The sequence below is a fragment of the Seriola aureovittata genome, chromosome 8, assembly GCF_021018895.1.
Source record: "Seriola aureovittata isolate HTS-2021-v1 ecotype China chromosome 8, ASM2101889v1, whole genome shotgun sequence".
NCBI lineage: Eukaryota > Metazoa > Chordata > Actinopteri > Carangiformes > Carangidae > Seriola > Seriola aureovittata.
In genome coordinates, this window is record NC_079371.1 from 5192143 (window position 1) to 5336321 (window position 144179).

The 144179-nt window shown below is 39.7% G+C and overlaps 5 protein-coding genes across 6 annotated transcripts; 2 read left to right on the forward strand and 3 right to left on the reverse strand.

Annotated features, from left to right (window-relative positions):
* Positions 1-575: 575 nt before the first annotated feature.
* sec24b (SEC24 homolog B, COPII coat complex component) lies at positions 576-26456 on the reverse strand. 2 transcript variants are annotated; one of them, XM_056383250.1, is made up of 24 exons: positions 26169-26456; positions 24835-25512; positions 24358-24519; positions 22185-22316; positions 17243-17326; positions 16380-16543; positions 15396-15580; positions 15005-15107; positions 12573-12699; positions 12305-12414; positions 11888-12000; positions 11575-11693; positions 10820-10875; positions 10268-10474; positions 9498-9621; positions 8794-8952; positions 8293-8466; positions 7710-7820; positions 7045-7220; positions 6287-6424; positions 5402-5506; positions 4519-4611; positions 3803-3906; positions 576-1612 (listed from the first exon to the last, which is right to left on the reverse strand). In XM_056383250.1, the coding sequence occupies exons 1-24, from the start codon at positions 26260-26262 to the stop codon at positions 1498-1500; spliced, it is 3633 nt and encodes a 1210-aa protein (XP_056239225.1). In that variant the 5' UTR covers positions 26263-26456; the 3' UTR covers positions 576-1497. The 2 variants fall into 2 exon arrangements, with proteins under 2 accessions (XP_056239225.1, XP_056239226.1); XM_056383251.1 differs by lacking the exon at positions 22185-22316.
* Positions 26457-27130: 674 nt separating this feature from the next.
* Positions 27131-33043, reverse strand: LOC130173501 (thiosulfate sulfurtransferase/rhodanese-like domain-containing protein 2). Its single transcript, XM_056382847.1, has 9 exons — positions 32628-33043; positions 31053-31342; positions 30762-30870; positions 30520-30639; positions 30165-30270; positions 29896-30011; positions 29416-29574; positions 29036-29174; positions 27131-28922 (listed from the first exon to the last, which is right to left on the reverse strand). Exons 1-9 carry the CDS (start codon positions 32760-32762, stop codon positions 28693-28695), a joined length of 1404 nt encoding a protein of 467 aa, XP_056238822.1. The 5' UTR covers positions 32763-33043; the 3' UTR covers positions 27131-28692.
* A 34-nt stretch (positions 33044-33077) lies between these two features.
* On the forward strand, positions 33078-42200 carry LOC130173499 (nuclear cap-binding protein subunit 1). The gene is made up of 23 exons (XM_056382844.1): positions 33078-33260; positions 34811-34899; positions 35211-35311; positions 35397-35553; positions 35653-35760; positions 36066-36187; positions 36374-36443; positions 36591-36806; positions 37216-37313; positions 37423-37486; positions 37582-37692; positions 37919-37983; positions 38099-38161; positions 38272-38346; positions 38696-38799; positions 38992-39114; positions 39623-39725; positions 40114-40207; positions 40380-40483; positions 40741-40858; positions 41002-41142; positions 41379-41492; positions 41587-42200. Exons 1-23 carry the CDS (start codon positions 33227-33229, stop codon positions 41698-41700), a joined length of 2388 nt encoding a protein of 795 aa, XP_056238819.1. The 5' UTR covers positions 33078-33226; the 3' UTR covers positions 41701-42200.
* A 1031-nt stretch (positions 42201-43231) lies between these two features.
* slc49a3 (solute carrier family 49 member 3) lies at positions 43232-58772 on the reverse strand. Its single transcript, XM_056382846.1, has 10 exons — positions 57992-58772; positions 52762-52920; positions 50983-51199; positions 49804-49880; positions 48955-49092; positions 48113-48229; positions 47716-47868; positions 46779-46936; positions 46119-46222; positions 43232-45345 (listed from the first exon to the last, which is right to left on the reverse strand). Exons 1-10 carry the CDS (start codon positions 58151-58153, stop codon positions 45179-45181), a joined length of 1452 nt encoding a protein of 483 aa, XP_056238821.1. The 5' UTR covers positions 58154-58772; the 3' UTR covers positions 43232-45178.
* Positions 58773-62729: 3957 nt separating this feature from the next.
* On the forward strand, positions 62730-120051 carry LOC130173895 (polycomb group RING finger protein 3). Its single transcript, XM_056383438.1, has 10 exons — positions 62730-62868; positions 88388-88497; positions 93946-94063; positions 99045-99141; positions 102277-102332; positions 102674-102781; positions 107439-107527; positions 112470-112607; positions 115433-115513; positions 116730-120051. Exons 2-10 carry the CDS (start codon positions 88483-88485, stop codon positions 116775-116777), a joined length of 750 nt encoding a protein of 249 aa, XP_056239413.1. The 5' UTR covers positions 62730-62868; positions 88388-88482; the 3' UTR covers positions 116778-120051.
* Positions 120052-144179: the final 24128 nt, after the last annotated feature.

The window sequence follows — 144179 nt, forward strand, 5'->3', positions numbered from 1 at the left end:
TGTCCTTTATTTTCTGTAAGGGCCGGTTTATAGTCTCTCAGAAGTTCAGACATCAAAAGTGTTTATACCTGGTCTGAACTGCCACACCGGAGGGGCGGATCAATCAGGTATAAACTAGTAGAACCCGACCCTAATTGTTTACTGATGCAGTTAGGAGAGGTTCAGATTTTCAGTTAGTTTATACTGAAAAATACAGACAATTACTCTTTACCGAAAAAAAAAAAAAAAAATGAAATAAATATGTGAATAAACCTGGTCAAAAAGTATTTTTAGTTGGGTCTTACAAAATGTGTAGTAGTCAGAAGATCAGAGTTGTGAGGTGGAGGAAATTGCAGATGTTAATGGTAATGTGTCGAAACATTAGAGCAGTTAGTCAATATCCTGAAAAGTGACATGTCTGAGAATGGCGAGCGACATCGGCCCGTTTCAGCAGAAATTAGAACCACTGACAAGTCTGTGGATGGAAAATGTGGGAACTTGAGATGCCTGACAGTAAATGTTACCAATAGAAAATAATTCTGTTGAAACCACAAATGTCTGTTTATCAATGCCACCACCATATGAAAGAAGCAGAGTTCTGTTTTTGTTTTTTATTTAATAAGCTGTTTCATAAATTATCGCACATAAAAGATTCTTCTCAATAGTTACAAAGTGGAGAGCAACTCGAGTTAGCGCCTGGAAAAAATAAAACAAATGAGAATAAGATTGTTGACAGTGGGGGCTGTTTCTGTTTGAGCTCGACAAAAACCAGTTCACAAAGCGGAGCGGAGAGAAGAGGGAGCGGAGCCGATGGCGTGGGTTTCAAACGTCCGACCACCGTTGAATCGTGTTTCCCGGTCGTCGTCGCCTTTCCTCGGGACTAGCAGCAAACAAAAACGGTGACATGCGTATTTTCAAAGCACATGCCGAAAAACAACAGAAGGAATTCTTGTTTCTGTTCTCCAGTGTATTCAAAAGTGTCTTAAAATCAAACCGAGGGAGTGAGGAAGGGAATAAATTATAAAATAAAAAAAGAAGGACAGCACTAGCTACATGTGAGGCTCACGAAAACAAGTCAAACTAAAATGTACTGAAGTGGCATCTTCTTGGCTCGACTTTCTTTCCCCTTCTTTTCTCATGAGTGATGGATTTGACGGAGGGATAACCGGGGGCTTGACAGTAATTGAGTGGCAGCGAGGAGACGCTGGAGGAGCGTGTGACAAATCCTTCATTCATGTTTTCCTGTAAATCTTTATTCTTCTCCACAACGACTCCCCCTCCCCTCCTCCCTTTCTGATGGTCAAATCACAGCTGACCAATGAGCTTCGAGGGTTGATGTGTTTGATAAGACTGTTAAAAGGAAGGGGAGGTAACCCACCTCGGTAAAACTGGTCTGAGGAAGCGATGGTTGTCCGTCATTTGGCTAACGCTAATTTTCACTCTACGAGGCTGAAATCCTTCCTCGCACCAGGTCTGAAGATTCTAGCGGCCAGGGTTTCTCTCGCTGTGGATGGTGGCCTACTTGGACATTTGCAGCTGAACGTGCTGCAGGAATTCGTGGTATGAAGAAGCAGACTCTGACCGATCCTCCACCATGTGCTGGAAGAAAGTGGATTTAACTGAGGCATCGTCCCTGCAGGAGAAGAAAAAAACAAAACAAAGACAAGCGTTAAAGTGATAGCAGAGCCTGGTTTGTTATTATGGATTCTATGAAAGGCGATTTTTATATACTACATATACAATACAATTCCTGAATTTTGGTTCTGATGTCAAAACAACAGCCAATTACTTTTTGTAATACACCGACTGCATCAGTACCTCACACAACGCCACGTCAAATAACCCAAACTATTACTTTGCGTTAGCTCACAGGACGGGGTGATGGTACTGCACCTCAGCTGCACAGCATCCACAAGAAAAGTTGGAGTGGTTTGACTTGTCACCTTGCTGCAGTGATGCACAGGTGCAGGTGGACTCCAGGGCCTCTGGGACATCACTGTTGGGTTTGGCTGCAGGTGCAACTTCTGTCCAACCAGACCCATCAGTGATCAGAGGTGGAAGAGGTTTGAATGAGGTTTAAAGCCAGAGCTCCTGTTGCATTTTCAACTTTAATTTATATTCCAATTTTAGATCAAGTCCCGTAACTCACCTCCCACCTTATCACATGCACTGTTTATTCACTGTTTCAGCTACCAGTCAGTCCATTTGTACTGACAACAATCCTCCTCCACAACAACACTGTGGAGTCAACATGTAGTTGAGCAACAATGCATCACCACAAAGGAGCAGGAGGAGGAGGGGGGAGGAGAGAGAGAGAGAGAGAGAGAGAGAGAGAGAGAGAGAACAGAAACAGAAATAATACAGAAACAATACCTTCCCTGTGGAAGCCTTTACTACCACTGTCATCTGTGACCTCACTGCTTACTATGTGTTTACACTGGAAATAGTTTTCTGTCAACCTCAACCCCTGCTGGGAGAAGGTTTCAACTTTAACATGAAACACCCCGTTTCTGTTCAGTGCCAGGCGAACAGCTCGCTGGAAATGTGAGGACATTTTTTTCAGAGAGCTGGCAAGAACAAGCTCATCACTGTCAGATATCAGGGTGCGACAAATAAACTATGGGACATAACGTCTCATTCTTTTTAGCCTGGTGGTTTAGATGCATACTCTCTCTCTCTCCATATATATATATATATATATATATATATATATACACACACACTATAACTGTAATGCCAACAGCTGTAACCCCCTCATAAAGGGGCTGACTAGATTTTCATTAATAGTTTACATTAAAGAAAATAAATGCCAAAAATATGGAAACATGTCTCAATTCAAGAAGCCGTCTTCATAACTGCTTGTTTTGTTCGACCAACAGCCCAAAACTTTCTCAAATATATTCAGTTTCCCATCGTATAGAGAGAGAAGCAGCAAAAGCTCCTGTTAGAACATATTTTTTTTGTGGATTTATGAATTTAACCATCAAAACATTTACAAAATGAATATCCTTATTACTGCTTATCTCAAAGCTGCCATGTCCCAGCAATACCGCTACAGTGTGATGTGACCTGTGACCTCTATACGCGGTGATCTGTGCTTCTAAATTGTTTACACCACAAATTATAATTTTATCTGATGGATATTTCAGTAGCTTGTCGCGGTAACCTGACAGCATTTAATGTAAAACATTTTGGCTTTATATTTTGGCTTTATATTTATTTTAGATGGGGTGAAGAACAAAGCGAGGACTGTGTGGTAATTTCAATGTCCTAAAAAATAAATAAAACTGACAATAATAAGTATCTCTCCGCTCTCTCTACATAAACTGATTTCACAGCAGCAGGAAAAGTAACGTCAATTAAATGATCTAAAAAACATTCATCTCCCAAATTTCTCTTCTTTCTAATGAACCAACAATAGAGCCTCTAACAGGCAAACCTCCTCACGTCTCTTGCAGCTACTACTATTGTTAATAGAGGAAGTGAAAATGATTTCAGTTGCAGTGATTTGATGTTGCTGCTGACAGAGAGAAGAAACCGCCTCCTTTTATAGGCAGGTTTCCATCCACCAGAGAGGACATACCAAAAAAAAAAAAAAAAAAATGGAAAAGTTGGTGTGTCGACAAAAGCAAAATGCAATTAGGTGCAATGGACTTAAAATAAATAATAAATAAATAAATCAGGACGTACATAAAGCCCGCCTCATGACCCTCTCACACTTTCTAAAATCCTGCATCTGGATATGAGAAGATGCGTTCAGTCACGCTGGACGCTAAGTGTTAATTAACGTCAGATGTTACTCCAGATGTGCGGCAGTGCTTACTTGACGACGTGTACTGTTGAGCTGAACGCTCTGTTGTCCTGCAGCCAGTCGAGGAACGCTCGCACTCTCTCGGACAGAGGAGTCTCCAGCTCAGGAATGTGACTCTGAGAAAGAGACGAGAACAACAACATCAACAACAACGCTGTTTTCACTGCAGCGTGTTTCAGATAGGAAACAGAAAACGTTGAGTCACACAGTCATCTAGAAATACGCTTGTGGTTTGTGAGTAGGTGGCTCTGGGACGCAGTGACCTCTTAGTAGAAAAATAAAATAAACAGCATAAACAAGTGCTGACAGCTGCTGTTTGTTCTGTGTGTTGTCATCGCGGCCACAGTGCGGTGATGACAGAGCTTTCTAGGTAGCTGGACGGTTTGTTAAAAAGCTACACCAGCAAATCTGTTCTGCTGCACGAGTTATTTTTTAACAATGCAGACAGAAATGCAGTTGCTCTCTGACTGTCGAGTAAAGCTGTGACTCATTTTCAAGGGAACATGTAAAATGCTGGATTGCATCATTCATGCAACAACTGGAACTGGGCGGTGGATCTTTTTGTCCGCTCAAGACGTACAACAATACAGCCACTTCCCTAATCACAGTTCATTTCCTGACACGTTGGATGTGGACGAAACCTCCTCCCTGAACAGACTGAATAAAAAGCATCATTTTTAATTTGCTCCTGCTGAATGGAAAGGTGCAGCTTCTTTTGTCTCACTCACCATGTTGGGGGGTATTGAAGCGTAGTTGGGGCAGCCCAGAACATCTCGTACGAACATCTCATTGCAGCATTTACCGATCCACAGGTAAAACACCTGCAGACAGAAACAGAGCAGCGTCAGCACAGAGGATCACACTTTCCTGATCTTAAGTAAAGATCAATAAATTCATAAATAAATGCACAATTAATAATCCTCACACCTGAGAGGCTGGAATCTGCAAATGTTTGTATTTTCACTTGTTTTCCTTTTTCAATTGTTGCAGCTCTATGTGCAACAATCAAAGTTTATAGTAAGAGTTAAAGAATTAAAAACTGATGGACAGACAGATTTGAAGGATATGTTGTTTCCAGGACCTTTAGGAAACTGAATCAATCTTTTGTTTTGTTTTAGATGTTTCTCAGTTTCGACAACATCACAACCCACCCACACAACAGTATTTCAAATACCAACAGCAACTACAAACAACTGGAAACTGGAAGTTTTACCACTAGATACCAAGTATACTGGTATAACTGACATTGAGGACTGATATTCACTGTCTTTGTATTGGATTCTTTCTTGTCAACAACTGGAATGATTCAGTTTCCCCTCTGTATTTTATTGGTTTGGGTGGAAATCCCCTTTAAATTAAATTATGTGACACTAAAATTCAGATTGGCAGTGGTGACGCAGCTGTTGTTGCTTTGTTGAGGCTCAAAACGAGAAAACACGAGAGTTTTCCCAATCCTTAACTTCTCCTTCTTATAGGCCAAAATGCAATAGCCTTTAATTTACTTCCAAACTCGTAGCAAAAGAAGAGAAAAAATATTCATGAGGAGAAATAAACTTAATTTCCTTTCTCTGTAGCGTGCTTTATGAATAAATAATAATACTGAAATCTTACATTTCCGCAGTCCATGAGGAAAGCTCCATCTCTGCTCACCCTCTCAGCGGACAGGTGGAGCAGGTGAGGTTGTGGAACCACTGTGTCGTTCAGATGGAGCGCCCCCTACAGGTCACAACAAAACCGCAGCAACAGATTAGGTTTTTATCTCTTGTTTTTTAAATATCAGAAGAAGAATCACTTCAATTAAAAACTATGTAAAAAGTAATTAATGTGTGCAGTGAGAGTCGTTTTCCAGTTTCCATAGAAACTTAAATAATGCTCCAAAGGTTTACGATGTTCAATGGTTCACATGCAAATACCCAAGGTTTCCAAATAATTAAAAAAGATATATGCTGAAGGCTTTCCCTTTTAGTTATTTAACTAACTCAAAAAGTGACAGTAACAAAAATGTTGCGACCAATGTAACTGAGTATTTTTACTAAAGTATTTGTACTTGACTGTTTCCATTTTATGCTACTTTATAAATATTGTACTACATTTATCTAATAACTATAGTTGCTATTTACTTTTCAGATTAAGATACATACAAAACAGCTCCACCTTTAACATGATAACATCGTACATAATACTGAACATTATAATAATAATAAACACATAATAACCACAATGTTAAATATGATAAACGACACTCTGAAAGCCATTTTGCGCGATTCCTTTGATACTTCATGTACATGTTGCTGCTAATAATGTACTTTTATTTGAGTGAGGACTTTTACTTGTAATAGTTATTGCTACTTTAACTTAACAGTAAAAGATCTCAATCATTCCTCCACCACTGGTTATGACTCTTGTAAGTTCAACGCCTGTTCAACAGGGTGTATCCAGTCACTCCAACTTAACTGACTCATCATCCGAATACCGCTTAGCTCAGTCTTGTCCTACCTGGTCTGACATGTTGTCCAGCCTGTACAGGTCAGGATGAACCATTCGCATCAGCTGCTGCAGCGGCTGCGTCTTGAACTCGCACATGGCAAAGACCCGCTCGTCCAGCCGCGTGCTGGTGCCCGTCCGCAGCGCTCTCTGGAGAGAAATGTTTTCAACACAGATTTATTTTTGTATTCATTCATTCAATTTCAAACTCTTAAAAACCTCTAAAGCTCATAACCCTGACAAATACTAATAAAGCAGATCCATATATTCTAATAAAGGTGGATTAAACAGAGGCTGCATCAAATAAGAATAAAGGAGGAATCAAGATGATGACTGATAATGGTTTATCATTTAATCGTCAAGAATAACAGTCCATAGATGATGGCATCTAATTTGATTTTCTTGTTTCCAGGTATGTTTTTATTTTCATTTGCTCCGTTAGGGACCATGAATGGTTTAGGGTGTGCACTAATCTGACCTTTAGGGGTTTTTGTCTCAGATGACACAAAGGGTGTGAGCTTGTGTCTGAACGTGAACACACCCTGGATGTATGAATGGATGATGAAGTTCTGGGTGGATGAATAGAGCAAGCGACTGTGTAGGAGTCTGTCTTTTTTATTTTGCACCTCAGGTAGAGTTTTCAGGGTGTGTAGTGATGATGTAAATGCAGTTCTAATTATATTCTAAGATGTGTCATGTAGCTGCAGAGGTTTGATTACTGTGCGTTCTTTTGTGTCTTTATGTGCCAATTCCTGTCAAAAAAGCCGCACCTGTTTGAGCAGAGCGAGGATGTAGAGAGGGAACAGGCACATGGAGGCGGGAACGACGAGGCCCGACTGCTGCAGGTTCGACACGTTGCTTTTGTAAGCGCTCACCAAGTCCACCACCGCGTTCACCAGGGCGTCCCGAGCATCCGACAGGCTGGATGATATCGACCGGTCGATGGCTGGAATAGGAAAGCAGAAAAGACGGGATGAAGAAGAGCAGTCCACCTCTGAAAAGGCAGCAAATTCCTGCATCTCCTAAGCAGTTAACTCAATGTGATGCCTTTTGAAATGTTGCCATCCTTAACTAAACACTGTCATATTTCTTTACACTGGTCATTTTCAAACCATACCAAAGAGTTTCAGATCTTTTCATCTACTTTTCCCCCCACGTAATAGCTTTAATCATTTGCGTGCATGAACTTGCTTGAGTTGTTTAACTCAACACAGCAAACCAAGTTTCCATTCAGTACATTCCTGTATGCAAATGAATGGGAACCAATGGCGAAGGCCTGAAACGTTACAGCATTGGTTTTCAACATTTTCTTCTGGTGCTTGATAATATGTTTAAAAACATTTTCACATGTGGGCAAAATAAGTTAATACTTTCCAAGGCAAACTAACGTACTTAAAAATAATGTGACATTTAAGTGTTTCTGTTAGAGACTCACCCATGTTGGCCAGCAGACAAGTGATAGCTTGGACATCAGCCCCAGCGTACACGTCACTCAGCTGGTTGACCACTGGCAGACACAGAGTGTGAACTCGGATACGCCTCTTTCCTGTAGGAATGATCAGAGACAGTAAAACTGCAGTTTTTTTTTTTGTTTTTTTACTTGTTTGGAAATCAGAGAGAGGATTAAAGAGATTTAAGCAAAGAAAAAAACTTCACAATGCAGTGGCATCACACTTACATTAGCTAAGTAGGTTAAATGAACTATAAAAAGCCATTTGCAAAAGGATTAGTATTTGACCAACTGAGGGTCATGTGTCAGCATCCAAATATTTTTTTAAATCCTTTATTCATCAAATGGTGTTTTACTGTGGAATAAGCATTAGTAACTCTGCTCCACATGTTCAACCCAGGAAATCAGCCAGAATAACTACACGCTGCTCCTGCCGGCTGCTGCAGCAGGTCAGCTTGTAAAAGTCTTAAATGGCACTCAGACGTATTGAAATAGTGAAGAATGTACTTTGGCCAGTGACCCGCAGACGTTCCCTCACAACGATCAAAGTGTGTGTGAGCTTGTGTACCTTTATTGGAGGTGTAGAGCAGAGCAGCCTGGAAGCAGGCCAGTGATGAGTCTGCCAGAGAGTCTTCGATTGACATCTGGACAGCGAAGGCAGAATCCGGGTTCACATTGGCCAGGGACAGCAGGTCGGTGGAGCGCACAAAGAAGTTACCGTGGAACGTGTGGATGGATAAACCTGAGGGGCAGACAGGAGGGCAGGGACAACAATTAGGTTTGAAAGAGTTATGCAAAACAATTGCAGAAAAAAAACAAACAAAACTGAAATGCAAAAGTACACCACATGTTCAGGTAAACAGATGCAAAGACGAGATATCACACAGCAGGTTGTGGAATTGCACAGATGTTTAACCCTGTTAAAAGGTAAGAGGCATCCAGGCAACCCAGTGTCAATAACAGCTGCCAACCAAGTGTTACCTAATCTTAAGTGACACGATAAGTAACATCGTCATATAGGATAACAAATGTCTGGAGGGACAGTGCGAGTGACATCTGATCCAGTTACCTTTAGTGCATCGTATTCTCATAACCGCCTCGAAGCCGATCTTCCTGGTGAGGTAGCGCTCGAGATCTCCTTGGAACTTCTCCAGCTGTGCCGGGTTGTGGATGTAATGAAAGGAGGGGTAGTAAAAGATGCTGCCCGCCGAATACTTGGAGATACAAGCTGGAGAACAGGAGCAGGGAAAGAAGAAAGGTTTTTTATTTACAAGCTATAGAAGGGTACAAACTTTCCTAGTGGTTCTCAAACGATTGCTGTCACACACACACACATTTTAATTTGGGCATTATGCTTTAAGAGATGCTCCACTGAAAATCTATCTCTTGAGTATCAAACATAAGCTTGAAAGGAGTTTCTAGAAGACTGCAGATGTAGTCATCGTAGATTCAAAGCTGTTACAATGGACTCCAGTAATAATCCTGAATCAATCTGTGCCACAGAGCAAGCGACCAGCTTTTAAAAACCACCTTTTAAACCCAAAGTGACTATTTGACGCAGAAAAGAGAGAAGAATAGTAAAAGAAAGAAAACCTCAGGCTGATTCAGTCATTAGTTTTTGACGTAGCCTTTCACATTAATCACTAATTTTGACCTCGTTACCGATCCGTTAGATGTAAAGACATTTCATTCTGAATCAATGTACTGGAATAAACAGACCAGCTGACCAAAGAGTGACTAAAGAGTGTGAATTTTGGACGTAGGCATTATTACCCAGTGAGGCGAGGTCAGCATACTGGGAGCTGAGCAAGAAAAGATCCACCCCAATCTGTTGTCCTGAGCAGTCCAGTGCGAGTTTCTTATAGAAGTCTGTGGCGGGGCCGAGATTCTGCACTCCCTGGAAGATACAGACTTGTTACAAGAAAGTAGAGGAGGAAACCACCAGCACCAGATTTAGGAAGGGTGTTTTTGGACTGAAAATATCCACAAAATGATTTATGATATAACTTGTACAAGGATGGAGACAGAGGGCGCATAATTTGGCTGATGAAGAGCCTCCCTTTTTTGTATATTTTCCAAAGCTTCCTTATTTATATTTTTAAGCCTTTTCTATGGAAAGTGATTGTCTGTTCTTTAAAAAGGAACTCTATTCTTAGTTTGTATTATTAATTTTTGGAAACCACTGCAGTAACTTCTTGGCAGGGTGTCTAAAGTGAAATGTGAGATCAAATTGTGATGTTGTGGCTGGTAATAACAGCGGGTTGTGGAAGGAATATAAATATGGCAGTACTGAAAAATCCCAGGACAATAATTATAAATCCACACAGTAGGGGTGGGGGGTGGGGGGGGCAGTGGAAGAGACATAATTTAGCTGTTTCTCATCTGTCATATGATTTGGTTTAGGAATCATAAATCACAGGGAACAGGACACTACGATCATCAGCAGCACATACCGAATCCAAAATTCATCCATCAAAAAATATTATATTACAACCACAATTAAGTGCCTTAAAACAGTAAAATATCTGCCCTCTCGCTCATACCTTACTACTCGAGCGCTGGTTGGGGTCTTCCCTTGATTGCAGCATACCAGCACCCAGCGTGGGCAGCTGGGTCTGGAAAACTGTGACGCGGCCCCCGGTGGGTGACATGAGCTTGAAGGCGGCCTGTAACGCTGGGCCGAGGGCGCTGTGGGTCTCCCTGCTCTGACTGAACATGGCCGGCAGCGAGGTCAGCAGGTCCTTCACCAACTGGAGGAGGAAGAGAAGGAGGGGGGAGAAATTTAAATGAGAAATAGGAAACTAATGGAGGTGGACACAAAGAACTTTCATTAAATTCAAGACTTTATTTAAATGTAATGAGGAGAGGAGTGGGGAGAGAGTGAGACAAGGGCATGAACATGAGGAAGATGAAGGGAACAGAGGTGAGAATGGATGGATGGAGGACAGAGGGAGAGAGATGAAAGGGAGGGGAAGAGCAGGTGGAAGAAAGGAAACAATGAAGGGAACAGAAACAGGAATGTAAGAAAGAAAAGGAAATGATCGGGACAAGAGAGAAGACTCAAAGGAACTAAAATGAAGAGAAGAACAGTCTACCTCTTTGCTCTCCTTCAGGTTCACCATCAGACTGTCATGAGACGGTATGAACACATCTGCAAGAAAAAAAACAGCGACACAAACCAAAGCAGAAAGTTTCACAAAATGTTCAAATCGTATGAAAATATGACACGTTCCCAATCCTACCACCTACTGACGGCAGGTAGAGCTGCTCTCTTCCAGTAGCACTTGACTGTGAGTAATTGAACTCATTTTAAACATCAGGATGCAATTTAAAGTCAAGGTTAGTGCTTCATCCTTTTTGCAAATTACATAGCAATAAATAAAACACAATTTCTCTATAGTTATTTTAACAATTCGACCAAGATTTAAATCATTAAACTTATATGTGATCCATATAATCGTGGAGATATGTGGATTCTCATCCTCTGGGGATATGAAGTCTTTTGGAGATATGAAGTTAAAATCCCCCAAACCTCAGCTCCCAGTAAAATACTATTATAAATGTCATGTTCCACATCAACTGGTGGCAACTTCAGGTGAATTTATAGGCCTCTCTTAAGTTAGCATCTTTTCTTATTGTAATTTAAAAATACTCTAATTAATTTGGAACATATTCTGGAAATAAATAGTATTAAATACTTTCTGTGATAAATCTATTAAGATTTCTTGAAAAATAATCTTTATTTATATCTGGAGACTGCTGCCACCCACTATCAGCAGTTAAAACAGCAAAGTTACTTTCCCTCCTGATGATGTGAAATCTAAATCCTGATTCCTGTTACCAGACGTACCGTCTATATCAGACACCACCAGCATTTGCGGCTGGGACAGTCCCTCCTGGAGGTTGTAGAAGTGGATGGTGCTGTCGAAGGTGAGGAAGCCCACCCTGGTGCGTGTGTCCCCCGGCAACCTGAAGCACACAACTACCTTTTGTCAGAACTGGTTTAGATAGAAAGCCCAAAGAAAAGTATTTCAGGGAAAAGGCTGTGACAGCTGTTTATAACATCTGCTTATATTAGAGAGTGTAGACAATTTAAATTTCTTTACTTGTGCTTTACTGCAAGAATCAACCAGCGACGTTGTAAATATATCAGTATGACTCACTTATCCAGGTTATCAAGAAGTGATTCACAGAGGTACTTCAGGTAGCCTGCCTCCACTGCATTGTGAGACACATCGAGGACAAACAGGTAGACCGCCGGCTGAGGAGGTCGCAACTGGGAGAACAAAAACACATCATCAGTGGGGATGTAATGAACTTGATACATTCTTAAAAAGAGCTGACTGGATGTGAAAAGGCACGAGTTAATTTCATTATTAATTCAGTAAAGCTTCGCCTCACACTCTCTTGTCTGTTAAAGTTCATGCAGTGTGCACACAATAGCCTTCAGATGTCGTAGCAGCAAGACAAGACTGCCCTCTAGTGGACAAACTTTCACACTACATGGAAATTCATAACTGCACAACAAACATTATACAATAAAAATTCACTATTCTACAAGAAGGACAGACGTAGCTTACCATGTAGTCTGAGGAGGCGATGAACTCCACAGTGGAGTTCTGAACCTCGGGTCTTTTGTGGGGCTCGCCATACGACCTGGTGACTGGGTTGTACATAAACTCGTCTGGAACTGAACAAGAAAGAATAAAAGCGAGTGAAACATCTGCAAAATTATGCAGAACACAAAGTGATATTACATTAATAAACATATAGGACAGGACAGAGCAGCTGAAAACAGAACATGAGGCAGAAGAAGATGTAGAGAATAACTTCTGACTGGACTCCTACCATCATTGACCCGGTAACAGAGGTTACACTTCCACCTGCGCTGGTCCAGGAAGGTGACGAAGGGATTGATGTAGGTGCGACAGGAGCGACAGCGCACTATCGTGTTTGAAGTGATCACCGGTAATTGCTGCAGAGGAGAAAAAAAAAAACCAAAATGTGTCTTGTGAGATGAGTGTTTCAAATGGTAAATGGACTGCACTTAGTGTAGTGGTTTCCTAGTCTTAAAGACTATACAGCGCATTCATACATCACACCCACACTCAAACTGATCGAACAGCCATCAGGGGCACGGATCAAACCACCAACCGTCTGATTAGCAGATGACCCGCTGTACCTCCTGAACCATAGTCGCCATTTTTTCCCCTCAAAATTTTACATTTTCGTTCCACTTTCAATCATGACCTTTTCCAAACATTCCACTATTCATGACTCAACAAACGACTGAAGAGAAGCTTTGTTTGTTTCTTAGAGAATGTGATTGAACAAATCTTTGCAGCTGCAGTCTTGTCTGACCCACTCCCCCGTCCGTCTCTTATGATTGTGTGATTGTACCAGGGTCGCTGTAAATCCTCTACACTTTTACCTTAGAACCTATCAATTATATAGTTATTCTTCAGTTCACACGAAAGCTGCACTGTCTATTGTTGGACTAATTGATTTCTCTTGCAATTTAACAAACACTAGAGGTGAAATGATTAGTCAGTTAATCACTTAGTCAGTCAGCAGAAAATTAACTGGCAACTATTTTGAAAATCCATTAATCGTTACAGTAATTTCACAAGCAGAAAGTATTTGTTGATTCAAAGTGTGAAATGTATCTGTTTTATATCATTCTAAATGGAATATCTTTGGATTCTTCATTTGTTGGACAAATTGAGAAGTTATATTTTGAGCTGAAATTTGCATTTTTATTCTTATATTGCATATTTATTACTTTCTGACATTGAACAGACCAAACAATTGAGAAAATTATCATTTGTTACACCCTTGGCAAGGAAGCTCTGATGCCGACGTGAGCTCAGTATCTGCTTGAAAAATGAAGCAAAGCAGATTCATAACTGCCTTTATTTTTTTTCAAAAACAAATTCTCAGCGGTTCCAGGATTTAGAGGTGACTCTGGTAGAAGTGTGTGAGGAGAACGAATCTCTGTTTTACATTTCAAAAACAAATGATCACAACAGCAGCGTTGTGCTGTGTGAAATTGGCAAGTGTAGTAGTGTGAAGCACGTGGTGACTGTGAAACCTGTATCCATGGTGTTACAGAGAAAGCAGTAGCGCCTGGGAATTGGCAACTGTTGCACAACCTGAACATGGTTCCAAGGTTGTTGAGCTGTTTTACTACATGAATACGAATTAAAGTGTTTCTCAAGGTCTTATTTTTGTTCAGCGAGTCCCTTACAAATGGCTTTAAAATGTACTTGTCCCTTTCCCAGTTTTCTCAGGCCTGCTACACTGTTAGAACAGCCAGAATACGTCCAACAGGCTGCAGTTGTTGCTGCGAAATAAAGTTTCCAGCCACTTCCGAGCTTTGACCAGCGTTTGGCTCCTATCGCTGTTTTTCACGTGGTATCAGTGCATCGCTGTTCTTCGTCAGCTCGCTCTCTGACACCACGTGACCTAACACCTCTATAAATACACTCACGACAATCTTCCTTCATCTTATCATCGTCCTCCTGTACTGCTGTCACTGCAGCTGCAAACGCTCTACAGAAGACTCCTAACTGTCTCAGTATATCGTGAGCAAAGAAAGCAAAGAAAAGAGCAATAATCCACAACTTTTACAAGCTGAAAGCAAAATACAGTGAAATATAAAATATACATTCATGGGCTACAGACTTTTTTCAGACAATCCAATGGGTTTTAAATTGTTTATTGGCTTAAGAAGTGAGAGACTTTTCTGAACTAATAAAGAAACAATAAATTTGAAGATATGGTTTCCACTGGACAGCATTGGTATACGAATATTAATTTAATCAAAGCCTGTGGAGGGATCCTTATTTCTGCGCAGCATATTTTGTGTTTTAGTGTAATGAGGAAGAAGAAGTGAAAAGAACTGCAGCCTGCAATGATGGTTTTTAATCTCAGTGTGTGGTACCACACCAGACTAACGTCAGCTATCACCAAAACTCTCACCACAAATCAGGAAAAAAAAGAAGTTCTGCAAAACTTTACAATGCAACTGCTATAAGTAAGAGCAGCAGTTTCCTAACACAATTTATATGATACGATTATAAGAAAAAATGGTAGAAGTTAAAGAAAAGTTAAAGCTCCAATTCAAAAACTTTATTCCTGGCTGTCAAAAAGCCCTATTAGTCACCACCCTACAAAAACATTTGAAGCTCATTTATCTCTAAGACAGCAAAATCTATCCGAGACAAAAGCTTTTTGTCTGAATGTTTCACTTTGTTGAGCTTGTTATAGTTCGCTCATACCTGTAAGTCTCTGAAGGGGTGAAGGAGAAGGCCCAGAGGGAGCCTGGCCTTGTTGAGTAAAGCCTGGGTCTGGGGGATGCTAGTCAGTGTACACCTGAAGGTCCTGATCAGCAGAGACACAAGAGAGAAAGAGTGGGTTAGATAACACATCTACAGATTACACATATCCTACTTTGAATTTCATTAAGTCTTTGAATTATAATGTGCACTCACTGCGTTCACTCACTGGCTTTTACATCTTTTCAGTTTTGCCTTATTTTACCCAGATGCTTGGGTAGATAACAAGCCTTTATTTGGTAATCGAACAGTGAACTTAAATGCAAAATTTCATGCTTTAATCGCAGTTGTAGCCTTAGCTAAGATTAGTCAAGATCCCCTACACTTTACTTACTGTGGACTGCAATTGACCTTCCTGAGGTCAGGGCTAAGGTTGGGTTCAGGGGCCTCCAAGGGCCTGGGGGGCAGCAGGTTCCTCTCCTGCAGAAGGTTGACTGGCCTCAGGGCCTCCACCTCCAGCTCTGGCACCCCGCTCAGTCCCCCCAGGGCCGCAGACAGCTGGGACAGGTTCGGAAATGGCTGAATAAGAGGGAGGGCAGAAGGAGAAATAATACGTTTATACCCTTGTGATCAATCCAGCCTGGTGTTGAAATACAACAAGAACACTTCTACTTCTGCAAGAGAAGATAAGAAATTCAACTATCAGCCTAACTTACTGCCAAACTGCAATAAAGATTAGTGAGAGAAAGCGTCAATAACTTCATTAATAGTTGTTAAAAGATAAAACTGGCATTGATTTGTTGAAACTTTTGTTTATAATGAACAGGATAGAAAAAAAAAAAACAGCAGCTTCATCCTCATCCTTAAACCTGCAAATGCTGTACTGATATGTTTGGCCACTTGGGGGCAGTATAAACGGGTTTTGAACACAATATTTGCATATCATCACCTTTTAAAATGATTTGTCACCAAATTTGTCACCAAACAGTTGCATATTTACAAATCCAGCCACAAAGCAACATTATCACTCAATTACAGTCATACTTCTGGACAACTGGCAAGTTTAAGTTCAATGGTCACTCTCTTTTAGCTGTTTTTGGTCTCTACCAAGTGCTATGGAAAAGATCTGGCTCTTCAGCTGCTGAATGTTCTACTATGATCACCAGCTGGTCTGTAACTGTGCCTGTCTGCTGTTTAGTGCTGATCAGGAAGCATACAGTGGGATTTGACTGCTTTTTTTTTCTCTGAAAACAGCTGTGGCCAACAAAAACAAAATATCTGACAGAGATATGGATCCAGGCTGGTATAATTGCTCATCATTAAATGAATCCACAATAAGAAATCACCAGTCAACACTTCTCAGGAACTGTGGCCTCACCTGGGAGTACTGCTGGTAGCTCGACTGGCCGTACAGGTCATGGGTTGGGGAAGAGTCACTGTGGGAGGCCGGTCCCTGCCGATAGGCTGGCTGCATGCTGGGGTAACCATAGCTACCATAGGACTGAGCCTGGTTGGTCATGTCATTAGAAGGTGGCATAGAATCTGAAGAGGACAGAGAGGTCAGCATTAAAGTAATGTGATGTATATTTGAAACACACAAGTGGTTTTCAGTGTTAGTATGATTAAATGCAAAGATAAAGTTTGAATACATGATATTTATTTGGGAAATATGCATGTGTGCATGCACATGCTTAACTTGCTACAACATGTTTTAAATTCATTTCAAAGTAGAAAAACATGTAATTATATTGATCCAAACAACTTTCAGACACTCCCTGACTGTTTAGTTTCACTTTCAATCAACCTGCTGTGTCAATTTGTTTTTGATTTTCTGTTTCAGAAACACTGAGTAACACTGTTTGACCACCTTTATGATTTTTGGGTGTATTTATCACCAAAGTCAAACCCTGTCTCCAAAATGCAAATCAAATTTAATTCAAGAAATATTTAAAATTGATGCCTGAAATAGGGAGCACATTATCAACAGTGTTAGGGGAGTATTAAAGTGTCGTGCAGACTTTCTTCTAAACTCTTACAATATAAGTTATAAATAGATATTGTCACAGAACCCTTGCACTCACTGTGAGTTACTTTCAATAAAAGCAGCAGGTCAATGCCAAAACTAATAAAACTATCAACTCACAGGGGCAGCAGGCCTTGCTAAGCGCTTTGTGATGTGATAGATTTGTGTATATGCCTATTATTTAGATTTACAGTAATATGTCTATGATGAAGATATACCTGGATAGTTGCCTCCTTCGAGGGAATCATAGCTGTTGGGCACCGGAGAGGCACTGCCAGTGGTGGAGGAGGAAGTGTCACCACCTGGGAGAGGAGAGAGAAAGAATGACACACATTAAGAATTAAAAACTGAAATTACAAACAAAAGACTGGATGAGAGAACTGGAAGAGTAAAGAATGAATTAAATATAGATAAACAAGGACCCAGAGGGATAGCTAAATAAAAAGTACAACAAAGGACAACTAAAAAAAGCTAAAAATAAAAAGTAAGAGAGACAAAAGAACGAAAGAAAGGCTGAAAGATAAAATAGGAAGATTAAAAAGAGAATGGAGGACAGCAGCTGTAAATGTAGTCAATAAGGAAGAGGGAAGGAAGGATGGTCAAGGAGGGAAAAGGAGGGAAAGAGGGAGAAGAACAAAAAGATGAAACATTAACGAGAATGAAAAGGAGCTTTTTTTTTTGTTTGGCCATGAAGTGTGCTGTACTTGGACTCCCTCTGGGCTCAGAGAAGAAGAGAGGGAAAGAGCAGGCAGAGTGAATACAGGGAAGAAAACACGATGAAAGGACGCCGCAGCCTCTGAGGACAGAAAATATGGTGGCAGCCGAGATAAAATATGGAGGATAGCTACATTAGAATAGCCAAAGATTATAAATATTATGGTATCAACTCTCGATTTCTGTCACTCAGTCTTTGATTCACTGTTACTTACTTTAGTTTCCATCTCATTTCCCCCATAGTCTACGATACACACAGTTTCTCCCTCGGTATTCTCTACTACACAATTCATAATGTTTTGGGTTTTCTTTAACTCATGACTTTGGAAGGAAAAATGCCAGCAAAAGGTTTGGAGGAAGAAGAAGACTGACCAGCTGATGTAAACAATGCAGGTGTTAAAGACATTTGCTAGGAAGGAAATGGAGACACATTTGTTTGACCTCAACGATGCATGTTGGTGAGTATCACTGAAGTGTTTGTTCACAACAGTGCTTGAGGAAGTCCCGCATTAAAAATCTTACTGAAGTAAAAGTATAAAAAGGACCATCAGCAGAATGCACTTAAAGCATCATATTAAGCGTTCATGCAGTAAAGTATATGACATTATTAGATTAATACTGATGCATCACTGTGTCAGCAGCATTTTTCAACTGCTTTATATACAGTTAGGTAGTTAAGTCCAGTGGTTGCCGACCTAGCTGCAGCTTCTTTTTTTTTTTTTTTTTACCCGCTTTTCTTCAAACAGCTTCATGACTTTTACCCTTAGTTAGTGATTTCATACATTTCCCAGAAGGCCTTGCAACAGCTCAGAGAGACTGAGGCAAGAAATTGAAGCAGTGCAGCAGCAGCCATTACTCAGATCTCAGAAACTCAATAAGTCTAGTCGATACAGTATAATGGTGGCTTATGGTGCATTCCATTAAACCCTTACACCCCCGGTTCAAGTCCAGCCTTCATTCCATGCCATCCCACTATCTCTGCCCTCGCATTTCTTGTCTCATTTACCACTGTACCTTCTGAGTCAAAGGCAAAATGTAAATCTTGTAGATGCAATGCATTATGATCTATTGCAGCCACTGTTTTTCCTCTCGTGTGCAATAATGAATAGGATTTCCAACAGGATTACAAGGGTAGAATATTTCAATGAACCCGTTAATGCATGTGGGCCAAAAGGAGGGATCAACAACAGCAAACCAAGACATGACAGGCCTGTGGCAGAGAGCTCATTGGACAGGAGAGGATCCAATTATCTCCGACTAAATCAGACCAACAGACTACTGGATTATCTGCTCTAGAAGAGGAGGAGGAGGAGGAGGACACCAGGACAGCTAAGCCCTCTTCCTCCTTCTCCAAGATTCTTCTGACATGTCCTCCTCTTCCTTTGTTCTGGCAGTTCATAGAACAATAAAGACGATACTATCAAGAGTAAAACAAACCCGTTCATTGTTAGCGTTGCCCATGCTGCAACTTCTTCTGCAGTTTTTGATTTCCTTTTTCTTCTAACCCTCATCAGCTGGTTTCAAGATCTTTAGTCACAAGCCCTTCACTTGGCTTGCCCCCAGGCTGTTGCCACTCCTCGTTACTGATAATTAAAGCTCCATTCACACTGTGGTCGACAGTGTGCTCTTTCTAATCTGTTTCTCACCAGTGACACTGATCTGATTATCTACAGTCTCTGTCAACAGTGAAAAAGGGTGCTGCAGGGGGCCCTTCAGTTTTCACCAGGAATACATAGATATCATGTGTGTTACAAAATGCAACATGTGTTTAACTAATGAACTCAGACTGGGCACAGCACTGCTTTGATAACAAGTGCATTTGATGTCATTCACTTGAGACACCACTCAGCATTTTGGCACCAGTGCCAGGATGACTCAGCAGGTTTGGCAAAAACAAAACAAGGCACAGCAAAGAAATCAAAATGCTGTTATGTGTCTTGAATTGAAGTGTTCATCTCAAAACTAGCAGGGAAGATTTAATGTCTTAATATAAAGAAAGTGCAGTTCACACTTTTAGCAATTAAGGTTTACAGCTCTAAGTGTAACTGGAATATTTCATAAGGTTATAATTGTGTATTTACAATCGCACTTGCACATGCTTTTTTGAAATGTGGCTAAATGTATAATCTATGTTTGGGAATATCTGTGTGTCTATTTTTAATGCCCATGAATTTGTCTGTTTATAAACTGTATATGTTTATTTTTGTACAAAGGTCTTTCTCTAAAAAGAGATCCCAATCTCAATTAGACTACCTGTTTAAAAAAAGGATATAATAATAATAATAATAATAATAATAATATATCTAATATATATATAATATAGCTTCTCCTTCTTTCTTGATTAACTTTTTTATTCAAAGTTAGTAAATTGAAACGAATAAATCCGGTCTACTTAGGAGCGTCATGTTTAATTGCCATTGTTGCCCATGTGGACAGGGTGATAATGACATCCTGCTGACGTGATCATAATGTCTTATTTTTACATAATTCTGCTCATCAAATGAATGATTCCAAGCAAATTGTATTTGTAATTATTATTGAAAGTTTTGTTTTACAGATTTGAAGAGTTTTGTCTGCACAACTGTGGAACATTGGTTGATCATTTAAATGTAATGTTCATATTCAAGAAAAAAAAGATTTGGATTAATAGCATGACATCCAGAAATCAACAACAAAGACCTCTGTAAGACCGAGCAACACCACTGAGAATTGGGGAGATCATGAGGGGAAAGCTGAAAGCTAAAACAAGCCTCTCTTTTAATTAAGTGATGTGCTAATGAGTGCTGGGTAGCTGACAAAATCTTCGCCCGTGCTCGCTCACGGGGAGTGAGCGAGTCAGCAAACACATACACAGAGAGCCTGCACCTGGCGGCAGAGGAGTGGCTATATTTAAAAACTTGTTAACCTCTGGCTGATGACACAGCTCCTGAGGGATAGTCATCCGCAGAACACCTGAGTGGTACATAACATGCGTATGTGTGAGACAGAGTGAACAGAGAACAGTATTATGTCAGCCACAAATTTAAGAAGTAGAAGTTACTTTCTCCATTTCAGTTACTATTGAATCTATGAAGTTAGTAACGTTTCTGTAAGATGATTTAAAGTCATCTAATTTATCATAAAGCAATGCAAGTAAGATTAATGGGGATTTTTAAAATAAATAAGAATCACTCTTCACTCCTAAGCAACAAAGAGAGACAATATATTAAAAGCCTTCTTTTAGTCAAGCACATTTGGTAAAGTGCCAACAAGCTATTGCCAACAGGGTCTTCCTCAGGCCAAATATACAATTAAATCATTTAGCCCATTATGTCTGAATACTCTGAAATATGCCCATAACAATTCCACTGGGCCCAAATTTGCCTTTTTCTTCAACAGTCTGAAACACTAAACCAATGCAAAATTATAAAAGCATAAAAAGCTTGCAAAGCAAATAAAGTTTACTATACAATAGAAGCAGCTTATCCTCACTGTCGAGAAGATGAAACCAAAAGATGTTTTGTATTTCTGCTTCATAAATGACTTAAATGATTAATTATACGTAAAATATTGTGGATTAATTTTCTGTTATTTGCAAACTGAATCATTTCAGCAGCAAACACCTTATAAGAAAATGTTTTTCATAAGACTTACTGAGCTCAATATTCCAATATCAAATCTATTTCCAACTCATATCCAAGGGCATGAGGTCGGCTACTTCTATCTGAGCTCTATAGCCGGAGGAAGGCTGAAAGAAAGAACACAACGTGATTGATTTTTTTTTTTTTTTTTTTCCCACCAGCAGCCACAGTTGGACGGCTGTTGGTAATTGGAGGTGCACTTCAGACGGATGATCATATCCCAGTGATTACTAAGTGAAAGCGAGCTAGACAGCATGCAAGGATGAAAGCATCCACTGCATGACAATTAGAAAAGCAGAACATGGCTGAAGGCTTTAAAGACAGACCGAAAAGCTAACCTACTTACCTGTTTATCTTTCTGAGAAATAAAAATTTCATGTCAGTCAGTCAATGATAGAGCAACAGAGCAGGGTTTAAAAGATGAATTCAACATTTAGAACGAGCACTGATATCCGTGAAGGGGAAAGATGGTGAACAACAGGTGAACTTTGGAAGGCTGTTGTTGAGGAGGCAGCAGGAAGGGGAGGGAAAATCTGATTAGCCTATTAGAGAGGAGAAGGTACGGATGATGGGTGGCAAACTGATTGAGAGAGTTGGGATGTGGAGCTGAAGTGACAGTTGTCAGACACAGAACAGGAGAGCGGTAACGATCAAAAGTGATGTTGCATGAATGGGAGGTGGAAACGCACAAATGGGTAAAGGTGACGGGTAGAGTTATGTTTTTAAAGAAAGATTAGGGACATGGCAAGGTTTAAGACATAACTGAAGGGAGTTTTGAAGAAGCAGTACAAGAGGGGGTATGGGGGAGGTAAAAGCTAAAGCAGACCTGCTTCCTCATCCTCATCCTCCTCCTCCTCATCATCATCAGAGCTGGATGACGAGGGAGCTGTTGCTGGGCCTGAGGTGGCGGCAGAGGCAGAGCTAGCTCCACTATTAGCAACATATCCATACTGCATGCCTGTTGGAAGGGGGGAGTCGGAGAGGTACATAAGAAAACTGTCAAGACCGGGTGATCGACAGCAGACAGGACGGCGGTGATCATGCAGTACACTTCATTCCAATTGATTTGTGTAAATGTTGTGTGTCTAAGTGTGTGTGGTGTGTTGAACTTGATCACTGATCAAAGTAGCTGGCGGGTTGCCCATTTTCTCAGACAGACCACACAGAGGACATCACTGATAATCTTTGTTGTCTGTGCGTAACACTTACAAACCCCAAAATATAAACAGGCCAAGATGTTTTGATATTTTTTGGCAATGAAAGAAGAATTAGTTTCACAATCAGGAATGTTGCTTAGGCGTGTTTTCACATTAACTCTGTATCAAAGCCTACACGTAAAACCAGTAAAACTTTAGAGGCCAAGTGAGAAGCCGGTACAAAAATGTCCAACGGAGACAAACTAACAACTTAAGGCTTACATGTGCAGTTAGGTTTCGTGTGTGCATTAGATATCTCTAGATGTGTCAATGATTGGAGCACTTGAAGATTTGTCATTTCCTGAGGGACTTTATTTCCCTCAGTCCTGTTTTCACAGGCAGAGGTTACTCCCAGCCTGTGGATTACTCAACGAGCTCCACCAAATTTTTTGTTCCCTAACATCTTGCAGCTTCACAAATATTACTCAAATGTTTCACAATGTAACAAAAATGCTGCAAATGACATCACAATAATTTGCCACAATAATTATAAAAGCTGCATTCAGTGTTACCAACCCAGATAAGAATAATTTCATCACTTTATTTCACACTAATTCACCACTGGAAATAATCGTGAAAACCAAGCAGGTCTTATAATACATTCCTATTATTTAGGTGTGTCCTTTGTTTGTGCTGCTGTTCTCTTGCTATTGTATTACATGTTTTCTGTAGCCTGAGGCTATCATCACTGGGACAGAGGAAACTGATTTAGACACATTTTACTGTCAACACAGAGTGAAACATCTGCAAAAACGTTGAGGTTCTTACGTTTCGGTTTCTCTCTACATGGACAGACTATGCAAAGCTTCGATAGGCTATTTGCTTTGCAACCCAAATAATGATTAAATGCAAGTGAAGCTGCTGCAAGAGTCCTTTGGTCTGAACCTGCACAAGAAGGTAACAGTGAAAAAATTCACCAGTCAGAACCAAAGTAAACCAGCAGCTTACTGGTAGGCGGTGAGTTCCAACATGAAACCCTTGAATTTGTATAAAGGCTCACACCTGCACATTTGAAAGTGTGTATGAGTGTGTGTGTATGTGTGTGTGTGTGTGTGTGTGTGTTTGTGTTTGTGTGTAAGAGACTACATATGGTACATTTCCAAAGTGCAGCTGTGGTTATCTAAACCATACAAACACACACACATCTGCACTGTAAACTTCAAGCAGGATTTCAAACATTCAACTTGTACATCGGCTCAGTGAAGAATTTGCACTAGACAAAAAACCAGACCACTGGGCACAGAAAAACCAAAAGCTGTCATTTATCTCTATAATGAACTTATGTTCAAACACCAAAGTAAAGCAGGTTAGAACAAAAGTTTTCACTTCATGACATTTTTCAAGTATGTAGATCAATTAAAAGGAAATCTTCTCAAACTAATGTGTGTACTAGTGTGGAGCTCCTTCCCCAGGTTATGAAACCAAAAACAGGAAACTGGCATACGTATGTATTAATGTTTACATTTCAACATAAAAAGGGTTTTCAGTGCCAACTTTTCAAAATCACAAAAGAGAACTTTAAACTATCTAATACCTGTTAGGTAATTGCATAATAATAGTTTGTCAACTTCCATCTTTATACATACAGAAACATAAATATAAAAAGCATATCACTAACATCCATATCTAAAACACTCCACACTTTCTAAGCTGTTGTTCATCAGTACAAACAATCTGAAAGAAGAGCAGTACTGATGCTGAGGCACATTTCTTAAGTTACTCCCTTGTGAAGCCCCGGAAAACCTACTGAAATGTTTTCTATTAGAAACTTAAAAAAAACAAACATCTGAATCTCATAGCTACCTTGGTGGCGGCCCGGCGAGGAATGAACTGAAGTGGAGGGGGTTCCTGAGGGCAGCCGTTCTCCATCTGGACCACCAGTGCTATGAGTGACCCTGCCGTAGGAGTCATAGCTCTGAGGTGCCTTGTGGCTTTGGTGATAGTGTTGGTGGACTGTGGTCTGAGCTGCAGCAAAAATAGGGCATAATAGAGGAACATAAAAAAAGGTAGGAAGTTTCCAACAGGAGAATGGTGTTTCTCTAACTAAACATCTAAAAACTACAAATAGCATTTAAAGGATTAAATATCTGTCAATCAAATGTCCATTAAAAATGACAGGCTGCTTCTCTTCTCAACTCTAAAACTAACTTTCTAGGAATTCTGAATGTTTACTTTTAGATTCACAAATATCTGATCCATCCATATAGTGTCAAGGAAAAATTTCTCACTTTCCAGCAAGCAGCTGATCAGCCTCAGCATAACACAAACAGTCACACCTACCTGTGCTTCCTTGACCATTGACCGCTGGCACCATCTGACTGGGAGGACCCCCGCCATACCCGGGCTGCACTGGTGTCGTGGAGGCTGGCTGAGAGGTGCTGTACTGGTGAAGGGGTGCACCCATCTGGATGGGCATGACTCCAGGCGTGGAGGTGCTCTGCGAGGAACTCAGGGTGCCATATTGGCTACTTCCTGGCGCCGATGGGTATGAAACAATGGGGTAGAGAGGAGCTCCAGGACCGCTGGCTGGCGCAGGAACCAAACTGGGATGCTGCTGCTGTGCTGGGGGAGCATGGTACGACTGCTGTCCATAGTACGATCCTGGAGTGGCATAGGGTGGATGCTGCTGCTGTTGCTGCTGCTGGAATGGCTGTTGGTTGTACTGGGTGTTTGGCGGTGGAGGTGCTGAAGAAGGGAGGGTGGCGTATGGCTGAGAAGGAGGGGCAGAGCTCGGGGGAGCACTGTATGGAGAGGGTGCTACATGATGCTGAGGGAGGTGGTGGTGCTGCTGCTGATGGTTGTTCTGGTAGTAGTTAGCACTGTGGGCACTGTTCGTAATGGGCGCTTTGTTTGGAACAGGAGTGGAGTGGGCAGGGATGGTGGGGTAGCTCTGTTGTTGAGGTGGGGCTCCATAGTAGCCTGTAGGTGGATACATGGATGGGTATGTCTGTGCTGGACCTGGGAAGAGGGAGGAAGCGGTTAAATACAAGTTCAATGAGCTCAGTGTCAAATATTTCTGTCCTACTTCCTCCCATCTTAGTCAAGCCAGTAGGACAAAGCTCATAAATAAAATACTGAACGAAGATTATCATTAACTACAAGCAACAAGCTTCATCAGCAGCTGTTACCTCAGCAGTGGGGGTTAAAACCAGTTAGCTCTCTACTGAATATGCATCCCTTACAGCAACAACAGTCATAAATAAAACCCGATTATTTCAGTGTAAAATAAATTGGGAGGTGGTATATTAGAGCTTCAGTATAAAATGAACGCTATGAAATGATGGTGCGCAATCTGTCACACAGCTATTATCATGCTAACACTTTGCGTTCGCTTGATAGCTAACGTTAGCAGCTATCTCTCTGAGGTTTCAGTCTCTAGGTCAGCTCTTAAGTTAGCTAGCGTTAGCAACTGATTAGCTTTGGGTGAAACACTTTTTTTTGGCGATTTTACACGTCGACCTAATTTATACATAATGTCACTGTTATAATTAATACCAGAGGACAGTTGTTTAAAAAATTAAAAACTCAGCGCAGCGGCAAATTATCTGGCATCACAGAGCGTTAGCATGCTAACACTAGCGGTCTGGCTAATCGCATCACCCGGCCTGTGTTACCATTCTGATAGGGGGGCGCAGCTCCACCGTTCGGTGTTGAGTTCTGGTTGTAGCTGACGGAGCTGCTCAGGTTAGTGGAACCCGGCGCAGACATCGCTCTGTCCTCCCGTCCTTATTCCCACTGATACACGGGTGAGTAAATACACATTAGCGTCACTGTCCCAAAGCCTGGTCCACCCCCTCAGAAATGCAGTATATTGGCTGCTGCTGGTCAGTGAGGACCCGGGCAGCCTGGCCAGGTTCGCTCGGCTGAGAGATGAAGCTTCCAGTCTGGATGTTGAGAGGAGCTTTACTGACTCCTGTGGCTGTGGTCCTATCACTCCCCCCTGTGGATTTCTACTGCAATTAATTCGCTGCTTGGACCCAGGTACGAAATTCAGTTCGCCCTAACTAAGGTCGATTATTCCTCTGTCCTGGCAAAAAGTTTGGTAATGACTGATTAAAATCGGCGCGACTTATTACAAAAATTTTAGTTTGTAATAATTCCACCCCAGATGGCCTAAGTCCTGCTTAATCTAAAATTCAATTGCAATTCATATAGTATTGAAATGATGTCGAACTGCTTACTTACCCAATAATTTGCCGTTATTATTTATAACACGTCTATTTGACAATTTGTATATTATGCATATTACATATAGCTATTCCTTACAACTACTATGATATGACGTGTGCATGTCGTAGTGCAGGGGAATAGAAGAACTAACTTTCCAGGGGCCAACATGCTGTGGGGCCTCAAGAAGCCCAAGATTGGAAAATTGTTTTGCTACAATTTTGTTAATAATATTGTAAGTATACTATTGTTGGCTGAATAACCAATTTGACAGATTATCCTTGAGAAAATGATGACAACACATGGTCCATGTTCTGTAGTTGCTGTTCTGAGATTTTCATCCAGAACATGAGCTAACCCTAACCCTTCAACAGATATTATTTGCCCAGTTGTCAAGAAATTGCAGATATTCAAATTCCCATTTTTAATAAGTGTGTACCTCAGTGTTCAAAGCATGATTATAAGTATTTCAAGTGATCAGAAAAAAAAATTAAATTGTGCAATAGTGCAAACCTCCTTATTGGCTTGTATTATCGATGGATCACATTAATATTATATTAATATAATTTTACAGGGCTCAAGAATAGTGTCAAACATACAGTATCAACCCAAATCTACATTTCTCAGCTCACTGCCTGCAACTTTGCTTTTTTACTGTCACTGCTCTTTCTGGGCAAAAAAGCTTCCATAAACCAGTATGTCATATAAACAGCACCAAATGGTTGACAGGGAAAAAGTAAGCGTCAGCTGGTAAACATAATGCAGCATTTTGAAGCAAGAGTCAGATATTGTTCTCAGGAGTTGGTGGTGCAGTCCAAAATAGAGCTAAAAGGACAGTGAATACTGGACTTACATTCATCAGGCTTTCACAACAACTTCAAAACTACACCAGCGTTCTTCCATTACTGCTTATTAACAAGTGTTAAAGTGCAAACTTTATAAGGTATGCCATTGTTTTGATTACAGCCTGTATCGCTGCCCTCTAGCAACCAAAAAGGAGCCATTCTCCTGTTTAATGTAGCTCATCTAATCAGACAGAGCATCCTGTTGTGAAAATGACAGTGAAATTCCTCATGTCATGAAAACCTCAAAGTCCAGACAGTTTCTGTGTATCCCTAATGATGTGTGCTTTACCCTGATTTGATGGTATTTTTAGTTGTAAGACATCAGAGTTATAACAGAGGCTATAAATTAATCAAACACTTATGTACAGTTAATCATAAACTATTTAGATTTAAGTCTTCAAGCTTTGTAAAATAAACGTTTTCTTTTTAAATTGTATTTAAGAATTTGCAGCTGGTGATATACCATTGCTTTGAATGGTGTAACCGATGTCTAACCTCCCCCTCCATTTAAGTGCCACTAAAGTGTCACTAAAAGAATTTTATTAGGGTTCAGTGCAGAGTGTTAGTGCCTCAAACTGTGAATGATCCTTGAAGCCTGAAAGAACTCACTTTACGTGGGGAATAGATGTAATTTGTTGCCATGTAAATATCAAAACGAAACAGACTGAGACTTAATGGATAAACCATTTTAGACAAATTAAAAAATCAAATTAACATATGAAATTGCCAAAGCACTGATTTTAAAAGATAAAATCCCATTTTTACACAAACAAGTACCCACACACACACACACACACACACAGTCATACACATATAAAATAAGAAGTTCAAATCCACTGGAACTGAGCTTTCATTAATGACAAGGCATTCCAGTTTCACAAAATGTATGTAATAAAACTCGTGGACTCTGCAGATGTATTCTAACATTTCCCTCAGTAAAAGATGATTTAACAGTTTTATCATCTAATATCAGATTCATGGATGGCTCTGTCCTCAGAATTAAACCATTTAAATCTGATTGAATTTGCAACATTCATGATTTAAAAACATGCTGGTTGCACAGTCTGATTAATATCCCTGGACATGCAGCGTTTTTCATGTGGCTGCGAACACTGATGTTGGATCGCTACACATCCTGAGGGATTCTGGGACGTCCACCGGTGCACTCACACTCCTCTTTGTGATGTGGAGCGCCGGAGGACGCCTCGTTCTGAGCCCTTCCTTTGGTTTGGCAGGTGGGGCAGCAGGCGGTGTGTCCATCCCGTCTGCAACCGTGACATGAGAGAACCAGCTGGCAGCAGAACTGGGTGGAACAGAGCTTGTACTGGTCCCACGGACATTCGCAGTACCTGCAGTCTGAACGGAGACACAGAATTATTCCGGTCTGAAAGGTTCTTTTAACACAAAAGCTGACACAAGACAACGAGGAAATGTTGAGGGGATTTTTAACACAGAGAGAAAACACTAACCTGAGATTATGTCACTATTGGAGGAGATGGTGTAGCGCTCGTCAAAGACAAAAAGTTTTCCTCGATAGAAACCCTCAGGGAAACGCTCCAGGTATTTGTGAATTCCACCTTTCAGCTGGTAAACCTCTTTACACACATCCTACAAATAGAGAAGGACACGTAGGGGCTCAAAGTGAATAAAATATACCTTCTGTTGAGACGCAGCATAAGTAACAAGTGTACCAAGGACAGACAGACACTGACTAAACAGTTCCTCCTTGTGGAGAATCAGTAGCCTGCAAAATGTGAGTTATAAGCCACTTTTATAACGTACATAACATCTAAAAAAAAAAAAATCAAAATTTCTTCCTGTAGTTTAAAACCCAGACATGTCCACTTACTTTTGAGCGGAGGTATGCAGAGCCGCGCTCACAGCGGATCCCTCCGGTGCAGTACATGAGGACTTTCTTGTCTCTAAACAGTTCCAGGTTCTGGTCGACGTAGTCGGGGAAGTAGCTGAACTTACGGATGTTCGGGGCCAGACACCGAGTAAACTGCCCCTGGAGGGACGAAATAATCACAAACATTGCAACATAACTTTTGTCCAGTTTAATAACAATAAGATCAAAGTCAGTAAAAAAACATCATGGAAGCTTGTAAGAATTCAGCATATTGGTCAAGGAAATTTAAATGAACATTTTACCAAAACAAACTTTAATTTTCTGCTTAATGCAAAGTTGCAGGGTCAAACATTCTCACTGCAACAAGTTAAACCTAGTATTTGCCAAAGGAACCTGGTGTAGACGTAATTTTGCTAAAATACCAAAAGTAAGAAACTGTGAAAGTCAGTGTTTTTGTAGGATATCTGATAAATTACTTACAATTTTGCTCTCGTAAAAGTTACGGCAGTCTAGCAGGATGGTGTCGCTGCACAGATCCCCTTTAGCCAGAAGAGCCTCCACTTCTTTGTGAAACTCCTCTGGCTCCAGATGAATTCCTGAGAGGAAAAAAAACGAAAAAAAACCACGAGATTTTAACTAACTTGACCACCTTCACAAACCAGCTGTTCAGATCACTGTGGATCTTTTGTTTGTTTTTTTATTATTACTATCAATATCAATTTTGTAGTATTACCAAAATAATATCGCACCTGCTGATTGGTAGGAGATGACCTCAGGATCCACTCCCATGGGGACAATTTCTTTATAGACTCCAACCCTTAGGTCTGTGAAACACTCTGCACCACCATCACTTGTCTGCACACACAGGGACAAGCATTTCCATTTATATGCAATTTTCTATCATAATAAAAAAAAAAAAAAAAGTAATTTTCAATAAACTATTTAATGCTATGCTTAAACCTCAGGCTGTAGCCGCCCTGTACATCACAAAACAGGGTTCAAATTGAGACAGGATGTCGTGTAGAGACACCAACATTACACAGAAGCATATCCACAGTCCATCATCTATTGTGAATTTTTAATTTTTTTTTATCCGAGTCTGACCTTAAAATCCTCCCTATCCATCTTGAATAAAGGATGTGAGCGCATTGCGTTGATGTAAATGTCAGTGGCCATGTTGGTGCCACCGACTGTTCCGTTGATGCCTTCAGACGCCACCCTCACCTGGAGAAGAAGCATGAAGTTTTTTCACAATTAGAGACACGTTTCAAAATGTCTATCTATTCCCCCAGTTAAACATTCTGTATAGTCTCCCATTTGGAAGCAGGATAAGACAATTTATTCACCTTGCCAGTTAAGTGGAGCTTTTCACACAAAGCTCTCTGCCAAGCACAGATGACATGTGGATCCTCCACTTGACAGTAGTGATAATAAAGGATCACCTTTCCTGGACCGCTGATGGAAAATAAGAGAATATTAGTGCTCCTTTACAAAACTCAGATACTAAAACTGAGCTCAATATTTTATAATTCACATACATTACTGCAACTAAGATGGATTTTCACTTTAAAACGGTACAAAGATTCTGACAGCATGACAACTGAAGCATGATGGGAGAATCAAAAGTCGACCAGTACTTCAGAAGTTGCTCCTCAGGGATGTGGCTTGTGTCGGGTATCCACGCAGAGATGTCCACCGCCTCGGCTTTGTGCTCGTTCGGCTGCTGTGCTTCAGGTTCTTCCTCCAGCTGGCTTAGCAGACATTCATATGTGGCCTGTGTGAGCTGCTTTATTTCAGTATCATGAGTCCTGGCCACATGCTTGTGAATGGCAGGATGTTCCTTGAAGGTCTGACCGCAGCAGCACCAAGACGTGCTCCCCTCCTCCCGACTGCCGTTCCTCTTGGATGCCACAAAGGCAGCAAATGACTGTGGAGGAGAAAGAACGTGAAGCGTTTTTAACGTGGAAGTCATATCCTTTTATAAAATTAAAAACTTAATTATCAAATTTGGTTTTTACAGAACATTGCACAGATAATATATAGTTTGTTCCTAAACTTGGTTTGTGATTCAATGAAAGTTAGAATCAAGGCTTTGTGGTTGTATTCCTTGAGTTATGGCCAAAACGTGTTTTGTGAGTTCACAGAGACCAGAGACCGCCAAAATCTAATCAGTTCATCCTTGAGTCCAAGTGAACGTTTGACCACAAGATTCATGTCGTGAACTCTTAAAATGTCCCAACCACCAGGTAGGAACCACTGAGCTTAGATATTAACTGTAGGCAACAAAATAGGTTTTGTAATATAGCCCCATTAATACTGATATTTTTAAGGCTGGTACCAACACTGATATCAGAGTTTTAAAGAAAATCCAAGGAAGACATTTAGATATTTTCTTTTAGATAATCTACTATTATTTTTGATAAAGATCCTTTAAATTATATTTTTAAGGAATTGCAACTATATATACAATAAGTTATCATCCAATATATAAGCCCAACTGATTTATCAGTCCACCTCAATGTAACTCTATACATCTGTATATGTTCTGTATCAATTTTCCTAGAGTTTTTATTTTTATATTTTAGGGACTTAAGCTATGTGTTATTCTGACAGAAACCAGTGTTGAAAGAATACTCAGATCCTTTAGTGAAGTAAAAGCAGTAATACCACGGTGTAGAAATACTCTGTTACAAGTAAAAGTCCAGTATTCAAGGTTATACTGAACGAGAAGTATATAATCACTTTATATACAACTGGGTGGTTTGTGAATTTCTCCCTATTAATCTTATACATACATATAATCCATAATCATGTATTGTATCATATGATTGATTATATTTTCAATTATTAAATCAAATTAACAAAGTAGCTAGCAACTAAGCTTATGGAATAAATGTAGAGCAGTACAAAGTAAATTATTCTTATTGTAGTGCAGTAGTAGCAGAAAATGTAAATATTCAAGTCAATACAATTGTACTTACAGAAACTGATATATTTTAGATGATAGTTGAATTACAGTTTGTTTGATTTGAGCTATTATTATCTCATGTATATGAATTTGGCGCCAGGTTTTTATTTATTCCTCAGTACTGTACCTGTAAACTCACTGACAGATAAACGTGCTCAGCTGTGGTCAGTAGTCTGTTACATGCTGCACAAAAGTTAGAAATCAGAAGTGTAAATTATTATTCAGTGTTTCTGTTGTCTCTCACCTTCCTCCTGCAGAAGCTGTAGTATCTTCTCTGTGAGGCAGAAAGTTGCTTCTCCTGTTTTAATCCATTGGTTGTAGAAGAGTCAAGTTCCCAGTCCAGGAACTCTGGGCAAGGTGTATGATCCGCTGCCGCCATGAAGTTTGACGGCTTTTCAAATATTATCACTTTAGTAAACAGCTAGTAAACTGTCTTTGGCTAAGTTGCAAGGTTTGTTAAAATTTAAATGGATCTAGCTCTGCTTTGTGGTATGAACGCAAATGGCTAATTCCAAATCAAATCACTGGCATTCTGGTTATTAAATATTAGCCTCATCTTGGCAAATATGAAATATGAAGCCCTGATAGAGATGAAACCTCAATTTTACAGACACACGAATCACCAAACGTGCAGCATCAAACTCGGCATCGGATGAAAACAGACGTTGCACCTTCCGGTTGACCCCGGATGTGCCTCACTTGAATCAGACCGCTTTTATTTTTCTGCTCTGGTAGCGGCCAGGCTGAACGATCCAGAAGCTTGTTTAACCGACTTATTCTTTTGTTTCATATTCATTTTTTCTCGACATATTACCTTGCATTCACGTCGAATAGTAGAGAAACATGTCCAGGAGACGACAGAGCGACGAGAATGACGGTAAGTGAACGTTACATATGTAATTCAAACGTTGGGCTAACGAGTGGTGGCTAGCTAACGTTAGCGTGTTAATCTTTGGCTTGGTGCATTCACGCATGATTATTGCTTAACTATTTTACGAGGCCAAGTTTTGGGTTTGTTGTCGTCATCCAAAAATGTGATCAACAGTAAATATCCCTTAATGTTTATTTTAATTAACGTGGTTTAAAACGAGAAGCAAACTGTCCTTTCAGCGGCAGAGTTAACCGGTACGTTCACCGTTAGCTGATGTAAACGTGTGTAGTTACCATGGGGGCGGTAACCAGCTACTGAGAATCATGAAAACATCTTTTTTCATTTATATCTTTTATACTTGTGGAAAGAACCCTATATAATTCAATGTGATATTAAAATGATCGATGAAAGCATGAAGTCTCTTAATTTGGTGAACCTGCAGGAACTCTGTTAGAGTCGTAACGTTCAGGCCATTTTAAAGATGCTACTTTCCAGCTCAGGATCAGACACAATGTCAATGTCCTAGTATTATCATTTGAACTGCTGTCATAGAGTCTCGTGGATTGTTTCACTCAGGGGTTCAGCTAACAATTATTTTCATTATCAATCAATCTGGCCATTATTTTTTTCTTTTTTTCGATTTATCACTTTGTCTGTAAAATGTCAAACTTCTCTCCTGATCTAAAAGATGATGGTCCCAATTACAGGTTTAGGAGTACGAGAAAGACAGCGACAGCAAAAGCAAATGTTGATGACATCTGTGATCACAGAACAATTCTACTTATAACCACATACTTATTTCCTACAGTCTTGAAATGTCAAGTTTTGTCCACCAGTAGTCCATGATCCAAATCTCATGAGTTTAAATTCATACAAGATAAATATTAAATCCTTATATTTGAGAAACTGCAACCATCAATTATTTAGCATTTAGCATTTAGCATAAAAATAGTTGCTATTAATTGACTAATCAACTCCAGTTTCACTGTTCACTGTCTACGGAGCTTCCCAGGGATAAGTATCAAAATTGTATTATTATACTGACTTTCTCTACAATGTAATTTAAAGGACTACTCCAGCAATTAAGTATTGCTTTTTCTGTTGGTGGGCAGACCATGGAAAAGAAATGGTAAAAATTGAACCAGGAGAGGTTAAAATATCCTGACATTTATTCCCAGGCACGGTTCAAGATTTATTAAGAACAGTTCCCACAGTGCAACTCACTAGCATTTCTAGATGACATCTTTCACAGAGCCCAAGCGGAGATGACTCAGATGACATAGTTTTTCTGTCCATGGAAAGTTCTATTACTGCAGGCTGATTAGCTCTCCCTGTGACGGGTAAACCAGTGTTCATATGTAAAATGCCTCTTTAAGGACAAACTACAGTTTAAAATGTAGCTTGTGTTTAAGCTGTACAGTCTTTTACAAATTGTATGTGTATGTATTTTTCTATATCAGAGTGGACTTTCCCATCAAGGCTGCCCTTGAGTTAAATCTCTTAGCTAATGTTTTTCCTTCCACTCACTCTATTGTGTCTCTTTTTTAACCTTCCAGGAGGTCAGCCCCATAAAAGGAGGAGAACATCGGAGCCAATTGAGATTGAAGACCGTCTAGAGTCACTGATATGTCGTGTGGGGGAGAAGGTAAGGAGTCAGCACAGGTACTTGTTTTTTCATAGTAGTAGGAGTAAAGTTTTATGTTTCCAGTATGGGTGGCTTCACTGGAGATCGAACCCTTAGCTCTGGAGAGATTGGGCCTTACATCACTGGTGCAATGCTTTACTTCTAAAGACAAAAACCAGAGCATTTGGTGATACTTGCTGCAATGAAGAATACTGTGTTTGAGCAAAAACAAATGAAAAATGCAGGTCTGATTTAACAGTAAAGTGCTTTTTGTTGAATTGCTTGGTTTGATTAATATTGCAAATGCTAAATTGCTTCATATGTCTTCACAGAGTACATCGTCCCTGGAGAGCAACCTGGAGGGCCTCGCAGGTGTCTTAGAGGCAGATCTTCCAAACTACAAAAACAAAATCCTGCGCATTTTATGTGCTGTGTAAGTTCATACTAATACCCTGTCATTGGTAAAAAAGATGAGTCTTTTAGTTGTTTGTTCTCACTGAATCGCCTTTTGTTGACAGCGCTCGCCTCCTACCTGAGAAGCTGACAGTCTATACCACTTTAGTTGGCCTCCTCAATGCCAGGAACTACAACTTCGGGGGCGAGTTTGTTGAGGCCATGATCAGACAACTGAAGGAGACGTTGAAAAACAACTTGTACAATGAAGCCGTTTACTTGGTGAGCTAATTTTCTATAAGCACCTGACATACGGCTTTTAAAAGCATCAGTATATTACTATGTATTTATATTTTTAAACATATTGTCTTCTTTTTGCAGGTGCGTTTTCTGTCTGACTTGGTCAACTGCCATGTGATTGCTGCTCCCTCTATGGTGGCCATGTTTGAAAATTTTGTCAGTGTTACTCAAGAAGAAGATGTACCACAGGTAGGTAGAAGGTTGAGGGGTCATTAATGTATTTGAAAAGAGATCAGGGCAGCAGGAAAGGTTAGAGGTGAACTGTTGGTGGATTAAAAAGTAAAACAGAGGAAAATAATATGAATCCAACCTGAAAAGGGACAAAATAAAATAATACTGAAATGTTTTAAAGCCACTTTAATCATAGAAATCTAAAGATTAATGGTTATATCATTTAATTTGAGTTCTTTGCAAAAGGTATTAATGCAAGATGTTATTTGAGTTTCAATTGTTATGTAGGCAGTGTTGTAAGAGATGTTTGTCTGTGTCCTCAGGTTCGGTCAGACTGGTTTGTGTATGTGGTTCTGTCCTGTCTGCCCTGGGTCGGTAAGGAGCTTTACGAGAAGAAGGATGTTGAGATGGACCGACTCCTCAGCCAGGTCGAAGGCTACCTCAAGTACGACATCTGCCTTGTGTCCTGTGCTGTCTGTTTCTTTGTCTTTTTTTCTTTTTGTTTTTGGATTTCTCACTCTTGCTCTCAGTCTATTTTTGCTTTTTCTAAGCTTGTCATCTTTTATTTCTTGCTCATGATTAAGTCTGTGCTTTGATCACACCTATCAGCTGACTCTTGCATCATTTTCAGGAGGAGAGTAAAGACTCATGTCCCAATGCTGCAGGTGTGGACAGCAGAGACACCTCATCCCCAAGAGGAGGTGAGTGTCACACAGCAGTTTTACAGCTGCTGTGTTGTTTTACTGAATAATACAGTATTTCACCTTCCAGTTACATGGTTGAAGTTTAGGACGAGCAGTTTTCATTGCCTTTTAATAGTGATGTTTTTTTCGTTATCCTCCTCCCAGTACCTGGACTGCCTCTGGGCTCAGATTCAGAAGCTAAAGAAAGACCGCTGGCAGGAGCGTCACATCCTTCGTCCATACATCGCCTTCGACAGCGTGCTGTGTGAGGCTCTGCAGCACAACCTGCCGCCCTTCACCCCACCGGGCCACATGCCAGACGCCCAGTACCCGATGCCCCGCGTCGTCTTCCGCATGTTCGACTACACCGATGCCCCCGAGGTACACACGGTTTTGCCTTTGATAAAACACTTGTCAGCATGTTACTAATTGTTTTTGTTATTTAAAACGTTGCAGGCAGCTTCTAAAAAATTCAAAAATGATTATCTCCAAATGAATTACCAGGAGGTTGTGTGAGTTGAGAATATAAACTTAATGTGTTTTGATTTCACTGTAGACAATGAGAAGAATGTATAAGGTTGTAAAAAGAAAAATACAATCGTTATGCATTGTTGAGCACAAATTCATACTGAAAAGTCAAAAACAAAGTTGCAAATACACAATGTCACACCTGTATCTGTGATATTTTGTACAAACAAAGCGCAACTGAATATGGACAAGTTGTACACAAGTAGGTATCTGGTGTCTTTAATGTTCACAGTTTATAAATTTCTCTGCTCTTCATTCTCAGGGTCCTGTTATGCCTGGCAGTCATTCTGTGGAGAGATTTGTCATTGAAGAAAACCTGCACTGTATCATCAAGACTCACTGGAAAGAGAGGAAAACATGGTGGGTGACGAACTTGATCTTGTTTCATTTTTGCCAAGTCTTGAATGTTGAACGTTGAACTCCGACTCACACGTTTTAACGTTTCTGATGGTTCTTTATTACGCTTCAGTGCTGCCCAGTTACTCAGTTATCCAGGGAAAAATAAGATTCCGCTCAACTATCACATCGTGGAGGTAAACAGTGTTTTACACAAGCTTCATGCTGAGAAATGAGAGAAAAAAAATAAAGGCTGGCCTGAAATATTTATGTTTTTTTTTTTTTTTTTAAGGTGATCTTTGGCGAGCTTTTCCAGCTGCCCGCTCCGCCTCACATCGACGTCATGTACACCACACTGCTTATTGAACTCTGCAAACTGCAGCCGGGGTCACTGCCACAAGTTGTATCCTTGATGGTCTGTGTCACTACAGTTTATGTCAGAGCTGTCCTTTAACACAAGTTTCCACCAACCCTTGAACCCTTTGAACTGACTCACAATAAAATACTTATAGATTTTTATTATTTTTATGTGACGGTCAAGAGTTCTAAATTACAAAATAAAACCACCCAGAACAGAAAATGCTACTAACTCATTTAGAAGAAACTTTACCTTAACACCTGCCTGTTAGTTGGCTCAAGCCACAGAGATGCTGTACATGAGACTGGACACCATGAACACCATCTGCATAGACAGGTAATCGTAGTGCCTTTTACTTTTCCTCAATGACGGAAAACATCATTGAAGTGGTTCCTGTCTGTGATGTAATCCCGTCGGCTCGTCTCACTCCACATTTCCTTTTTACTTCCAGACTAATCAACTGGTTTTCTCATCATTTGAGCAACTTCCAGTTTCGATGGAGCTGGGATGACTGGTGGGTGATTCTGCAACAGAGACGGCAGCTATTCATAGTTTTTAATTGTCATTGTCAATCATTAGATGTGAACAGTAAGGTTGATGATGTGATGGCGTGTCTTTGTAAAGGGCTGACTGCTTGACCCTGGATCTAGAGAAACCCAAGCCCAAGTTTGTCAAAGAAGTTCTGGAGAAGTCTATGAGGTATTAAATCATTATTCATATTTTCTTTAAGCTATGAAGAGTTTAAATGCTAATTTTCTACCGCTCATGTGACAAAGTTAAGTAGATCTGATAGCAGGAACTGTAGGAATCCTGGATGTGGCCTGTGAACCTGCAGCTCAGAACTGTTTTTTTTTTTTAAATATCCTATTAAACCCAGAAATGCTTTGTTCACTTGATATTATTTGTTTTTCCCAGTATTTTCTCTCCTTAGTGAAGCTTTAATGCAATATTACATGTTTTCCCATTATTCGTATGTACTTATTTGGACGTTAAACAGGAAAGTTTCCCCTTTGACCTACAGTTGCCTGTTTGCTCTTTTTCCTCGCAGACTTTCGTACCATCAGAGGATAGTGGACATCGTCCCTCCCACCTTCGCAGCCCTCATCCCTGCTGAACCCATCTTCATTTTCAAATACGCAGATGAGAGCGCTGGTAAGAACACTTGAAATGTATGATATACAGAAATCATACACCTGGAGAGGATTTTCATGTCTTACTGTCAGCACATTTCAAAAAGACGTACATGAGTACCGACCATAAGCCTGGTCAAGGAGTCGAACCTTTCTGAGACTAGCACATAACACGTAGACACGTACCTAACGAAATGTCTCTCCTGCCTCACAGCTTCGTTACCTGGTTACCCTGCATCCATCACTGTTGGAAATGCCATCAAGAACCGAGCGTCCAACGAGGAGATCTTGACCATCCTCAAAGAAGTGCCCAACCCCAACCAGGAAGACGACGATGGTTCGTTTATTTTATTTTAATTGCAGATAATTTTCCTGACAATACTTCTGAGAGAGAAATATCATTATCTGCTCATGCAAAAACATAGTACTAGTTTTTGTGTGACTATGTAGAAATTTTCTTTACAAGCTGACGAAAAAGAAGCATTTCTATATTATCACTACTTAACCCCCATTTAAACACACATGGAAGTAAGAAGAGAGCTCATGGCTCTACAGTGGTTCCTTTAGTTGTGATATCTTTAATAACCATTGTAAGAATTGATAAAGATTTTTGACAATAATACATTGAAGGCTTTACCTTAGAGGGGTTCTACTCACTGTTACAGGTGGATGGATGACCCAACCTTTGTCAGTTCACCTCAAACTCTCCAGTGTTCTGCATTTAAATGAGACTGATTTTGACATTTATCCAAGTGTCAGTTTCAGCCTGTTGGTTAAAATTGCATATTTCTTTTCCTTTCCACTCTTCTTACTTTGTTCTCTTTCCCACTTCTCTCTCCTCCCAGATGAAGGGGAGAGCTTCAACCCTCTGAAGATCGACGTGTTCCTGCAGACTCTTCTCCACCTGGCGGCCAAATCCTTCAGCCACTCGTTCAGTGCCCTCGCCAAGTCAGTTTTACCCACCATGATATAAATAAATCACCTTTATTTTTGTCTTCAAATGAGTTTTTCCACCAGTTTTCATGTTTAAACTGAACAAACTGAAATGTCATATTGAAATTAGCCTTCATACAGGTGAAGAAAGACCTCAAGTCTGGCATTTGTGAAGCTTCCTGGTCCACAGGCCAGAGTTTGAAAGCTGTCCATGGTTATATCAACCGCCTAAAAGATGATATGATATGATTTGATTGCAACAGAAAGAAAACGAAAGAGCAGTGTATAAAAATTGGAAATGTTGTGTCTTTTAATTGTCATATTTTTGTAATGGCTGAACACATTTTGTATTGAATGAATGAATGAATCCAGAGCTGCTGGTCTCACCCTCTGATTCCTCCAGGTTTCATGAAATCTTGAAGACCCTGACGGAGAGCGACGAGGGGAAGCTGCACATCCTCAAAGTGGTTTATGAAGTGTGGAGGAACCACCCACAGGTAAAAACGGTGTTTCTCATGTCTTCTAGATCTTGATTGAAACTTCGACTCGGTCAGTTATAGAGAAGTTGATCTCTGTACAAAAATATGAATTTTAAAATGATCTACATGTGAATAATCTGAGTTTTAGTGAAGAGTTGGTTCATCATGAACTGTGTCCTGGCTGTTGTAGATAATCGCAGTGTTGGTGGACAAATTGATTCGGACACAGATTGTTGACTGTGCTGCTGTGGCCAACTGGCTCTTCTCTCAGGACATGGCTCACGAGTTTACCAGGTGGGGCATTGACTAAGAGAAAATTTTTAACCTTTTAAAGGTTAAAGTTTGAGGAAAATCAGCTTTCCCTGGTTTTATCAGGTTATATCTTGTACATTTTTGTATATACTGTAATATACTGAACTGCTGGGACATAATAAACTAATGTTCTGTTTTCTACTGTCCTGCTTTACTTTTCACGTTAAGTGTCTTGAATAAAATGTTTTCTGTGTCTTGGGCCAGTAAACTAAAAAAAACAAACTCTTAACCTCATCTAGACTTTTCATTTGGGAGATTTTGCACTCGACCATCCGAAAGATGAACAAACACGTCCAGAAGATCCAGAAGGAGCTGGAGGAGGCCAAGGACAAGCTGGAGAAACAGCAGCATAAGAGGGTATGTTTATCCATCACATCTATTATGTCAGGTTATAAATCAACTCTTTATTTAAAGTCCTTCATTTGGGGGGGGGGGGGGGGGGGGAGTAAACGATCTCAGTGGATTAAAGGATTTTATTGTTTGTGCTTGTTCATCAACAGAGGGACAGCGGTGACGACGAGGACATGGACAAGAACAGCGAGGATGAGGAGGGTCAGCTGGAGGAGCAGATCGAGAGGCTACAGGAGAAGGTGGAGTCGGCTCAGAGCGAACAGAAGAACCTCTTCCTCGTCATCTTCCAGGTACTGAAGGCTCCGGTTTTTTTTTTTTCTTCTTCAGGCCAGCGAATTCTAAACCTGAGACAAGAGCAGCACAAAGCCTTATTGTGGAGCGTCATTAGCTAAAGTGTGTATTAGGCATTTTAGTCTAATCATCACCTCCCGCCAGAAATTTCCTGACGGTGCAGGATGGGAGAAGGGACTTCACTTTATTAAATGTTGATTAAAAAAAATAAATAAATAAATTTTCCCCCTCTCAGCGTTTCATCATGTTGTTGACGGAGCATCTGGTTCGCTGTGAGACCGGCAGCGTCGACATCAGCACGCCCTGGTACAAAAACTGTATCGAGCGACTGCAGCAGATCTTCCTCATGGTAAAACATTCACACACACGCAGATTGGGTACAATTTTTGGCTGCAAATCCGCCTGCACCGCTCACGCATGATGTCTCTCTCCTCGTCGTGCAGCACCATGTGACCATCCAGCAGTACATGGGAACCCTGGAGAACCTGCTGTTCACCGCCGAGCTCGACCACCACATCCTGGCCGTCTACCAGCAGTTCTGTGCTCTGCAGCTCTGAGACGCACAAATGTGAACGTGAGATACATGAGTACATGAAATGTGTACCTGTGCTAAACTTACACATTAGAAACTACCAGCTCTTGCATCAAGAATCTCCTCATTACAGTTTTTTCTTTTTTTTTTTTTAATTGACTTGTTTTGTGTTTGGTGCCATTCAATGTGTCAGTTATGTGCAAGAGTCTGTTTGACAAATCCTGTCATTAATTTGCTGTAGTAATCTCTTTTTTAGAATTGTGTTTACCTTTTCTTTTTCTTTTTTTTTCTTCTTTTAATTTGGTTTTCCGTTGTGTTCATTTTTACATCCTGCTCGTATTCTTATGAATGGGTCTTTTTAAAACTGTAGGAACTGTCTGAGTCCAGACGGAGCTGGAGAAACGATCATAGGAGAGGAGACTTCATGTCGGCTCTGAGTGATTCTGAATCTAGAGAGCGCTCTACTTTTTTATATTTGTTTTTTTTTGTGCAATTCGGAAATAATTAAACTCTCCAGAGTCTTTAGCCATCTGCTTGTTTCTGTCATTTTCTGGACCTCAGCCACAAACTGCCACTCAAACATCTTCCTGTCTGGTTTATGTTATCTTATACTTAGTGTGATCATTTCTAAAATCTCTTGAGGCCTCATGGGGAATAAGTGTGCAGGAATTTGTTCTGGTGTCACTGGTTCATGGATGCATCACAGTAGGAAACGTTACTCATGAACTGAATCCAATTTTATTCCTTAATAATAAATGAACAAAGCCAGAGGAAGTCAAATTAAGTTTCAACTACAAATGAATTTATTGCCATTTTAATTGATTTAGTCTGTAACAGGCCAACAGCAATCTGATGTTAACCTGCTAGAGGGCAGCGGAAGAAGCTGTTGGGCCCCGACTGACCTGCACTATAAATGGCACTTCCTTTATTTCCTCAGCACCCAGAATTCAGCTAGTACTTTACAGCTTGAATAATTACTTGATCAATCAATAAGTTGATTGACAGAAAAATAAGTATTTTTTTTTAAGGAAAAAAATGCCCCAAATTCTCTGGTACCAGCTTCTCAAATGTGAATATTTGCTGGTTTCAAAGTTTGTGAGAGTAACCTTAAAAATGTGGGGTTTTCAACTGACGAAAAAAGCAATTTCAGGGAGTAGACAGGATTATTTTACTATTTTCCTATTATTGGATTATTAAAGAAAGTAAATGTCAGCTGTGTTATTAATGAAATTCATTCTTGGGCGCAGCCTTGCAGTTCTCCTATGGAATAATATTAACTCTCGAGATTTTCTGTGTGTTCATTATTTAAAGCAGGAAAAAATGACAATGTTACAACAAATATGCAGGTTTCTATTGGAGTACTCCAGGTACATACATATATCTATCTATATATATATATATATATATATATATATATATCTTTATATATCCAGGTTTCTGAAAACGGGATATACTGTTTACACACACAAAACACAACCAGGATACTCCATCAACTTGATCATAACCAGGATACTAGTGTAAACACACTCACTGACAATACACAGTCCAGCCATGTACAATGTTTTGACCAAGTCTTGTTTTATTTTCTAATTTAGAAATTTGAAGAAGTGCTTGTATTTACAGATGTATGTGTCTTACGCATGATCAACTCTTAAGGAAAAAGGTGGAGCAGGTGAAGTCACACGTCCATCTTCACTTCACATCAATTAAGTCCAACAAAATACCTCCTTTGAAAGATAGAAAACAACATTATTAGTCTTAACAGTAACATAAAACATTCAATGCACAGTTAAAATACAAATGTGTCATTTACCATAAACAGAACCTTTATTTGCCTATTTTGTCGATTTCAATTTAATTTATATAGCGCCAAATCATAACACAAAGGAACTCTATACACTTTACAGAGTAAATATAGAGACAAACCCAACAGTTCCCACAGTGAACACAATCAGTTTCTTTTTTTTATTGCACAAAACCCACAACTGTCCATTTACAAAATTAAGGCTTTAACAAGTAGTTATATGCTGTTATGGGTCTATGACCACAACACAATGACAGACACGCTTTAAATGACAGAACAGGATAATTAGTGGCACAATAGTAGAATTATTCTGTTTGGTTTCATCTGCACATTGACACATTTGGATTTTAACAAACAGTAAAACATTTGGTTTTGAGAAACCTGCAGAAAGCCTGATTAACGTGAAGGTAATGCATTTCAATCAGAATATGTTAGTAAAGGTTTTACAGTGGATTTAGTACCAAAGGATAAGATACAGACGAGCCAGCGATGATGTGACAGCACATCGAGTTATTCTAGCAGCTCCAGAGGAGAAAACATCAGCAGTAAAGCTTCAGGTGTTTCGTTGTCAAACCCTGAGAATCAAAGAGAACCCGCAGTTCTTACACAGTGGCAAGACATAGACCACAATGCACTGCAGCTTAAAGCCCCGCTGTGCTTTGAGTCGTACAACAGTTCATGCATTTGTTGGTGCATTGAGGGAATGCAGATACACAAACTCTGCCATGTGCTGAACCATCACAATGATATCACACACACACACACACACACACACACACACACACACACACACACACACACACACACACACACACACACACACACACACACACACACACACACACACACACACACACACAGTCAGTTTGAGGATGTACCTGTTAAATTTGACTTAAATGGATAATGTGCATTTTTCCAGAGCAGGTTGTGTAATGAGACTCCACACTGGTGTCCCATTTAGCTTCCCGTACACGGAGTGGTTGCTTTCAAGGAAACTTTTTATTTGCGAGAGCAGCAGTTTGGTCTCGTGTCTAAATCGACTTAACCTCTCCCCCAGAATTATATTTGGGTGAATAATGGGAGTGATCAGCTACAGGATGTGATGTTTCCCTGCAGCAGGTGTGTCGGTCTGTCTTCATTTTCTCTCTTATTACCTAAATCAAAGGTAAGTTTTGTTAAAAAAATAACCTTGAAGTCAATAATCATTTAAATCATCTGATCTGAACAGGAATGTTAACTGTTTGCTTCCACTCAGAGAATTGTTTTCCAGCTGACAGGGATTCCTCAAACAGACCTGCCATCACAAAAAAACAAAAAAACATATTTACACAAATTTCCTCAAGGTTTTTTTTTTTTTTCATCTGTAAAAACGCACCATCAATCAGTGTTAGGAAATACATTTTCCATTTAATAATGGAATGACAAGAACAATCTGCTGAGCTTATTTCATCAGATCAATAGTTGATATATCGTCTTGTGATATTTTGAGGATTATTTGTTAGTAACAATCATAAGGTTGAATCTGTTATTGTAACTCAACGTACAAAAAAGTTTGGCCCCAATATTCAAAAAAAAAAAAAAAAATCACTCATTAAGCTGAGGTTACCAAAATAAACTTTTCTACTGTTTCGTACCAAAGAAAACAAACTGCAGTTGTGATAACACCCATAATCCCCTCTGTTTCTCTATCGCTTCAGGTTTACGTGTCCACACTCGGAGCGTCTTCGTCGGTCGCTGAATCGTTGATTTGGGGGGTCACGTACATCGCTTCCTCTTCGGCCTCCAGTCGTCTGTACCTGGTGTGGAAGAAGATGATGAAGCAGCAGGTGAAGACGCTGCACAGTCCGGCCATCACCAGCGTCGGCACTGAGGGCGAGAAAAAAAACAGATAAAGGTTCACACTTCACAGGAACCGAAACATGCACGGCAACACTAGTTGTTCGACGGTAAAGTGAATGTTGATAAAGCAGGAAATCACTGGAAATGGGAGGAAGTTCATGTCAAACCTACTAATAGTCATTATTTTTTTTGCAGCTTATTGTTTAATGGGTGCAATGATCATATTACATTGTTAACAAGTGACTGAGTGACTGACCGTGCTGTATGTGTGCAGAAATAATAAAATGTGAACAAATGCACCTGGTTCATGTCCTCAGATAAACCTTGACATTTACACATTTTATAATGTTGTTGTCATTAACGGCTGCAAATGTTGCTACTTCACTACATCTGCTTGTGTGTGCTTTTTTTTATACATTTGAATTGAATAGACTTAATAATGGAAAACCTTTCAAAACCCAGTTAGAAAGAACAGTGCAGAGAATGAAAGAGTTGTTACATCAACCAAATCAAACAGCTCAAAACGTTTAAGTAGAAACAACGATTACAAAAGTAAATGTAAATGTAAACAAGGGAAACTGAAGATAAATTAAACAAAATTTCCTTGTGCACTTGTTAATATTTTGTACTTTAATAAGCTGAAATCTTTGAGCTGAGGTCAGTAAACACACACACACACACACACACACACACTCCTCCAAATCAAAACAAATAAAAAAAGACAAGACACTGTCAGGTTTGATTCCCACTGACGTCGCCTCCATTCGACGCTCGTGTCGCCGTGACATCATGTGACCTACCTCTCCAGCTCAGGTTGGCGTCCCCGCAGGTCGACAGAGGTGCGTCGGCGAGACGTTTGGTCAAAGCCTGGAGGATGATTATGTAGAGAACAGACTGAACCTGCCTGGAGAGGGATGACAACGAAGCTGCCATGACTGACATGAAGTTCACATAAAGCACATCCATCCAAAAAAAAAAAAAGATATAAAATGTAGATGGAAATGTAAAATATATAAATATAAAAATATCACCTGCTGTACAAAGAGCTTTTTTTTTTTACTTTGAGTGACTGGTGCATAATCAACAGCTCATTTGCATGTTTTCATCATGTTTTCATTTACTTTTTATCATATGAAGCATGTTTCCAGCTACACTGTCTGCTTCAACACATCATCTACTGTAAACAGTTTCCTTTTCCTCCTTTTTAGATGTATGGGGTCATAAAATCTAAGTGAAATCAATTTAAACTGGTCTGCACCTTTTAGAAAATCCAAATCAGTAAAAACATAAAAAATAAAACACCAGAAATGTGTAAATAAGAACATGTCATGCTGTGTGTGTGTGTGTGTGTGTGTGTGTGTGTGTGTGTGTGTGTGTGTGTGTGTGTGTGTGTGTGTGTGTGTGTGTGTGTGTGTGTGTGTGTGTGTGTGTGTGTGTGTGTTTTGCTCAGACATTAATACCCTGATACAAAGATGAGCCCAGCTGATGTGGCCTCTCCCACCGGGTACGAACACTCCACAGAAAGCTCCATGGCCACCGGGTAAATGGAGAAACCGAATAAGCCGAAGAGAGAGCAGGCGGCGGCCACGGCGGCTTTCTGCTGCGGCATCAGAGACACCTGAGAGAAGGTGAGCAGACGGACACAAGCTCTGAGCTCAAGAGAACATCAACATATCAACATGTCACTGAGGGGTTAGATCGATTCTGTGTTGCAGCAGTGAGGTTAGATCCAGGGCGTCTGAATTATAACCTTAATGGAGAAGAAAAAACAAAGAAAGTTTTCTGTCCTCTACATAACCTCGCATAGTGATTTTATTCATGCTGTACTTTAGTGAACTGCTGCGTTACAGTAAAATCTGTCAAAACAATACAGAACAGAAGCCAACTCTTTAAAGTGTTTGCACATCAAACACTGAGTGTTCCCGTTCCCTTTGTTTGTTTACCCGTCAGCTTGTGTCACACACTGCAGACGTGCACTTCATCACCCTCACATGAATCCACTGTAAACCTTTTCTGGGATAAAGAAATCCACCACTCCAAGACGCATCACATCACTTCAGAGGTTTATCGCCCTATTTAGCATATAAACATTTAATAAATGGTTTGTAACACACAGTAATGTAGTTGTAAGCAGCTCTAAGTGTATTTATATCCATTTATTTAATGTTTATATACTGTTATTAAATGCTAAACAGGGAGACTTAAAGTGAGGCGTTAATGTGTTTTCCCTAAGTAGAGGTCCATTCTGTTCTACATGTTTATTTCTGAACATTTAGAATTATTAAAGGTAAGATTTTTGGAGGCGTGTTTTTAAGCAGTCACTGTAAATCAATACAAACGTCACCATTTAAATACATTTACAGATTAAAATGAGTAAAACTGCTGTCGAGTTCTCACCACGGAGAAGGCGATGCACGCCAGAGCGGAGAAGCTCATGTTGATCTTTGTGGCTTCGATGAACTTCTTGGTCTTGTCGACATAGAGTCCCAGAGCGCCGGCGCCCACGATGCCGAACACGATGAAGAGAGCGCCGCACAGGCCGGCAAAGTCCTGCAGGGGTGAGATGTTACAACTTCATTCAGTATCTGAGTGTTTCTAAAACACTTAGCATCAATTATGCAAAACACCAGCATCTTTTTTTCTTTCATTATGTTCCATCACTTACCTCAGATCATATTTTTGCTGTCAAAACAGATATTGGTGTATTGTTTCTTATCAAATCTGCTGCCTGTGTTGCTCATTTGATGCTACTTTTTCTCCGTGATCCCCATGGAAACCACTGTGGCGTACTTACATTGGTGTATCCCTGCACACACAGGATCTGCTCCAGCAGCGTGGAGAAGCAGGTGAAGACAGCGATGCCCGAGCCGAAGCAGAGCAGCAGGATGAGGTAGGCTTTGTTCTTCAGTAACTGCAGAAGAAACCGAGTGAGGAAAAACATCAACCGTCTGTCACTGGGAAAGATTTTACACATCAACGGAGTTTGATGGCGACGTCTCATCTTGGGTTTGATCACTACAACTTCATAACAGAAAGCTTGTGTTACGGCAGTGGAGCGAGGAGGATTTGAACCTTTACCAAGCAGAGGGGTCTAACAGGAGCTGCATTATGGGAATTGTAGGATCTAGTGTTTTAGGTGCCTGAACCATAGGATATCTAACCTACTTTGATTTTGACCACTGTTTTTTCTGTCCTTTGTGAGCCCCTCAGCTTTATGGTGGTGTAAATCTAAATTACTCATACTCTGTGTCACACCGCGTCTCTAGAGGAACTGCTGTGTGTCCCATTACTTTTCATTTGCTAAAAAAGCCTACAACTGCTGATACTAAACGTTTTTTTGCTGTGAGCCGTAAGGCGGAGTTTCAAGAGTCCAAAGTGAAGTCTTAAAATGTGTCATGTTGTCAAACCAACATCTGAAACCTAAACATATTAAGTTTACTACTACTTTACTTAAAACAATTAATCGATTATCAAAATGTTTGCAGATTCATTTCCTGTAGATAAATTAATCATTTAATGAAGTTATTCTCACTGTCACTTAATGTAAGTTGTCATCTGTCATCCGCTGAGGGTTTCTGGATGTTTTTCTCTGAGAACAGAATTACACTTGTATTATGTTGCTTTCTTGCTCCTCACCAGTTTGATCCCCTGTATGAACGGCTCACAGCTCGAGGACTCGGCACTAGCTGACGGTGGCGTTGGTGGGGTGCTGCTCCGTATCCCCACTGTTGCTAGGAAACAGATGATACATGCCGGGATTGCATAGGCAAGTAGCTAAAGGAGGGAAAAAAGAAAAAAAAAACACACACACATAATGTGATGATAAATGGATGTTAGCACTTTAAATCAAAGACAATTTATCATCATTAGCAGGTGAGGCGTCCAGGTTTCAGACACACAGAGCTGGGCAGCTGCAGTTTTTTTCTCCTGTGAGAAGCTGTAATCCCTCAATGGCCGCTGGGAATGCAGCGATTCTAGGCCAACTGATGTTTTTTTCCAGATTGTGTTTTAGCCATTTTTTGCCTTTACAGGACAGTTCACATTAGACAAGGGGACGAGAAGGGGGTGGCATGCCACAAAGGCACCCAGCCAGATTCAGTCCAGGGACACCGGACTGCCATAAACCGCTCAGCATTTCGTCACACAACTGTACATTTTTGGATATTTACGCATGTTGTTTGTCGATGGCTCAACAGAAGCTTATTTTTACACTTCTTCTGTGTTTTATTTGAAGTTTTGATCCATAAGAAAATCTATTTGTGGTTTTGAGAACGAAAAAACCATCTCAGTGTAGTTTTATATCTCCTGTTTCAGGCTTCTATCTGGAGCTCTAGTAACAATAGGTTTAACTGTTTTCTGAGCGATCCAATAAAAATATAGCAGATTTCAGGTAAAACACTCAGATAAGCCGGATTGTGGGTCCAGGTGTCATCTTTAGGTTGGCAATGAAGAAGAAGATGAAGACCTGTTCTTAGTTCAACTCACCAGGACAGGGATTTGTGCAGATGTTGGAACCATCAGAGGAGAGATGATGTTGGCGAGAAGGACGCCCAGAGGATTGGCTGAGGAGGGAAAAGAGAAGTGGGATTTAGGCTTATTCTGGTTTCTGTCCTCCACTTTCTGTTCCACGTTTCGGTCATCTCCGTTCTTATCTTTAAGCCTTAAGAGTCAACATGATCTGAAAACTTTATCTTAAACCTTAAATTACCTTACTCTTAGTGAATTCCCCTCTGATCCAAAAGCTTCCTGTTCTACTTTCTTTTTTTTTTACATTGGTTGTTTTCGTCTGAAACACATCTTTCACTTTGCTGAGTTTGCTGACATGAGAAAACGTCAGCACATGTTGAAACTGACCCAGTTCCTACTTAAATTGTTACACAGAGAACTGAACATATGACTTGAGACACAAGCACTGACACAAAATATAATAATAATTGCATAACATAATAATGACATAATAAAGTTTATTTCATGTTTGTGCAGATGCATCAATCACAGGGTGAAAAGCAGGACATTCACCCCTTTTTCCCACAAGGGCTGAATAAAAAATTAAATACAGCATCTTTCTTTGTTTCTTTTATTTTCAGTGCTCATCATTTTGGTGTAAATGGCATTTATCAACATATTTTTCCCCGAATCTGAATTACGACAAATGCCTCCGATCTACAGTTTACATGTAGTTGATTGTGAGTTTCTGTCTCTTTAAGTTTAGACTAATTTTACTATTTTTTGGTTACACATACATCTGATACTAACCAGAAGCAAGCCATTCTTGCTCTCTTTATAGATGTTTATAAAAGTGATGTTTTTCGGGAATCCTGTAAATCGAAGTATATTCACACGTTTTGTTCGGAAATGCTTGAATAGACAAGTTTGATTGAATTATTTCTCATTGAAGCTGCAAAAATAGATTTTTCTTGTCACTTGGGGGCAAGGAAATTCACAATAAGCTAAAAGAAACACACTCCTAACATATACTATTCACTAAATTGTTTTGGCTCATGTGTTGCTCTCTTTCTCTTTTTAATTTCGCATGACTAACACCCCGCAGGAAGTCTTTAAAGCTGTATAATTGCATTGATAACTGCTGTATAAAAGCTATGCAAAGCTGTAGAGATAAATTCCCACCCAGCTCTGAATAATAATAAACAGTAAATCACTCACACATGGAGGCGATGGTGTTCGCTGTGGCCCGCTGATGGTCGGGGAACCAGAGAGCTGCCAGCTTGGTGGGGGTGAAAATGATGAGGGGCTGAGCCAGGGCACCAAGAGTCTGACCCAGCATCACTAATACGTAACGGACTTCAGCCGCCGTGCCCCGTGGCGTGCCAAGGAAGCGCAGCAGGGCTCCAAACATGTTCAGGCCCGAGCCCAGGATCAACTGCAGGGTTGAGATGGCAGTGACAGGTCAAAACACTGTGTTTTTATCCCTCCTTTAATACTTCTGCACTGTGTTTCTCAAAAACCATAAATCAATCACATAGTGTAGGATGTCTTTGTTTTTGGATTAAGTTCAAATTACTGTCTTTAGAAGCAGGAAGACTGAAATTCTCCAGATTAAATTTTACTTGTGTGGACAAAGCAAGAAGGACAGGAAATCACATGGGTCAGGGTTGTAAACATAAACTGCAGGAGCTAGCGTGGGTTGAAAAAAGCAGTCCACAAAGCTGTAAATTAAACAGCATGTTACTGTCATGAACCTCTGTCACAATCCTTGTGCTCGCTGCGGCTAAGCAGCAATTATTACGTCACACAAATTAGAAAACAATTCACGGCGAGAGCTTTGTGTTTTCATGTGTCGAAGTTCAATCAGATTTAACTCTGCAGGTCAATTTGTGACTGGTGACACAGAAACGAATGGGTTTACACAGCTTATCTCCTGTTTACTTTCTTGTTTGCCTGCTGAAACAAATCACATTCGTATGACACATCATTTCCAGTGCAGAAGACCGTGACAACAAGAATACAACATACATCTCTTTTGATTCTGTCATGTAGTTTCTGTTCTTATGTGTCTGAACTGCCTTTACCTTTTAGCTTATTAATTCATCAGTCATATTTAGTGACTTTTTTTTTTTGTTCCATAGTTGTAAGCACCAACTTGTCAAAGCAAACTTCACATGAACTCCTGCTGCTAAGAAGATATACTAAATTACACTGAATTACATTACCAGCTTAATAAGACCCCCTGTTCAGTTTTGCAGATTGAAAAGAACAACAACTTGAAATGCTCGCTCAAGCCTGAGTGCCCTTTTCTAAATCTGCAGTGTGTGCAGTGTGAGTCAGCTCAGCACATGAGGTAAGACTGAAGGTTGATTTTATCAGGACGCCAACATTGACTTTTCAATATCTCCTCTTAATCCAGTGCTGTCAGCTGATTTGTGCACAGATTTTTGTTTTGATTATGTGAATCTATGTAATTTCAGTTTTCCTCAGCTGCAAACCAATACAGTGGGAGAATAACATTGATTTTACTGATGATATATTGTTGATTTGAATACATGTTGTTGAAAATAGCTGCTTAGCCGATAAACTCAATTTCAGGAAATGATTCCGACTCTGATTATACGACCTCCATAATAAGACCTCCCGCTCGGTTTTCCTCTCTTGACATTAAACATATGTTGCTCATCTGTTTTTTTTTTTTTTATTCCTGGAAACAGTTAGTTTTCTCTCAGCAGCCATTAGAAAACTTTTCTCCTGGGCTCTTTTCTCTCTTGCCCATATTTAAAATCACTTGACACTTGTTTTGTGCTGCTGTCATTAAAAAACAAACTCACAGACTAAAACTAAAACACACATCCTCCAGTATAGAAGAGGAATATTTCTCATTTTCTGGAAAATATCCGACTGTATCAAAAAAATATATAAATAAATAAAAGGTTATAGCCTGCTCATGGTATTTAAACAACATCAGTTATTAGTTCAGTGTTCAGTTTGTACCGTGACCCGTAGCCCCAGAGTGTCCAGCATCCACGTGGTCCCAAAGCTGACTGGTATGGCCACCACCATGTAGATCACTGACAACCAGTTGACTTCTTCCAGAGAGACCTTCAGGTACTGGGCAGACTGGTCCGCTATTGGTGCAAAGGTCAGCCATATCTGGGAAGACACATTGAGAGTTTTATTCCAGAATGAGATCCGTCTACTATGACTAGTTACTTCCACAAAATTAATACCAATAGAGACTTATAATTGTGTTTTATGTATAAAAAATATCTTTAAAAGGATATAAAAATTACTTAATGCATAAAAACGACATGGTGTTAAAGAAGAAACACAAGTAATCACAACATCAATGCAAATCTGCAGCTTTGGATTAGTGAGTTCTGGGTCGTGCAGCTGTGATCACTTCCTCTAAAAACATCTGAAACATCTAAAACTACTTCTGGAGGCACTTTCCCTGTTTCACTGAGACCAGACCAGACAGGATAAAAGCACAAATGTAATTTTGTAGATCTGCACTGTGTGAAGGTTTGAGCTGTGACCCCAACCAATGCTTTAAAATGTCAACAGCCAGTACAAAAAATAAAATAAGAGAAAAGAAAAAGGTAAAACTGAAGGATGATTTATTTTAGCAGAATGACAACACTGAAATATCAGTATACGCTCTTTTGTCTGTCAGTTGATTTCCTTTAAATCAAATTAAATTAAATTAAACAGTGTCTCTCAGTTGCAAATCCATTTAAGGGTACGATAATCATACAACTAAAAACTAAAAATAGTGATTATGTTATGTTAAAAGTACAATGTAAATAATGGATCAAGGGATCCTCACAGTCTTTTGTTCATTCACACTTCTTGGTCATGTAATTTTAAGATTCCTCATTCTGACTGTTATTGAATGTGTGATGATATATAAGAACTGATCAAACACATTGATTATGCATTGTAAAATATAATGATGAACTCTCTAGTTAACAACTGTCAAAACATAATGACACTTTCACCCGTGTGTTTTATTAGCGATCAGTCCCACAGAAGCAGCTGCAGTTTAATATCAGATTTCCTCAATTATCTTATAGTCATGAGACCTCTAAATACTGCTTCACAAAAAGAGGAAATGGCGAGACTTTCTCAGCTCGTGTGAGAAAGAAATGGTGTATCCCAGCTTGTTGCGCTCTCATATGACACCACACACATGACACACACCACTCCCGACAGCGTAGGGTACAAACGGACATTTTCATGCTAAGGGCCAAAACTGGGGGAGGTGACGGTACTGTGATGAAGAAAAAGGCTGCAGTCTGTAGAAAAGTCTTTGATATTTTAGGGATGAGATGTTCGTACTTTCACCTTGTCAGTCTATAAGATCAGGTGATATTTATTAGTGTGGGTTTTACAATGGTTTTGCACCTCAGAGCAATTTGTACTTTATTCCATTTTATGGTTTAGCTTAATTTTAGAGGGATTTATTGCACTTTTTTACTAAACACTACATTTATTTCACAGCTACGTTCAACATCAAGATCTGATACATAAAATATGATATTATCAGTTTAAATAATATAAAAAATCATCGTAGATTAAACTGAATAGTTATCTTAACTGGACTGCATTAAAATGCTGCTTACATGTACACGTTCCAATATAACACTCAAGTTTTGCTGTCGACACTTATGTGCATTTACTTCAGTAAGATTCTGAATGCAGGACTTCTTGCAGGATCTCCACCATTAAGTTTTGTTTATAGGTTAAATAAATGTATATATTATTTAGGTGTAAATGGCTGACTGTAATAAAGTCAGGGCTCCACAAGAGATTTCACTTTTCTTAGCAGTATTTGCTGTAGAAGGTGACGGCATGTTTCATTTCCCATCAACCCGGAATGTGAACTGATCACAATCACCGGTGTTTTTATTTTTGGGGGGTTGGAGGAAGTGCAGCCTTTTCCCAGCATGCAAAGGATGACAGGAATCTTTCACAGGGATAACAGACAGAAAAACAAGTGTATTTACATGCACTTAAGTAGGTGGGTTACTGACTGCTTGCTTTATTAAGCTTATCTCTTAAATGTCATGTAAACAAGACGACTGCTTTCTCTTATTGGTGAAAGTGAAACCAGTTAACACAGATTTCTCTCTACAGATTTTCTGCACAGAGAAACCTGAAACCTGATTTCATGTGCAGGAAATGCCTGGGTGTCTAAATATTTCTCTTTTTTTACATGAGAAGTACGTGCATGACAACCAGATCATATACGCAGCAGTGAGTGCAGAGGGATTGAAGGACACCTTTTTAGCAGCAGTGCACCATTGACTACAAAATAATTAAATCCAAAGTCTAAAATTAAGAATAGAAGCTTCTACACGTCTAAATATGTTGATTTTTTTTACAGCTTCTGACACGGTGAAGAACACTGAATGCGACTGGTGCTAATAGCGCAGTAAACAAGCTGCATGGAGGGCTGATACACAAACACACAGAGTCGACTGAATGAATCTGATCTGTTAACTTAACTGAGACCACACAGGCTGCACCAGCACAAGTCTCTGTTTTGCAGACAATGAAGAAACCCTAATTTATGTCGAGCTGACGCGAGCTGGTCAGCTGATGTCGACACACAATGTCAGTCCTGTCCCCTTTCTGAGGCGTTTTACATTTCCACACATTCCTCCTTCTGTTATTCTAGAGACCTGTGCTGTTTGCAGAGGACAGGGTTTTCTTGACATGTCCAGTGATGATCATTTGATGCTTGTGTCTGGTTTCCCCTGCTGTTTGTATTGAAACAGAAAAAGTGGAACCTTTTTGTAAAACTTAAATGATAGAAATCTCTCTTTAGTGCTTAACTCTAAAAACTATGTTCATATATATCATAGATATTGGAGTTAGAAAGATAAATCGGCCAGGATGATATTAGCTTTTTACAAATCGACCGGTATCAGTTTATATGTCAGCTGAGAAATAACAAGAATCTGCAGAAGGTTTGAGATCTTTGCCAACTTTATTTTTACACTGTAAAATTTCCTGCGCAGGATGTATCTCAGTCACAATTCTTACATAAAAAAAATCATCCTTTCATGTGTAAGTTATGTGTTTATGAAAAAAAAATTACTTTGCAGATAGATCATTATTGGATTTTTTCAACTTCTAAATATTGATATCAGTATCTACTTCAAAAATACAATGTTGATCAGGTTATAGCAACATAATCCATTCGGTATGGGCTCATAAAAGTCACATTCAAACATAAAGCAGATTAGTTTGATTTGTGCTTATTATTACTATCTCTCATTCTTTTTTATCATTGTTTTAGTTACAGTGGTTATACTGTGTATAAGTTCCTTGCTCTCAATCTCAATCTCAAGGGTTTTATATTCATTTCTTTGTAATGAAAAATCTGGTGCTTTATGTCCTGCATCCAGTTTCAGAGGTCTTCAAACTTTGCCAAGAACAATTGGCGGTAAACAATGCGTTATAGTTCTCAAAATCCATGCTAAATCAATTTACAAGGGGAACAATCTACAACCCTCAGTAGGGCTGCTAATGTCACACGGATTGATGTCTAGCTGGCTCATCGTCTGTTATTTGCCACATCATGAATGACTCTCCAACAGCTGAGCATCTTTTGTGAGTGGGAACACCAATGCCGTGCAAACAAAAGGTCCCATAGAGAGGACGAGTCCTGTGGGAGCTGGCAATAGGTGAGGGAGGGGCACAGTTTGCATAGCTGAGAGAGGCACGCTTGCTTCCAGGCACACTCTGCTTTACAATGACAACATCCCCAGGGAATAGATATCAAGTTCCACCAAACGTAAGAGGGCACCACATGTCATCTACCTGCTGTGCTCACAACCACATCTGCTGTTTAACGCTAGAAAAAGAGGTGTCAGCGATGTCCATTAAAGCAGGGCATTAAGGTTGAAGTTAGTTTTTCCTTATATGTAAAATGTGATCACACCATTGTGAGCATGAAGACATGAAAAGTGTTCTTCACGTGGAGATACTGCAATTCTAACCTTTAATTGAGGCTTTAAAAGTATAATGTCAAGTGTGACTTGATCATTTGCACATTAGTGACAGTGTGCACGACTAAAACAACATGACTTTGTCATATTTAGTTCACAGAGGAATTTTTTTTTTTTTTTGATTGTTTTGGCAGAAATGGGCTCTCATACAGGACATTAAAAAAAGTAAAAAAAAAAACAAAAAAATTGTGATATTTTGAGATGTTGTGTTCTCACCTTAAAAACTATTATTTCGAAAATGAGGATTACTTAATGAAAGCTTCTTCATATTAACTTAGTAACTCAGTATCGAAATGCTTTGACAATAAAAATACACAATCAATCTGCACAATTTGCATTTAAGAGACTGAGTTTAGAGACATTGTGAAGTAGTGTGGGATCATGGGAGTTGTAGTCACCCCTGTTGCTGTCTGCTTCTCCAGGTTAGGATTCCTTCTGTGTCAATGTCCAGGAGGTTTTTTTTTTTAGCGAGAGCTGAATTATCTGCAGAGGTCTCCTCCTCTCCAGAACAAACAACCCAGGTGATTAAAACCAGTAAAAACACTGAATAAAACAGATTCATGTTATAAATCGTGCCAGTGAGTCGTCGCTGCTTTTTACTCGGTTTAACTTAAGATACAGACGTTGGGAAGGTTTTTACCTGGGGCCAAATTATCCGTAGACATCTCCTCCTCTCCCAAACAAACAGAACTGGTGATTTAGTTCGGTAAAAACACCGAATAAAGCAGTTTCAAGTTAAAAATCAGTGTTTCTCCAACACTGCTCTGCGAACACAGGACTGAGGCTAACATTTGCTCAACGTTTTTCTCTAATAACTTAAGACTTCTGATGACGACAATCCTTCACCTGATTAAACTATATAGTATATATATATATCCAAAAACTGTATTGTAAAAAACGTGACTTCAAACTGGATGAAAAGTTAATTTCGGCCATTTCAGTTAAACAACCACAACGTTTACGCATGCGCAAAGGGGATCTGACGCCATTGACAGGTGACCAACCAAAACGGGCCATTACCTGATTGAAAATACGGATTTTTCCATGTTTGAAAATAGATGGGAAACATTTGGGATCATGTGAGTACAACACTCAACAAAATAACACAGATCTAGACATTTTAATGCCTCAAAGTTACATATTATATCTTTAACTTTGTTGTAAAATGTCAGGTGACCATGACTGAAGTTACACACTTTACTCACCGTTGCGTTGGAGCAGTTTAACAAACACAGCACCAGCAGGACAAACCACCTCCTCTTGTAAACTTTAAAAACCAACAGCTTCCTCAGCTCTGGGTTTGGTCGTCTCGGTTCATCAGAGGAAACAGTCTGAACCTCAGAGGACACTTCGCCGCCATTCTCCATTAGTGTCTTAAGAGTTTTGTTGACAAATTTGCCGGTTAAACTGTGTGGTAGCGTTAGCTCGCTCAACACTGTACAAACATCCGAGGCATCGCAAAGTTGATGTGGTTGGTAAAAACCCACAGAAAGCGCTTTATGTCCTTTTTAAAATACGAACTGCAAATCCATTGTTGTCTTCTAGTGGATTATTAAAGCATTTACGTTATTAATGGACGCCGGGAAATCAGGTCAGAGGCTGGGAAAAGTCTTCAAACCAAGCATCGCGTCATGATTCAGGTACAGAACCGGGGAGTGTCATTGTACTGTACCGAAGATCTTCTACCGAGACAATGAACCACTCGGTTGCTAAAACAGCGGCCCTGGACTGCCTACAACTTTTGAAATTTTCCAACTTGCTGAAATTATCGACTGGCCTTCTATAGAGAGAAAAAAAAAACCCAGAAAACAAATGTGCACAATGTGTAATAGAAAATCATCCTTTGGTCTTTAAAATAACAGAAAACAGTTAAACATTCCCATCACAATTTCCCAGAACCCAGGGAGACTCTTCGGACTTCTTGTTTTGTCTGATCAAAAGTCAAAACTTGCACTACTAGAGTGAATCAAATTAAGCAAAATTAACTTCCTATTCCCAGAAAAATGTGCCTAATCCAGACACAATATATGTGTTTACTTTTATCAGGCCCTACTTCCACCTGAGCCCAGTATTGGTGAATTTTGTAGAGGACAGTCATTCTAATATACATGTTTTTCCATGGTGTTTATTTTTGACTGTCACAATAGGAAAAGCACATAATGAAACTAAAGTTAGCTGCTTCAGTTTCAGGGTCCTGGTGTGCACGTTGGCTCACTCCCGTTGGATCATCCCACTGGTGATTTTTCTTTATTGTGACTGGGAATGAGAACAGAGTGAGAGGTCTTAGGTTTTCAACTTCTCTGATTGACAGCACACTCCTCCCTCTCTTTAACCCCTTGTTTGTTTGGGTGTGTTGGTTTGCCTCTGAAGGAAGCTCCTAAAAAGAAAGTGATAGTGTGTGTGAAACAGTGACTCACCTTTACCTGTGTTGTGTGCATCAGCTCACATATCTTTCATCTACAGTAGTTCTTTTTCTGGGCCTGTGTGTTTTCAGTTTTTTTTCTCTTAAAGGCATCAAATAAAATATGAAATATATCAAATTTATATAATTTTGCTCCTATTCTTACAATTAAAAATAAATGCCCTGCAAAAACCTTCCTATAAATACAACTCTCAGATTATTTAAGAGGTCCAGCCCAGTGAGGCCTGATCAGCAGAGGCAATTTTCACACTTTCCAACAGAGAAAACGCATTTATAGAAAGATGTGATAATTAACTGATAAGCAAAAGATGCACAGTCTTTCAGAAAAGAAAGTTGAAATCATCCAATTCATAACATAATGGTCATATTTAAAGACTCCTCCTAATGCGCTGCATATATTATCTATATGCATGACAAAAAGTGTATTGACATTTATATTGCCTGTGCTACAAGAGTTTGAAAGAGCAACAGTGAATATGAAAACATGGGAATGATGAATTGATCTTATATAAATATATAGTTTGACAGTAAACGTTTTATGGAAATGCTTAATTTTAATTTGGCAAAAACATGATATTGACCATATATTTGACAAACAATTTATAGAGCATCCACAGGTAGAGTTACTATATCCTCCTTTAAATTGTTTAAGATTTGAATGGATGATATCTGAAATGGCATATTGCCAACACAATAGAGGGAAATATCTATAAATATAAATATATTGAAGCATTTTAATATTTAATACACTGCCTGAACTAGTGTTAAATGAAGCTATGATGATTGGCTTTTAGAGACCCTTTCTTGGCCGATTTAGTGCATGAAGAAGGTTGAGGTGTTTTATAGTCCTAAGTTTAAGTCAATACAAAGTGTCAGCGCTTGAAAATCACACAAATAAAAGTTACTTGAAACTTCTTCGTGCAAAGCTTACTGGCTTAGAAGCGACTCAGACTTGATTAAATTAATCTTGATCAAACCCCTGGGAGGTTTAAATTGAGTTATTGTACATCCTGCACAAAGAATATAAAGATCCTGGTGGAGAGCTACGTCTACTCTTGAAAAACTCTCAGTGTCAGACTTTACTTCAACCCCTGAATAGAAATGTGGCTGCAGCACTGGGCTGAATCATAAGTGGGGATGTCATGGACTTAAATCATCTGAGCATCAGCAGATGTTGGCCTCTGATTTTGGCAACTGCAACTTCTTTTTGTTTCAAAATCATTATTTCCAGTTAAGAGCGTGCAGCATGGAGTACTTCATGACAATAGCTCAATTTAAATCAACCAGTGCAGGATACATAACCTTTCAACCATCTGAACCATTTATAGGACTTTCCACAATTGAAAAAGCTGTTGAATATAATAGGAAGATGCCAATTTCTGTCAAAATCCATATTTTCTCTGTTTTGTGCTAATATTTACTAACAACTCTAAGAGCCTCTAGACATAGTGTCACTGTGAAGCAAGGCACAGCACAGTCATTAGGATTTATCCCCCGAGCACCATGAATGTCTTTACACTCATTTTTGTGCCAGTTCTTCCAGTAGGGTAAACGTTGAGCTATTTCACAGGATAACAGAACGCTTTGACCCGCTGGTGGCAGTCAGGGGTATAACGTTTCATCTCAGTCCATCCAGATGTTTCAGTCTGGACCAAAGTGGTGGACTGACAGACAATACAGTGTTAACAGCAATAAAGGACAGTTGACAGTACAGGAGGAAGATTAGGACAAATGGCAGGGACACAGTATCAACCAATGACCATATAAGGAACAACATGATTTAAAATACATAATTACTGTAAAAAAAAACGTAGGCTATTCATTCAATATCCTAACTTTGGATAGAAATACTTAATCATCAGTTTAAAAATGATCATATACAGGGGGTGGGAGTTCAGCTCAGAGGTCAGTTTCGTCATGCAGGTGTTCATTGATGTCTGCATGTAAACTCTTTGGTCCTGACTAAAATATCTCAACAACTATTAGATGAATCTCCTTTAAATTTGGTTCAGATATTCATGTTTCCCTCATGATGAATTGTAATAAATTTGACGGTCCCCTGTCTTTTCCTCTAGCACCACCAACAGTTTGACAGTTTTGGTTGACATTGTTTAAACACAGAAGAAAACACACAAGAAATTTATAACACAGTAATCAATACTCTTTTCTCATGTATCTGTTAAACTGTGATTTATCATTTTGCACTTCATTTCATTGTACATATAAATATATTTTTTTCTATTCCTATTTTGTTTGCATATATTTTGGTTTTAAGTGTATCATACTTTTGCTTCATTATCAATAAAGTACAATTCTTTTTTTATTTTAACTTATCATATTTACCCAAATAGTCCAATAGTCCATTTAATAGATGTTCTGGCATCAAACTGTATCACAGAATACATGTGTTCAAATTTCCCTTTTTCTGAGCACTTCAAGGACTCCATGATGTGCCACAAGTTGAGAATGAAATGTCATTATTGATCCACATCTGCCTTGTGCTTGTTGACTTTTGTATTAATATTAAGATTGATTGACTTTTGTGGTACTTGTAGTTTCTCTTGCTTGCATATATTTGACTGTTATGCACCACAACAACAACAACAAGGAAAACTCATTGTATGTGAAAACCTACTTGGTAATAAACCTGTTTCTGACACTGAAATCAATAACAATCCATTTTAATATCTTCTCTTGGTTCAAAATGACATATCTTGACAAATATTTGATGGGTTGCCATGAAATCAGGCACAGATATCTACACTAAGATATTTTTTTTATCCGTTTTTTCTTGTGGTAGTCAGGGGTAAAAATACTTTAAACATAATAAGAATTCCTACTGTTTTTGTTACATAGAATTGTATTCAATTAATAATTATTTGTTTAGTTGTTTAAGCAGAGAGACCAACAATTTCATTACAACACACATTAATCGACAGTGTTACCCAGCTGGATAATTTTCGTTGCAGTCCTATGGTGAGATGATCATTAAAAATTACATACAGAAGACAACACAATGCCATAAAGACAGACACATTAATAATAAAATAAAAAAAATAAAAAACGATTTTAGACCATTGATGATGTTGATGTAGATAAAATGTTAAAAGATGCAATTACAAATGGTAATATCATACACTGGCTGCATAAGCCATGCAACACAGAGTTGAAAGATGCAACTACACCATCATGCCACATTGTTAATATAGTGCTAGTGCATACGGCATACATATCCAGGTAACACGCAAAGGACATTGGTCAAGTTAGCAGCAAGTTTAGCCAGTAATAACACCAATAATAATACAATTAGCAGTGTAATATGGAGATTAAAAATGTCCCCATGACGTGACTCCGTGTCCCACACACATTGAACACAACACCCATCGATTGAGGCCTTTTATTTCCTTCAAATTAATAATGAATGACACACTCTGTGGATCAATTTTAAAAATTAGTTGCACTCATTCACCCCGCCCCCCTGTCTTCCCTTCCCACCCCCTCCACCTCCGGCCTTCCTCTGCGCATGCGCCGCGCTGCTCCAGGAGTGCTGTTTCGGCCTGTTCCGCGGCCGCTCGGTCATTTTCGCCTCTTTGTTTTACTGATAGTGGATTTAACTCGGATTCAACCCAATATCCAGCGGACCGTGCTGCTCCCGAACAGGTTAGTTCGTCCAAGTAGACTTGTTCCCTGCATGTCTCCGTCCTCGGCGGCTCTGTGGCCGGTTTACGGTCCCGGTTTGTGCCCCCTCCTCCTCATTTTTCGCATGTCTCTTTCCGCTGGGTGCTACGGGGCATGCTATACGTGTTGTTTTATGTGTCTATGTGGTGGTGTATGGCGGCGCCGGGCCCTGCAGTTGCACACCGGGGATGGGGGGTTTTAAGGAGGAAAGTGCATTGTACAAGCAGGTTTAAAGCTAGCCGGGATGCACACGGTTAGCCGTGCCGGAGAGGAGGCTCTGGCAGTCGCCTCGCTGCCTGTCTCGTCATGTTTAAATGCTGTTGTGTTGTTCCTCTGAAGCCAATTCTTCTTTCCCATTGAGCTGGAATGTTCTTGGGGGAAAAAGCTCATGGTCCACCATTAGGCTAACCCCCTTCCTCTTGCTGTGCAAAGTTCAGTACGTGTGTGTGTGCGAGTGTCTGTGTGTGGAGGATCTACATGAGGTTTAGGTTAAATGAAGACACAAAGTTGGTGCATTTTTTTTCCTCTTCTGGGTGGATGTCGTCCCTCGCCAGACTGCTGCAGCAGCAAGCCCTGTGTGACATTGTAAGGAGGGGGGGGGGGGAAGCATGCAGAGAGCAGCCAACAAGTCTGTGCAGTTATTTGGGGACAGATGCAGCTAAAATATTATCTGTACACAGCGAGTAACATGTTTGTGAGTGATGGGCAGAGCAGGATGAAACGAGGCTTCAGATTCTGGGGTTTCCTCAACTTTCCCCCCTCCCACCAGGGACTCTGCAGCCCAGGGAGCATGGTGCGGGTGATTTGCAGGTCAAAAGATGCAGGTGTTTTGGAAAAAATGGGCTTGAAAAGTGAAAGTTCTTCTAGCTGTCTGCTGTCTCAACCACATCTTAAGAGCTGCACCAGAATCTCTGTCTTATGAAGTCACTTTTGGCTCTAATTGATTTCTTAAAGCCCAGTTCCTGTCAAAAAGCGTTGCTTTGCTTATTGTTACTTCTCTTACAGAATGATGTGAGCGCATACCCCAACACAAAAGGCTTGTTTTCACATGTATCTGCTGAAGGGGTAAAGTTTCTCCGGGCTCACATTGAATCTGAATTTAACATGCAAACATGGCAGCATGAGTGTGACATTGCACTAAGTTTGGAAGACAGTGTTGGTCTGGCATGTAGCTCTCACACACGCACACACACACACACACACACACACACACACATACACACAAGTGTGATACGATGTGTGAAATCTCCAGAGCACTGAAATGGACTTTGTGGTCATGTAGGAGACAAATATTTTCATATTCATGGAGTCGACAAGGGAGAAGTAATTTTTAACAACATAATTGAACTTTTATGTGGGATAACCATGTATGGTACAAATTATCATTCAAAGCAGAGTCATTTTTTTTGTCTTAAAACATTGTTTGATTTTTCCTCTGTGTCCCCAAATTCTTGAAATATGATGGTTCCTGTTAGAATGCTGCATATAATATTTTCTCTCTCTCATATTTTCATCGGGTTCAACAAGGTTTTTAGGACTTTATAAAATGGAGATTTTTGCAGCACAGTTAAGCCCCATGTAACACTTAAATGCTGTAACCTAGATCTATGAGTGTTCACCAAGTCATAGTCTATGACTGTTCACCAAGTCATAGTCTATGACTGCTCAGTTGTAGCCCACACATATAGGTGTTTTTTGATTTGCAGATTACCAAACCTGTGTTTGCATACACTCTACACCACAAACCTCTATACTGAGCAGGTAAACCAAAGAGTATCAGACATTTTGGTGTTGAGTTCAAGCTAGGTCAGTCACTGTATATTGACGTTAAAGCTACCCCAGGCTTCATCATCGTGTGCGTGGTGACAGGTCCAAACGGCAGTGGAGATTTGAACCTCCATAACCTGACCAACAGGGTGGTTGTTGAAGGCCCTTGACTCACACGTTGCCTTCTAATGAATTAATTTGTGATTGTGAAAGTACACACGCTGTGCACAGTGTTTTCTCTGCTTTTGTGAGCTTCAGTAGCCTCAAATCCTGTAACACGCTGCTGCTAAACTGCACTCAGGGTGCTCGTGTTTTAACAGCCGAGCTGCTCTCTGATCCTTTATGCCATCAGAGAGGAAAGAGATCTGACGTTGGCGATTCCTCCTTCTTTTCCTGGGGCATTCACTTACTCTTTTAACATTTTGATTTTTTTTTTGTTTTTTTGTTTTCGCTGTCTTTGGAAAAGTGCTTCAGCTTGACTCCAGAATCTAAATCTATGGAACGTCAATCAGAAGTGAAGAGATGCTCTTCTTCTGGCACAGCTGCACTTTCTAATTTTAGCCGGTAAAACAGTATTTTTAAGAAAACGTGTCGAGTACTGTTGCAGTAGATTGAACCTCATCTTGCTTGGCTCCGCTGAAGGACCCCACTGGACTGAATGATGGTCCGTGGCCAGCTGAATGTTGCTTGGCCTGCACTTAGAGATCCCATATGATATGGCTGTTACATAAGACTGCACATTCTCTCCAAGCATCGGCTTTCATGTCAGGTTTCTGCTTGCTCTGCAGGGCAACCCCAAATTACCACAGCTTTTCTGGACAGCTGACCCCTGACCTGAAACTGAATAACATCTAATGAGCTTTCTTTTTAATATTATAGCAATTTCTAGTGCATAATGGCCATAAATTATTAAAGGGACATTTATTTTGACCCATTACCCCGATGCTTGCAGCCTCGCTCTGTTTAAACAATGTTAACGGTCCCATGGGGAAGTCTGATAAAGCTGTCGGCCCTACAGGACAGGCGAGCAGGATATGGCCTCTTAAGGACCAGAGCTGCTTCATGATGAAAAAACTCAGCAGTAACTTAAGCAGCAGAAGATGCATTTGTCTTGTTCTTGGAGAGGAAATTATCTCAGGCAACTTCCTAAATGAGCTACTGTGGAGAATCCCTCGCCGACAAATCAAGCTGCAGTTCACATAGTCAGCCCTGGTCTCACTATCTCCTCCTCAGCACAGTTTCTTTTGAACATTTGATAAGAAAGGAAAAATGAATCCTGTAGAAAAAAAACTCACAGGGCCATGAGTAAATCAGACGATAGTTGCAGTATTCTGCAACACAGTGAGGCCAAAATGATATTGGACAGGACAGTGCAGATTCAGGTAGAAGTCATTGATGGGTGAAGACTTTTGGTTATCGACACTTGCTTCATTGTGCTCCTCCAGATATGAGCGAAGTGATGAAAAGCACTCTGGGAAGTCCATTTTCTATTAAATCTCTGTGGGTTTAAAGGCCTGTCAGATATCAAAACTCTACACTTGGGTTTATGATATTATGAGACAGGATTTTACAACCCTGTGAAGTCGTCACAGCAACAATCACTTTATTCCCCATACATTTTTTTTAGCCTGGAGCCTTCAGCTTTGTGACCACTACTACATTAACACAGTGGTGCCATTGAAATGAACGAGAGGCTGCCTGTTTTCATGCAGCACCATTGTCAGTCTGACCATGTCCTAAAGGCGCGGTCACAGTAGTGTTTTTAAAATAGTGACATTTTGTGGCAAATTGAATCCTTTCAGTTGAATTGCTAAAATCAGCAGATTGGCTCGCGGGGGTGAAGGAAATCCACACAAAGCTAAATACAAAATTTGCTCACATTTGGGGTGCAAGTTGTTTTTTTTTGCGCCATTGACCAGTAGCATGCAGTTCTGATCTTTGAAGGAATGGACAGCCGGAGAGTCCAAAATATCCCACCAGCTGCCAGTTGGCAAGCTTAATATTTGGGGGAGCTCTTTTAATAACTCTTTATGAAGAGGATGCGCAATCCTCAGAGCAAAACGCCAGGGAGAATAAATGTCACACACAATTAAACACAGATTTGAATTAAATTACAAGAAAGTCTGCTAAAGAAAATACAAATGAATGCTTGTTTCCATCCACTGCTGTTATACAAATGGTTCAACGGTTGGTGGCGCTAATTTTTCCAGTCAAGGGCCATTAAACTGCTGCAGAAGAAGAGAGTGCAACAAGATGATGTAATTAAAAGAGCCCCATTCAAACCTCAAAATGATATGTATACATATGACTTAAGTTTGTTTCTCATATTAAATTGAGGAAGGTTACAGTGTCCTACTGATAACGACACCTCGACTTTGATACTTTTTTGATACCAGTTTAATCAAAAACATTTTGACAAAAGAAAACCATAAAACATATCTGCACAAATTTTAGTTCTATTTTAAAGCTCGGCCTCTTTACACACTCAAACGTGTTGGTGTAAATGAACAGCCAATCACCAGCATTATTAGATCTTTGTCCAAGCATGCCGCATGGTTATTGGCTCACTGATGCTGATGAGGTTCACTCATTTACTCCTTTGGTATCAAATGACGAGGCATGTTTCGACCCAGGATGCTATCAAACCAATTCGGTCGATTCATAAAAGTTTTGAAGTTCGATACTCAGCTCTACTTTTAAGAACTTGTGGCGTTTTTGTGACGCAGAGTTCGGAGAATGGGACACAATTTTTGAGTTTCTCTCCTCTCTTCAGTTTCTCTTAAGCTGTATTTAGATGGGTGAACAATAAAACTGTTAACTGAAACAAGCAATAATAAACAAGCCAAAGAAGTGTAATAGGCAAGCGATACTTATCAACGGAGGATTCAGACCATATGAGAAGAAAACTCTGAAATTAAGTTCTCAGAAACGTAATTTAGATGATTGGACATCAACATTGATTTGTTTCTCATCAACTATTTAGATCTGGGGGCACAAAATCCTTCACTGAAGAAAATGGTAACAAAAAAATGTTTAAATGAGACTTTTCAACAGTCGGGTGAGAAATTCTCCTTTTGTATCCTGAACATATACAGTTCACTAAAGCAGCATTAAAACCAGAGGACAAATACAATATACATGAGAGGAGATGAGTGTAGATGAATATCCCTCTGTCAGGTGGGACTACACTGGCTGCTCAGACTCTCCTCCTGATAAGATTCACAGCCCCGCTTGTGCTTTCACCGATTGTATCTGTTTTATGTCAACATCTTGAATAACTGGTTGTCAACAGGTTGTGTGAATTTAAATGGCTGCACGCTCGCCGTTGTGTCAACATTAAAAACAGCCACTGACAGACGCTGAGCCGTCTCCAGGTGGAGAAAACACCAGAAACCCAGAGGCGGCGGTCGGGCCTGTGCTCCAGATCCACCGGCTGACTGTCTCCGTTGTCTCATGTTAGATGTCTTGTCTGCTTCATGCTTCGGGGTTTGTTCAGACAGAGAGAACAAGGTTTGGCGTTAAGCCTAAATGACACGATCACACACATTAGTCTAATTTTTAAAGTCACTCCTGGTGATATATTGTGAGCTTGTTTGTGATGTGGAGCGGTGGCAGGCTAATAAACGAGCGGTGGAGCCTCCAGACGTCACTTGTTAGTGCAGGCATTTTAATGAAGACAGGTAGACGGTGCACATTAAGTGCTCGGATGCTGAAAGCTGCTCCTGAGACGTTTCTCTTTTAGGCTTTCAGGTGACGTAACCTTCCTCCTGTCGGCCATATCGGAGGTATTTAATTGCTGCTTACTGGTTTTCGAAATTTGGGACTCGGCTTTCCTGAGTACCAGTTACACAAGATGACCTACTGGTCTGGTTTTTAACAGATCACTTTATCCACTCTCTTGTGTACAGCTGAAACTAGCAGTCAATTAGTTGATCGACAGAGAATTAATTGGGAACTGCTCTGTTGATGGATTCATCTCTTTAAGTTATTTTTTTAAAATAAAACATAAAATTCACATTTGAATTATGAATTTTGGGGTTTTGGACTCTTGATCGGACCCAACAAGATATGTAAATATGTCAACTTGGGCTTTGAGGAAATGTAATAGGCTTTTTTTTTCTCCAGCTGTTTGTTCAGGTTAGTTTCAAGTGTTTTAGCTGGAAGAGCTGAAGGCAGGATGCTTTTAGCCTTTAGTCAAAATCAAGTGGGATGTTTCAGAATGTGTCACGCTCCTTTACAACACTGGGGTTCTGTCATATTTCTCCTTCTGTTTATGGACCAGTTCTTTATATATTTAGCTGTTATTTCACCCACAGCTTTCCCTGCTGGGAAGTTTATAATTTAACTGCCAAACCTGTAAAGCAGGAAGTCACCAAAACTGAATTCTATAACTTCCTATGGTGTGAATGTTACTCTTGCCATTTATGTCTCATCTTATTCTTGTTCCCCGTAGAGGAACAAATGCAGTTACTCCAATTTTTAAATGTGTATTTAGTGCTTCAACTAGTGTTTATTTTCATTATCTATTAAGAGTTTCCCAGAGCCCATGGTGAGTTCTTCTTTTCTTTTTTTTTTTTTTCATCTAACCAGCAGTCCCAAACCAAAATATATTTAAATTACAATGGTTTAAAACAAAGAGCAGTAAATCATCACACACAGCTGTTTAATCGTCTTATTGTGTCAGTTCTATAAATGATTTTTCAGTTTTAGTAGTTGGGTCACTAAACTTCCAGATGTCACACAAGTTGTTTAAGGCATAAAAAAAAAAAAAAAAACTTGAGACTGTATTTTCTTTGTTTCAGTTAACAGTAATTTAGTTCATTTTAAGACTAACTAGTTTACATATTGTGGTTTTTGATATTTTCTTAACAGTACAGGAGCTCCTGCCTACTCAGCTTTCAGTTGAATGATTCACAGAGAGCTTAGCGATGATTATTATTCTCCTGCCATGAATTAAGGTTAGCGAAAGAGAAGTAGACAGTGTTTACAGGACGGTCACGTAACACTGAGTTTGAGTGTAAAGGTTTAGCTCACCTCCACTATCATCTTGTGATGTTTGTCGTTGTGTCGTCTCCTCTCACACCGAACTGCCGTATTGTGGACAAAGCCTCTCTTGAAAGAAAGAGCCAAACAGACAATATAACAGGTCAGCTTTTATTTAGTGGTCTGTCAGCTGTTTGATAAAACGTGGTTGAGGGTCAGCGAGGGTCTGCGTTTGCACTAACTTCTCCTGAAATTCTGTAACACAGCGATGCACAAGTGACAGCACCATTTAGCATCTCTGTCAGTTTAACGAGCCCAGAAAGCCTTTGTAAATGAACATCGGTGGGCCAAATGAGGAATTAATTACTTGCTTGCCTTGATCTTCAGCCCGGCTTGTACTGTAAATGGGTAATAACTGTCATCTCTGGGTCCGTGTGCGACTCGCCCTGTCTCCTGCCTGCGGCCCGAAGCCCTGCAGTTTGTGGTTTAAAAGTGGAAAAGCCGAGACTGGACGACACTGCTGCAAGCCTGTTAACCAACAAACCCACGTAATGGCTCATTGCATCCCCCGTGTTGCAGCCAGCCTCGTCTCCACCACAGACTGAATGGTGCATTTGAATGTTTTATTTTTACACCGAGGGATGGAAACAGGAACTTCTCACCATTTTGTTTAGTCTAAAAATTCATCGTTTGGTTGGAAATGCTGTAAATTCTCAGTTCTTCCCTGATGTAACTGCAGTGCATCCACCAAAACGGACGTCCTCTAACATGGACACCAGATGAGGATTTATTATCTTAGGACAGTTATTCAGTGGAGGGGTTTAGTGTTGGAATGATGATCAATCAGATGATGAGCTGACAGCAGTTTGGATGATCAAAGTGAGGATTTCTGATGCTTTTCTCTCTGTTTTATATTATTGCAGATTAACTATATTTTAGTGGTTGGACAAAATGAGCAATTCGATGACCTCAGCTTTGGTTTTGGGAAATTGTGAGAGTCATATTTAACTATTTTATGACATTTGAATGACAATGAATAATCAGTTAATCACACTTGCTGGTTCCAGCTTCTAAAATGAAGGATATTCTGCTTTTGTTTGTCTTTTCATCATAAATTGATTATCATTGGCTTTTGGAGTGTTGGTTGATCAAAACAAGCACTGCCATTTTCTCATCCACAATTAACGTTCATGAAAAATAATCAGCAGATTAATTGATAATGGAAAAAGTCAGTAGTTGCAGCCCCATTTGTGACCGTGGATGTTTAAATTTAACTGACCTCTGATGACCTCCACTGGCAGAGCTGATCTCACTGTATAGGCTGGTGGTGTCTAGGACCCACCCCCACCACAAATCCTCTCTGCTTCCAGTGTCTCTGGTGTCGTTACCCTGGAGGTCAGAGGGCCAAGAGCTCTAGAAGAGGACCACTCTGACCTGTGTGTGGTTTCTATCGAACTGGTTTCTAAGTGATGTTAAGTGGTGTAAGATCAGGGGTGAAAGCAAGTCAGTTTTAAGTTTCAGAAATGGACGATAAAAGGTCAGAGTCTGTGAAATCTTAATAAATTAACATCAATATTATAGCATCGTCTGCAAGATGTTTTCTTCATCTTTCTGTTTGAACTACAGCTTTTTGAATATCTGGTGTACTTGTGAAATTCTGTTTAATTTGTGTCATCAGTTTGTGTTAAATAAAAAAGTTAGTTAGTATGAGGAGTGAAAACTGCATAGATAAAACCAGAAAAACAAAACTCCCAGTCGCACCAGTGGAGCTGCTAAGTTGCTAATTGTAGGTGACTGTGTTTTTTTGTTGTTTTTTTTAACTGGGTGTAACTAAGAATATGGAGGTGTTGAAAGCAAACACACGCTCAGCAAGCCCTCCCTGGGTAAATAAAGGTTTGAAAATACAGCTTATCACTGAGGCATTGTCAGGAGAAGTGGCAGGTCACAGACTCCTGCACACTGTCAGCGCTGAGTTTATGGAAGAGGTGGCGTTTCTGACAGGCACAGTAAGTTAAGAGAGTTTTGACACCTCAGTATTTTTTTTTTTTTTTTTTTTTAGGAAGTGACATGCAGTAGGTAATTACAAAAGTTGAGCCTTCAGCACTGAAACAATGTCATTTTAACCAGGGCTGAACATAAGTGTGGAAAATGTGTGTCATAGTTTTAATTTTCAAAATGAGACGGCAGACTGAAGGCAGGTAAATTTAATTTCACTGGTGGAGACAATAATGCATTTTTTTTTTTTACTTTAGTAATACAAAAATCTAACATAATTTGGATTAGTTTCGTATCTGTTAATGTGCAGGCATAGCTCCAACGTCCAGCAACAATAAACTACTTAAGCTGTTGCACAATTTCACCCACAGCGGCTATAAAATCACAGTATAATAGCTTAACCTGTGACACTTCATAATAATATTCAGCACTAAGTCATCAAGTTATGGCATTTGCTTTTTGTTGACACTACATCCAGGCTCCTTTCTCTCAGATAAAAGCTAATCCTTTGATCTTGTCCACCAGACAAATGCCTGTTTGAGTCCTAATCGTGCTTTTATGCAGATTATTCTGAGCGTGGCGGGAGGGAAGAGCTCTGTGCCTCAGGACAACCGTCACAAAATGAGAATGGCCTGTAAAAATCAAACTTGTGGCAGACAGTTAATTTAAGAGAGGCTGTAAAAAAAAAAAAAAAAAAAAAAAAAAAAATCACCCAGTGACTGACAGTTTGAAGGCACCCAGCTGAGTGTCTGGGTTAAAGCCACGGTTGCGAGGAGCTTCATGTTACATCCACAGCTTTGCAGCCGTTATCATGAATGACGATAAGTGATGCTGTGTCAGTCCTGGGGTGTAATCGGCCGACTCTTCATCCTGACTCCTTCAGTGATCCTGAAGCTGGAGTGTGCTCAATGCCTTGTTTAAATGCACCTAAATAGGGAGGAGTTTCACACTCGAAAATAATGGGACCGGTGGCTCAGTGCCACCGTCCCAGAGAAGGAGGTGCACAAACTGATCTCAGACGAGGTGTATGGTTGTTGAAGACATCTCACCGCTGCTGCCTCCCTCATTCCCTGCCCTTGGTTTCTTGGACTCGTCTCAAGGTGCGAGCGCAGAATTTCCCGCTGCATATTCTAGTGGAGGCACCTCTGCTGCTGTCAGAAGAAATTATTAGACATTTATGAAACAGAATATTAAGCCCAGAGAAAAACGAGCACAGCAGCAAAGGCCACATATTTAATGAGGCCAGTGGCTGTCGTTTAAAAAACCATATTGATAAAGAGATGAGATGTGCCAGGATTTCTCAGATTTAGCTCAGCAGGTGATTTATTGATCAATAACCGTCAAATCACGTCACACAAGTTTTAGAAAATGTAAACTTGAAAAATAATGGAAATGATTAATAGTTTATCATAATAGTTGCTGATAGGCTTGCAGTTCAAAGTTTAATTTGTCACATGCATTTACACTAAGCAAAACAATGAAATGAGGGTCACACTTTTCCCCCCTGATATTATGAAACATATTGCATATAGTGGGAAATCAAGCGATATTCAGTATTATCAAATATCGACCCAAGCCCAGTTGCAGAAGAATTTTCTGTCGATCAGTTTATCGATTAATCGAGTAATTGTTGCAGCTTTAAGTAGTTTTTGTCTGCCTCTTGTATCAGTAAAGGAAACCCTGCAGTGATGATAAAATCATGTCAGCTTATTGTGACGTCCTGAAGCGTCTCAAAATGACTCAAACTGGAAAAGTGAGACTAACAAGATGAGTGTGAGTGTGGTCCGTGTCGAGTCCAGAGTCATAACTCAGCTCTTAAAAATTTGTATATAAAAATTATATATAACTTTAGGGTGTATGTTATTTTATTTTTTTATTTCTCTGCGACGGCCAGAGCCGTGGCGTATTGTTTTCAGGTTGTCCGTCCATCCGTCTGTACGTACAGTATGTCTGCCTGTCCCATTCTTGTGGAAACGATATCTCAGTAACACCTTGACGGAATATCTTAAAATTTGGCACAAACATTCACTTGGACCCAAGGACAAACTGATTACACTTTGGTGGTCAAAGGTCAAAGGTCAAGGTTGCGGTGACCTCACAAAATGTGGTTTTGGCCTTTTGAATGCAATTTCTGTGTAACGCCTTGAGGGAATTCCTTCAAATTTGATACAATCGCTCACTTGGGCTCAAGGGTGAACTGAAAGGTCAGTGTGACCTCAGAAAACACATAATTTATATGACTCTGTATAAACAAGGATGTAACCTGACAATAGTGTGAGCAGACAACCACGAGGTGATAACTCTAGTTTTTGAGGAAAAATTACATTAATTTTCATACTTACATTCAGTACAAGTAGATCATTTGAAATGTAACTGAACTGTTTCCATGCAGCTGTGAGAGTTGGAAAATATCTGTTCACCCTTTGAAGTGGTTGATGCTTCCATGTGTCCATATTGCCAAAATATTTCACTGAACAAGAGGCTTCTTAGATCAGAAAAGAGGCCAGTTGGTTTCCCTCTAGTGCTACTGGTGAACTACACGTGTGTAATACACCAGCTGCAGCCAACCCCCCAAAAAAAAAACCCAGCACCATTTGGCCCGGCTGCTGGTGGTCCCGAGGATGATTATCTTGGATGGAGAAGAGCTGCTTTGCACCTTGACAACATGTAGCCAGGATTACGTTGTTCCACCAAAGCCTGGCTTTACTGCTGCAAATTGAAAGCAGAGCGGAAATATTTGACATTTCTTTGAGGAAACGACGGATGCGTTCAATCTTCTGACCACCCCTTTTTATTTAATCCACTCATGACAAACAGCTGTCTAGAGGTCGATGGTGTTGTTGACTGAGGTTCATTTGTAATTCGAGCTGCTTGTTAGTTAGCTATCTGCTACGCCGTGATAAATACTGGATTGTAAGACAGGAACTTCATAATCATCTTTTTCTATACTGCATCTTAATGATTACTTGCAAAGTGCAGTGTTATCTGACGGCCTTCATGTCTGTGATAATGAGTGTTCTTGGGTGTCATAAAGCCTTTTATCATCTTGTATTTCGTAGAACAGCTGCAGTGTCTTGAGAGCTTTATTTAATAATTTGACAGTTGAAGAAATTTTTAGTTTCTGTGAACAGAATAATTTGAGCTTTTGCAGCTGCGTTGCTTGTTATCCCCTTGTCTGTCCTCACTACGGGAGCTGCAGTCAGCACCGCTCATTACTTGTATTTAATGACTTAATTAAAGTTGACTGTTTATTGCTATCAGTTGTCTGTTTAGTGGATTGCATGCACGCCAAATTGACCACTGAGTAATAATGATTCTTAAGGCTTAATGGTGAAGTTGTCATGCAAACCCCGACAACGTTTGGACGTGATGTCTTCTACTTCTCACAGGCAGAAAGTGAGAACGGCACGTATCAGATTTGAATCAGCCTTTAACCACCGGAGAAGAAGTCGGTTAAGTTCATGAGATGTTATCAGTGTTTGCAGTTTGGGTTTACTGCAGCTAATAGGTGTGGTTGATTAAGGGCCCCAGCCGTTATCATTAACACATCTGTGAAGTCACATGATCAAGACGCTGACCTTTGGAAACATCCTCAATAATCCTTCATATTGTCTTTTTACTCCTTGATGTGAAGTAGTTTAGATGCAGCTTGTAGCAGGTTCACAGGAGCTGTCTCATCGGCTGTGTAAACACCCGGCGTGTAGCACATCGTTCCACAGCCCGGTCCCTGTGGGATGTGATGCATTTTATGTTTCCACTGACAATACTTGTTCATTTAGAATAAAGGGAAGGGGATTTATGTGCAGTGGAGGCACAAACTCAACCTGTGGAAAACTGAAAGAGAAGAGTTGAACTAATCGCAGTTAAATTGACAGGTGGAGTCTTTAAAGGGCACAGTACAGACTAGGGTTGGACAATCTTATTCTCTCTCGCTCTCTCTCTCTCTCGTTCTCTCTTTCTCGTTGAGTTCCCATTTCACTTCCCCTGTTAGGACCAAAAGTGATAGTTAAAACCATGCTAAGCCGAAAAGTGTCAGTGTTGCAAGCATTGGTTATATGTGTTGGGATGGTGGCGTGAAACTATGACGGGGCAATATACATTTTAATATTAATTTAATATTACTACTAATAATAATGAATACATTAATTAAATATCGTCTTCATATTGGCAAAGGCATAAGCTATCAGTGATCGCTCTGACTGCAGTTTACCGTCTAGCGGCAAAACCCGAGCAACACGCTTTAGAGACAGTAGTGAAATGTTATCACCTTATGAAGTTGTTGCAGTGTAAATGTGTTTGCAAACATTTGCCTACACATGTAAGAGATGGAGTAACCGTAGCATTCATTTCACTCTCCATTTGTTCTGGTGTCTGGCTCTTTAACTGCTTCATGCCTCACTGTATTTAGAATTTTGACTGTCTGCAGTAAAGTGCAGGTCAGGTAGTTTACAGTTGGTTAATTGGAGCTATTTAATTGATTAGTGCAGCTTCAACTACCAACGATATTAAAAGATTTATTAATGACGAACAAACATGTGGAGGTTGTACAGTTAACACAAACCCAACTGAAAGGGTAATGTAGTTGGTAAACAAAAATTAAATTATTGAAGTTTAGTTAATTAAGCTGGTATAAAACAATATAATTACCAGCACTCAATATATTTTCTAGCAGACAGGGAAAGAGAGGGAGAGGTAGAGAGTGGCCAGCATGTTTCAACAGATTTTTTCAGAGCCTCTGTTCCTTATTTGAAGCTTTATCTCTTTTGTCTTTGTGCTATCAGGGTGGCCAGTGTGCCCTGAGCCTCTGGGTGTTAAGACTGTTTACTCTTTGATATCGTCTGCTTACGTAAGGCTCTGCTGGCGTCTCTTTCTGCGCAGCAGGACCACCGCGCGCTCCGTTATAGCGCCCGCCTTTGATAGTTGGGAATGAGCTGCCCAACAAACCCATTTGGCCATGCTAATGGCACATGCCATTTAGTGGAAACATTTATCCAAAGCTCCTTGCAGTGTCATGAGTGTATGCGTACGAGTGGCTCCGATGGGAATCCCTAACCCTTTTAGCATGAACGCTGTCTCCTGCCCGTGGAGCCAGTAAACTACTAACCCACATAGTGTCACTGCTGTAATTTACCCAGCTTCCCCTCCAGGATCAATTTGGCTCATCCCTTTTGGAGCCGCACATGACTACAAAAGATGTTGGAGATAAAAACCACCACCAGTCCGCACAGTTTTATCTCCACACTTGGGAAATACACACAGCTCCTTGTAAATCTTTCGCAAACGCGTCTCATCCTACTTCAAGCAGCACAACATGTTTAAACACGGAGATAAGCATTCTGAATGGGCTTTAAACAGGTTGTTTTTCCACTGTCTAATCTCTGGATGTATTTGATTTTTTTTGTTGTTTTTTGTTTTTTTGGAAATCATGTTGGATCCTAAAAGTCAATAAACAGGAGCTCTACATTCTGCTATTGATTCTTCTAATCAATAACAGGATTATTCTGACCTTCATAGAAAGATGCTCAACCAGACAGCTGAAACCAGAGGAGGCCTGCGTCACCGCTGCGACCTTGTGCTTCTGGCATGGACACACAGGTTGATAAAGAAGAGACTGAGTCGTGACGTATTGGTTTGAGATTTTATTAAATAACATAACAAACCCGTTTGGGTGGATCGGGGAAACACAGGCCGAAGGACGTGGTCAAACTTGTGTGTGTGTGGATCAACATTAAGAGGAGTTCTGTAACTCTGCTCCTGGCCTGAGTTTAACACAGTTATGTCTGCTCACATCAAAATGCCTCAACTGAAAAGGAATGATTAGGAAGAAACACCTAACAAATTAGCGGTATCTATAGACTTAACAATAAAAAGTAATGTCGTCTTTCAGATATAAACTCAGTGATCACACAGATGTCGACTGTGGAGAGCTAGTGGCTGCACAACTTAGCATGAACGCTTAAGGTGACTGAGAAAAGGAAAAAAAGCAAGTCCTGACATTCCTGTTCAGCACTGTGCTGTAATCCCGGTGCAGGCTTTGCAAATGATTTTGTTTGATCCAGGTTGTGTAATTTTCTCATATCCAGGGCTGAAATTGTGCTGCAATGAACAATCCCCGTTTTTAATGAATAAAGTTTCGCCTATGAAATCTCAGAAAATAGTGAAAGTGTTCTAACTGCTTGTCTGAAACCCAGTGAGATATTTAGTTAAAGAACACAGAGCAAAGAAAAGCAGAAGTGGAGGAACTCTTTGGAAAGCTCACGGTAGATTCCTATTCACCGCGTCACGATTTGATTCAGTATCGATTCTTAGTTCATTAACAAGGAAAGAGGGGGTGGGGGGGGGACTATATTTTGGCTCTTTGTACAGAGCACTGTGGGACAAACCACTGACTTGAGATGCAAGTTAAACATAACTCAGCTAACTGCTCTTGATCAGTAACTAAAAGGAGAAGCAGAGGAAGGTGTCAGAGTTTTTTTTTTATTTGAACTGCATTAACTTACTGTGTTGTATGAAAAATAATGAAATGAAACAGACTATGGACGAGTTACTTTCTCTGCCTCACCGCAGCTGGTTGGAGTTTCCAGTCCGCTAACATTTGTATGCAGGTCGGTTCACCTTTGTCTTAAAAAGCTAATTATTTAGTCATGTCATCCAAAATGCAGCATGTTTTGGTGCGGCACTGATCCATCAATATAATGTTTATTAACTTGTTATGTGAAAAATGCATTTTGGGCATTTGTGAATCGATTCAGAGCATTTATCTTAACCAACTAATCTTTTTAGTAACTTTTTATCTAAATAATTGCTGATAATTTTTCTGTCGGTTGAATCATTGAAGCTCTAGTGACTTTAGATTAATAATTATTCCTGTTGGAATCAAACCTGTTGAACTTCACCCATCCTGTTGTATTAAAGATTAATCCTCGTCTCCACTCTTGTGTTGTCAGAGTCTGACAACAGTCCACATTTGTTCTGTTGGGGAGCTCAGCTCTTTTGTTCCCTGATGAACCAACATGAAAAAAAAAAATGTTTATGTACAGCTGGTTCCAACCACTGTCTGTTTCTTCAGATTGATTTTCACATCTGAAATTTTACCTGGAAAAGTGGAGTAAAGTTTTTCGTCTGGTGGTTTAACTTTGTATCTTGTCAGTGTGATCAGACGTGGGAATCTTGGCTCCTCTTGCTCGCTGCCTCGGGGAGAGACTTGCTGACACGGAGAAGTACTCCATGTACTGTCTTCAGTATCTTCCTCCTCACTGCTGCTCACTCTCAAACACTTTTAGCTCCGAGTCACAAAGAAGAAAAACATCTTTAGCCTTGACTACCAGCTCTGTATCATACAGCGCACGACTGCGTCAGGAGAACATTTTGTCACATCTGTCGACCTCCTCCGGTACGCGATGTTTAATCCGTCACTCTTCAGTTGAATTTACACCTCAAATTTGAATGTAAAAATGCTCTAAGTTTCTGCTTTGGGCCCTGTTCTCTGTGTTTTTGTCTGACCTGTGAGGCGTATTACACATTAGCTTCACTAACTCCACTGCTGGCCCTCACAACCTAAACTCAAAGCTCAATTATTCAAGTGTTGCTGCTTCTTGGCAGCGCGCGCGGCCTCCTGGCCTGCTGCAGTCTGCTTCTCTTTGGATCGCGTCTATTGTCTGACTGATTTCCCCAGGCACCGAGTCCTGGCAGGAGGATTGAGGGCCATCAAAGAGAATTAAGAGGAGACAATAACTGTGTGTGTGACGGTGGATGTGTGGACGCTTTTGTGCGAACTTGGACAAGAAGCGCATTTCCATTTTTTTTGTGTACTTTGTGTGCATTTTTTTGTTATGAGTCTAAGCGTGTGTGGCCTGCAAGTGTGTGTGTCTGTGTGTGTGTCTGTGTGTGTGTCTGTGTGTGTCTGTCTGTGTGTGTGTGTGTGTGTGTGTGTGTGTGTGTGTGTGTGTGTGTGTGTGTGTGTGTGTGTGTGTGTGTGTGTGTGTGTGTGTGTGTGTGTGTGTGTGTGTGTGTTTTGAAGTGAAGCCAAAGCCTCCACAACAAGCAGAGACCTCTCCTCCTGGCTCCGTCCACTGGTGCAGGCCTTCAGTGTCCGTCGCTCCAGCTGGCAGCCAACTTATACGGAGGCCAAACACTCCAATACCCACAGGCAGGCCAACAGGGGCTCTCTTTGTGATGTGTGTGTGTGTGTGTGTGTGTGTGTGTGTGTGTGTGTGTGTGTGTGTGTGTGTGTGTGTGTGTGTGTGTGTGTGTGTGTGTGTGTGTGTGTGCCTGTGCGTGTACTTATCAGCTACTGAGACAGTTGTTCAGCTCATGATTGACTGCAAATGTTGTTAATCTTCAGACTTGGCTGAATCCTCAGGACGTGTATCAGTGTGTTTGCTTTGGTGAAGGCATCAATTACATTATATTACTGGCTTTAAGTCGGTGAGTGCAGGGGAGGCTGCTGTGTGGCAGTAGCAATGTCTTGTCACTACACCACATTTTACAATCCGAATCAATGGTCTAAGGATGGAGTGAGTCGTTTGATTGAGGATTAGTGATTTGGCTGCATAAAGAAAGATGTCAGTCAGTTTTTTAAGCCTGTAAATTCACTTTTTTGCAGGTGAGCCGTTAGGGATGCAATGGTATTTAAATTTTCCCACTGGATAGTAAACTCAGGACAACACCAGTGTTACACGTGTCGGCTCAACATCTGTAGATTAGAAGTGTTGCCTCCAGATGTTGCCACCTTTTTTATCAGACAGTTTGCAGATTGACTCATCAAAGCTTTAAGGTTTCCTTTCAGCTCTGGGTTTAAATCTGAAACATTGCCAAATAGGTGCTTCTGCTTCCTTCTTTGACATCAAATTCACCATTTTGTTCAGCTCTCCTCTCACCACGTGGTTCGACTCCCACACATAGACTTTACTTGGCCCAGGGATATTAATGACCAAAGTGTATTTGGTGATGCATTTTATCATTTTTTATTTATTTTATCTGTCTGAGAGAACATTGCTCTATCCCTCATGTACCTGTTAAGTCGCCATCATAGTCTAATTTGTCTGAAAATGAAAGTAAAATATTTTTGTACTTACAATGACATAAAAGATCTTTTGTGTTTCGTGCAGTGTGCAGTGGATCGGGTCACTCAGCCTTCTCCTCACCCTGTTTTCTCTCACACACATTGATAACGGACCCGAGAAATCCTGTCGCACTGGTGGCCCGGCGGGTCATGGAAAAAAAATCCATTAAGTTTTTGCCATCCCGGTCTGTCTGTCTGAGTGTGCACTGTGCACGTGGCAGGACTGGGACCGCGATCACCAGCCAATCACAATATATAACCGGACGCTTTGAGTTTATATCTGTAACGTCTGACTAAGTATTGAAAACTACTTGTTTACAAATTAGTTTTTTTTCCACATCTGAGACATGAAAATGAACCAAATGGGTTTTATGTTTATTGAAAACAAATGCAAAAAGACAGCGGTGCTGGTGAGTGAGTTATGTAATTGGTGTGTACACCGTGTAACCAGTAACACTGACTACCACAGCAGCCTTATTAACCATCCAGAATTCGAGGGCTGTGTCCGTGTTTCTAACATGATTTGACAAAGTGTATTTAGCTCCACAACCTGACAATAAAAATGATTCAGATAAATTAGTGGCGATCTGATTAGCTTGTGATTCAACTCTGAGTCAATACTATTTGATTCAGGTTTAAATTAAACTGATTTTCTATTTTTTATTGCCTCAGAATGAAGGTAACTAAGTTTAGAAAATCAGTATCAGGTCTTAAAAGTTAACATCGGTACACAGAGCCGTGTGCAGGATTGCTTCTACTTCTTTCTGCACATTAATTGCGGGTCTTTCCTACATATTAAAGGAAGCTGACATTTACAACAAACCAATAGCCACTGCTGCTAAATCTCTGTCTGTGTCTCCCAGCTGCCACCGGCTCTGGCAGGTACACTGCAATTGGTTCAGACTTCCTGCGCTGCCATAAAAAGTGATGAAATGCCGAACGGGGGCTGTCAGTTCTGGTATTTCCCAGTGTCTCTGGCCTGTTGACAAGAAATTCGTTTCTGTTCCTGTTTCTCAAGGATTCTGGAGTTGTGTTTGTTGGCTTGAGCTGTTGCTTTGGGTCTCCTTGTGATTGTGGCCACAAAGAGGTTTTTACAACAATCAGTGCACAGGATACAGTTTGTCCAGCACTGAAATGCTGCCAACTGGATATTGTGCTCTGAATTTTACTTTCTGGACACAATTCAGTTCATAAAATAGCTTATTTTTCTTCATATAGTGATAAATATTTTTTTAAAAAGAGATCTTAAATTTGCTGATATGCTGTTGTAGCATTATTTTTTTTCCCCCCAATTCACCATTTTCTCACAGTTAATATAAATTTATGCAGCTTTTTACCACATGAAATAATAGCAGTAAATGTGTTCTTGTGGAGTATAAATTTGTGCTACTTGGCAGGGTGTAACCGGGAACATACTGGTGAGAAAGGTCATGTGATACACTCCCTCTCCTCTCAGAGGTCACGAACGCTGACAAACCTTTCAACCCGAGAGAAAGTCAGAGCATTTAAACCGTCACGTTTCACCTGCGCTGCTGTTTCTGCCTTTCAAAGAGGCAGCTGGACCAGAAACCAGATCAGTCCTCAAACTGTTTAACATTTAGCAGTAGCATTTAGCTCATGCTTCTACCCAGAGTGACGAGTTCAACAGGTGTGGGCGGGAGCCACAATTTTGCTGTGTAATTGTGTAAAATTAATTTTAAGTGGATTTAAAACATGCATTTTGATATGAATTGGCTCAGGTTAAACTAATTGTTGTGAATCACTCCCAGTGTTTTGTCAGTGTAGCACCAGTAATGTCATTTATCTGTTTTTTAGCCTGTTGTGACCATTTGTAAAGGAATGCTGGGAGTTATATTAGATCTAAAGAGAGAAACATGGATTTCATTAAACTGTTTTTAATTATATTTCAGCTCAGCCACTTACAGTAGTTAAGAAAAACCCCTCTGTCTTTACAGTTTCCTCAGGATCTTCACTCAGGCCATTGTCCAGTATCATCCAGCTGTGTAACATCACTTACTGCAGGCTGTAATATTATTCTGTCATGGCTGTCACATGACTGTCTCTCATAGCCATGCATAACCATTTAGCATCTTGTCTCATGTGAAATCACTCCCTCTTTATTTCTATCACAGAAACATCATTTGCAGCCGTGCTGCTGATATTTTCTTACATGTAGACGACGACTGCAACGTCAGCTTCATTGTTCACACACTTTGTGTGTAACTGGGGGAGTGAAAACTATACAATCCAAAACTGATGCTGACCTTAATTTCTGATGCTGACCCACTCATGCGTGTGCTGAACTGTATCTTGTGGAGGCGTAGTGTTAATTTGATGTGCATAAACAACACTCAAAGGAAGGAACTTGAATTAGCTAAAGCGCGCATGTGAACATGTTTAAAAGCAGGTGACTTAATAAAACCACTAAATTTTATATGCAGATTTCCAACAGAAGGCCTTGAAGCTCTTTGGTGTGACAGTCTGTAAACATCTTTTTTCTCTTTGGTAACATTTTCATGATTGAATGAATAAACATCCTCAAACAGATCAGATCAGTTAGCCTCATAGGCCAATTTATATTTTCATCTACTCTGATGAAATCTCATAAACCTGCACCTCCTCCTGAACAGGCGGCATAAATCAGGCTGAAGCATTTGGCCGATTGGTGACAAGTTTGTTTGCATGTCATATTACCACAGTCTCACTGTGGACATAGTGTCTGAGCAGCAACAGAGACATTTTTCCTTCTTGGATTTGTCTAATGAGAAGGAATGTGATTTTGAAACAAAAAAAAACATATATTGTGACTCCCTTTGGGGGGGGGGGGTTCTGAGCTCCAGGTTGGGAACCACAGGGTTAGAGGATGAGTAAGCTACAACCTCTGCAGCAGGGAGTGATGAGATATCTCAGATATCCAGCAAACATGTCACCATGAGAACTTCTCTTTAAGCCTCAATAAATGGCATCAAGCCATATGTTGGACGTTGAGATCATTTCTAAATATTCATTAACTTAAATCTTCAAGAGCTAGTATCTGAAGTTTCAGAAAGTGTTTTTCCTGGAGCTATTTAAAGAACTACATCATAGGACTCTAAGCATTAACATCACTGTGTGTTTACAGTCACATCCTCTTTACATTTACGTTCCACAGACTTTACATAATGTAACTTGTTGTTTTTCTTGCTGCTTTAATCACCCAAAACATGAACAAATGCACGTCAGCTGCGATGAGATTTCTGCAGTTGTAGAACCTGATTGATAAAACCAGAGCGGCTGGTTTCTGGAGGTGTTGGTGGTGTGAATGTGAATGAGTCTGTCTGTGGGTTTGTGGGAAACCGTTGCCACTCGGCAGATTTCAGTGGGAGGATGATGATCTGCACAGTCTCATGGTGAATCACTACTGCATGACAAAGAGGCCAGCGGAGTGGGAACACATCCACGAATCAGACGCCAGATTTACTTTGATGTGCTGATCTCACTTGATATCTTTCGTTTGGGTCATTTAAGATAATTTCTTAATTATTATTATTGTTATGATGTTTAAATTGTCCCTCTGTGGATGCTTTTTTAAGTTTAAATTCTCTAGCTGCAGCTCGCCATATGTGAGCAGTTGCTGGTTTCCTTCAACTTGTTTAATGTAAATTGAATTTTCTTTGAGTTTAAGACATTTGAAGGCATCAAGTCTTGAGTAAACGTGTAGACATTTTTCACTGCTTTCTGATATTGTATAGACAAAATGAGCCCAAAAAAAAAGAAGATTAATACTTGAATTGATAATGACAGTAATCATTAATTGCAGCCCTAATGTGTTTCTGTAAATGTTTCAATATAGTCTCAATTTTGAGCTTTAATCACAACATTTGATCATCTTTAACCTGATTAAAATTGTTGTACTCGTCTCTATTGAAATACATATTTCAGTATCAGTGAAAAAATCACAAACTGGAGCTGTGGTAAAAATGTGTCTGCTCTGCTGCAACCAAGATTAATATCTGACGTCCTGCTGAAGTTTATGTGTAGAGTCATTAAACAGGGCAGAGAAAGCAGAAGAGAGGCAGAGCGATAAACAATTCTAGTTTGTCTCCAGAAGGCTGCGGACACTGTGACCTGGTAAACCACAGCAACCACTTTAAACTTAACTATCAGCCAGTGACGTTTACTGACTTGACATGAGCAGATGATAAACCGCTCAGACAGCCAGGAAATTGGGTTGAAATTCGTGCTACATTACGATGGAAACCTGATTACAGTGAGGTTTAACTTGTAGTGAATGTCCTCAGCTGACCTGATACTGATTCTTTACAGTCACTTGCTTGCATCTTTACACAGACAACAGGACGTCCGTAATATCTGACTGACAGCAGGAGTTTTCCAGTGTGATGGTGAATGCATCCTTCCTTTGATGGCAGATGTCTGAGTAGTCTGCTTTGCTGACTTTTATATCGCTGGTAGCCTCAAATGACCCAGAATGCAGCAGCCTCAGTTAAGAACTGAACTGACCTGAACTGAACTCAAGACAGGATCTTTTTATATATACGATGCCTCCAGTCTTCTCCCTCCAGTCATCCAGCAGTGGTTCAGCAGCACAAACACCACTGCTGCAGAGAACAGACGGTGAACAAATATCTGTTGCAAAGAAAACATCTCCAGTCTGTCTGAAGGTAATTTGTCTTTACAAAGTCCTCAAAACCGCAACCATAATTTGCTGAATTATTACGCATGGGGCACTAGACGTGGGCCGAAATTCGATAATATTGAATATTGCAATATTTCCCACCATGTGCGAGTCCGACCCTCATTTCACTACTTTGCTTACTCCACTTATGTGACAAATGAAACTTCAGCTGCATCGCTTATACCTGAAACATAAAGTACAATAATATAATTATGTATTCACTTCCACTTGAAAATCGCCCAAGCCTGTGTGGCATCTGAAATAAGGTTGAAATCCCAAATGAAGTTCTTCTTCATCTGTTCAAACAAGAGTGTAAAACTGACTGTGTCACGTTTTAATATTTAGTTCATTTAGTCATATGAAATTCACACGGGCTCAAAGATACACCACATGGCCTAAAGAGTGTGGACAACAGCTGCAAGAATTAGTCTATTAATCGAGTTGTTTTATCGACAGAAAATTCATTGCCAACTATTTTTTGTGATTCATTGTTTTTTAGATATTTTCCAAGCAAAAATTCCTCTTAAAGCTTCTAAAATCTGAGGATTTGTTGTATTTCTTTCACACTATTTGAAAGTAAACGGAATATTTTTAGGCTTTGGACTGAAAGAAACAACTATTTTTATACATTTAATAAACAATATGATTAATCGAGTTCCATGAAGAAATAATTTTCCATTCGATGTGTAGTAACTGACCTCAACACCCTGAAACACCTTTATAGGACGAGCTGCGAGCCACACCTCATCAATCACCGTCAGCTGGAGCAGAGGAGTGGAGGCTGTTGTAGCAGCAAATTAACGCCCATTTTTTTTTTGGAATGAGATGCCAAACAGTCACACGTGGGTGTTATGTTCAGGTGTCACGGTATTTCTGGCCATGCAGTGCAGCTCATTAGGAGCGATCTGACTTTCCATCTCATTGTAATTTTAGCCGAACACGACAGATTCGAATTCCTCTAGAGAAAGTGCCTCTGCTCATTTCACCTCGTTTCCATCCCACATTTGCTCTTGTTGACATCATGAACTTTTCAAGCATAAGTTACAGCTTGAAAGCAGATGTCAACATGTGTTGACAATGGTTTTTTTTGGCCATATCTACAAACCTTTTAACATTTAGTTTTCAGTGCAGACGGTTTGTGCTCTCACACCTGTCTGAGCAAACCAAACAAAAAGAGGAAACGTTCCCGAGTTTAAAACAACTGTTTTGACCACGCTTGGTGCGAGCGAGTGACCTCAGCTCAACCCCGCCGACGCACGAGTATAAACCACTGCATCACAGAGGAGTCACCCGGCGTCATGTGACGATAACATCTGTTTGAAGCTCATCAGTGTGTGACGGCTGCTCTAATAGGCAGCAGTACAGTGTGTGTCCTCAGCAACCCCTGCCACATTTCATCTCTGTCGACTAACTGGGTTAATTTCACGGTCTGATGAGCAGACAGAGGCAGGTTGGCAAACTTAGCGTGGTCACCGGAGACTTTAAAGACTGTGTGTGTGTGTTTGTGTGTATGTGTTTGGAGGAGGATGAAGCAGTTGTGGGTGTTCGCCTGGCATTCCCTCGCCCATCGTGACTGGAGTGGTCGGACTCCTACAATTAACCAATGACTCACACAAAGTGATGGCACGACTCGTCACTGCTGCCCCGGCTGGGAGGCACAAATCTGTTGCCCTCTGTGGAGGACAGCCACAACTTTCAGGAACACTTGTGTAACTCGTGTGTCAAAGCGGTGATACATGAGGTCCTCATCTGTTTGTTTTTTCTTGCCCAGGATTCATTGCTGTGGTATTTGGCCTGTCAGTCAAACACTGTGGGTGGTACAGTGAAGTACTGTTTCCTTTGTAGTTTGACTCTCTTTAGGTTACTCACCAAAACCAAACCACATTTAAAGCTTTTATTTTAAGGAATAGTTCAACATTTTGAGAAATACACTTACAGAGAGTTAGATTAGAAGACTGATATCACTTCCTGTTTTTATGGTAAATATTTAGCTGGATTTAGCTAGTTAGCTTAACCCTACCAAAGGATTTTGAAAAGACTCATAAAAGACTAAAGTCTGACACCCTTTCACACCTAAAGAAAAAGTGTTTTTAGTCTATATTCAAGACAGGGGATCTTTTAGGGTCACTGTTTGCAAGACTAGATTCCTTTGAGATTATTTCCCATCATGCACACTTCCTGTTTGGTGCTAGAGGATTGTATTTGCACGAGCCAAGACTAAAAACTTGGGATGATATTAAAAATGTTTGATTTTATCGAGATGACAGGAGCGCACAACACAACTCTTGCAAAGCTCTCATGATTTTATTCCGTCGTTGGAAATTTGTCGGTGAAATTGCTTGAAAAGTCGTTTGGTGAAAGGCCAGCATTAGCTTAGCATAATGAGGCTAGCATGGCTCTGTCTAAAGGTACCAAAGTTCAAATACCAGCATCTCTAAAACTCACAAATCATTAAATATCTTGTGTATTTAACTTGTACAAAAAATTTGTGTAAATTATATTTGTGTAAGTGTAAAAATGTTATGGGGGTGTTTTGTGACAGGCTATTTCTTGGCCAGGACTAGCAGCTTCCTGGAGTCTGTGCTGGCTGCCTGGCAAACAGTCAGACACATAATCCCTGTAACACAGCGAATCGTTCGTACAAAGTTGTTTTTCCACTTTGGTTTTGATATGGATCAAACAAACTAGATATAGCATGTTAATTGGTGAGCTCTGGGGGTGCTGGTTGCCAGGTTTTGGGACCAGCTGTTACGACCAAACAAACCAGTTGCTGTCAGTAGCTTCGTATTTAATGGGCAGACATGAGAATGGGATTAAATCTTTCACCTAACTCTTTGCGAAGAAGCAAATAAATGCGTTCCTGAACTGAATTACTATAAGTTGTCAGCATTTGTAATATCCACTGTATGTACGGGGCTTTATTTAGGTTTTGAGGGCAGCCATTGTTGCCTGCTTTCTGACCTCGCTGCCACTAAATTACAACGCAGGTTACTAACTCTCCCCTCTCTCCTCTTTAGGCTCCAATGAGCGGCTCTTCATGATGAGGAGCTAACGCTGTCGGCCGCACAACCGCAGGAAGAGACGTGGCTGCTGCACCATCCACAGTCGACGCATGGCGGTATTAGGGGTAAGAACCACCCACAGAGTTCCTGTTGGTGCTTTCACAGCCTCAAAAACAAAAGGAAAATGAGTTACCGACACTTTGAGCCATTTAATGGACATGGGTCAATAACTGTGTTTTGTTTCTCTCTGGTGCTGACTGTCGGGCTTGGCTGGTAGACATGGTCTTGGGGTAAACTTCAGTAAAGAATTTCCTGTTTATCATTACGTGGATCCCAAATATTGATGCTGTAGCATAGCAGTGTGTTACTTAAGAATCATAATTGAGTTAATAAGAGAGAAACAAAAGTTTGAATTTAGCTTGATAAATACTGATTATGGAAGCTGAAACTACACCACTCCAATGTCCAGAGCTTTTCAATTTAAAAACTTGCACGATCCTCTGGGAGTTAAGAAAACATTTTATAAAAAAGTATTAAATATTTGCATATCGTCCATCTACAAAGATAAAGATTATAACATCTGCATTCATCAGGTGTCTTTATCTTCGTTGTATCTACCTCAGTGTCCAGTTTTAGCAATCAGTGTGGTTTTTCAGAACCCGTTGGAGCCTCGAAATGATGGATGTTGGCTGTCTCGGTGTCTTATTCACCGGACACAACCATCCATTATCTGAACTGTTAGCCGGGTGTAATTTCACATCTGATCATTTGGCTGCGAGACAGTGGTCAGTTACTGTGTGTTCACTCCACTGGAAACCTGGGTTATGTATCGTCTCTGTGGGGAACACGTGTATAATAATCGCATCTTATTATTAAATGAGCTAAACTGAAACATTAAAATTGACCTCAGAGTCTTTTGTGTCAAAGCTGCTCTGAAATCCAGAGAAAACAAACTAGTTAAAGAAGAGTTGATTTGACGGATGGTGGAGACGGAGACAGTCACTTCTAGAGAAGGAAGGGTAGAAATAAAACACCAATAAATTTAATGAATGGTCTGATAAACATATCTTTGGAGTCCTGGAGTCAGACCACGGCCGGAGCCAGGCAGCCGAGCCGTCTCCTCGGGGTGTCTGAGCCGATACTGAAAGTTCACCTCCACCGTCATCAAAAGAAAAGTTCTTTTTAAAAACACAGCTCAGACGTTCTTATTGAGTTTTTAAAGTTGTCCCTGCCAGAGATGAACAGAAAGGCCATAAACAACAGTCTGGTGTCGGGTTATGAGGGTGATGCTTTTTAAAGCGTGACATTTTTGGACATCTGTGACCTTTAATACTCACTGATTTCATCCAGTCACCTGAGATCTTTAGGCACAGCCAGCAGCTCCATGAGGACTGACTGTTACCTCTAAATCAGTTTGTTCCTCCACTGGTTCCTCAAAAGATTTTAGTACTTTCTCCTTTTATGTATTTTTTTATCTTGTATATAAAAATATTTGTGTAAAAATGATGATGACATTCTTTGTGCGTCTCTTCTCAGTCAGTCAGACCAATCACACGGATCCATAATGCAAGAATTTGTGGAGTGGATTTAAATACATCCAAAAAACAGAAGTCATCATAATCTCACCCAAGCACATGAACAGTCATTCATGACATACAGTACACAACAAACCTGTGTAATGTGCAATATCAGTAAAATGTTAAATGATTCATATCACATTTGTATTATTAAAAATAAACAGCTTAGATAAACCACACTGAGAAACTGAGCACACTTGTGATTTCCAGTTAATGCCAATTCCATGAACAAGGAACAGAAATAACCCATGACCCACCACGGCTTTCTCAGTTTTGGTTTTGCCTAATGCAACATGGCTCCACATGGTGAGGAACTGCCTTAGTAAAGCAGAGTGTGAGACTTGATGAAGACGGAGAGGAGACGAGAGCATCAGTGAGCCACTGAGCATGAGCTGAGACACAGCTGCAGCAGCGGTTAGGACGTATAAGAAGAGTCATACGGTCAAAGTGACGCCGCGCTCGATTCACTATTGACACAATCTCGCATTGAAAAACACAGTTAACTGCTTATGACTTGACACAAGTCCTTGAATTTTAATTGAAAGACTAGGGGAGACTGCTGGACTTCTGCTACCACCCAGGGGTGCCCCGTTTCATTTAAGTGCTATGTGGGCACAAGAAGAGCTGCAACGAGATCGACAGAAAATTAACCTGTAACTATTTTGATAATTAATTAATGGTTTCAGTCATTTTTTTAAAACAAAATTTCACAATTAATTTCACTATTCTCATAGACTTGATGATTCATTTAGAATATATTTGGCAGCGTAATCAATAATGAAAATATACTTTAGTTGCAGCCCTTGGCACAAGTCTTCCTCATGTCAGTTTATAATGCGATTTAGTGGTGAATACAAAAGTAATTTGCAATTAAGTCTTACCTGTCAGTTAATTATGAGCAATAACAAGCTCACATTTATCATACAAACAAAAAGCAGTTGCCTCGAGGTAAACCTGGAGTCGCCCGGGCTCCTGAGGGTTTGGGGCCCCCGGTCATTGTTTTCAGTGTCACTTGAACGATTCCTCTCTTGTTGATTTGTGTTTTCAGTCAGTGTCTCCTGTTAATGCACCTGTGTCTGAGCCTGTTATTTGTATGATGAACTTATTTTTCAATGAATCGTTTCATCTTTAAAATAACCAGAAAACATTAAAAAGAATTACAGTTATGATTTCCCACTGACCAAAGTGACATCTTCAGCTTCTTCTTCCAACCCCAGAGCTGTTCAGTTTACTGTCATGTGTGACAAAGAAAAGCATCAAATCCTCACATTTGTTAAGTTTGAAACAACAAATATTTTACATTTTCGCCAAAAAAGTGACTCACATTATTATTTGATTATCAAAATAGTTGCATTCTGTGTTGATCCACTAATTGATTAATCGTTGCAGCTCTAGTGTATGAGTTTGTCAAGTTGTAGGTGTTAGAGTGTGTACAGTATGAATTAATTGGTATTAATCTGTGACCTGTAGAACATCAACAGTGGACTGGGAGGAAACCGAGTTAACAGAATCAGCACATTTGGTTGTAACCTCACAGAGTCTCCGCCTCCTGTTGACAGACCTTCCGCACATGGGCTGAGTTTCTGTGTTTGCTCAGCTCGGTGAGAACTGAGTGGACTCCCGCTGACTTGAAATCACAGTTAGTCATTCACTTACTCAACACGCTTTAGCTTCTGTAAAGCAAATCACCGCTTTCAGCATCACGCGCCTCTTTCAAAGCATGAATCACCAGCCGAGCTGCCTGCCGCAGCCTGTTCTCCACGCTCGTCAGACTGTGATGGAGCAGGTATGCGTTCAGCTCAGGACTCATTGTATCACAGCTCACGGTCTCCACCTGTGGTTTGAAATTGGCAATGAGGCGTCACTGCAGACAGTAAATGACTACTACCTGCCTTCTATCAGTGATTTTGTCTCGGGTAAGAGTCAGAATAGAGAGCAGAGCCGTGATGAAGCGGCAGCATCAAACAGTCCACCAGTGCTGCAGTATAGACTCTTAAAAGTTTTCTTCAAAGAGGCTCAGAAGCAGAGGGTGAAGACACCGGAGATGCAGCAGCTGTGTTTGGCATAAAAGCAGGAGTGAAAGCTAAGTAGCTCCCTGAGCGCAATGAGAAGGGGCGTAGGAAACAATGAAGCTGCGCTGGCTGACATTAAACACTGCAGTAATATTCCTTGTTGTGATTATGAGTATATTACTGCTGCTGGCAGGATCGTACCTGCTGTGGCTTTTGTTTAATGGCGATATTGCCTGCGGTCTGACATATATATATATATATGTTTAGAGGTGAAGTGACTTGTTAAACTGGTTTATAATGTCCAGTGTGTTTGATTAACCTTCATATAATTGAGGATATATCTTATATTTGATGGAGTTGTGACAGTCTGTGCCTGATGCACTCACATGGGGCTGCAGGTAACGACTATAGTAATAATCAGTTAATCTGCAGTTTATTTTGGGTTCTATATTAAGGACAGGATGACGTCAGGACCCTCTGTAACTTTGTGATGTCACGACAAAGCCATCACCTTTCTTAGCCATGCCACAAGCCCCGCCCACCTGGACCCACCATCTGACCTTGCAGGATTTGTATTCTCTGAGTGTTTACCTGAAATCTGCTAAATTTTTAATCAGAAAACAGGTCCGACCTGTTACTAGAGACCCAGAGAGAAGCCTGAGAGAGGAGATGTAAAACTACACTGAGAGGGTTTTTGGTTCTTAAAACCACAAATATATCTTCTTATGGATCAGCACTTCAAATAAAACACAGGAGAAGTGGAAAATATCGAGCTTTAAAATGTAAGAAAATAGTGACAAAATGTCCATCGCAGTTTCTCAGTCTTTGTCAGACAAACGTAAATATCTGTTTACAGTGCCAAAAAAGAGAAAATCTGCGAACGTAAGAGGCTGGAACATGAGAATATTTGACAAATTACTGAAACGATAAATCAATCATCATAATAGATGTCTAGTCCACAGGTCACTTAGTAGGTGGACCGCAGTCCAGACCCTGACCAAAACATATAAGCCGTAAATTATTGAGAGTTTAGTCTCGTCGTAGAGACAACGTAAGAGAAAAAAGTGGGGAAAGAAAAAGAAAAGATCGTGTTAAAGTTGTTCAGTTGTTAAGACGTGAGATGATTTGGTTGACTGTTGTTTAACTGCTGGAGTTGACCATGAGGAATGAAAATGGAAAGACAAGCTTTTACTCAAACAATTTATTGTCTCCCCGACCAAAGTTTTAGCTTTAGGAAATTTTGGACCTCTTTGAGTTTTAATTGAATACCCCTGATGAAATGCGGCTATATTAAGTTAAGCTATAATTAAAAACCATTAAAGATTTTAAAATTTGTTTTTTTTACCGCGACATGTTGCAACCTGCTCACTACGTTTTCAGAAATGGTTTTGACCTCCTTTATTTTCACATCTGTGACATTACGTAACGTACAGTTTAGTCTTTTGGCTGTAATTGTAGAGCAGTGAGCGAACAGGAAGTGGTGCATTGTGATGTCTGCACACTTCAGTGGGACAATTAAGCCACTGCGAAGTTTAGACCTGCAGCCTTCTGGTGACGCGGTTACAACTCTACCTTCATGTCAGTCTCCCAGTCAAACAGTGAACCTGTGACCTTCCTTTAAAATAACGTCAAAAAAGAAACAATATAAGTTGTAGCTGAACAATAATTTTATAAAGAGGGAGAAATGTGGCACCTTCTTAGTGTTTGCATATAAATAAAGGCAAATAACAGAATAGTTTATGGTCTTTTGGATTCTTTTTATATCTATTTAATATCCACAAAAAAAATGTAGAAGCTTTTGCAAAAGAAACTATTATTAGTTGTTATATGTTATTATGAGGACATCATTCATATTTTCATGTGTAAATACTTTGAATTGAATTCCAATATCTGAGTCTGCTCAGATTGTTTTAACACGGCCTGTATATTACTCTGCTTCTACTTGTCTTACTGTTTTTTTTCTTCTTCTTCTTTTTCCCCTCAGAACCCCGACATGCTGACGAGGAAGATAAAGCTGTGTCACATCAACGCCCACATCACATGTCGTCTGTGTGAGGGCTACCTGATCGACGCCACCACCGTCACAGAGTGCTTACACACCTGTAGGTCCCAGCCAGCCTTTGTTGCAAATTTTCTTGTTTCTCATCAGTTTTCTTGTTTATTCGGCGCACACTTGGCTGCATTTGTCTCCCAGGGTTATCTCGGCTCAGGAGGTGTTGCCTCCAGGATTTATCCTCAATGGGAAGAATCCTGGAGGCAGAGCGATTCCTCTGTGATCCGTGCAGCTCTGTTCCTAGCTGCTCTTTGACTTAAAGCACTGCCTTCAGTCTGTGAAGTCTTCCTCACCACCACATATGAGGGCCTTCATCTGTCTGTAGCTCTGGCTGTATGTGCACTACAGTTGTGTGTGTGTGTGTGTATGTGTGTGTGTGTGTGTGTGTGTGTGTGTGTGTGTGTGTGTGTGTGGGTGGGAGTTTTAGACTTTTCAACCTAGAACTTGATGTTTCTTTCCTTTTCTATTTCTGTACAGCAAAGTCTCCCCCATAACTTCATTATAAAGTTCTCTCTCAGGTGAACAAACAGTCACTGATATTTAATCTGCACTTTCAGTATCTGTCAGATGAAGGTGCTTCATCATTAGCTGGGTCTTTTCAGTGAAGTAGAATAATACATTGCTGAATTACAATGGCTGTAATTTCTGTTGCCTAAAAGCTGATTGCATGAAGAATCTTTAGAGTTAAAAATACACAGTCTTTTCTTTAGTAGAAGAAGAATTTCATGAAATCTGTTGAAACAGAGTAAAAATCTTATTAAAGAAGTGTTTTTATTATGCAAAACCATCTCATCCTAAGTCAAGTTTAATCCCTCCTTGTTGTTGATGTTCAGTTAAGATTTATTCAGTGTAATTACAACATTTTCTGCACGTATGAGTGCAGTCTCAACAAAGTTCACTTGACTAATTGGCTGTCAGTTAGTACCATGTAGTTTCAGAGACAAAATGACTCCTGTTCTGTCATTATAACCAATTTACAATATTTACACTGGATGTGGGATTGACTGTTAAGATCCTTACTGTAATTCTTTTCCAAGACGTGCGAGACGTTTGTGCAACTGCCCACATATTCTTTTCTTTCTGGCTGGTTCAACAGAGGACAGGCAGCATGGACTTAAATATTAAATGTTCTTAAATTTTGTAGACAGATTTTAATTGGGTTAAATTCGATTTTTTGACGTTTGTTGCGGCAGTTTAAATCCCATCTCATTGCACTCATTGTTTTCTATTCTGACCTATTCTGAAAACTCCTTTTGTAAGTTATTTTTTTGGCCATTTTATGCCTTTATTAGATAGAACCAGTAGAGAGAGAGAGGAAGTTCAGGGAGAGAGTCGGAGAATGACATGCAGCAAATGGTTCGGCTGGCTTTTTTCTTTCTTTTTTTTTTTTTATTAAAAAATTTTTTAAATTAAAAGTTACCTATTTTCTTTATAGCTGTGTCCAGATTTAAGAACTTTACTAATTATTTCAGTGAGTAGAGACTCACTGAAAGGCTGTTGTAAATCTGTTGCAGAAATATTTCTGCTCTTACTGCTAACACTCGTAGAGAAGGACAGTAAACCTGCAGTGTAGTAGGCTTGGGAAATAAGTAATATATTATCACAGGGTGATATTGTTGGACAAACTGCCCAATATATTATTGTATTATTGTATTTTATATTTCAGGTGTAATTGATGCTGCCACTAAACAGCAGTTCAAAGTTTTATTTGTCACAGGCCAAGGTGCAAGGCGCAGTAAGCAGAGCAGTGAAACGCCTGCAGGGCAGCTCCGTCTTTAACAGACTGTTCAGGTCGCTGTTTGACATCGGTGACAAGCCGTGTGGAAAACCACCAGATATGATACTCAAATAGAGCTCGTACAGCTGTTGTGGTCGTGTGCTTTATGATGCATGGAAATAGTTTGCACCGACACAGAAATGATAACGCGTTCTGTTCTCTGTGTTAAACGCAGACAGGCTGTGCCCATAAACCATCAGTAATGAAATCGTTTTCATACTGTAAGCAAACAGATCCTACATTCTTCAAAGGGAGAAAGAGAGAAATAAAAATGATTTAACACTGGGCTTCAGTTCAAAAATGAAAACTTATAAACAACACATGGATCTGTTTTCTGAAGCTGTGAGTTATTATTTGAAATATGAACATGATTAACAATTAAAAGTGTTTTTGATGGGTTTGAACAGTTGAATAAACAAGCACTTTGGTTGTGAATTCGGATTAGTGAGCAAGAGATTGAAGGCTGTCCTGCAGTTGGACTCGAGTCGCTTTGTGTTTTGGTTTCTAATTATCCTTAAGTATGAATGAGTATGTTCTTCATACAGCATTTTTCAAAGCAGAAGTTACAAAGCACTTTGCAGGAGGGGGAAAAGACGTAGAGGAAATGAATGAGTTAAGTATGACGGTGAATGAAAAAGAAAAGATTTTGATAATGATTTTTATTTTTCTGTTCCAACAAGCTTTGAAAAGGACGTTACAGTAGTTGAGGTGTGATGTATACATTTTTTCAGTGTTTCTCAGCAGGAAAAAAGGAAGAGTGAACCAGTCATCCTTCACATGGGATCCAGAATTACCTTTTAGTTTTCTGTTGGATTGATGTTTACACAATTAGATTTGAGTAATTGGTAAATAACAGAATCTGGGCCCACAAACAAGCTGCCAGCTTTTCAAACTGTTACACTACAGAACATGTAGAAATGCAGCTGTGGACCATCTGAGAGCTGCCTGGCACTTTCATTGCTCTTGCGAAATAAGTTTTAGGGCAGAGCTTCCTCTTTGATTCCTCAACCACCCAGCCAGATATTTCCTGTATAACCAACAAGGCCTCATGGTGCCTCAGTCTTTCTGAAAGCATCGTGTGCTCGGTCCGAGATTGATGAGCCTCTATAGACAAAGTATGATGGCGTCTTTTTCATTGCCTGCTGAAGTGAAAAGAAAAGTAGCATGACCTTGAAAATATCTGTTTTGAAATGCCGTGTGTGTGTGTGTGTGTGTGTGTGTGTGTGTGTGGGGGGGGGTCACTGAGTTGAGCCTGATTACCACATCTGCAAGCACCCAAGTGCCCTTTAATGCTCACATGAGATGTGGTTAGAGGGCAGAGGCATCAAGCCAGATGCTGGTGGTTTTGACAAGTACACAGCTGATATTTAGAGGTTTTTGTTGTGAAATCATAATTGTCTGCTGCTGCAGAATAATGAAGGGGATCTGTGGAGCTTTGAGCCTGAGGGCGATCTTGCTGCTGCTGTGTTTTGAGCAGTTTAATCGAACTCGACGTGTTTATTCCTCGTGCAGCTGCGTTCGATGTTTGGGTTTGGTGAGAATAATCAAAGCAAATTGTAGCAGGGACCAATCAGTCGCTCTGTGGTTCTCCTGGAGCAGAGGGAAGGGGAAACTTTGTGTATATGTAAATTGTATTACTTATGTTCATAGTCGCGCCATTAGGTAGTTTTTAGTTTAGAGATTTGCTACAATCACAGGAGATACAAGGTGGAAACAAGTGTTGTATGAAGAAGAGTTCTTTAAATTAGAGAACATTGATAATGCATCTCTGATGGAGAAGGTGTTTAATAAGTGTAAATATGACTGGGAAAATAAGATTTGGACTAAACCACAGTTTGTTTTTTTAATCGATTTAAAGAAAAGAAGATCTATTTGTGCAAATATAAGAGCCGGTGTTCTGCCTCTTCTCACTGAAACAGGTCGGTACCTTGTTTGGAAGTGGAATTCGTCCCGTGTATGATTTAAGGGAAGTTGCAAACGAGTACCATTTCGTTTTTTGGGGTTTTTTTTTCCATTTACTGAAGGCAATTCCAGCTGACATTGGGCGAGGGCCGGGTACACCCTGGACATTTCACCAGTCTATCAAACAGCAGACATATAGAGACAAACAATCATCTGCGTTCACATGCAGGTTAATCGGCGAATTGCCCGTAGGTGTGAATGTGTGGACTGTGGGAGGAAGCCAGAGTACCCAGAGGAAAACACAGGCAGTCACGAGGAGAACATGCAAACTCCACCGAGTCTGCACTGGAAACCCTGACATGTCTGAGATGATGGGTATGAATGATTCACAAGGGTTAAAATAGTTGTTTGAAAAAGAGAAGTTTAAATAAGCATCTTATTTAAGGAATACGTGACAGTTCGGGAACAGAACACTGAACAGATGATGATGATGCTGATGTATTCATACATCTGTTTTTCTTTATCAGTGAATATCTGACCAGCCTGCAGGAACAGGTGTAGTGTTAGTGTTTGATGTGAACGTGTCTTATAATACCATGATGGCATGGTATATTCAGTTCAGTTCATTAAATTCACTCCATTCATTCAATCATCCCATGCCTTCCTGTGAGATGAACCCAGACAGTGTAATACGGCGTCTGTCCACTCGAGGGAGCTCTTCGACCGCAGGTGGGAGTGAAGACGAGTCGCTTTGATTCTCCCTCTCACTTTGAAAAAAAAAAAAAAGGGGGCTCCACTGAACAAAGACAAAGAGATTCACATCACATCAGCACTGCAGCTTCTCTGCAGTAAAAAAAAAAAAAAAAAAAAGTCAGGTGGAAATGTATTTGTTGGAGAATCATGTGCAGTGAATGAGTGGTGGTTTATTTAGTACATCTTAACGTGCACACGACGGGGGTTCATAAACCTGTCATCGAGCGTAAACGGCTTTCGCAGGATCAGATCATTCATCACAAGTCGCTCTGTCATTGCAACTTTCTTTGTGTCTGTTTCAACATCAACTTGTATTTTTTTTCCCCAAAACAGCTGTCTGAAAACATACCTACTACTGGATTAATTTATACATGTGTAGGTTGGAGAGTAACCACATGTCCTGTGTGTGTCTCTCTCTCTCTCTCTCTCTCTCTCTCTCTCTCTCTCTCTCTCTCTCTCTCTCTCTCTCTCTCTCTCTCTCTCTCTCTCTCTCTCTCTCTCTCTCTCTCTCTCTCTCTCTCTCTCTCTCTCTCTCTCTCTCTCTCTCTCTCTCTCTCTCTCTCTCTCTCTCTCTCTCTCTCTCTCTCTCTCTCTCCAGTCTGTAGAAGTTGCCTAGTGAAGTATCTGGAGGAAAACAACACGTGCCCCACGTGTAGGATTGTTATTCATCAGAGCCATCCACTGCAGTACATCGGGTGAGTGAGGGAAGAGCTACACACACACACACACACACACACACACACAGGTACAGTGAGCTGCTGTCTTTCAGTTCCACACTCTTCCATCCTCCTCTCTATCTACACTACCCTCCTCCTCTCTTGAGGTTTTTTTCTGAATCCTTCACTCACAAACATTTACTACACACACACACACACACACACACACACTGACATGTCGACGGCGCTCCATCACTGTGCAGGGAGCTGCTCGCTGCCTCTGGGGGCATCAGCAGTGCACTGGCAGTAAACAATAAACTACCAAGGAGCAAAGTGCTGCTGGCCTTTTTCCATTTTATTTTTATTCTTCTGCAAAAAGAAAAGACCCTGGACCTCTTTGGCCGCTCTGCTTAGAGTGGTCTCTATTTCTGTGTGTTTATATAAAGATTCACTGAATAAATTAGTGCTACAAATGATGCACTTATAACCCAAGCTCATTTACAATTCAGTTTCCTACATGAACTAAAAAATGTACAGTATGCATCGCAAAAAGTAGTATATACAGGTATTCAAAGCATAAGCAATAATAAAAGACTACACTGGATCACATGTTGGCAAACCATATACTGTATACTGCCCTTTTGGCCAGGTCTCTCCTGTAAAAGATAATGTATGTTCATTCACCACTAGGTTAAAGTGGCAATAGACCATTTTCCGGATATAAATAAGACCTTTATAATATTAATATATCATAGCTTAGATAAACTGAGCACAGTCGCCATAACTACTGACAGCTGGTCACCACTGCCGGTAGTGTTGACCCATATACCTGATAGCATTATGATACTGCAGTGAACCTCAGCAAACCCAACTGCAAAATGCTTAAAAAATATGACACCAGAACTGTTTAAAATCAGCTGCAAATCCTTCCCTTCAAAATAATCGACCACTTAAAGTGAAAAATTAAAAGTGGCCTTCTCTGTGCTTTTCTTGTTGACTTGGCACACACAGACCTCATCCGCAATAGTATGCATCAGCTAATTTGAACAATGAGCTTCGTGAACTGATTCCCTCTTCAGGTTAAAGTGAGGAGGCGTTTTAGAAGTCAAGTCTTCTTATTGTTGTTGTTGGGGTGTTCACACTGCCAGACTAGATCCTGCTCCGCGTGGGGCCGTGTTGTTCTTACCCCCTGCGAGTGCTCACGCATTAATGTCCGATTAATACGACACACAGGCTTAATGTGCGCCTGCAATTTAGTCATTACCATGTTAACTGTGCTGTCTGCACACTCATTGTTTTAGCAGGAAATGCTCCATTTCAAACACATTAGCTCTTTGTGCAGCTGTTTTGTTTTTTTGTTTGTTTGTTTGTTTGTTTGTTGTTGTTTTGTTTTTTTTGCCTCACTGTGTGTAGGGAATCGGAGTTGATTGGAAACATCACAAGTGATTTGAAGGCAAAAACGCCCCAACAGATGACAGATAATTCCCATCTGCACATCAGGAAGATTGATCAAAGTTGATGTTGGAGACTGAGCTCAAAGTCACAGTCAGACATCTTCCTCTCAGAGAATCAGCTCGACAGAACTAATCCCTCCACTCTCACTGTCAAGTGTGGCTTTCCTTGATGGTTTTAATCCATTTTATTTACACATGCTTGAAATGATTCTGACAATAAGACCATCACGGAATCAGACTGCATACTTCTGGGAAGGGAATTAGCTCATGTGGCTGTTATTTATTTTTATTTTTTTTTAAAAGATGCAAATTAGTATGAAGTTCATTTTTATTATGACCTCAAAGGGTTTTTTTTTCTTTTTTTTTTGATGTATAGAGTAGAGACAAGGAAGCTTAGAGGGACGTGGATGAAGATCTCGAGAGGGATTTAGACTCGGTGTTATGGAAACCAGAAGATGTATTAATAGACAATCTTGCCAAAGGTGGCTGGAAGTAGTTGCAGTTTCTCTTCTGTAGTTGTATGTGAATTTTATTTTGGGACTTTTGGGACTTTATCCAGAATTTTTCCAAATTCTGGAACCAGGGTACATTTACTTTGAAAGTGATGTAATATTAACAATCTTACAGCACTTTTTCCATTTATCAATTGCTTAGTCTAGTTGAGATTAAAATTTAAAAGGCAGAATCCAAAAACAGTGTTAAAACAATAAAGATATCAGATAAATTATGAGAACACAAGAGTTCAAAAGAGATCAGTCAGTCAAAATACTTTATACTTGTGGGCAGTTGCTGTACTTATAGAAAGCATGTGGTATTATTACAACAGTTGTATGTCTTAATTGTAATTTCTGTTAAATTATTACACAGCAGATCTCGGTGCTGCGCTCGTCTGTGAGAATGTAATGCCAGTTCCATCCAGCAGGGGTCAGTGTTTTGCTGCTTTTCGGAGCGGGCCTCCTCATCCAGGCCCTGGATACAGTGACTCTGTCACTCTCCCAGCAGACAGCAGGGGAGGAACGAGCACGTCACGTTTTTTTTTCGGAGGGCTTTTCCTCCACAGCGCTGTAACAAACTCAGTGTGTCGTGTCCGTTAGCCGGCTGCTGCGGCTGCTTGTCAAAACGCACCGTCATGGTGATGGCAGACCAGAGCCCACACTGTGCACCTGTGACACCTGCACTGCCTGACAGGGGAAAGACTATTTAACACTCTGACTGACGGAGCATATGCTGTTACTCCGGCCTCTGAGGGCTGCTGCCATTTGTCAGTTTGCTATAACACATTAGATTTTTCTCCATAAATGACGTCTTGAGAATAAAGTTTTTCACAGTTTTGGGATGCTCAGAGTTGTACTGTGTGTATCAGTGGGTCCCAGCCATCATCACAGGTTGCATACGTCACCAGTTTAACCAAAGACCATGTACATCTATTTGCAAGTAAAACGACAATAATTAGAGGAAAGTCTGAAAAAATAAGCCACAAATCTGTAGAAATTTCGTTTTCTGCACTTTTATCCTGTTGATCAAATCACGACGCCTCCGACTAATCCCGTGACCCCTGGGTGGGGTCGGACTCTCGGGTTGGGATGCAATACCAAGAGCATCACTAATATTTCAGATGTGTGATTCACATCTTTGTGTGTAAAATTCAGGTGCTGTTGTTGCCATAATGTCAAATCTCATTAACTAACAAGTTAACTAATTATTGTCTCGTTCTTTTTAGCCATGACAGAACAATGCAAGACATTGTCTACAAGCTGGTACCGGGACTTCAAGAGGGTAAGTGATCATGTATTGTCTTTCTTTATGATGCGGCCCAGAAGATATCCATCTAATAACCTTAAAACTTAAGCTCTCATTGTGCCTCGCTAATGTCCGACATCACTGTCTGCATGCGTTGACAAATTGGCTTGGCATCGCTGAATAACTCATATATTTTAATAAGATATTCTTTCCGTCATGGGTGGACCGAGACGGCCTAATGAAACAGGTTGCGGTGCACGCACACAATCACTCACACCATTGAATTTTAAAAGCCTGGTGGTGGCAGTAACCTTGAGGAAAAAGACGCTGCCCTCCCTTATTGTTTCCGTTTCTCTCTCTCTCCCCCTCTTGTGCAGCGGAGATAAAGAAGCAGAGGGAGTTTTATCAGAAGTTGGGGATGGAGGTGCCTGGAGACATAAAAGGAGAGCTGTGCAACATGAAGACTCATCTAGATCAGCGCAACGGTACGAACCGCACCGCACGTTGTTCTTTCCTCGCATTACTGTCGTGAAAAAAGACAAACCCAACAGTGATTGCAGTGAATATTTTAAACTGTAACACAACCAGACTTTCATCTCTGGAGCGGTGACATCTTCCAGCTGGTGGCGGGAGTCAGCGGTTGGTTCTGTCTGGTTGAATATGCAAATTGTTTTAGCGCCTGCTGAGTCTTGGTTTACCAGCTGACCGACCAGGTTGTCCCTCGTTCAACACGACCTTAAGGTGGCACCAACAGACATGCAGGGCCTCAGCGTGCCAAAAGGTCTTGTTTACCTTTTATTGTCAGGTATGAGTTACTTGTTGGAAGACTTACAAACGGCAGGATAGGTCAACGAAGAAACAAAGAAACAAAAAAACACAAACTGTTGGCGGCCCCACAAATGAATGCACCATCGGGATGGTGCCAGATTCACAAACTAATAGAAGCTGCCTCAGCTACAAGACATTGTAGTGTTTTATGTAAACTCACCCTAGATCTATGTTATTTGTTTGTTTTTTTTAAGGTTATGTTTTTCATTTAGTGGAGCTCATTGAAGCTGGATTTACACTTGACATGAGGAATTATGAACAAGTTTTTATAGTTTTATAATTCAGCAGCATTTTTTTTTTTACCAGTTGATAGCACCCACTGCAACAGATGTATCATCCTTTAATTGTATTCACTCCCACAGCAGCTGAATTTCATTCTTTGATTCACTGTGATGCAGAGCGGCGATGGCAGTGAAGTGCAGTTTTGTTAAATTTGTGTTACTGAACAGGAGACGATTACTGAGCCTTTTAAACGGACTGTTGTTGTGTTTAGACTCAACAGTCTCCACCAGCATCAGACACTTGTAGGAGGAAACACAGGCAGCTCAAGCTGACCAATCGGATCACGTGGTATCTCTGTTCACACACATGCAGCTACATGTTTGAGGAGGTAAACAGCAGCTATGACACAGCCTGACATAGCTACAGAAATTATTCATATAATCTTAACCCCTTAACACACAACTATAAATCAGATTAATCCTCTGGAGTAAGCAGAGTCTTTAAACTTCTCAGAGTTTTGTTTTGATTCATACAGAGGCTATCAACCAGAGACTGGTGCATGTGGTTTTACAGTAGGGATGGGGGCACTTGCACCAAACTTGAGCCATAAACTACTGAACAATTTCCAAAAGACAGCACAACAATGTAAAAACACTGAACTGCTAACATTGTTTTCCAGACAAACTTCAGCTCAGCACCGTGACTGTCTCACTCCTCTCATAGTCCTGTACTAAGAACGAAGCCCCCAAAACCCGTAATGAGTAACATTAGAAGCACGGCCATGAGTAACAGTGGAAGCCATTAAGCAGTAGCGATGAAGGCAATTTAGCTGTCCAGAATGAGTCCCTGGCCCTGCTTGTTTTGCACGACGGATTTTCCAAACCAGTTCGCTTCCGAGGGCTGGGCTGGTGTAAATGTGTGCCCAGAGGGCTGTCATGCTGGCAGGCCTAATCGCTCGCTTAATCCCCCCCCTCTCTGATTTTGGTAATTAAGGCTCAAATGGAAGTGGAAGTGCTCTCCGGCTTCCTGTGCCTCTTCGCTTGAAGTCAGGTTTAGCTACAGCACACACAGACATACACTTAAAGGATCATTTGCACAGATACCAACAGAAATAGAATTGAGATTATAGATTGTGTGTTGAAACGCATACAAATGTCTCCAGCCTTGGATAGTGACAAGAATATTTTTTTGACTTTTTTTTTAAATGAGAAGATTTGAAGAAAATCAAATGTGGTTGCTTGTCATTTGGAGGCTCACTGACCAGGACCTCAGTGAAGTGGAAAGTCCTCCATTCCCCCTCAGAGCAGGTCTAAAGGTTGACCTCCACCTCTCAGCTCCATGCACCGGAGGCTAACGGACATGCTAGGCTGAAGGTGCCATAGTACCATCAAAAATCATATCTTTTTTATATCTATATTTATTATTATATTTTTTTATATTTTTTTTTCAGTGAAAGTGAAATTCAAAAATGACCACTCCCACTTTAATTGTGACTCATTTCACAATCACAATATGACTTTTTTTTTTGACAACACTTGTGCTTCCAAGTCTCCGTTCCTCCCTCACAGCTCCAAAGCTCTTTCAGAAAGTGTACACTGAGGGAAACGTTGTGAAGTGGTGATTGTTTGGAACACACTGAATTTTTGGATCAAAGTAAATGATGCTCCAGGAGTAGTTTGAAAAGTTTCTATAGACATTTTAATTTGTATTGTTTTGCCATTATTTGATGTCGCCATTAGAATCCATTTGCAAAAGAGCGAACTGCAAACTTTTAACAGCCGCCTTCAAAGCTCATTGTTGGATAGAGAATATATACACATGTATACACTCTCTCAACCAGTAATAGCACTGTGACATTAAGGGATAACATGACACATACTGTAAATCTAAGCTCCATTCTCTTTGCTTTTAACTGCACACTCTGAGTTTCCTCGTAAGCAGCATTTGACACCTTCAGAAGAAAAAGCTGGTTTCCAGCAGCAGACTCATTTTCTCTAAATTACCTGGTTTCCTGAGCACTTAATGCATGAAAATGGAGGGACAGGGGGCCGTGATGAGTCTGCTGAGTGCACTTTCCTCTTTCATGACAATATAAACTCCCACACACAAACACACGAACGACTGCTTTACTCCATCTCATTCCCAAAGTAGCCTCATTTGAAAATGTTATTGTACATGCCTTTGTGATTTGATTGTATGTGAGAGGTCCCATCAATCATAAACGCGTCAGCCTGTGCATTGTTCTCCTCCCATGCTAGATTGTTCAACTGAGTGAAACAAAAAGAAAACAGGCTGCTCAGTTTTTTTTTTTAAGTCCCCAGACCCAAGCAATCATCCCATTACCTGACGCCAACACCTCAAACACAAACCGGGTCGTCATGTCTGTTGAGAGTCAGCTGAGATACTCAGGGGTTGTTTGAAGGTGAGACACAACAATAAGATCAAGCCCCCCTCTTGATAAGCAATCAGCGAGGCCGACTCTGGAGACAATCACCGCAGAGACACCAGAGCAAGCTCAGACCTTTCCCGGTAATACCCTGTGGAATTGGTGACAGTTAGCCCAAATGGAAAACGGTCACAGAGAGGTGAACATAATCCCATCTACAGTCTGAGCAGTAAACTGTCCACACAGCACGTTATTACCCACTGAATCCAGCAAGAATAGACTGGCTTTCTTTGTTTGTAAAGGTTACAGAAAAAGCAATATCTGTCTGTGCAGCAGTTTTGTCACAGCGCCGCAATTTTGACTTTGATAACTAAGTTTCATATCCAAAAAATTCAATACTACAATATCACAGCCAACAGGGAAATCCATAAAGAAATCCATAAAGAAATATAAACCACCACCTGTTCTGGACAACTTGGTAGCACCTGTTTCACGTGGGATTTTAAAAGTTGTTTAGTTGTCTGTCCACTGAGTTTATGGGCACGCAAGAAACCAGGAAGTCTCTATGGAGTGTGTCTGCAGTGAAACAGCATGACTGTGGAAACTCAAATACTTGGACTTGTTTGTTTGTTTCAGTTACAGATGAACTTTAGATCTTAGTGTAGGGCTGAAATGAGTAATCAGTTAAGAGGCTGGATATAAACCAGACTGGATGCAGGCAGGGATTCTAGGATACTACTAGCGATGTCTGCGTGTCTGATATTTGAAACACTTCAAGGGAAGGAGTTTAAGATGCAGTTCAACAAACCCCCAAGTTAGTTCTCTAGAGGGGATAATTAAAGGTCATTTAAGATTGCGAAGCACATTTAGTAAAGTCTTTTCTTGCAAATTATCTGCAGCCCATTATGGCAAATTTTAAAAATCTTTCTTTAAGCCTTTTACATAAACTGTAAATACAGTTGACCCAAGGTGATCTGTATCATTGAGACTTCTCTTGTATCATTCAGCTCTGTGATATATTATTGAACAGTACCTTACCTTTCTCTTCCACTGCTCTGAACACATGTGACTGCTGCTCTCTCTAAAACCTGCCTCCATATCTTCCTCCATTTTCCTGAGAAAGGCACAAATAACAAAACCAGATGAACTGAATTAAAGGCAGAGCTGACGCTGGCCCTAGAGTAGGCTCATCAGAATGGAGAATGAATGTGGGTTTGTTCTTGATAAGAAGTTGCTGTGTATTAGAGACGTGCCCTGACAGCAGATAAGTCATTTAAAGGATGCTTTGACACCCTTGGACATGTAATTGCCTTATAAATGGACCTCTGCAGGAGGCGTGTTTCTGTTCCAACAGACACAGGCTGTCTAAACACTGCAGACACAAACACGCCTGTTTCCCTGGTGTCGGACTAGTCTTGATTTCAACGCGGCCACCATCGATGTCAGTCAGAGCTCAAGTCTCTTCATTTCAGTTAATGAGCATGATGGGAAAAACTGGCTGATCGAGTTCTGGATTGACTACAACATAAACAAAAACATAGCGATGCAGCTGGAAACCATGTGTCCGAGGACTAAACGCAAACACCAAAGAAATGTCTGTGACGAGCGTTTGCTTGAAGCGTATATACTCATGCTTTGATCTGTTGCTCTGCTCCAACATGGCCGCTCAACACTTCTCCTCTTTTTGTTTTTTTTTTCCTCAACAGGCGATGCGAAATCAGAGGACACGGCCAATAAGGAGGCAGGAGAGGAGAAACCAGAAGAGGACAACGACTATCACCGTAGCGACGAGCAGGTAAGACTCCAGCAAATTGGGGTTCTCCTCTCATCTTAAAGTGACAGCCTCTCTTTTACTTAGTTAAAGGGAAGGTTATACTCTCGCATAGCACTAGTTGTTTCTCACCAGAGTTGTGGGGATCACATGACTTAACTTAAGCCAGACTTAAGTCACTCATTTGAGGACTTGAGACTTGCTTGACCAACACTGGTAAAAGTCTCGACTTGACTTTGAGTTAGTATTCGTGATTTGAGACTTGACTTCGACTTGAGACGTGACTCGAATGGACTTGACTTTTTTTTTATTATTATTATTATTATTATTATTAATAAATATTTGCATTTTCTAGATATGGAGAAGTTACATTTAGTTTTTGAAACATGTTGATTTCTAGTGCGACAAAACCTGAAAACCTATCCCTTTAGGAATAAACTAGTTTTAAGGAAATTTCAGAGGCAGTGCAATTAGTTTTTCTTTTTTTTTTAAAAAAGATTAGAAGAAGCAAATTAGATAAAATAATTACAGGTTACAAAACGGTCTGTCAGGAACAAAAGCACAAAGGAATAAAAATAATGTTGGTGATAATTGTTGGGACAATTACCTTAAAAGCCTGCATTTTAATTATTGCCTTTTATAAAAGTGGCGGCCCCCATGTGATTCACCAGGCTGTTTTACAATTACTGTGCTCTTTTGTCTTTGGGTTTGTGGCTGTTTGATTTGTATAGATCTATTTAGTGACCGATTCCACTGCGCCACACCGCCGCCATGCACTGAATGCATTTAAAATGGAAATGGGCTTTTCTTGATTTCATTTGTATTCTGGCACGTTCCCCATCCCTGCAAAATGATATTAATAATGCAGAGAGAGCGGAGGGATTGTTGTTCAGGAGAGACGGTATCAGGAACACAAGGCGCTTTCCTTTAATGTTACACAGAAAATCGCATTTGTTCTATTTTAGCTGTGGTTTTCGAAATAAAGGAAGCCGACAGGCAGGTTTTTAAGAACAGGCCAGTCGTCTCCAAAACCAGCAGCTCTGCTCTGCCATGTCGGAGGAGGCAGGCTGCCCCGATGAGGGTGAAGATCTTGCCCTTTTGAAATTTCAGCAGCGGTGCAGAATGCGCTCAGAATAGCTAATAGGGCAGTTTGTGTGAGCTGAATAAAGCCATGTCAAATATCATGGGGGGGGGGGCAGTGAGAGAGCTGAGGAATACAAGATAAGATTTATTTGCGACTGCAGAGGTCCCACATTCACTGTTAACTTCTCTAACTAATGCTGCAGGTTATTTTCTTTGTTTGGAAGAAGCTATAAGAAATTCTCTGGTAACAAGAAACCATACAGCAGATTTTGACTTATTGTTTATACCCCGGAGAATTGTGGTCCAAAAGTCTGTGACTGGGATTTTCAGACCCCGCTGTATCTCTCCCTCTATTGTATCGGGTTATGTTAATCTGTTGGGGGATACCGCATTGTTGAAAATCATTTAGCATGACTGATTGATGAGGATATTCAGTTGTTTTCAACAATTTTTGCATTAATGTGGTGGAGTACATCATTTGACAGGTATTTATTTTTATTATTTCTGAATTGGTTTTACAGAAGAATTACTATATCTAAATATATATCAATATAGTGACGTAAAATTACATATGTCCTTATGGAGGATTTGAGTAGATTCAAAAGCCTTTATTTGTCCTTGAAGGGAAATTTGCAGACATGTAGCGGAACACAGTCACAACAAGTACAATTCAGGAAATTGACATAAAGAAAAAAACCTAATTTGTTCACATTATGATACATATTATTAATATTTGCAGTATTATCATATTAGTAAGTGCAAAAATGAGCTGTAAATGTTATGATGATATTGATATGATAATGATATTAGAGCTGTATACACAGTATGCATACCAAATTATTTGGAAATTATAATATTAGTGCTCAATGTATAATGCAGTGTAATGCAAAATGAGCGGTATGCATTATGATAATAAAGATAATGATGATGAGAATGATATTAGTGCAGAAAGAATTATAATGCAGTTCACACAGTGTACATAAAGATGGATGGCAGTCGCATGGTAATTTGATGAACATTGATAGCAGCATCAGTCCAAGCCATGTGCAAGTCAGTGTGTGTGTTTGATCCATATCGCCCACGACTGCTAACAGGTTACTTTATGTATACAACTTTGTTTTTGTCAGATAACACAAACTTTCATTCCACTGTGGAACAGTAAAGTGAAGACGGATACTTGTAAAGATCCTTCGAAGCCTGTTTCTTTTCCCCAGAATGTAGCAAACAGCTACATGTTGTTTAGCAGATGATGCCATAATTACAGACAAGCTGTTAGAAAAAGCAGAGAGTGGTGAAGGGAGAAGATGAGAAAATGCAAAATGAGGTAGTGCCTCTCAAGAGGTTTATAGTCGTATGATAAATATGAGCAAAAGTGAAGAGAAATAAGTCAAAGCGTAGTAAAAAAAACAACTCCATAGGAGTGATACCAGCAGCTGCAAGAATAAACACGAGGGACAAAAATTGTCCCAGAAAGCCGACTGCCCCCCCCACCAAGCCGTCTTGGTGTCACTGAAGATGTAGAAGCCACTCGGATGTAAGAACCAGGCAGACCAACCGCCACGCATGGCCGATTTCCAGAACACGTCCCCGCTGTCTTCTGGACGACCTTTCAGAAGATGACCTTGGGGTGTGAAGCGGTGCCAGAGAGAGCTAATGAAAGCAATGACGCACCAAAACAAAAAAAACTGCAAAAAGAATAACAACAAAAGCAACAATTAATCAGACGAACCTGCATTATTACCAAAGCATGAAGCAGTGTTTGAGATGAGGTATGAAGTGTGGGGATATTGTCACCTTCAGGCTCTCGTTGAACAGATTGTATAAATGTAAGAAACTACAGCTGGTTTGGGTTTAAAGAGTCTTACTTTGTAGAAATTGGAGAATGCAGCTTTGCTTTAAATTATTAATCAAGCTTTGGATGCTCAAAGCTTCATTTATCAGCGACTTCCAAACTCAACACTCACAGACAGATGAAGCCAGACTTGCACACAGAACTACACAAAGTCTTCAGCAAAACAATACGGATAGAAAGACTCAGTAATGAGTGTTTTCTCTGCGTGGCATGAAAAAGGCATGTATGATATTTTCTTCATGCCTCAGTGTTGCATCAGTCACACCTGTGTGTGTGTGTGTGTGTGTGTGTGTGTGTGTGTGTGTTGTGTGTGTGTGTGTGTGTGTGTGTGTAGCAGCACTCTTTGGCTCCTTTAAGACGTTGTTGTTAATGTAATGTAATGTAATGAAACTGCCTCGCAGACTGCCGTCGAGCAGCTGCAGAGTCCAGATCACCACCAAGGCTTTTATTTCACATTATGATCCTCCCTCACAGCCAAGAGCTACTGGAAAGCAGATATAGTACAGTGTTGATCTGAGAACGGAGATGATTTCCAAGTTTAAGCAGAAAGCGGAGCAATGTTAACTCTTCCTGTCTCCAAAGAGAGAGATAAAAGAGAAGACAGGAGGACACCCACAAATGAAGAAATGCAAAGCTCCTGTCCTCCTCTCCTGTGCTTTGGTATGTGGGGGTAGAGGCTCAGTGGCAGTAATGCATTCTGACTCCTGCAGCCGTCGACTTACAAACCCACCTACCGTGTCACCTCAGGGGAAAAAACAAGTGCACGGGCCAATGGCGGCGACACTCAGTCGCAGGAAAGAAGCCAATAAGCCAAAGACAAACAGACAATACTGGTTGAGTGAGATGTGCTGTGGAAGCAGAGGTGGAAATCAGCACCAGTGTCAGTCTGAATTAACCAGACATCATAACACTGGTCTTCTATAATCCTGAAGACTATTTTCATGATAAATAAGGGAAATGAGAAACTCTGGTCATTTTTCCACAGTAAACTAACAGTGTTTGAGATGTTTTGAATACAGTGTGTAGTGGGCATCTCTGCTGTTTAACTGCCAGTTCAGAAACCGGTTTCTAAAACAGCAGCACTACTCCAGCTTCAGCTAAACATCTACAGCCAAGCTAGAAGTTGAAAAACTAATATTATTGAATAGATGAAAATGAAGAGACAAGCTAATCGTGGCTCCTCAGATACTGGGGCATAAAAAAGGCCAAATTTGCTCGAAGGCAAAATTCAGAAAACGCTTGTTATTAATGACACTGGTGGCCATTAAAAGAACTGTAGTCAGCATCCTGTTGCTCGTGCTCATGCGCAATCATGTTCATAGATAAGGTAACAAAGGTTACACTATTATAATTTGACTATAAACTATATTGGCTCTTCAGCTAGCAGCCCCCAGGTAGCAGGATATGTGAGGCTATAATTTAATTAATATATAATTAACGTTACTGAATGTTGAGAAACAACAACGTTAGACTGCAGATAATGGTCATAAAATCAAGTAACAGACGTTCTGTTTTGTGCTGGAGAGTTAGGGTTAGGGACTCTAAGCTAACAGCTGCAGCTATTACTCCTTTGGGAAGTCTTTAATTGCCTCTGCCAAGGAAGTTGTGTCTTCACCTTTGTATGTTTGTCTGTTCATTTGTCAGCAAGACACTAAAAGTACTGAAGTGACTTGTACCAAACGTGGTGGGGTATTTTCCTGGTCCACTTTCTTTAATTTTGTGAGAGAGGGCATTTTTTGTTTTATGACAAATAAATCATTTATGTTAGCAAACTACTTTATCTTTCCTTTTCTTTTTCTATTATAAGCTATTTATTTCTATTATGAGCTAGACAGACGTGTAGGTTGTTTGGCCTTGGCGGAGGTATGCATTGTTCTGAGTGCCATTGTAATTTCTAATAAACTGTGTTTTGTGTTTGACAGTTGATGTTTTGTGCTGATGTTTTCATGTCTGTGAGAGCTGCTGACATCTCGTGTGTTTGACACAGGAGGATATTCACCTTCTGCTCTGTGTTTGTGTTTCCTCCGACAGGTCAGCATCTGCTTGGAGTGCAACAGCAGCAAGCTTCGAGGTCTGAAGCGCAAGTGGATCCGCTGTTCAGCACAAGCCACAGTCCTCCACCTCAAGAAGTTCATCGCCAAAAAGCTTAACCTGACATCATTTAATGAGGTACAGATAATAACACGCTCCAGCAGCCCGGAAAGCAGTGTGCTGAGAGGAAACCACTGCTAGATCTGTCACATGCTAAATGTAGTTTTTAGTAACGGTATAAAAAATTAGAAACTACAAAGATTACAGGATGATAAAAGAAATTCATTTGCAGTTTGAAACTTGACATCAGTCCTCACAAAAGGATAAGAAATATGCAACATATGGAAGTGTGGAAATAATAGACAATCAGCTCATAAATGGTTCTTAAAGGATCTCGACTTGGTGGTTGGACAAGATGAAAGTGACCCGAGTTAAAAAAGTGTTTCAGCCCAACAGCATTTTGTGACAAAATAATTCCCGTGCTTAACAAATAATGTAGATACAATCATCCGTGCTTATTAAAGACAAACAAAAACTGCATGTTTTTTTGTTTTCCCAAAATGGATTTGTAGCAAGTTTGGAACAAATCTCTTAATTCTTGGCATTTGTTTTAACTTGTTTGAAGCACCAGCTGGGCGGTGTGGGCCATGAGTATCAGAAAGTTTAGTTAATCAGAAGATATTACATAAAGGTCAGTTAGTATACTTTCTGCACTGACTCATACAAGGGCCTTTTGTGTTTGTTACATTTGGCAGGAAACGAGCCCTTTTGATATCTAGATGTGGTAATTTTTCTATTTATTGTCTTCACCGCCCCGTTCGGAGCAACAGGGGGGAGGGTGGGCGATAATTTGACAGATGGATTTTTTTCAGGATGCCGTGAATAATCATCACAGTCGCCTTCTTGCCTTCTATTTTTCTATTTTCTGTGTGACTTTTTTTTTTTTTTTTCTTTACTGGCTGTCACGGAGATGAGTGGGTAGGCTCCATCATATCGTCGGCCTCCATAGCACAACTTTGGCGAGGCGGCCGCTCTCTCCGCCAGCCATTGTTGTGCTATCTATCGACTATCAAAAGTTGTTGTTCGAACCTATTCTGCGCCGAGCTTTACAACAAGTCGCTTTGTGAAAGAACAGCGCGCCATTTACTCATTCCTCGTGTTTGTAAACCCACCGTTATGGTCCTGTCACCCATCTAAATGTCTGTGCAGGAACTGAACGCGTGAATAAATGAATGAGTGAATGGAAGAAACGCCCCAACTGAGCAAACCGACCTCTTTAAAAAGAGCTCTACTTAATCTTCCAAAGTGAGTGTAGATGTTAAATCAAGTGTAGGAGTTGTCTTATGTGAAGCTCTACAAGATTCTCACATTTTAAAGCAGCGGTTCCCAAACCTTTTTGGCTTGTGATCATTTTTAACAAAGCAAAACCTTCTCACAACCCCCTTGTCACTGTAATGTGCAAAGCATCCATCCGTTTTCCTCCGCTTATCCGAGGTCGGGTCACGGTGGCAGCAAACTAAGCAGGGTATTCCCTCTCCCCGTCAACGTCCTCCAGCTCCTCCTAGAGGATCCCAAGGCGTTCACAGGCCAGATGGGATATGTAATCCCCCTCCAGAGACTTCTGGGACTACCCCGGGGTCTCCTCCCAGTTAGACGTGCCCGGAAAACCTCCAAAAGGAAAGCACCCAGACCTGGCTTAAGTAGAAGAAGAACTTTATCAACCTGTAAAGAATCTTGATCCTTCAGTTTATGTGAAAAATTCAACATTATTACACTTGGAGAAACATGGTTGTCATTACGCAGCTCAGATACACGATGTTCTCTTCTTTAATTGGTTCATTATGATAGTTTGAACTTTCCTGGAACTCTTTAATATTTCACAAAACATTGAGAAGTTAGAAAAAAATAATTTTGTTTAAGAAAGTTTTTTTTCTTCCTTGTTAATGACCTTGCAATCCCTCAGATTTACCTATGAGTCTTCATTTGGTCCTGAACCTCAGTTTGGGAACTGCAGTTTTAGAGAATACCTTCATCTCTTTCCAAATACAAGATAGTGTACAATAAATCCCTCTATAGTAAATAGGACAGCAACTAACGATTACTTTTATTATGGGTTGATCTGCCTTTTTGATTCAGCTATCAAATGTTTAATGGTCTATAAAATACCAGAAAATTGTGAAAAACGTCTGCACAGTTTCCCAAAGCCCAAGTTCACATCTTCAAATTGCTTGCTTTGTGGAAATCTAAAGACCGTCACTTTTCTATCATCGAAGAAAAACGGTGAATATTCACATTAGGGAAGCTACATCAAGCTGGCTGGCTGGTGTTCTTCCAGAGGTAGCCAGCAGGTGGCGCTGTGGCAGTGTTTGTCTCAAACCTTCCCCCTCTCTCTCTCTCTCTCTCTCTCTCTCTCTCTCTCTCTCTCTCTCTCTCTCTCTCTCTCTCTCTCTCTCTCTCTCTCTCTCTCTCTCTCTCTCTCTCTCTGCTTCCCTCTCTGTCTCACTGTATTGATTGGCAGATGCAGATGCGAGGCACTGCTCAGCAGAATATCAATGTTGACTTCACAGGAGAGGTAGATTTTTGGCGTGCCTGCCTCATGCTCACTATTGAATTTCTGTGTTCTCCTAAAAAGCCCCACTGCTGCACAGATGCCAGGGCCCACCTCATGTCAAAATGAGCTTCCCCCAGCTTCCTGTCCAAGAAATAGTGATGTTATAATTCAAGCTGAAAAATGAGAGCAGGGGGGGGGGATGGGGGTAATTGGTGGAAGTTCTGCATCACACCACTCGGATGCAGTCTGGAAACCTGGCTATAAGTGGCCTTAAACCAGTGTTAGTCATCGTGTGTCATGTTGTTTACTTCTTCTGAGGGAAATGGAGACTCGTTTCTCTGCTGTGAGGAAGTTCAAACCGTCCCTGGTTAGGAATTGTTCAATAATTTGCTCTTTTGATGTCTTTTCACAGCTGGACATTTTATGCAATGAGGAAATCTTGGGGAAGGACCACACTTTGAAATTTGTTGTTGTGACAAGATGGAGATTTAAGGTAACGCATGCTCCAGAAAGATAAATGTTGTGGTTTAATGTTGTGACAGTTTTGACTGATTCACAAGTATTAATGAACAAAATGTTTCTTATCCAACCTTAAAGTAAAAAAGCAAGACTGAGAGCTGTACAGTTGTGTTTTAAGGCTTTGTTTCCATCAATATTTCACCAAGTTAAGCCTACTGTTTAATTGAACTGCATCATTTGGAAGGCATCCTCACCAACTGACTATCTACTAAGCCCCGCCCCCTTTGGTTACCGTTGCTATGCTTCTCAAATTTTACATTCTAGAACCTCAAGTGTGCAGTTTACAAGGTCAACGGTGTCAAATTTCACACAAGGAATTAATTCATGGTAACTGTTGAAACTATTGCAGCTTTGATTTCAGACGAGCAAATTCTTCATTTAGGCAACTATGGTGTATTTTATCAGCTGTGGCTAGCTAGCTAGCTAGCTAATTAGGGCTAGGTTAATTATCTGTGAGTTGGTTGAAAACAATCTCTGGGGACAGTTTCACAAAGATACTTCAGACTAGTCTGGGGTGTTGGCTCGGTTTTAGACACTTGAGCAAAAATAAATATGGACGTATTTTAAGCCTAAAAAGTTGGCCACATTAGAGCTGTGTTTCCATGGTAACAATCACTGAGACCTGCTGACCAGTGGCACCAAACTACAGAAAAAAACAAGTAAATGTGGCTCATAATTTATTTGTTAACAGTATGGTGGAGAGAGTCATGAAAAGGAAGAGACGAAGAGTCGTTAAGAGACCGCCATAACCTGTTGAAAATATACAGCAGTGAGAACATCGCCAGAAAGAAACTGACCCGAGCCTGACCATGAGTTAGCAGAAGTACTGAGCCCTGCCACATTAAGGAGCCACAGTATGAAAGTAAAGTTGTAATTTACACAGAACTTAAAGCAAATAAGTCCTACTTGAGGTAATCAAGAAGTAGACGTCTGTCTGAAGTCTGTTGTGAAACTGGCACCTGGTTTACTTTTTAATGTTTCCAGCTGACTCATCATGAAATGAGAAACCAGCACAAGGGTCTTGATCTTACCAGAGCTCCATTCAACATGTGCAGAAATCCAAGGCTTGACAGGCATGCCATGCTTAGGTACCAGTGATAAGCTAATTGCTGTTTCAGCAAACAGTCTGTTTAAGGGTTTGATAAAAACTGCTCATACACTGAGGTTGTGTCTTTGTTTTTTCCTTCCAGAAATCCCCCCTCCTGCTCCATTACAGACCCAAGATGGATCTGCTGTAGCTAAAAACGGACAACGGTTGTTTCTTTCTTTTTATTTTTTGAATTTTGGCCCAGTGGCTGCAGACTGTGCCGAAACTTTTTTTATTTATGCAAAGACGATCAATCAACCAACAACACCAAGCAAACGCCCGACGCTAAAAGTCAGCATAAGCCAGCAAATCGGGATCTAACGGGGGCGGGGACGAGTACAACACAAAACTGGCAACCTCCAGCACAGACACTGCAACACTGGTGTGTTTTTAGGAACTAAAACAACCATTTTTTTTGTCCGCTACATCCTAGATATGTGAACAAAACAAAAAAAAAAATGAAAAAGAAAAAAAAAAACAAATGGAGAGAAAGCATATATTTATACTTTTGTACAGAAGAGACACATGGAACCAAGACACTACTGGTGCTCTGTTTACACGCAAACAAGATGTCGGGGATCACGTGACCGTCTTTTTGAGCTCCGTGCAGAATTCATTCTCCTGAGACAATGACTGAGAGGAGGATGTTTTTTATATAAAAAAAAAGGTGTTTTTTTTTTTTTCTTCTCTTTTTTCTTTTCACAATACACTCGACACATCTTGGGAGCACAGAAAGTTTATGGAAAAGGTAAAGGTTATATAACAGGCATCAATTTTAAGCTGTTTATCAAGTAAATTGTCTCTGAATCTTTTTTTTTTTTTTTTTTTCCATTTCCATTTTGTTGGCTTTGTCTAATTTGCTATTGGGTTATTGATGATTGTTAATTGTGAATAGGCTAAAATTTTTGTGTAGTAATTTATGTTCTATATACCAATATTGTACATAAAATGTCATTACAGAGAGAGAGAGATTGAAGAGAGTAAGAGAGACTTTAGACTGTTAAAAAAAGAAAAGAAAAAAAACAAAACAGAGAGGATCCCAGAAGTGCTATCTATATGTCCGGAGGTGATAAATTAGGATTTTTAAAGACAGACTCACTATCAGTATCAAAATATATAAATGCATCTTTATGTTGTCTGAGAAAGACACAAAACAAATATATCAGATCCTTTGCCAGTTTGTGCGTATGTGGGGTCTAAGTATGTTACATTGCTCTCATAGCATTACAGCAGATAAGAAAGCTTCAAACTACCCCCCCACCCCCTCCCCATGCTCCTCATCTCACCTGCCTTCTATAGAGTACAGTCTGTTCTTTTTTTATCATTATCAACAAATTCTATCTTACCAAACACTCATGTCCATAAATGCCTGCAAGATATAAAAATGCAATATTTGTGCAGAGAGCTAGTTCTTTTTCTATAGATTTGAATCTGTCGACTTTTCACTCCAATGCAGTCCTCGGTATCCGTCCATGTTTGTGCAGTCTCTCAGCAGCGCCGGGCAGGCAAATGCTGATACACCCACATGTTTACAGCTTTGTAGTTTGAGCTGTTAGCAGATGTTGTTGGCACCCTGCGCCCCGCACACCATGCATTTCCCCTATGCTACGTTTGTTAAAAAAGAAATTACTGCAAACCTCTCCCACAGCTGCAAAAGTAATGACTTTTGTAAATGTAAAAACACAAACACACACACCCATCTGATCAGCCTCAGTAGAACATGTCAGCCGGTTTGATTAAGATGAGTGCCGATTACTGATGTCACAAAGTTGCGTCTCTTGGGTGTGTTTCAGTTACTTCTCACTGCCAGTCGGAGTTGCAAATGTTCAAAGGTTGTGTTCAAGAAAAAACAATGTAAGAACATTTCAGAAAATTATGTGAAAATAGGTTTTTTTTTCTTCTCACAAAAATCAGTATAAAACTTGGAATCTTTTTGCAGAATAGCCAGTGTTCAATACTGTTGACTTCGCAAGACACAGATTTATGAGTCTTTTTAAGAAACAAACTAGCAAATTCAGGTTTCGCACAGGGACTGAGGTTTTTTGAACATTTTGATAATGAAATTCTGAATAAAATGACTAGTGTTTGGTCATTTTGGTGCTTATAAATGTGCGTTTCTAAATCTTGAGGAGGACTGTTCCTCAGGAGCGTGCTGTTCTTTGACTGTGTGACACAGCAAACCAATGTTCTGTCAGACATGAGTAACAAAAAGGTCTTAACTCACAAAGCAAACTGCAAAACTGTCTTCAACCACAACTGGATCCTTAAACGCCATGTCAGACCTCAAGTAGTATTACCTCACTGACCTGTGTGGTCAGTAATTACATGATAATTATTTACCCTTTGCATTGTATCTGCCCACAACAAGCTGTTCTGTCTGTATGTGCACATGCAGGGTTCCTATGCATCCACAGGTTCCAATAGTCTGAAAAATATTGGAATTCTAAAATTGGATAACAAAACAAAAAACTGATGATACACGTACATTTGTTGGAAATTTCTCTTATCAGTCCCTGTGTCGTTCTATTTGCAGTCTTGTATAGTGAATATAGTCATGTCATCCACCGTTGTACCACAGCGATCAGTGTTCGAATCCTCAGTCTTGAGAATTTGGGATGTGAAAATGGAGAAATGTTTAGGAACCCTGCAGCATAAGGACCTATGACTTGTGTATAAAATCAGCATTTTTATAGCCTACAGGTCTGAACCAAACCAGCTCTACCAAAACCCCTCATATCATCTCTGCATGTTTCACTTCTGATGGGAACCTTTTATGTTTCAAGGCCCTTAATCCAGTTACTGATGGAAAGTGTTCATTGTTTTTGGTTTTTGATGCCATTTTGTACCTAAAATCATACAAAGTATTGGTTTAAAAAAAAAAAAAAGAAAGAAGTGAAGTTCCAGTTCGGTTTTGAGCGATGCCGGTGTACCTGCTTGCAGCTCTAGGTGAAAATCTGATTGTAGAAATATAATTTGCAGAACAAGCATTCAACAAAAGTCAGAAATTGGTGAAATGTTTAACTTCAATTTAAAAAATATGACCCTTTAAAAAAAATTATATAAAACCAAAAACAGTGAGCCCTACATGTTTGGTCAGGTCATAGAAGAGTTGTTGTGTCAGTACTTGGTGAAAATCCCTGCAAACATACTGTAATTACTCTGTACTATCATGTCTTTGTAAGAGCAGACTTGGTGTTTTGAAGGCTTACACACAGTTCATTTCATAGAAACAAGGCCAGTGTCAAGTTAATTTCCTCCAGTTGTCAGACATTATGGGGTCCATGTTAAACAGAAAGACTCTGGACTCACTCAGCTGGCATTTTAATGTTATTTTGTCATTGAGATCGTTGACATCTTCATCTTGTCTAAGTGGCGTCACTTCCTGTAAACATTCAGTCTGTTTCTGATAAAATCTCTTAAATGTACTTCAGCTTTTTCCTCGGGTGATTAAGCTGTAAAACACCCATCAAGGTGCTACTGTAATGAGGACTACAAACACAAATATCATCAACACATACACACACTCTGTGTTATGCTGAACACAGCATAGACTGCTTTGTACTGTGTAAAAGGACTGGCATCGAAACAAAGGTTTCATCTGTGCATCTTTATTCCCCTTTTGTTTCACATGGTTCCGTTCACACTGCACCACTGTCCAGGTTCACGTCAGATATTTTTCTCTTCACCACGTTGATCATTGGTACGAAGTCTGAACCAAATTTAAACAGAAACTGAATTTACCTGTGAAAACTGTTGAGACAGAAACAACAATGGAAAGAAGAACAAACAGCTTGTTGGTACAAAACAATGAAGCTCAGGTGCAAAAGTTCAAAGACTCAAACTAAGAGAAAAACTAAGAAAGTCACAAACTGAGTGAAAAAAAAGAGGTCGGCTGCAAAAACTCAAAAGGTATTTTACTTTTTTTATCGTGTTAGAGACAAAACAGGAGCAAACGAGAAAAATGTGCACAAGATTTCAGCTCTGTGGAGTCGATGATGAGCTGCAGCTTTTCTGTTAGCACTAAATGAAAGGAAATCATACTCGTCTTTAGTTAGCAGTTAACATCTACTTTAGTTTTTTTCTGTTACATCACAGTAAACACACAAAATATTTGAGACAGTTTGAATTTCAACACAAAGCAGCTGCAGTGTGAACAAAACCTTTCACTGTAGTTTTTTAGTATTGTTTCAATAACCCTGTGATGTGTGTGATGGAAGAGGGGGGAACCTGATGGAGAGGGTGGGGTTGTCTTTTTCTGGAGGGAGGGTGGCGGGGGGAGGGGTGATGTCATCAGTGGTCTCCGTCTCTGGTGCTTTCCATGGTGCTAACAACAACAACAACTTGTTTCTAACTCGAGACTTCTGCAAGAGAGATTCAGAAAAGCACTGTGCTGCAAAGTTCTGTCGCCTTTTTATTAATTTTTTATGTCCCTGAGTCATTGGGTGTCTTCTCTTGTCAGAGCCGCCTCGCTGTGCAGATAAAGAAGGTGCTTTTTTTATTTTTATTTCTTTTTTCTCCCATCGGCTTTGGTTTACCCACTTGCCTGGGCTTGCTCTGGAGAGCAAACAGAGGGAGTTTTAAATAAGTCATAGACTGTGACAGGTCTAATGCTGTGAAAAAGAAAACTGGTGAGAAATGTAATTTCCTGCCACAAAGAGAAACTCTCACTTATTATAGGCTTCTCCTGTGAGATGTTTGTGCCTCTCTGAGTCAGATTGAGACTTGCTTCAATCTGTAACAGCTAATTGGCCCCTGGAAGTCTAAAACATCCAGATCCATAAAATCAGAAAACAGCTGATTCTTTTTTTAATATTTCTAAAGTTCTCTTGAGCTCTTCTGAGATTTGACCTTCTTACCACCAACGGGTGAATGTTGTCGGTTCCATCTTCCGCCTCCCGTGCACCAGAATGGATCGATGTTCACGCTTTATAGAAGAAAGAAAAAAAAAAATCAGCACCAACATTGAGACATCAGCGCCGCCACGCTTGACAGCCAAGCTAAGAGGCTTACAGGAGGCTCCACTCTGCCTGGCTGCAGATATGGGGGCCGGTATCGGGCCCCGCGAGGTCTTCAGCGCGGAGCGAGGCCAGGATCCGTCAAGAGCTTCACCTCTTGGTGCTGCTCACCTTCTTCTGCTTTGACCTTGAACACCTGTCAGGTCTGTTTGTTATCTCCGTGCGGGATCCGTGTGAAGCTCCCAAGGGTGAGCCCACGTGAAATTTCCATTGGAGGCGGTGTCACGGCTTCACGTGGACTGTCAGTACCAGCAGATTGTGGTTTACCACCGTGATGTGAAAGACGAGTAAACAATTCACTCGGGGGGCCGCTTTGTGCACACACTCTGAGACATCTCAGGAGCCCGCTCTCTGAAGGCAGCAGCATTCATTTGGAGTTTGTTGGCAGCAGAATCGCTCCTGGCAACTTAACATGGCTCCAGTGTGTTTACTCTGCTGTAATAAGTGTCCGCTCTGAGAGTGTGATCGCTTTCCTTTGTTGCCCAGCTCGCTGTCTCCTTCATTTCCGAGTTCTGTGTTGAAGCTCAGTAATCTCACAGACGGGTTGTGTGCGTGTGTGTGTGTGTGTGTGTGTGTGTGTGTGTGTGTGTGTGTGTGTGTGTGTGCGTGCGTGCATGTGAGACCTTGAGGGTCACTCTGACGGCTGCGTGGACTAAAACACACTCCCAAAAAAATTAAATATATAGATTGTTTGGCCAGGTTGGTGCTGCTGCTGCTCGGCACGTACCACGCTCAAGTGCACTGAATCGTCGCGTCGCCATTGGTGGTGCAGTTTGAAGAGAGAATGACTTGACATTTTTGTACAAGTTCATAACGATTCCCATGTAAATCGGGAAATTGGACATTACAGCTCCCCGAACCTCACAGTGGCATGTCCCCATGAGCCATAGCAGATGTCATCAATAAATCTGTCCAGTTTTGTATGATTGTTATTTATTTATGCTGATTAAGTGGCTTCTGCAGTAGTTTCTTGGATAATGACATTTTTGAAGAGATTTGCTCCCTTTTCCTCTCTTTTTTTTTTTCTTTTTTTTTTGTGAAACCTATACTGGACTCATGCATAAAATGGCTTAAATTATGAATTTGCAATTCAATTCAATTCCCTTTTCTTTTTTTTTTTTCTTTTTTGTATTCTTAGTGTGTTAATGTCTACGCAATGCTCTGTCTATGTATAACAAAACACATAGTTGTGTTTTATTTTTTAGGTCAAGCGCAAAAAAACAACAAAAAAACTACAAAAAACCTAACTGTGTGAATCTGGCAATGTGGTTATTGTATTTGCAAGGAAAATGTGCAATATACGGTTCTCAGATGGTTCCAGGTTTCAGCGTAGAACTCCAATGTTTAATTTTTGTACTGTTTTTCTTTTTTCCAGTCAGTTCCTCAGGTCACTAAATGCCTTCTGGTCCTGAGGGTGACCAGGAAATCTCAGAACATACACTAATGCACCCGAAATACAAAACGACTGGATTTTACTTTAGTCTTGTCTCTCTCTCTTTTCTTTCCTCCCCCTCCTTTTGTTTTTCTTTTTTTGTGACAATTTTCTCTGACTTTGTTTTTTTTTATTTTCAGGTTAACACAGGCACTTATTCAGGTGTCTTTTTCCTTGCCTCATTTTGTATTATTGTTATTTATTGCACATGTAATGAACTGGTTTCCATTGCCACATTTAATTCAAGGAGTTTTGGGTCTAGAATGGGGCTGGAATTTCTTACATACAAAAACTACAGAAGCTTTTGTCAAAACTTAAGTGTGTATTTCATCAATAAATGCCTTTAAAAGTGATTGTGATCATGCACTGAGTCATTTGTTTCTCCTGAAGGTAGAATATATACGTATCGCAATTTCCTTTTACCATCAGCAAGTGAAAGGTCTTGAGTTTTTGTGCATCACTTCCTTTTTGCCAGTGCAAGCATCTGATTCTTTTTCTTTTTTGATTTCATTTCTGTCATTTGGAGTTTTGACCTATGGCTGCAATGCAAGGACAAAAAAAAAAGAAAAAAGCTGTGTATAGTCAAAAGGACCGTTTGTCACCAACGACTGCCTTACAGAAGTGTGGCAGATGTTTAATGTCAGGCAGTCAGTAGCTCGGCCCTCAGGTTTCCATCTGCTCACTCCGCAGCTGCAGATACATTCAGCTGGTGGCCAGTGTGATGCATCCTGGACTTCCTGGTGTTCCTCCCATCTGTCTGAAGTAAAAGAGAAAAAGACTAATAGCACTGTACCTGCAGTATGAATCCACTAAAGATATACAGTATGTCTAATGTAACTAAGTTCATTTAGTCAAAAATTAGTATTAGTCTTAAGGGTCATGTGCTTCTACATTTAATTCTTGAGCAAATTTATAATTATTATATTATATTATATTTTGCTTTTACTGCAGTATAATATTAAATGTAGGACTTTTACTTGTAATGGATTATTTTTCCTTTTTTATTTTCTGTATCACATTACATACAGAAGCAATGATTGGCGGGACTGTGGTTGGTTGCTGTCCAACAAAGACGAAGCATATTTTGGCATGTCCTGCAGAAATGTGACTCTTCCCGCCACGTCCATCACGTGTTCTTTGCTTTAGGACAACAACAAGGTGAATAAACAGCAGCTGCAATTAAAACCCGGCATTTCATTTCTCTGTGAGCATGAAAAAGTTCTGATCTCAGTATCTGAGAGTCGGTTTAGTCTGGTTTTGTTTGACGTGTGATGAGTTTGAAGCTGAGGGTGAACCCTGCCAATCTGTCACTGCAGGCAGATTAAAATAATGCATTATTTTCAAACACCATTTCACACATAACTGGTCTCGAGCGTGACCGTTGCGGCTGCTTTCACAGCTGTTATCAGGTTCGGGCGCTCAGAGCTGGAGCTGATAGATTTCACCACATGACGTCACCATTAGTTGTAGAATACTGAATGAGTTTCTGAATGTACAGAGGACGGACATAGTGTCGTGAAAATAGTGTCAAATTCTGGATTTATGAAGAGTCTAATAATCAGTTTTTTGTCTAGACTTATCATCAACAGGTCCTGGATCAGCACAGGAAACAGTCTCTGAAGCAGCAGCAGTAACAGACCTCACTGTGACACGCGTGAACATTAAACAGAAATGCACATCTGGATGGACGCAGCCTGAGCAGAAATTACAGCAGGATGTGATGCGTTGTTTGTTTTCTCAGGACCATTAGATGGCAGCTATTTCAGTCGGTGCATGTGGGCGGAATGCTCAGATGTGTGAAATGAGAAGAGGAAAAAAAAAAAACACATTATTGACTCATTAACCGAGGCCGTGGTGTGGAGACTGCGTGTTTCTTTTGTTTTCCATCGCGGGGGGTTTTACCACGCGGTGCAGTTATTACACCAGCAGGGACACAAGGAGTCAAAGTCGAGGCAGTTAACCAGGGCGAGACCTTAAAGGTCTGTTTGGATGATGTGATGTTGTGCTTTTCCAACCTCTTTGTTTTATGACTTTCCAGCAGAGCAGTAGATACTTGTGACCTGCTGTAAGAGGCTGAGCAGGGATTTTCCATCTCGTATTGTCTCGTTCTAACTGATTTTAGAAGCTTATAGATATATATCAAACTGTATTTCACAATAAAAGTTGTAAAGATACATGTTTTAAGCAAGAAACTCATTGGTCCCGCCTCATAATGAATATGCTGCTGTAAATATTTGTAGTTTTTTTTCTTTCTTTGACTTTAGTGCAGCTCTGGTTTGTCATGTTCAGTCAGTATGGTAGAACGGAGTCTTTTATTTGCATTGAATTACTCCATCTCATCTCAGATGAAAATATTCTACATTACTACACTATGTTTATCTAATGTTTATAGATACTGGTCACTTTAGCAATTCTGATGATTTTAGTTATCAAATGTGTAAGACGACGTGATGCATTGTTGTAGTTTAAGCCCAACAATAATAAAAAGCACAGAGACTAATACTACATACACATTTCCACATCAGTAATCTCATTTAACTCTGTAAAGTTTGAATGCAGGATTTCTGCTCGGTATAAAAATACTTCTGCACAGTTGGCTAATATCTAAAAAAACAATTTGAAAACTTCCTCCGCTGCTGCACCAGTAAGTTTTCTCTCTTTAGGACCAACAGCGCTGAAGTTGCCTGCACAGCTTTAAAACTAAATAAAGCAGAAGGACAGCCAGTGCTGTGCAAGTCCATATTCTTAGGGAGAGCCTAATTGGTACAGCTGTCCTTAAACAACCCTCCTCCACTTCATGTGAACATGCTGACAGCTCTGGGGTTACAGCAGATCAGGGGTGTCTGAGCCAGCAACCATGGATGGACAAGATTCTCCTCGTCCTGGGCGACCCAGTCGATGTGGTTCGATGCTGGCAGGACGTAAGTGGAGGGATTGGCGAGTGTCACAGCTTTTTTTTTTTTTTTTTTCCAGAGCTCCAGAACCCAATTCTCTTGATGTGTGTAGACAGCCATGGGTTGAGTGACAAGGAGGGCGGCCCCGTGCTGCATGATCTCCTCAGTCCTGGTTCGGTTTTGACAGCAGCCTCCCCGTCCCGTCTCCCGTCTCCCCTCCACTGAAACATATCAAAGCCTGATCACTCCAGGCTTCTGTGAATGATTCCAGTGTTTAACCTCGTCAGCTCCGTGAAAGGCGGGATCTCAAAGTTTGGTCATTGCCATTCAATTACAATTAGTTTGAATATTACAGTGAGTATAATAATACAATCTTTCAGCCACTAAATCGAACCTTTAGAATTTGAGAAGATTGCAGCCTCACAGGAATTTTATCTTCCTGTCATCTATAAATTTATTTTCTTCTTATTTCTTTTCATTTACTTTCAGTTCCTGCCCTTCATGGGTTTGCCTATACTGTTGCCTCAGGTTATTACTGCTCTGTGTAACGCGGGGCAGAGAGAGAGGTGGAGAATGGAAAGGTCAATAATTCATTAACCAAGACACACAGATGGCATCACAGAAAAAAACAACATTTTCAGCTCTAGAGAGAAGACACTTTTGGACGCTGAGAAACAAAACTAAAACTAAAACTAAAAAAGAAGGTTTCTTCCATTGAATTCTGCTGCGATATCAAGTCTTTGGTTCCAGTGCTTCAAAAAATAATCAAAGAATTTCCTTATAATTAGAGACTATCATAAACATTTCTGACGATGAAGATATGGATCTGATTATATTAAGGTTCTTGTTTTCATTATCTGAAGATGTTTATGAGCTGCTATACAAAGACAATAAATAAGCCTTTAAAGATAAGTGTGGCAGAATTAGCCACCACTCAAAACTCAGACATCTTTGAAACAATTATCCTTCATTTCAGATAAAAGCAGAGAAAAAACAGGCCTGGAGACAAACCACAGAACGTAACAACTGCCGCTAGAAGACTGAGTCTAAGTCAGCATCGTATGGCAGCCAGCTTATCATCCCTGGTCTTATACATAGTTTTGTTTTGTTCAACAATAACAAGCGACACAGAAGTTGAATTTACGTTTGATTGTTCAGGTTTCTAAATCAGCGATGTTTCACTTTAACAAAAGAAAAGATGGAGGATTAACCGACCTCCAAACAACACTTCAACGTGTTTATAAACCGAAGTGACAATTTCAGCATCGGTTACCTTTTTATTGTTGTTGTTGACTCCTTTGACTTGTCCTTGTATTTTAAAAGTAGATCTGAGTTTTTCCTGCTGTAATTTCTTCATGTGAAATTTGACTTTTGTGTGAAAATGGAGGAAGCTGAAAGTGTTTCAGTGAATCTGATAGATGGAAACATGTGAGCAACAACATAAAGGCCAGTTTGGGGGCTGATTAAAGCCAAAAGGAGAAATGTTTGATGTCGTTTGTGTTTGTGTTATTTGTGTTATTTGTGTTGTTTTGAACAGGTTTGATCATTCAACTCAAACAACTTCAAAACTTATTTGATCTTCTATAATTGCACATTTTTTTTAAGTCCACTTGTTCTTGTTCCAAACTTGCAGATTTTTTTTACAACAAAATGTAAATGTGAAATTAGAATTTGTTTAAATACCTGCATGAAAAGAGGCACATTCATTATCTGGGACAAATGGTTTGTAAAGAAAACTGAAAAGCAAAACAAAAAAAACCCCAACAAACTGTGTGTGATGGTGATTTAAGAACTGCAGAACCAAGATTTGCGGACTCGGCCTTTGTCGGCTGAAATTTAAGACTACAGATGGTGTCAACACTCGTGAACTGGGAATAACAACACTCAGGAGGAGCATCTCCCAAATACCCTGGTATTAACTGTCCCCATGGTAACAGCTGTCAACCCTCCATCCCCTCTTACACACATTCAGATTTACTCACTCACTCACTCACACACATACAAACACACACACACATACTGCAGCGAGGGCACATTCATTGTTGTACCAATTAGCAGCATCACAGAGTCATTCACAGGCGGTAAACTGTGGTGTGAATCTATGTAAACATGACATTAGTCTCAGGGGAGATTCTAGACGATACTTATATACAGCAGCGCTGTTATGACTGGTGGAGAGACTGCACAAGTACTTACTGCTCTTCAAAACCAACCTGTGCCCAGAGAAATGGGTCACTGCAGGTGGCTATTGACTGACCGCAGGATGTATTTTTTTTTGGGGGGGGGGGGGTGTTAAGAAAGTCCAACTGAGCACAAATTCCCTGCTTCACACCGACAGTAACACACACACACACACACACACCTGCAGCAGGTTCACTACTTCGCTAAAGCTACTTGAGCAAGCGGAGGTTTGGAGTTATGGCTCTGCAGATATCTTGTTGGTATCGGATCTGCTCCTGGGGTCAGAAATAATGACGAGGTTGCCAATAGTTTCAACCTTGTGTTCGCCCAGATACAAGAGAAAAAAAACATACTGGAGTCAAGTGTGAGTTCTTGACCTCAGAGGTAGGAGTTTGACAAACAACAAAATGTTCACTCAAGAGCCACTTACTCAATGTTTTGCTGAGCTTTAACTGTATTCCAGTTTTCAGTGGATCCGACCAGTTATCAGTAGACCTTAAGCTAACTATCTATCTGGTTTAACACACTCTCCTTTGTTAGCTTCCTTTCAAGTATTTATGAATAGACGCTAATGTTAGCTTGTTTACTTATGCCTAATCATCCATCTATTCATCAACGACATAATACAGGGAAACAGTGCAGCATGTAAATGCAACAGAATCAATAAATATCTGAAGCTAATCCCTTGTTCGAGACACGAACAGAAGCAGCAGACAGTTCCTGAAAATAACTTCATGGATCCAGTATGTGACAAAAAATGGCAGGTGGCATAAACCCAGCTTCAAAACATTTGATTGGCTACAAAGTGTTTTTCCACATTTGGTGTTTGAAAGTAGAAATGTGTTGTCACCAGCTGCGCATCGCATCTAGTAAAGAGCTATAGTTCTGGGATTTCTCTCTTTGACCTTTGTGTTAACTCTCTGTGCCAAGTAACCTCTAGTCTATCGTTGCCCCTGGAGACAGATAGGATGCACGTGCACATGCACGCGTGCACACACACTGCTCCTGAGATTTAAACAGACTCAGTTTTTGTCTGAATCGGCTCATTAACTCTGCTCACTGCTGGCAGTCTGCTGTGTTATTCTGCTGCAGACTACAGTGACAGTTAACACTAGTTTTGTCAAGTTAGTCAACATCTCATGTACACAGGTTCTTAAAACCTCTAAGAAGCAGATTGAATCACGCTTTCATCCCTGTCTCATTATATAAATTTACTACAGTCTGTGTGTATTTAAGTCTTTGGTCTTCAGCATCTTTATTTCTCTCTTTACCATTTGTTTGAATGGCTTGTGAGCTGAAGAGTGATGCATCAAGTTTCCTCTCATTTCTTTGAACAGAGACATAAACATACAAAAACAAGTAATAGGCTGACAAAAGCAAAACACTGATAAATGTGCTTGTCTGCTGTCTCACCCACCACTCCCAGTCATTGTGCTAAACTGCTTAAATACATTACTGCATGTACTGAAATGAAGTTGATGGTTGAGGGTGAGTTCTTGGGAGGAGACTGACTTTCTGTTTCCCACCGAACAACACAGCCACTTCCTTTCAACTCCATAATCCTCCCTCAGGCCGCTTCCTCAGGTTGTTCATACGAAGGTAAAGACATCAATACAGAAAAAAAAAAAAAAAATTAGCTTCTCCACTTCCTCTATTGATTGTGTGATCTTAACAACTCCTCATCGATCTGTCTCTCACTGACCTCATCTGATCTGCTCTTCCACACCTTCGTTTTAAACTAATTAAACTCACGGGCTCCAGTGGTTCCCAAAAAAAAAAAAAAAGGTAATGTATTTGAGGGTCTGAGACTAATTGAATGTTTAGTTTGTTGATGGGTAAATTTTTTCAGCTCCAGCGAGAGTTTAGAAACGATCAGCTTTACAGACTGGGTTCCCTAGATTTGTAAGGAGCAGAGATTTAGAACTGATCAAGTCCAACTCTGACTAATTGAAACTAAAAAAGTCAGTTCCCAAATCCTCAGTGAATCTCCTCCACCCACACACACACACACACACACACACACACACACACACACACACTCTTAAATTCAAATGGACTCCTCTTGCTGGTCTGCAGGAAGGGTTTAAGCATTAGCATTTTGCATTTCAGCTACTGTGTGAAAGTGTGGATTTATTTTCCATTTGGATCAGAACAGCTCACTTGGGTGGATATTTATAGATATTTTCGCTCAGCAAATATAAAATAAACATTTATTTAAACATATTTACAGAGGGACATTAATGCTCTTTCCTCCCTCAGGAGCTTCTTCCAGCAGCAGGAGGCTGTGGTTGTGGTTGTACTGGGCAGCTGCCAGTGAATTATGATGGTGCTGAAGTACACTGTGTTTGCTCATCATGCAAAACACTAAAAATAAAAAGTAATGATTGAACCCTTGTAGATTAATGCACAGCTGCTTCCTCAGGTTTATTAATCTCTCTGCTGTGGCGAGTCAAGATTTCAAACTATTTCCTCTGGAAGGCAAGTCGAAGCAATTTTCTCCACACTACAATTTAGAGAGTGAGATGCACAAACAATCTGAGCTGAAGTGGGGAAGAAAACAAAGAAACTTGCTCTCGCTGTGATTTCGAGAACGCACACTGAAATATTTCCCTCTCTTTCGGTTCAGAGTAGAACAAGAGCCTGTAATAACCAGGAGCATTTATTTACTTTCTCTCCAGGCCCCCCACCGGCATCGAAATCACCCGAGGCTCCATTAAGCTGCCGTTTAATCACACGGGTGGAGGGGGAAAGTGAAGCAGCTGCCTCGTGGGATTTTTCAAAAATCTAAAGAAGTCACAGCACCTCAGATGGATGGACTGTGTGGTCCTGTGGCGTTTAATACAAGCAAGGCACGATCCATTCCACAGACACACCCACTCATTAGACATCAACAGAGCTTCCATTCAATAACATTGTGTTTGTTCTGCTTATAAGGAAGACATTACATTGGGTTTTTAGATAGAAACACAGCCTTGCGACCCAAAGGTTGTTGGTTCAATCCTCCCAGATCGAGAGGGTGAAATTAGTTGTGACTGTAAACACTGGTGACACTGGGCGGCTTCTAAGGGCTCACAATTCTAAACCCTTCAGCTTCAGCAAATAAATGGCATGAGTTTTTTTTATTTTCATTGAAAGACACATTTAAAACTGCATTAACTGACTTTTTGGCCGCACAGAAAGGTGTTGACACAACGTTGACATATTGTCATCCAGTATATCATCATGTTTACTTGTGGTTCTAAATGAATGTGCCAGTATTACGCTGTAGGTTTAGTTAAATAACAACTAACCAACCAACAAACCAAACCAACGTCCATGACGGAGGCGAACCTCCTGCTTTGCCTCAGCTGGTTCGATTACAATCATGGCCTGTACAACTTTTGTTGATAGTTTTGTTGATATGGCTAATATGTTAGCAAACACTTACCAATCCAGCAAACATCAGTAACATTATTTCATTTGGAAGTGTACTTCTGTGATGAATTTAAGTCCAATATTCACTCTCCTTTTAGCTCTGGTTTGGTCCCCACCAGCTCCTCAGTAGAAACATCTGGCTCTATAGCAGCTTAATGCTCTGCTGTCTGCCGATTAGATCTTAGGGTTTATGACAATATAAACCAAAAGTATGAACTGAAAAAAAAAATACAAAGACGTTCAACAGAACTCAGACTGAAAACTAGATCTTTCACTACAGAGACACCTTTCACATGACAGTCATTTGATCCATCGTAGAAATGTTTTTGCGACATTTAATAATGTAATCCTTCCTCTACCAAAGTGACTTCAAAGTGAAATCTACATAATTCTGCAAATAATAATATTTTGGTCATGTTACCTTCTAAAAACAGTTGTCAAGTGCAGCCATAGTTCAGATAGTTTTCAAACATTTTCAACACTATTTTTATAAATGGTGATGAAAAGAAGTTTCCCCACTCAGGACCATTGTGCTGTTTTTCAAAGAGGAAAAACAGCCATTAAACATGTCATACTCCCGATATAACCAGAACAGAATTTCATGTAATGTCACATTCAGATAAGATCCTTTCATGCTAAAATATGTTTCTAGAAATAACCACCCAATTAAAAGGTTTATTTAAGGTGGAATTTGATTAAAGCATTTTATAAATGTGGCCCCAGGAGTGAATGTCTAAATACAAGTGTGGAAAAAGAGTAAAAACTAAAAATACAACAGCCTGCCCTGTGAAAAAGGAAAAAAAAAGAAGAGCTTCTGTCTGTTCTTGTGTAACAGTTTCATCAGAGCGGGAACCCAGATGCAGAGCTGCACACAGAGGCAGATGGATGTTCCACAGCTTTATCCTCAGATGGAGGCATTTTAGCACAACTGGGCTCTGGGGAGCAACTTAAAAACCTCACTGCCATGTCACAGACTGAACCAAGAAAAAAAACCCCCAAAAAAACTGAAGCATCAAGAGAAACAACTGCTTTCTGTCCTCTCCACTGTAGAAATTACCAAAGAGTCACAAAGTCAAACTGGGGAACCAACAGGGAGAACACAGGTGCAAACGATGAGCCTCATCAACACAGGTGAAACCACTTGTCTCGATTAACCCAGAATCAAACGGGGGGGGGGGGTTTAATCTCCTATGTTTAATGACTCAATGATCCCGTGTTCAAATACAAAGAAAAAACATGTTTTTGTCTGACATATTTTTATTTTATTTCAAGTTTTTGTTTTCCGGCCTGTGTACGACCTCCCTGACTGACAGCACAGATGTTTTCTGTATCAACGCACCCTCTCTCTGTGTGTGTGTGTGTGTGTGTGTGTGTCTCTGTTTGACAACTCAGACTGATTTCTTAACTCTCAGGCAGCTTCAGTGAATTCTTGTATTTACCTCCGCACTTTCTCATTTGTGCTCCATTGTCTCTGAATATAATGAGGTGGAGTCATTGAACACGACTCGTGACTGCAATGCTCCGTTGAACCATTTCATACATCTTTGCCTCTATTTGTGGCACATACGCTGCCGTTCAGTGTCAGTTTGCCTTCGTTCACTTCATGCATTTCAGCAGGGACAGGGACTGGTGGAAACAGAATAAACCAGTGGTTCCTTATCATTCTAAAACCTTCGCATCACTTCATAGAGCTTCTTTTTATTCATGGCAGTTACACAAATCAATTCTGAGAGATGACTGTGCGTATTAATGGCTGTGCACAACAACACAGGTGTTTTCAGTCGAGGGTGATTAGACCTCGGCTCAGGCTGAAGGCTGGTGGAGTTATTGCCGCATTCACGTCAGATTGTTTTCCGAGAAATTCTGAGAAGTCCGGTGGGTAAAAATGTGTTAATTTTGATAAGTAGATATCTGAAATTTCTAACTCAGACCATGTGTTGCACTTTAAATTAACTACAGACATGTCAACGGATTGTTGTCAAAATGGCTGCAAATGCACCACTTCTGGCAGTTATGACACAATAACATCAAATATCAACACTAATAAATCAAATCAGCTAATTTCGTCAGAGCTATACACTGTTTGAGTAAGAACAAGGTTAAAACTATCATCTTAGAATAATAATAATAATTATTATTATTATAATAATAATAATAATAAAAGTCGGTAAACAGGATATTTCTCCTTCTTCCCAATCAGCTGACATTTTGTGACTGCAGCATAAGGAGGAAATGTTAATTGCTTATTTGTTTAATTTGATGATTGAAAATGTAATACACATATAAAACTCTAATGAATGAAAAAAAATCTTCTATTGTTTATATGTAATAAAATAAGAAAACAACCAAAAGAATCTTGGGCTTCCACACCCATTCTTCCTTATCTCTCCTCAGCTCGAGACATGCTGCCTTCTGTCTACACATGCAACTGCTTAAGGTGTTCAATAACTTGTCGTCTTATAGGCTACTGATTAAGTGATAGCTGTACTTTAAAGAAACCTGACCTTTAAGCAATTACCCCAATTAGCCAAAATGTCACCGAAGTCCTCAGGAAATGCATCACATTACACAGATGTTCTTCAGGGACTGATGGGTTTGGATGGATTTATTTTCTTTCCATGCAGGAATGCAGCTTCTCTTTTCTTTCCATAGAAAGACTCAAGAGAAACGCAGGAAGCTGCAGTAGAGTATTTACTGCCAAGACTGGGGCAGGAAATGGATTATAATTGGAGAGTACTCTCAGCAGAGAGGAACGGCAGCCCAGTTGTCATCAGATCAGTTTCATTCATTTGCACCTGTGAGCATTCAGAGCCTCTAAAATGGGAGATAAAGTTAATTGGTTTCATTCCGGGACATGTACAGTGAATTCACACATGCATACTGAGCATATTAACCGATTGTGATAGAATCGGATGCTGTGGATCATTTACGTGTTCAGGCTGGGACAACATGACTTGTAGTCCATGATGCCCAGACATTAAGGTCAAGGTTAAATTTAGGCAACTAAAACTTCTTAGGTTCGGAAGAGATAAACCATTAGACGAAACTAATGGGATGTTGGTTGTGTTGCACAACGAATTCAGACAAAACACAATGTGAACTTTTTTACTGTAGTTGAACTGCTGAATGCCGCTTCTAAAATCTGCTTCATGTTGAGTCTGAACACACCCATTTACACTAGAACGTCAGACTGTGAAATTCATTCGTTCTTGAAAAATAGGTGGTGCTGGAAGCTCGAAAATTGGATCTTGTGACCCCAGCTAATGAGATGGCTTCCTCCATTTTAGACTCTCTGGTTCTGTTGAAGGACGCAACTACAGAGACAGTTTGCAACTACTCGTTTGTGTGACAGATTTACGGGTAAGGTAATTTAACTTTTGCTGAAATGAATTGATGTTGGTATGAAACTTTGCTTTTAATGCTGGTGTGAGACTTTCTGTGGAGACTAAACAACATAACGCCACTTCAACCTTTGCTGTCGAAGGAGGATAGTTAATGCTGCATTCACGCTATGTCGACAAAATGGGATGAAGAAGAAGAAGACTAAGAAGAAGAAGAAGAAGAGGAAGAAGACGAAGACGAAGAAAAAAACGTATTCGAAATGGTAGTGTTCATTGATTATTCCAAGGTGGTTAGCCCTAGTGCAAGTATTTACACTTGTAGCATAAATTAGCTTGTTGCGCTATGTACTTGTAGCAGTTTGTCACACGAGATACAAAAACAAACAAACAAACAAACAAACAAAGGAGTTGTAACTACTAGCAGTGATGGTTTTGGAGACATTTTACCAGCAGGTTGTTGGTTTGTTTCTTGCTGACATGAACTTTCTTTTCACCAAGTGGGAAATAGTGCAGCTGGTCATTTATGGTTTAAATGATAAGATGATAAGACTGGTCACAGGGATGTCATGCAGTCCCCATGGAAAAAGCATAGACGTTGCTTTACTCTTACAGAGGGAGTTAAATAAAAGTGGATTGTGCTACACAGCTAATACAATAGCTTCCTCCATTTTGTTTCGTTTGAAGACAGTACTGATGACAACACCTGTCTCCTTTGTCCTGCCAGGTGTTTAAGATCTAAAGCAGAAATCCAGTTGTTTTAGATCCTTTGTTCCTGCAGCATCCACCTGAACTCAAACCTTTTAACTTTTTTTTTTTAACATTCTCTTCAGTCATCATGAGTATACCTTTTTCTCAGGTTTCACAATTATCACAAATGTAAAGAAACCTTTTTACAGTCTCAAAATGTGCTCTGTGACTCATTTGACCTCTGCCTTTGCATCAAAACAACACCGACAGGAAATGAACTGCAGCTCCATTGTTATCAATGGGATGCATTCATTGGCACCTGTGAAGATCTCAGTGTTGTACTGCATGTTTACCCACACACACAGCAATAAACAAGCCTTAATCAGACAGTTTCAAATTGATTATGTCTTCAGTCTGGCTAGGGATTAATAAAAAATATATACAGGAACTTCTTCTGTTCTCACACCTGCACACATACTGTAGCTGGAGTTTTGTGTATTCAGATATTTGTGGAGAGTTTTTAATGTTACATAAAGGCAGGCAGGTGATGGCATATGATCAAGTTGTCACTTGGATTAAAAGTAAAATTAAAAGATGGATGAGAGTTAAAAGGAAATTCCATTGAATGTCGACTTTGATGTATTTGAATGATAGAAAGACGCCCACACTGAGACTCTTAATGTAATTATATGCAGATAGGTTTTCAGATTTGTGGAGCGCTGATGTGAATGCCATTTTTCATTGTATGAATATCACTCTAATGCTGAGACACTTGAAATTCTATATATAATAGTATTATATATATATATAATGGGGGTTATAATATCATGAGTTCTGAACTTTGGAGTTTTTAGCTATGACATCCTGAGATGTTTACCGTAGACCCTCCAGCAAAGAAATGGTAGATGACACTGCATCTGAAACTCCCGGTATGTTGAATGAAGCTTTCAGCTGCTTTTGGCTCTGCATGTCGTTTCAGAGTTATCATTGCAAAGACAGAATAAAGCCTGTTTACTTGAGGCACCCGATCGTGTAGTTGCATAGCAACCACTTGGAAAGGAATGGAAAATGAGTTGACCTGTGCATCGTGGGCCTCCAACCAGCAGTCAACAACTCCCACAAATCCATTGGTTATGTACGTGGAGTTAGGACAACACTGAAAGACGTTCGGTAGGTTGCTACATGAAATTAGTCTGGAGAGAATGGAACTCCTGTAAAATATGATGGAACTTTATTGATCCTTGTGGATAAACGTATGTCAGTTCAGTAGCAAAAGTTAAGTCCATGCACAGGATATAAAAATGTTTCCCAAACAGAATAAATGATAAAAATACAACCACCAGTGCAATAAGGTGGGGTTGTGTTAACATGCTGCTGATAATTTCAATGCATGTTGAATTCTCTGAAAGCTGAAGTGAGGAAAAGAAATTATATTACTTATTGATATCGACTGATATCGACAGGCTGCTAATAAATTCTGCCTCATTCTCTTCAATCATGACTCTAACTCTGAACCTAATAATCTATACCCTCAAGTATTTGAGTGGTTCATGTTGTTGAGGGTGGTGCACAAAGGGAGTCAGCGACATCGACAACAACAACAACAACAGAGCAAAACAGCAAAGAAAAGGGAAATGGTGAAGCAAATTCAAACCTGCGTTGACCTCAATAATAGCAGGATGACAAGATCTTTGTTACAGTAATATACACTGTAGATATGTTAATGTGAACCTGTCCCCCCTCCAAAAGCAAGGTTGCAGTTTGTCTCTGCATATAATCATCAAAACTCTTTCATCCCGACTGAATGAGTTTGACCTGCTGAGGCGGCGAGGTAGGTAAAAAAACACACCCAGAATTTTCTACTTGACTGATTTGGCGTAATGTATTACTGTAATTATCTCATCCACGTCTCCTCTCAGAACGGATCACTGCTCAGATTCATCTAATGCAACACTTAGAGCCGACTGACACTGAGATGTACAGTAACGAAAACAGACAATTAAACTGTTCTCAGGACCAGAATAGGACTTCTATCTGCAACTTTCCTGACATGAGTTTTTTCTAACCTGTGTTTTAAATCCTCATCTGTGTGTTTACCTCTTTGCTTTTGGAGTTTAGATCTACAAAAACAAATGTAACGGGCCATGATTTTCTGCCATGAGTCACGTAGGTGTCCTCCAGTGGTGGCATAAAAAAAAAAAACCCTTGCGTCAGACACTAATGCACAAGGTTTTTCTACAAACACGTCAGAATTATATGAAACATCAAATAAGGCTGCTACATGTTTCATATTTTTGGTATTGTTTATTTTTGGTAATCTATATGAAAAGAGAAAACAATGTAAAGGTATAATATACACAAAGATACAGTACACAAACAGAGTTAAGCAATACAGCAAAACTGTATATACTGTGTGACTGTCTAAATATATTAAAAAAACGTCATAATATAATAAGGCATCAAAAATGTCAATAAAGGTCATAGTATAGTAAGACATCAAAAGTGTCATAAAAACATCATGTATAGTAATGCATAAAAAATGTCATAAAATGTCATAGTACATTAAGGGACCAAACATTTCATATAAATGTCATAGTATAGACATTATCATATAGTAAAGCATAAAAATATCATAGTATAGTAAGGCACCAAAAATGTGATAAAAATGTGATAGTATAGTAAGGCATCAAAAATGTCAAAAAACACCACAAAAACATCATAACATAGTAAGACATCAGAAAGGCCAAAAAATGTCATAGTATAGTAAGACATCAAAAATATATATAAAAAAATGTCTTATTATAGTAAGGCATCAAAAATGTCAATAAAGGTCATAGTATAGTAAGACATCAAAAGTGTCATAAAAACATCATGTATAGTAATGCATAAAAAATGTCATAAAATGTCATAGTACATTAAGGGACCAAACATTTCATATAAATGTCATAGTATAGACATTATCATATAGTAAAGCATAAAAATATCATAGTATAGTAAGGCACCAAAAATGTGATAAAAATGTGATAGTATGGTAAGGCATCAAAAATGTCAAAAAACACCACAAAAACATCATAACATAGTAAGACATCAGAAATGTCATAAAAATGTCATATCATAGTAAGACATCAAAAATATAAAAATATCATAGTATAGTAAGGCACCAAAAATGTGGTAAAAATGTGATAGTATAGTAAGACATCAAAAATGTGGTAAAAATGTCATATCATTGTAAGACATCAAAAATATCATGAAAATGTCATAGTAAAGTAAGGCACAAAAAATGTCAGAAAAACATCATATTAAAGTAAAGCACCAAAAATGTCATAAAAACGTTATATAAAACTAAAGCACCAAAAATGTCATAAAAATGTCATACTATAGTAAGACATCAGAGATTTCATAAAAGCGTCATAGTAAAGTAAGGCATCAAAAATGTTAAATAACGTCATAATATAGTTAGACATCTAAAATGTTTTTTATGACATTTTAGATGTCTAACTATATTATGACGTTATTTAACATTTAGCATAGTATAGATGTTCACAGATAAGAAGGCATCAGAAATGTCAAAAAACATCATAGTATAGTAAGACATAAAAATGTCATAAAAATGTCATAGTATAGTAAGACATCTAAAATATCATGAAAATGTCACAGTAAAGTAAGGCACCAAAAATGTCATTAAAAAGTCATAGTATAGCAAGGTATCAGAGATTTCATAAAAATGTCATATTATAGTAAGGCATCAAAAATGTCAATAAAGGTCATAGTATAGTAAGACATCAAAAGTGTCATAAAAACATCATGTATAGTAATGCATAAAAATGTCATAAAAATGTCATAGTACATTAAGGGACCAAACATTTCATATAAATGTCATAGTATAGACATTATCATATAGTAAAGCATAAAAAATATCATAGTATAGTAAGGCACCAAAAATGTGATAAAAATGTGATAGTATGGTAAGGCATCAAAAATGTCAAAAAACACCACAAAAACATCATAACATAGTAAGACATCAGAAATGTCATAAAAATGTCATATCATAGTAAGACATCAAAAATATAAAAATATCATAGTATAGTAAGGCACCAAAAATGTGGTAAAAATGTGATAGTATAGTAAGACATCAAAAATGTCATAAAAATGTCATATCATTGTAAGACATCAAAAATATCATGAAAATGTCATAGTAAAGTAAGGCACAAAAATGTCAGAAAAACATCATATTAAAGTAAAGCACCAAAAATGTCATAAAAAACGTTATATAAAAGTAAAGCACCAAAAATGTCATAAAAATGTCATACTATAGTAAGACATCAGAGATTTCATAAAAGCGTCATAGTAAAGTAAGGCATCAAAAATGTTAAATAACGTCATAATATAGTTAGACATCTAAAATGTTTTTTATGACATTTTAGATGTCTAACTATATTATGACGTTATTTAACATTTAGCATAGTATAGATGTTCACAGATAAGAAGGCATCAGAAATGTCAAAAAACATCATAGTATAGTAAGACATAAAAAATGTCATAAAAATGTCATATTATAGTAAGACATCTAAAATATCATGAAAATGTCACAGTAAAGTAAGGCACCAAAAATGTCATTAAAAAGTCATAGTATAGCAAGGTATCAGAGATTTCATAAAAATGTCATATTTATAGTAAGGCATAAAAAATATCAAAAAACGTTATGGTATAGCAAGACATAAAAAATGTCATTAAAAATTCATAGTATAGTAAGGCATTAAAAAATGCCACAAAAATGTCATATAATAGTAAGACCTCAAAAAAATCATAAAAAACGTCATAGTATAGTAGGACATCAGACGTTTGATAAAAAGATATAAAAGGTATAAATGGTATAAAAAGGTTTTTAAGGTATAAAAATGTCAACAAAAAACATCACAAAAACATCATAACATATTAATACTTCAAAAACATCATGGAAATGTCATAGTATAATATGACACCAAAAACGTCATAAAAACATCATTGTAAAGTAAGGCATCAAAAATGTCACTAAAAAAGTCATAATATAGTCAGACATCTAAAATTTCATAAAAATGTCATACTATAGTAAGACCTAAAAAAATGTCATAAAGATGTCATAGTAAAGTAAGGCACCAAAAAAGTCAAAAGATGTCATAGTATAGTAAGACAAACTTGTGATATATCATGGATTAGTATGCTAAAATATCCTTGATATCATGCTATACCATGAGCTTGTGATGTAGAAGTTTTGTGGTACAATGGTCAGGACTACTGCCTAACACTGACAAGGTCATGGGTTCAATCCCTGTTTTGGGGCTTTACTGTCCTATGATGCTTTTTGGCATTTTTATGCCATACTATACTATGATGTTTTTTGCCATTTTTATGACTTAATATACTATGACATTTTTTGAAATTTTATGCCATACTATACTATGACATTTTTTGCCATTTTTATGCCTTATTATACTATGACGTTTTTTGAAATTTTATGCCATACAATACTATGACGTTTTTTGACATTTTTATGCTCTACTATAATATGACTTTTTTTGGGATTTGTTTGCCTGTGACGTTTTGTGCCTGACTATACTGTGACGTTTTTTGCCATTTTATGCCTTATTATACTATGACGTTTTTTGAAATTTTATGCCATACTATACTATGACGTTTTTTGCCATTTTTATGCTGTACTATAATATGTATTTTTTTGGCATTTTTATGCCTTACTATACTGTGACGTTTTGTGCCTGACTATACTATGACGTTTTTTTGTCATTTTTATGCCTTAGTATACTATGACATTTTTTGAAATTTTATGCCATACTATACTATGACGTTTTTTGCCATTTTTATGCTCTACTATAATATGTATTTTTTTGGCATTTTTATGCCTTACTATACTGTGACGTTTTGTGCCTGACTATACTATGACGTTTTTTTGTCATTTTTATGCCTTAATATACTATGACATTTTTTTTAAATTTTATGCCATACTATACTATGACGTTTTTTGAAATTTTATGCCATACTATACTATGACATTTTTTGCCATTTTTATGCCTCATTATACTATGATGTTTTTTTGAAATTTTATGCCATACAATACTATGACGTTTTTTGACATTTTTATGCTCTACTATAATATGTTTTTTTTTGGGATTTGTTTGCCTGTGACGTTTTGTGCCTGACTATACTGTGACGTTTTTTGCCATTTTATGCCTTATTATACTATGACGTTTTTTGAAATTTTATGCCATACAATACTATGACGTTTTTTGCCATTTTTATGCTGTACTATAATATGTATTTTTTTGGCATTTTTATGCCTCACTATACTGTGACGTTTTGTGCCTGACTATACTATGACGTTTTTTGCCATTTTTATGCTCTACTAGAATATGACTTTTTTTTGCATTTTTATGCCTTACTATACTGTGACGTTTTATGATATTTCACGGAGTAGTATACTGATATTTTATATACCTTGCTATACAATGAGTTAATGATCCAGCAGCATGGTGGTACGATGGTTAGGACTATAACCTCACACTGAGAAGGGCAAGGGTTCAAACCCTGTTTTTAGGCTTTTATATGCTGTGACATTTTTTGCGCCATCCTAAACTATGATGTTTTTTGACATTTTTATGCCTTACTATACAATGATGTTTTCATGACATTCTATGCCTAATGGACAATAACCTTTTATGATATATCATGGATTAGTATGCTAAGATATTCTTAATATCTTGCTATACCATTAAATTGTAATGCAGCAGCATCGTGGTACAATGGTTAGGATTGTTGCTTCACAAAGAGAATGTCATGGGTTCAAACCCTAGTTTGGGGCTTTACTCTCTTATGATGCTTTTTGATATTTTCACACCACAGTATACGATGAATTGTTTTTCCATTTTTATGCCTTACTATACTATAATATTTTATGCCTCACAATACTATGATTTTTTATGATATGTCACGGAGTAGTATACTGATATTTTATATACCTTTCTATACAAGGCGTTTATAATGCAGCAGCATGGTGGTAGAATGGTTAGGACTATTCCCTCACACTGAGAAGGGCAAGGATTCAAAACCTGTTTTCAGGCTCTCATATACTGTGACATTTTTTGCGCCATCCTATACTATGATGTTTTTTGATATTTATATGTCTTACTATACAATTATGTTTTCATGACATTTTATGCCTAATGGACAATCTTTTGTGATATATCATGGATTAGTATGCTAAAATATCCTTGATAACATGCTATACATTGAGCTTGTGATGTAGAAGTATTGTGGTACAATGGTCAGGACTACTGCCTAACACTGACAAGGTCATGGGTTCAATCCCTGTTTTGGGGCTATACTGTCCTATGATGCTTTTTGGCATTTTTATGGCATACTATACTATGACGTTTTTTGACATTTTCACGCAATAGTACACAAGGAAGTTTTTTGCCATTTTTATGCCTTACTATACTGTGGCATTTTATGCCATACTATACTATGATGTTTTTTGCCATTTTTATGACTTAATATACTATGATGTTTTTTTGAAATTTTATGCCATACAATACTATGACGTTTTTTGACATTTTTATGCTCTACTATAATATGTATTTTTTTGGCATTTTTATGCCTTACTATACTGTGACGTTTTGTGCCTGACTATACTATGACGTTTTTTTGTCATTTTTATGCCTTAATATACTATGACATTTTTTTAAAATTTTATGCCATACTATACTATGACGTTTTTTGAAATTTTATGCCATACTATACTATGACATTTTTTGCCATTTTTATGCCTCATTATACTATGATGTTTTTTTGAAATTTTATGCCATACAATACTATGACGTTTTTTGACATTTTTATGCTCTACTATAATATGTTTTTTTTTGGGATTTGTTTGCCTGTGACGTTTTGTGCCTGACTATACTGTGACGTTTTTTGCCATTTTATGCCTTATTATACTATGACGTTTTTTGAAATTTTATGCCATACTATACTATGACGTTTTTTGCCATTTTTATGCTGTACTATAATATGTATTTTTTTGGCATTTTTATGCCTCACTATACTGTGACGTTTTGTGCCTGACTATACTATGACGTTTTTTTGTCATTTTTATGCCTTAGTATACTATGACATTTTTTGAAATTTTATGCCATACTATACTATGATGTTTTTTTGCCATTTTTATGCCTCATTATACTATGATGTTTTTTTTTAAATTTTATGCCATACAATACTATGACGTTTTTTGACATTTTTATGCTCTACTATAATATGACTTTTTTTGGCATTTGTTTGCCTTACTATACTGTGACGTTTTGTGCCTGACTATACTATGACGTTTTTTGCCATTTTTATGCTCCAGTAGAATATGACTTTCTTTGGCATTTTTATGCCTTACTATACTGTGACGTTTTATGATATTTCACGGAGTAGTATACTGATATTTTATATACCTTGCTATACAATGAGTTAATGATCCAGCAGCATGGTGGTACGATGGTTAGGACTATAACCTCACACTGAGAAGGGCAAGGGTTCAAACCCTGTTTTTAGGCTTTT

Bases quoted from the DNA above. Each gene is read 5' to 3' on its own strand.
- sec24b (XM_056383250.1), bottom strand. From the start codon at position 26,262: ATGTCTGCGCCGGGTTCCACTAACCTGAGCAGCTCCGTCAGCTACAAC. The intron at 12,001-12,304 runs GTAAGCTACGTC...TTGTTCTCCCAG, and splicing joins TCGCCTCCTCAGACTACATG to TTGCGACCTCCTCAGCCGGC. The intron at 6,425-7,044 runs GTGCGGCTTTTT...ATTTCTCTCCAG, and splicing joins TCCTCGCTCTGCTCAAACAG to AGAGCGCTGCGGACGGGCAC.
- LOC130173501 (XM_056382847.1), bottom strand. From the start codon at position 32,762: ATGGCGGCAGCGGATCATACACCTTGCCCAGAGTTCCTGGACTGGGAA. The intron at 31,343-32,627 runs GTGAGAGACAAC...TCTCCTCCACAG, and splicing joins ACAGCTTCTGCAGGAGGAAG to TCATTTGCTGCCTTTGTGGC. The intron at 30,012-30,164 runs GTGCGATATTAT...TTTTCCTCTCAG, and splicing joins CATCTCCTACCAATCAGCAG to GAATTCATCTGGAGCCAGAG.
- LOC130173499 (XM_056382844.1), top strand. From the start codon at position 33,227: ATGTCCAGGAGACGACAGAGCGACGAGAATGACG. The intron at 37,693-37,918 runs GTATCCTTGATG...CCTGCCTGTTAG, and splicing joins CGGGGTCACTGCCACAAGTT to TTGGCTCAAGCCACAGAGAT. The intron at 40,484-40,740 runs GTGGGGCATTGA...AACCTCATCTAG, and splicing joins ATGGCTCACGAGTTTACCAG to ACTTTTCATTTGGGAGATTT.
- slc49a3 (XM_056382846.1), bottom strand. From the start codon at position 58,153: ATGGAGAATGGCGGCGAAGTGTCCTCTGAGGTTCAGACTGTTTCCTCT. The intron at 48,230-48,954 runs GTGAGGAGCAAG...TTTCTTCTGCAG, and splicing joins TCATACAGGGGATCAAACTG to TTACTGAAGAACAAAGCCTA. The intron at 46,937-47,715 runs GTGAGAACTCGA...ACCTTCTCTCAG, and splicing joins CGTGCATCGCCTTCTCCGTG to GTGTCTCTGATGCCGCAGCA.
- LOC130173895 (XM_056383438.1), top strand. The intron at 107,528-112,469 runs GTAAGACTCCAG...TTCCTCCGACAG, and splicing joins ATCACCGTAGCGACGAGCAG to GTCAGCATCTGCTTGGAGTG. The intron at 112,608-115,432 runs GTACAGATAATA...GTCTTTTCACAG, and splicing joins ACCTGACATCATTTAATGAG to CTGGACATTTTATGCAATGA.